Raw genomic sequence first — 144179 nt, 5'->3', positions numbered from 1 at the left:
TGCACCGTATTTCATATATCCAGTATATGAAAGGCAACATGACCCAGACTAGAATATGTAAAGGTTAATTTGAAGATCTCAGAAGGGAAATTAGTGCTCTCTAGGAACTAGTATGGATTCATTGGGAAAACTTCTCCCACATAAACTTCACCAGGTTTCTAAGTTATTTGATCAGGAGACAGCTCCTATAGATGGGAAGTTTTGCAAAGTAGTTTGAAAGAGGATGTCCTAACATCCCTAGGACCAAAGGTGAAATGTAGGCTGAATAATCATGAGGTAATCCCTAACATATCGAAGGACTCTAAATGGTGATCAGCTGCACTTTAGAAAGGAATCGCTGTTGGCAGGTTGAAAGAATCTACCCTGACATTCTTGTTGAAAATACTTCCTGGGGATTTCTAGGGAGTTAAGAAAAGCACACATTTGTCTCATTAGCAGATAGCGTGATTCTGAGAGGAATAACTGTTGCCCTGGACAGCAGAACTGAAATCTGAAAAGAGTTCAATGAACTAGAAATAAATACAAGTCAAACTAAACACCATAAAATATGCTACTAATATATAAAAACCTGCTCTAGGATCCCTAGACCAAATATATAAGTAAAGGAAGATGAGAGGATTGAAAAGATTTGTGGTCTTCAGTTGACTGAATCACCAGAAGGAAGTGAATACAAGATAACGCAAACGTGAGCAGAATAGCAGACATAATTGACTGCCCAGTTTGGCTCAGGCCACCCCTTGACCAATGATGTCACTTGGGGCAAGTAGTCTAATAGAAATATCAATAAACAGAAACAGAGAAAAGCAAACCGCATGGTAAGAACACTTGAAATCATGTTACGTGAGGGCCCAGCTGGACATGCTTCATGTGGATAAGAGGAGAATTAGAGGAGATTGGACAGCTGTTTCCAAACATTAGCAAGGCTGTCACCAATAAGAAGTACTCAGATTTGTCTGCATAGTCCCACAGGGCAGACCCAGTGGCCACAGGGACAAGTTACAGGCAAGCAGATTCTGGTTTGAAATAAAAAGAGCTTTTTAGAGTTACCAAAAATAGGACAAAGATGTTCAAGCAAGGACGAATGGCTTTGGCTGAAGAAATCTGGCTATCACTTGGCAATTGTGTCCTTGATATCCATCTTTTACTTTTTTCCTCCCTAATCACACCTCACTTTTCTTGGAGGTGAATAGATAACCCAGATCTGAAGTTAGAGTACCTCAGACCTTGGAGAAGTTCCCAGCTGGGGCATTTGGGTGAGCTTTTCTTAAGTTCCTGGTAAAACCGCCTCCTCCCTCTACTCTGCCTTGAACGTAGATGTGGTGCTCAGAGCTGCAGAAGCTTGAAACAATGAGGAAAAGGCCAAGAGAGTCGGGGAGAATCAGTTCTGACATCACTGAACTACTAAACCAAGGCCAGCAAATGCTTACCGCCAGATAACTTGCTGTGTGAGAATAATATACGCTTGTTTAGTTAAGCCATGACAGTCAGATTTTCTGTTACTTGCAGCCAAATGCATTCCTAACTACTCCAGGAAATTGGAATACAAATACTAATGGAAGTGGATTGGATGAATAATAGCATCCCTCCAACCTTAAGATTTTTTTTAGTCCATGAGCTAAGTTAATGTTCTTAAAATTTTCCATATTTATCCAATAAGTATCTTTCTAAGAGTACTCAGTATGTCGGTGACAGTATATGAAGAATGCTGACACACTCCCTTACATGTGTGTAGAACCAAACCTCTAACTTTGAGCCAAGAGTTTATTGGACACTGGAACCTCTCAACACTGCCATGGTAAGGAAGGATGATTTTGTTTGTGAGTTTTATATAGCAATTTTAATATAGTTTTGTAACCAATAGCCACTGTTTTATACCCAGATCCATGCTTGTTTCGAATGCTCCCTGCTCTGGCACACTAGGGCTTATGCTCTTTGGCCCACGGCCTGAGAAGAGGGGTTTGGAGATTTCTGATAGCCCCACACATTTAGGTCAACATCTCCCCACCACCAGGATGGAGAGAGAATGGCATGTGGAAACTACTGGGGACGAGGAATCTCCTGGGAAAACAGGGGACTATGCGGGGGGAGGTCTGTGGTCATTGCTCTGCCTTGGGACATGAGGAAGGCTCCTGAGGGCCTGTCTCAGCTCCAGTGCTTTAGAGCGAAGGCCCCCCAGTGCAAGCCAGCCCTGCCCTGGGTTGAATGGCTTCCTCTGAGGATGGTGTATCCATTTCTGTGCAGCTGGACTTGTACAGTCTGGTTGGCTGGCGACTGAGGGGTCTCTGGCATAAGCTTGGAGACATGATGGATAGTGGCCCCAGAACAGGATCTGCAACACCCCCTCCACGAGGTGGTGGAGGTGCCCAAGCAGGGATGCCAAGGTCAGCAGTGGAACCAGGAGAGAGGGCATCTGCTGGACTGGACCAGAGCCAAGGTCAGCTGCAACCACAGGCTGGAGGCAGACACCATCCGGCGTGTTGCTAGCGTCGAAGGGTCACACCACCAAAGGAAGATGGGTGAGGAGGGAGCCGTCATCCTGAGGACGTGTCCTGCTTTGCCAAGAGCACTGGTTTCCCAGGCAGTTTGGAAGACGGACAGGAACCGTATCCCCCTAAGAGATGGGGGAAAACTACTGGAGACATAGCTGGGAAGTTTGGTTCACATTCCAGGAACTCTGCTTGTGGGCCTGAGCTGAAGAAAGCTTCCTTTGTGACCCAGGTCTACAATTTCTCAGTAGCAGCACTTAGCAGGTGTGGCATCAGAAATCAGGACATTGCATAACAGGCCATTTAATAAATATACTTCAGCCTGTGAACTGCCGCTCATTAGTGAATCATGAAGTAAATTTAGTGGGTCTCTAACAGCATTTAAAAAATGAGAAATGGAGTAAAATAAAATAGACTAGGAAGAATATGTCAGAGTGCACTGCTTAAAGGTAATGTGAAGCTTTTATTTGTGTGTGTGTGTATGTGTAGATGTGTGCGTATGGCAGATTTTGATGTAAAATATATTCCTTACTGTGGGTCAGGGTAAAAAATGTTTGAAAGCTACTGATAAAGAGGCTCACAGCCTAGATAAATACTTAATTTGAATAATAAAGTCTTCAGAACATTCTGTATCCTGTTTCATTTTCATGATTAAACTAACAGGAAGCCAAGTAATTCAGGGCATCATCCAATATTAATTAAACAAAGTGTCTCCTGATTTTGGAATGCCACGTCCTCCTATAGCTCTTCTGGCTCACACACGTGTTCATCCTTTATTCAGTGAGAGGATTGTTTGTTCTTTTTGCTGTTCTTGTTTCCTTCTTTCTCATCGAGAGTGATTTTTTTCCTGGAACATTCTCTATCTCCATTTCCACAATTTTGATCATTGGTTCCAACATTCTTCCTTTCGATCTGATACAAATTCTCTGTTTTTTAAAAATCAGACCATCTCTTTCCTCAAAAGGGTCAGGGGCCATGGCAATGCTCTTCACTCTTCATTTCTCACTTGGGCAGAGTTGCATTTAGGACAGTTGAGTTTCTGCCTTACAAGTGATAAAGAAGCCCCTTTCCCTCTGATGGCTGGGAGGGTATAATAAAGGAGAAGAGTGAAAACCATCTTTTGCAAGGAGAGGAAGTGAGAGAAAGGAGCGCAGAGAAGTCAAGATAAGGATTCTCACCTCCAGCTCCCAACTTGTGTGTGTGTGTGTGTGTGTGTGTGTGTGTATGAAAGTGAAGAGATAAAGAGAGAGAGAGAGAGACGACCCCCCAGCTAGATGTAGGGAAGCCAGAGAAGAGCAGGACTTGTGATCCGCTTCCACAGACGTGGCTCAGCATGAATCTCCGGGGGATGGAGCTGCAGTTTGGTAGGCTTGATGCCATCTAACATGGCCCTGTTCTGGGGGGATGGATGTGCACATCGAGTCTGGGAGCCAGATGCAATGCAAGCCCAGCTTCTGGTCCCCTAAAGCCTTCAAGTGGCAGGCAAACTAGACTTCCCTGCATGCCTGCAAGAGCAGGTGTGGACCCTCTGAGTGTGCAGGTGGACCGGCAGAGGCCTGGGCCAGCGCATGTAGTGATCCCATGACCATAGACGCCAACTGGAGGAACCAATAAATCACTGCCAAAGGCAAGATGGTCTCAGGCACATCTCAGCTCTCAGCCAGACCGGGGAGGGGACCAGTCGAGGCCTCTGCAGAGAGATCAGTGTGGACCTAGCAGAGACCCAGCACGGGCCCGACTCCGCCCACAGAGTCAGGTTAAAACACACACCCACACGCACGCACACACCCACACACGGGCCCTTGGGAGAGGAACAGACAGGAGAAGTGCAAAAAGTCCTAAGGGACTCAGCAGGTGTCTAATGGGAGTGTTTAGATTATTGAATTGGTATAAATCAGACAAACACATAGGGGTTCCCTCCTGTTGTGGGCAGGACTGTGTCCTCCCAAAATTCCTATGTTGAAGCTTTGACCTCCAGAATTAAGAAAAACCAGTTTTATTTACAAATAATCGACTCTCCTTGATCTAATTATCAAAGAAAAGGAGAGAAACCCTTGACTTGTACTAAACCTGGACATCATCAAAAGCAAACCCCTACTCCCTAGACTATTTCTGTAACATTTTTTTATTGGGCTTTAAAAATTAGATTAGCACATTTTTTTTCCAAATTAATAAAGTATACTGTATTCAAATTTCAAAGTCAGTCTTACAGAATCCTGGTTTCATTTTCTCTCCCATTCTGTACAAATGAAAGCTCATATTTTCCTTCTATACTATTAGAAGGAAATTAACTTTAGAAATACTTCCCTACAACTGATAGTGGAGTGGATGCTATTGTTGGTGGTCCTTGGTTCAGTTTTTCATGTGAAATTTTAAAATAGAGAGAATGAATTTCCTCATGAATATTTCTAAACAGGGACATGATTGGAACGGAAATGTGGCCAGGCCTTGGCGAGGACCGTCCTTTCTCTTTGTTCAGGCCCAGGCCTTTCCTCTCCTCTTTGTAAGTAGGACAGTTGGGGCCTTAGCCTGTTGCCTCATTCAAGCTGAATTGTACAGAACAAAACCTCTGCCTTTGACTGGGAACATGGTGCCTGGACACTGTGTGCTACCACTGTGCACATTTCCATTTGTCGTCTGTGGAAATGTTTGCCAAGTCTTTAACAAGTCACAGCCAATTCAAGGCAGTTCCCTAATGCTCCCAACTTCTATCTGCAAGAATTTAATTTGTCACAGGCTCTTGCTGAAAAGGAGTAGAATCAAGGTCAAATGCTGTCTCAGCATCTGAAAAGAGGAGTTTCTAAGCACTTGTTCCTTCCCTCACAGATCACTCTGCCCACCTCTCACAGCAGATCAAATGGCCAAAAAGTAGGACTTTTGGCTTGGACTGGAGGATTTTTCTGGTTGGTTACAGACCCTCCTCCTTGTCTGAGCACAGAGTTGTCTGTGCAGGGAATGTGTGGATCCTGCACAAGGTTCCCCTGGAGATGCGCAGATGTAAATAAGGAACGACTGTTTGGAAGGAAGATGTCAAGTCAATGAAGATGGTGTGAGGATGTTGGAAGGATCAGGAAGACAAGAAAGATCTGGCAAGTCCGAGCAGGGGCGGGAGAGCAGGTCACCCATGGAACAGAGAGGTGGCTGGGCATCTCTCTTAAAAATCTCCTGCCGTCCCAAGAAAGATTTCTAAGTAGTGGGCAAGAATCCCCATGCGTGAAAAATATGAACCCCTGGTAAGAACTGCTGCATCACTTTTAGGAAGCCCTCCTTTTTCTCTTTATTTCCACAGTAAAGCCTCTTCCTCTTCCCCATCTTCCTCCCCCTTCTCCTCTGGCTCACATCTGACAGTATCAGAGAGTTCCTGGATCAGGGTCTTGGCGTGGGACCCAAGCTGTCTTTCCCAAAAGCGTATCTGGGTCTCTGGGGTCCTTTGCCCCCTTCCTTAGGCTGACCTCCACGGTTGGTCTGCCTCCGGTGCGCGCTCCTTCTGCTCATGGCACAGATCACACGTTCCTCTGGTCTGACCTTGGAGCTGGGACTCCAGGCTGACGATCACCATGGAGAACCAAGCCCCAAGTACCACACTTTGTGAGCACTCCGCTACTGAGCTAAATCTTCTCTTTGACCTACTCCTATTTCAGCTGCTAATGCTTTCCTTCCTAGGCCTTTACCCCCCTCCCAGTAAACTGCTCTCTCTAGTCTAAGTGCCCCTCATTCTTTCTTCCTCACTTTTTTTCTTGCTTTCATAGTCCCCTTTTCCTGTTCTCCCTTTTCTATTTGCCTGTGATTTAGAGCTGTGTTAGCACGTACTTAAATAAGCAACCTTTGCTTTTGACATTTATGGCTTAAGAGCATTCCTGGTCTCTGGACTGTCAGGGCTCAGAGTACCTGTGGGACATTACATAAAACTCTCCATCCAACAGTCACTCAGTGATATCTATAAACAATCTGGAATTAATCCAAGTTCAAGGCACTCACTTTCATTGAAGATGAAAAGGCGGCCTCGCTCATCCCCAAGCCTACAACCCTTCCCCCAAATGTCACCTTGTCCAGAGGAAAAAGGACACACTCTGGTTTTGGGGAATTTGCTGTCACATTTAAATGCTATCACATTACCTGGGTGCATAGTCCATTTCTTGGAGCAAAGCTCCATCGTGCATGGTGTTCGGTCTTATATCCTGTTGTACTTATAGTTACTAGAATCAATATTTGTAGTACAGGCAGAACTTTGCTCTGAGGATAAGTCCAAAGGATACTTGGCACTCTGAGAAATGAAAAGCCGTTTTCTTAGCTGTCCTTTGTTTTATATGCACTGAATGTTGTGTATGCTCTTCTGAGTTAGGTATCATGTTCAAATTCCAGGCACTTCTTGACAAGAGCATGTAATGACAAACTGCCTTTTGGTGACATCTCTGGAGAGCCTTCCCCTCCCTAAAAAGCATCCATCCATGACTCCCAATTCTCAGTCTAAGGTGAGATCCTGACCACTTTTTTTTGCACATAAATGAAATGACAGTGAAGACATCAGTTTTGCCATATTGGAAAACTGCCTAGGGACAGAAAAGAGTGATGCCAGATCACCCACAGGGAGGTGTGCTTTACACCAACGTCAGGCCTGGGAGTTGCTCTGGGGAAGGCGGAGATTAGCGGACATCTGGAAAAGGCAGCCCAGGTCCTGAGCCAGAAGCCTCAGAAGTGGTTCCAGGCTGCCCAGGGGCTGACGTTCCCTCTTTTGTTACTGAACAAATATTTACAGAGCACAGCCTCTGTGCCACACTCAACTGGGTATGCATGTCCAGCAGTGCTGAGAACAGGCCTGGGCGCTGGCCTCAGGGTGCTAGCAGTGCCCCTGAGAGGTGGCCCTTGGCTCCCTGCTGTGCTTGTCCCCTGGGGCATTGACGGGCAGTGGCTTGAGCTGCAGGACTAGAGGGACATTGCCCTGCTGGGCAATGCCCTGTAATCCTGCCCCAGGGAGCCTCCTGTGTGGCACCTAGAACACTGCAGGTGAACCTCAGCTCTTGAAATCTGCTCTCAAAAGATGGCGGCTTTTTCCTGTTTTTTTTTTTTTTTTCTTGGAAACTGACAAAGATTTAAAACAGGAACCTGACAAGCAGTTCCTATACCTGACATTAAAGGAAAGACTGCCTAGGGTCCTTGCTTCAGAGATTGTTTTCAAGAGTGCTTAATCTCATTAGGATGGATTTCTGTGACTGCTGCCAATGTCTCTGAACCCTCAGCAAGGAAATGTAGATGACATTTGCTTAAGGTAACGCTACCTTGAATAAGTATAAAGGGGTCACCATCTTTCCCCCAGACTCCCTCCTGCCCCCCAGATAATCTTTCCTGTGGCTTATCTTCTTTGACTCCAGAAGGTAAAGGCTCTTATTTAAGTCTTTCTTCCTTTGGAACTTAGTGTCTGCCTTCCACAAGGTATTGTCCTAATACTGCTTTTGAAGGTAATTATTTGAAAGCTCTAAAAGCTAGCAGTCTTTTGGCCTTGTTAAAAAGAAAAAACTACACTTAGTTATTTAATGACCAAGTGTCTGTCTGTTTATCACTGCCATTATTTGCTTTAAAATAATTATAATTCTTAAAGACCAGAAGACTGAGGCTCGGACAGAGGATGATTAATGGCTGATTTTTAAGTCCGGTGACTAAAACACAGTAAATGTCTTGTTTCTGTGCAGAATCTTAAACAGGCATGTAACTCATCCTTTTCTTTTTTTATCATTCTGATTTTCCAGACATTTAAAGAATGGGGCTGTGTTGATATTCTCCTGGGTCCCACGAAGATCCCAACCTAAAAATCTACTGCCCTGCAAACATCTTTTAACTGCTACACTGAGAGGTGACCTTGAGGTGTTGACAGGGACTCAGTGTTGCATCTATCTCTGCTTGCACATGGGTCATGGGGGACTTTGGGGTCCACATTCAACTCTGGAGGTGTATGGGCAGCCCAGGGTGTGGTTCATTGGGTCAAAGTCTTCCTTAGACGGATAGGTTTGCTCCTGTCTGAACTGACCACCACTTGATTGGAGAATACTTGCAAAGCACCAGGCCCTACAGTGGGAACCTCTCAGATTCTGAACCAGTTTGAACCTCAGTCCCAGCAGCCCTGAGTGTGAGGTGGGATTTAAGTGTCGGTCAGGATAGGCCCGTGGTCTAATAAAGCCTGCTGGTGTTCATCCTAGGTTCAAAGGCTCACAAAAGCCTTTCAAATTCAATGGTACCAAGCACCCTAAAGTAAGTTCTCAAAAGGAAAGCTATGCATATTGCCAGGACATCTTGAGTAGTTAGTTCTCTCTTGAAATTGTCTCCAAGTTGCTGTCCGTAGAAAAATTCTGTTCAGCCACAGTATTCAGGCAACTGCAGTTCTAAATTCAGATAACCATACTGCTTTATCTTAAAATGATTTAAGGATTAGTTCATTTTATTGCCTGATGACGCAAATGTAATTTTGGAAATCAAATTGTTATACCAAAGGATTGAATTCTTAATAGGAAGGGCTTATGTAGGTCATTACCTGCAGGCAATTTTTGTTAATTTGTGATTACTTTCTGAAAGGTTTTTCTGCATTCAGTATGAGAAATTAGCTATTATCATCACTCAAGGCAGGGTTCAGAAGTTTATTCAAGGTGAAATAATAAATAATAAATATTATATCTTGAAGGGTACAATAAGCTGGTTACAAAGGACCTAACCTGGAAATTTGCCTTGTTTCTGTTTTCTTAGCCCTGGTGTGAGTTGGGGTGGTAAGAGCCGGGCACAGAGGAGGTCAAGTGTAATTCAGTGCACAGGAAGTCAACTCCCGTGGGGCTGGCATAGAAGTCTTTTTAGACGTATGCACATGACTCTGCCCCTTAACTCACCAACTGGGCTAATCAAGCTTGACATGTGGCTTTTATCTTCCTGAAAGAGGGCCAATCATATAGACAAACATTGCTATGTGAAAGCCATGTACCAAGTAAGCCCTTTAGGGGAATACATGGGACTTTAAGGCACAGTCTTGGCCCTCGTAAAATCTTTGATTTATTGGGAGCAAAGTTAAACACCATAAATACAGCAGAGAGGCTGTCACTGGTAACAGTTAGGAGGCTGGGGGTGAAGTTAGTACCTCTCCCCTCCAAAACTCCTTGGGCTTCCTATGGGTGGGAATAATGTGCTCAAGTGAATGGGAATAGAGTTGCCAGTCAGTCCCAGCACGAGGGGCCCTCCTCTGAGCGCAGAGCTTCTCTGCAGGTGGTTCTTGGGCACAGGACCCTCCGTAAGGTTTCCCTCTCTGCCTCTATGCCCTCGACTGGGAGACTAGTAATGCAGACTTCTCAGGGCCACGTCCCAGCCCGTTACAGGAAAGGGAGTTGTACCAGACAGCCTGTGAACGGCCTGCTTCAAAGACAGGGAATACTGGAAGAGTTGTGACCATCACTCTCCCCAGGGCCGTGCATAAAGTAGGCACTCAGCAGCTACTGCCCAATGACCGAATAGTGCATTATCAACTGATGAATTGTTATTCTGTATCTATAAAAATGTGGCATTGTTATATTTTAGGCAAAACACAAATTATCAGACATATGTTCTTGCTGCCTTTAAATCATAGCCACTCCAAAAGTGATTTTAATTTAATAAACATGCCCCCCTAAGCCCTAAAAATTTCTTTGTGTTATGTATCTATTTTCCTAGAATCCTAGGAAGTTAATGTAGAATAAGTACATTAACCAAGGAGATGAAACTGTTGTTACTGTTACTAAAAAAAAGATCTTGGGATAAACTCTATTTTCCTTTACTTGAGAAAACAATCAGGTTTTTCTGAGGGAACGCTGATGTTCTGGAAGACACTGTAGTAAGATTTTAATATACAATTAGTAAATTGAAAACATTAGGAAACTTTGTTGCATTCTTGCAAATGTGAAGGAAAAAATCCTGAGAAGGGCTCTCAGGTTTTATTTTATTTTTTTATTTTAAGAATTTCCCATTGTCACTTACTTACACTATAAAGTGATTTCTTGAAACCACTCTTTAGAAATAACAAGAAAGCAGTCATCAGTGTGCCATGCCTGGCTGTTAAATTTATTCTCTGTATGACCACCCATTTTGATGGAGAGGAATTGAAAGAGAAATTCAGTTTTTAAATTAAGACCATTAGTATTAGAAATCATGTCTTCTTCTCCAGGCTGTCTTGTGATTTATTGGATGTTTATATCAGCCCACTTTTTTTTTAATTTTAGATTTCATATCTGTATGCTAAAATAGAATAGCTCTACTATTTCTTTCTTAGGACCATAGAAAAATTATGCCAACTATAAAAATATAGAGACGTGCAATAAAAAGTTAAATTACCTTTACTCCCCAGAGGTAATCACTGTTAAGACTTTGATATCAAATATCAAAATTGATATCATATTTCTTTCTTGTCTTTTTTTCTAAGCATAACAAAAAATCATACTTTTAAAAAGTAGCATCATACATAAGGTCTTTGCAATGTTCCTTTTCATTAAATATTTTTTCATGTCAATTTTGTCTGGAATAAATGTATCACCATAATTGTTTTGCAAGTCTCAGATTCTGGCCAGTATTATGATATTTGGGGTGAACATAGGCAGAATGATAATTTGGACACGGTAACATAAAAGACACAAAGGCATAATTAATGCTCATTTTCCCTAAACTAAGAGTGGTGCATTCTTCTGAGACCCTGGGGTATAGTTTGCTTAAATTGAAAGAATAAATTAAGAATGACAACAGTGTCTTTGTTTTAGGGCTGCTTTTCCCTCGCCTAGTGGAGTTAAGCAGGGTACAAGAGTCTTTAATATGAGGGTTGGTTTTATATAGTTAGTTTTCTGGCACTCATGATGCATTTTTTAAGTATAAAGGATGTTATTACTAGTAACAATTTATCTTGGGAAAGAATGCTCTTTTTCTTAGTCACCAATTTAACAGGATTTTCCACCATTCTTACCAGAATTGTTTCTTTTGAATTTGTTTTTCCCTGATCCATACACAGTGCAGTAACTGGTTAATTTACAGACTGAGCTGTGGCCTAAGAGGAATGACCTGCTTTGACATTAGTTGGAGATAGTGTTTTTGATGACAGAGAATCCAATGGAACATCTAGGGAGACACACACAAAAATAATGCTGGGATGTACTTCATGAACCACAGTGCCACGTCAACCACGGACTAGCCCTTGTTAGCTGGTGCATCGGAGGCGGCAGTGCCTCGCCCTCTCTGCCCCTGTGGGCTATTAGGCCTACCGGTATATACCGCTAGGGTTTCATCTGTCTCTGTGGTGAAGACAGATTAGAATCAGTTGAAAGAGTTGAGCTTGTACTGATGTTTTGAAATCCATAAATTATAACTCTCCTTTTTAAGGTCGACAGCACGCAGAACTTGACAGCTGCCACTTCATCTTCAAAGCACTGTCTGCAGGTGAATGTATTTCCTGTGACACTTGCCCCCAGCGTGACACTTCCTGGTCACACTGGCAGGCCTCTGGGTGCCCAGGATCCTCACTGTGCTGCTGCGAGGGGCTCCTTGGCCACAGGTCCAGGAGTCAGAAGGGAGGCTGAGTGTTACCCTCTTTGGCTCTCGACCCCCATGATGAATCCAGTTGACCATTTTGCTCATGTCCAGCATGGCTGTTTGCTTATTTCTGGCTGTGACTTTACCACCACTGCAGATTTCCTATTAGACCAAATAGGCACACGATCAGTGCAGTTTGATAAAGCTAGCTGCCTAAGAAAAATAATGGATTATACATCTGCATAATTTAAAATACTGTCCCAAGATTGAAATGTAATACTGAGTGTGTATGTTGGCTAAACAAATCATGTCAAATTAATGTCCACGGCCAAGGAGTTCAATGACAAATACATGGGCACTTCGGCTCCATCTAAACCCTCTCTACTGCTTCTACCCTAGGTAGGAACTTGGATTAATTTCAGGTATAATCTCTCCCAGCATTTCTTTATGTGTAAACACAAGGGACACATTTTTATTTTCTGCCTTTCCTACTCAAAGTGTTGCATAATAAGCTGACTGCTCTGCCTTTTGCACTTGTATTTAATATATCCTAGAGATCTTTCCATATCCATATAAAGAGCATATCCTTGTTCTTTTTTTAAAACAGTTTTATTGAGGTATAATTCACATACCACTCGATTCACCCATTTGAAGTGTACAATTCAATGGCTTTTAGTATATTCACAGAGTTTACATCTATCACCCACTACCAATTTTCTAACATTTTTATTACCTCCAAAAGACTATTAACTGTCCCCTTGTCTCATCCTTGCCCAAGGGAATCACTAGTCTACTTTATGTCTCCATACATTTGCCTATTCTGGACATTTCACGCAAATAGAATCATACGGTATGTGGTCCTTTGTGGGCTTCTTTTACGTAACATAATGTTTTCAAGGTTCATCCATGGTGTAGCATAGCTCTTTTTTATAGCTGCATAGTACTTTATTGCACAGAGATACCATCCTTTGTTAACTCATTCCCCTATTAGAACCATGGCTTCTCCCCATTTTTTGCTCTTTCAAGAAATGAGGTGGCGAGGAACCTTGAACATATGTCATTGCCCTATGTGTGTTGGCACATGTGTATAACACATCCCCAGAACTGAGATTTCTGGACAAGATAGCAAATACAACTGTAGTTTTATTAGATATTGCCAACTTACTCTATTGCACACCCCCAGGAAGGTATGAGAAACCCAATTCTCACAGCCTTACTGTCAGAGCTTGTTGTCAAACTCTTGAATGACAATTTTTGCCCATCTGGTGGATTAAAAAATATATATGTGTGTGATTATCATTTGCCTATTTGTTAATATAGTTGAGATTGACATCATCCATATGTAATGATGACTCACTGATTTCCTTGATTGAGTGACCTTCTCTTGACTTCATCAGAGTAGTGGTTAGAATCTGTAAACTGGATAATTTGGTTTCCTGCAAATGTTTGATTTTCACATCTTTTGCATTTCACATAGGGATCTGGTCATTTTAGTACTGATGGTTATAATAAAGGTATATATTTTTAAACATAAATAACTATCTTCATTAACATAAGTATCAAGAAGACTATAATTTACTTCCAAATTAGTTTGCTCTTGGTTTTTTTAGACTGATTAAGAAATTATCTTTCACTAATGATGGTTATTTGAGTTTGTAACATGACCATCCTTATCATGAAACTGAAATTCACATGAAATAAAAACAAAACATCTATTTATAACCAACTGAATTACTTCATTATACGTTAATGCCTGTCATCAGTCCCATTTAGAATTTCTCAGAATAAAAAAAGTTCTATTCTTTCCTGGAAAAAGAAAAAACATTCTCATCTGAGTACTTTTCCCCCTTTCATTAGACATTTCATCAGGTGAGTTTTTTGATTTGAAACTAAGGTTTCTTTAAAGGGTAAGCATAGCCATCTATGTTCTGATTTATGTTTAGCTGTACTGAAATTCTTAGAGTTGTGCATAAAATATATATTTTTCCTTAGAATCGAGTCATTTGTCTCTCAAAGAACAAAGGGCAGTGAGGTCTAATCTGTGTATCTGCCTAAGGGGTGGGGTGTCAAAGCAGGACACCAAGTACTTCCTGGGTGGGTGACCCTAGACCTCCTGAAAGGTGCAATGATGAAAGTAGGATTAATGACCAGGCTCCCAGGCCCCTGACATTAACATTCTCGAGGCAAAACCAGAAGCAACTCTGTCCTAACTTGCAGATGGGCTGTGCTGGTGCTTCCAGAGAACCAGGCATGAGACAGGGATACTTCAGTTAACAGGTGTCAGGCTTGGGAACCAGGATTAATTGCTGGCAAGGGCCGGACATGCTCTTGAGGTAGTAAGGCGGCCCCCAGCATTCGTGGCAGGAAGAGGTATAGACTAAAGTTCAGATACTCTCAGATAAGCCTAAAAAGTAAGCTGGAATTTTGTGAGAGGCTACAGCATTTATTCTGAAGCAATAACACCACCACCACAATGATATAGTCGATTCTACTTATTTGTAAGTCACTGCAAACTCTGAATTAGTGAATACTGAACCATTGCTCATAGGTGTAATACACGGTTACATTCCTATGAGCTTCTGGTAACAACATTTTCACCAGTAGATCGATCTGTAACTTGTTTTCTATGTGAACTTACAGGCAACAGCTGTACAACTCATGCCTGTAGACTCCATATTTACAGCATGCATCTTCTCTGTGCTTAGGAATGCTAAAGGGCTCTTCAACCAATGACTGGGGGATATTTTAAATAGCAAAATCACCAATAAAAGCACAAAAATGCAAAAGAGGTGGCACTAAATACACCACTAAAAGGACACTTGTTTCTAGCCTGGGAGCTGAAACATGAAGGTAGAGTGTCACCTTGTCTGACCTCACCAAGAATGTGTGCAAAGGGCACTTCAAATCCATTGCTGCTCTGTGCCAGTCCCCCAGTACAAGGGCAGGGAGTATTGATTTGGGGGTTACAGTAAATTTTAGTCAGCAGTCAAATGGGCAAGCAGGAAGTCTACAAATAATGAGAAGTGACCCTAATTGTAATGGTGGGAAAGAAACTCCTCCCTGTCTTTGGGGAACACGGCCCTGGCTCCAGAGCCAATGGAGCCACTGGGCTGACCTGTGAAGAAGAGCAGCAGGAGGGCCCCTGCGTGGCCAGGGTGGGGCCAGCTTGGGGCCTGAGGCTGATTTTACCTGGACCTCTGAATTGAGGTCATTGGCCTCAGCTTCCTCATCAGCGAAATGGACATAATTCCTGACCTGCTTATTTCGAAAGGATACTTTGAAGCTAAAATGAAGGAAACCTGAAGGTCTAAGTCAATTACAATGAATACAGGAAAAAAAAAAAAAAATCCAAGGGCCAGCCATGGTAATTTCTGTATGAAAATAATAGAGGCAATTTTTATTTTCTTCTCTGTAGCTGTCAAAACTATTTCACAATGATCTCTCTTTAATACATATAATACTTATAATCCAAAAAAAAAAACTTTAAAGGAAAAAATACCAGTGAGAATAACGTAAATTTGTATGAAGCTGCTTTGAGAAAAAGTACTGTGAAAGATTAGGTGTCCTTTTCCAAGAAATACCTCAATATATACAATGGGTTAGTAAACTGAAGTGAAATTCCAACCTGTTCTGTCATGCATGGAAAAACAAGTCCCACCTGGATTGGGTAGTTAACCTTGTCAGAACCATTTAGTTCAGGCCTGCTTTTTGCAACATTACAGAAGCTCTATTACACTGTGCAGACGGGCCGTGTCCGCCTGCCTCATGGGACTGCCAGCACCGCCCTTCACTTCATTTGTACTGAAAGAAAACCAAAGGGGGAGTAAGGCTGAGTTATTTTCCCCTCCAGCAGCTTCATGGAATATGAACCAGGGAAGAAGGGAATCTAGGACAGTGAACGACAAGGTCTGCCCTTGGTTTCCCTTAGATTTAACAATGCAATTCATAAATGTAATGCTAGTGTGTTCTTTTGATTCCAGGAACTAACTCAATCCACTGTTTTAGAAGTATGAGCTGCTCTTGAATCTTTGGAACAAAGAACAGGTTTGTCTGATTTGAAAGTGCACTGCCTTCTGTAAACGGTCGTTTACAAATTTCCCCGTCCTTTCAACAGGACAGGTGATTCTTTTTCATTTTCTAATCTCTGTCCTGTGGCATGGCTGAGAGCAATTCAATAGCTGTAATGTTTTATGATAGAGATGGTTAGCTCTCTGTGCTAGGTAATGTGATCCTAAAATAGACTAAAGAATAAAGCCTAAACCCTTCAGCTCTGGGCCTCTAGCTTACATAAAACACAAAAGTGGTTGATGTATTTTACCTGTTCCTAGACAATTAGGTCCCTTGCAAAATTCAGCAGAAGCATCATTGTTTAAAGATGTAGAGTTGTTTTTAGATGTGCCAGAATGAAAAAGCAAAAAGCTTGTAGAAATAATCAAGAATGATCACATGGTTATCATTATTTAATAATAAAAACTATAAAGTAATTAGTGCTTACTCAAGTGAACATTGTTTTAATATTAATTCTGTTTATATGATAAACATAGCATCAGTGTGTTAGGCAGATTTTGAACATTAAGTAGATGCGTTCCATGCAGATTTTTATGTAAAAGCCTATGGTTTCACAGTAATCCTTTAAAAGGTCACTTGAAAGGAACCCAGAAATGTTAGCCTACCAGGTGAGGGAGTAAGAACAGCAGGAGTTTGGGGTAATTAACAGCCTGGACGGAATATTTTTGCACCCCAGATGAATTATTTAGAGCAATCTAGACAAGATCTGCTCCTAGAACTATACAAAAGCATGAGATTTTGGTTGAGCCATTCTTAATTTTGCATCATGGATTAATTACAAGGAAGTTGCTTTCTATAATTCCTCTTTAGAAAAAAAATCCGTTATTACACAGCTGATAGAGGATCACTAGAAAGCGCTTACGCGTGGCACTTGCATGACTGTGCTTGCAAGAGTCAATAGTCCTAATCTGAAAGAAGGAAATTTGGTTGTGGCATTTGTAAGAATACTCTTGGAGGGAAACTGAGTCTGGAACATGACCAAATGAATGATGATAACCTTGGAGAAAGCTAGTTTGACTTTTCTATTATTTCATATAAAAAAGCCATATTTGAAAATATCTAGTACAATCAAGGTACAATTTAGGCATCTGAGAAAAGTCTTAATGTTTGTTGGACTCTCTAGGCTGCTAGAATTCCATGAGCAAGAGGGGAAAAGAGAGATAAACTAGTGAATATAAAATAAATCATGGGTCATTGAACAAAGATTTGGTTTCATGGAAAATTCAAATATACAGGCAAAATATCTTTACTGACATGTATAAAATACATCTTTCTTGTAAAGCATGAATATAAGCAGATGTCAAGAAGAAATGAAAGGAGGTAGAATCTTGGGTTGGCTGACCCGGAAGGACTCCTGATAACATCGCGTCCCGTCATCTTACAGCTGGAGACACTGAAGCCCCAAGAACTTAGGTAACTTGCCCAACCAAGGCTCTTTCCTCCATGCCTCTCACTTCCCTTGAAATAAACACACTAAAGAAGCCAGCAGTTCATAGAATCCCTCTGTGACTAGAAGGAAGAATAGAAGGAAGGAAAAAAGGGAGAGGTGGAGATCCTTGCTGGAGGAGGAAGCCATTCTTCCTGTGGCTCTGCCCAAGTCCCTTAAATACATTCTCCTTAAACTCCAGGCTGCCTCTTCATCTGCCCTCTTATTCCTAGTTATCTATGCTACTATCATTAGTTACTGAGCTTCTGTGCCCAATTAAAAAGAAAATGGACTTGAGGATAGAATGTAAGGAAATGAGCACATGATATATCCATAATAAAGAGGAATAAATTGGCTGTTTAAATTTTAAGCCTAAGAAACCTATTGTTTTACCAAAAAAAAGGTTATTAGGGTATGTAAATGCTGACCTGATGAAATATGCTCCATGCTCCGAATGACCTTCATTTTAACTGGCAGGAGGATAGATGCCTGTAAGCATGAAAGAATGAATTGGGAGTCTTGGATTTTGTCTTTAATTTGTTGTGTGACCTTGGGCATGTCACTATACTTTTATTATAGCTTCTCAGTCCATAAATGGATAATAAAATTAGCCACTGAAGTAATCTCAAAGAGGCTTTCTGATGATTGATAAATTGATTATGGTTTATGTATTTAAGAAGAAAAACAGTATGAAAAACCATTGTTGCTGTAATTACTGTAGTTGTTCATACACGAGAAGCAAACACGGGGGCTGGCCGTACGTCAGTCATACCTAAAGATCAAGTTGACCAAGAAAGAGAAGGAACACATTTATGAATTGTGGCTTCATTTGCAACTTATTTTCAAGGTTAATAGTTTTAGTGAGATATACATCTTAACTAGAGTTATTGATGCAATGAAACATTTTCATAACCTGACTTCCCAGGGAAAGGTGTGGAATAAACGGAATGTTCTAATAGCCAGCACTGTGACCTTCATAGCACCCACTGGATCTCAGTGTCCATGTCTGCAAAATCCATTTGTAGAATTAGATGATCTTTGAGTCTTCTACTAGCTCTGAGAGGTTTCTACCATTCTAGAAACCAAGATCAGTCCTGCCTGAAGCTGATGAAAAATAGAAACCCACAGGCAGCCATCATCACCAGTTAGGAAAGGTGGGTTAGGAGAAGTTTTAATCAGAGGCCGTGGAGTCAGAGAGCTGTGCTGGAATTCTTGTTCTGTTACTTTATTTTAGCTTGTGGGCTGGTTTCCTCACCTGAAAATCAAGCTCAAAGAGTACTTCCTTTGGGGAGTCACTGGCGGGGTAAAATGAAGGGACTGGGATAGCTCCTGGTACCCAGGAAATGCTAATCCATGTCAGATATTGACTGAGCTCTCAGAGGAGCCACAGAGCACCTAAGTCAGGGGCTCAGCACTCATGCAACATTCCTTAAGCACTCACTGTGCTCCTCCCCTGCCTACCACCCCGGAGACGCTCATGAACAAGAAAAGTTCGAATGACTTTATTAACTCAAATCATTGTTTAGGTGTTAAGAACTGTCATGGAACCAAACCTGAAAAAAGCAAGTTTCAAGTTCAGGGGTGGGGCTACCACAGGTGTAGTAAAGATTGAGTTGAGGAGATTGGAGGGAACCACAGTAGGAGGAGGAGGGGTGAGTAATGGTCTTTGTCAGCTGACCAGACTCCAACCACCACCCCTCCCAAGTCTGGGGACTTTCATACTGTATTTTATCTCGGCAGAAGCGGTGCCCCACCTTCCTAAACATTCAGATCCTCTCTCCCCTTGCCTCCTTGCAGCAGGCATTGCTCAGGACAAGAGCTAGGCTCAGCAGAGAGGTTGCTTCCGTTAGGGGTTTTGAATATCATGTAATAAGGTGAAGAGGGACTGGCTGAATTCATTAGTGATTTTAGGGGGGTGGGCAGCAGCATTTTGCTTTCCAGACTTTTCTGCTAAAAGAACACTGTTGTATGTCCTGCCCCCTGGTTCTCCAGAGCTGCCCAGGTTTCTGGACTGTTTCCCATGTCTGATCCTCTGACCTCCCATTGATGCTGTGAGCCTTTGCTTCCTTCCAGTAAATTCCCTACTAGGAGTAAAAAAAAAATGAAAAGACGGCTGGGCCTCCTGTTCCCCTATAAGTGGTTCTTTAGGATCATGGCTAATGAAAGTATGCCAAGCCCCAATATTTGATTGACTATGGACTGAATATTGGATGTTGTTTTTGTGATATTACTAATTTTCTTAGGGGTTTTAAATGCTTTTGTGATCATGTGGGAGAACTATTTAGTCCTAGAAGTCACATGCTGAAGTGTTTAGGGTAAGTGTCGTGATAGCTGAAACTGAGTTTCAAATGGGTTAACCCAAAACCCCACTACCTATTATATATATGTATATGTATGTTTATCTGTGTACATCTACACATCTATCTATATATAGAGAGCAAATTGGCGAAGTGTTAACAATTGGTGAATCTAGATGGAATATATATGAGTATTCATTGTACTGTTCTTTTAATATTTCTGTAGGATTGAAAATTTTGCAATGAAAACTGGGGGAAAAAATGAAATATAGTATATTATGAACTGAGAGAAATGTCCTTAGGGAAAATCTCTGTGTAACCTAGGTTTCGCCAGATCTGGTGGATATAACAGTGTTACCTGTAATAATCCATACTGCCCAGCCTATCATTGATATTCAGTGAATGGATAAGCAAGGGGACATTTCACTGACTCTTTAGCCCATTTGCTGCCACCCAACACTCCCCTGCAAAGTGCCTCCTAAGTATGTAAGATGGCTTTTACATGTGCTTACATACATGGTTCTCAGACTTCCATTAAGTCATCTCCTAGGCACTCATTTATCTAACAAGTACTTTGCAAGTCTCTGGGATGTTATCTTCATTGCTAAATACCAAGGTACAGCTTTGAGTAAGACAAGCACCCTCAGGGACCTTCCATTCTAATGACATCCAAACCTGGGTGCTTCCTTTTTCTCTTCCCCTGGGCCCCATTTGCTCGTCTCACTTCCCTGTTGCAATCAGGGACCTTTGAGGTGACAAAGCTCCCCAAACCGGTATTCGTTAGAAGAGTGGAGAAGAGGCTTCTCTCCTTCTATGTGTTGGCATTGGCTTAGCTTCTGAATAGTGTGCACAGTTCTTAATCATGACCGATACTATCTACTGAGTGGTTTTCTGTGCCAGGCACTAAGCTAAATGCTTGTTTTCATTACTCATTTAATCCTATTCAATGAGATAGGAAAAATTGCAAGCCCTTTTTGGCAGATAAGGAAACTGAGGCATATGCAGTGTAAAGCGGCTTGCCTAACTTACAGAGCCAGTAAGTGGCCTGGTCTCCGGGGGTTTAAAACCAGAATTGCCTATAGCTCCATGTTGCCTCTTGGTTTCATGGAGGTTTACTGAAGTACCTGTGTTGGATTTTACTTAAAGCTCCTCTCTGCCCCACTGCTTCCTCCCTGCCCTGTAGGATCCATGATGCTCTCTTTAACTAAAATAAAAGCTGACCTAGAACCAGACAAAAATTGTATTAGTAGGCAACCTTTCCTCTAATCAATACAATCAATCAACAATTATGCACTTCCCCACAACCAAACAGGGAGCTCCCTCAGTAGCAAAGCCCGTCAGAAACCAGTCTCTAGAGGCCTCATTTCTAGATATAGGAGAAAACAAGGAGAACAGAGAAATCGTAGCAGTGATGGCATGAGAGTCATTACAGAAGCTTGGGGACATCTGCCTTCGTTTGTTCTGGCGTGGTAGATAAACTGGGCCTGCCTTTCTCTGCAGCCTTATATGAGTCTTGCTTTTTCAGGTTGAATAGAGTTCATAGTGGTCCTTAACCTCATTCTCTTCTAGTTAAAAGTATGATTCATTTTATGTGTGTAATTGCCTTACTCTCATTTTTCAGTGGTGCTAAAAGGAGTGAAGGGGAGAGGGAGAAAGAGGGGATAGGGCGTGCAAGTTCCTAACGCTGGCAGAGAAATACAGGCTTCTGCCTGCTTGGTTTTCTGGAACTCAAGTCTCCCTCTGCTTGGAAGGTTGTCTCCAGTCCATCTCAGCATGAAAGTCATCTCCTCTAGTCAGCCTCCCCTGGCCTTCCAGACTAAACATATCCTTAACTTTCTGTCCTTATCCTTTTTATACCCAGTAGCCCTGCTGGACCTTGAGGTCCCAGAGACAGTGTCTTTGTTTTGTTCACAAGCAGTACTGCTGAGATATTAGAGCCCCTGGTACATCCAGGGTACTCAGCAGACATTTGCTGAATGAGAGGCCTTCTCTTTTCTCCATCGCATAAATTGAAGTTCTAACTGGATGTGTGGGGTGAGTCTGAGCGGTTGGGGAAGTGTACTCAGCAGAATATTTTGCTTTTTCATTTTACCTCTACTTCAATTTTCTCTTTCACTCACCCATTCCCACTTCGAACTTGGCTCAAATGTGCTAAATATGAGTTCAATATTTTGCTGAAGGACTTGTGTCTTTTTATTATCTGTCTCAATATCTTCCTAACTTGACATTCATTTGCTCTGTCAAAAAAAAAAATAGCTCAGTTATAAAGTCCCTTGGGTAAATTGGTTATAATTTTTATAAATTGGAAATAAAATGTTAATGATACTGTGCAAGTTCATACAGTTATATTGCTATCTCTGCAGGAAATCACCTCTTCTGAAATCAAATTTGTGACTTAATTCTTCCAAGAAAAATTTTTTGACTACTACAAGTAATCAGGAAAAAAAAGTCGTAAATTATAACAAAAAGAGTCCAATTATCATTCAAAATAGAATTTGTCACCCTAATAATGGAATATCAAGTGAGGAATCATTTTCACAACCTGTTTAACATTGAGGGGAAAGAAAAATTGTGTGAAGAATTTTACCTGAAGTATTAAGTAAGTAATTTAATAAGAATGTTTTAAAATAAAAAAAAAAAATGTACTCCAAGTGCTGGAAAATTAACAATATAACAATTTACACAGTAACAGGTAATAGCAGACCAGAGAGAAAATTGGTTACACTATTAAATAAACTAAAATTTTAAGTTAATAATTGCATAGGTATAGAATTTATAAAATTTATTCTATTTAATATCTCACATTAATAAAGTTTTATTTATTTTTTCTTCATACTTTGAATTCTTTGTGATTAAAAATACATTAATAGTACATATTTTTTAAATTTATAGTTTTATACTACAGGAAGAAATTTCTAGATGCTTCTGAGGAGACTTCCCATATAAGTGGATAAGAAAGGTTAAATAAGTCTGTAAGTCAATTTATAAACATTAAAGTTTAAGAAGTAATATAAGGACAACAGATATCATTTAATGATACAGTATGTATCAGTCTTTATTAGAGTTAAAAGAAACAATTGTAAGACATATTAACTTGGATAAAGTCTTTATGTAGTTAAAGGTTAACTGCCTTCCACTAAAGGTTAACTGTAGTCTGGCCATGAATACAGAGGGACAGTTGTATTGAAGCAAACATACCTGTTTGGCCATTTATGAATCTAGCCTAATGACAGCTGAAGAATATCCATCACCTGCTGAAATTATATCATTATATTAATTACTGCTCTATCATGTTCAAGGTTCAAATAAGGTCATGTTTTCCTTTAATAACTCAGTTAATCTCTGGGGCCTTACTTGCCTCACTGTGCAGAAAGTCTGCTTTCTATCTTAGGGGCCTTCCCCGAGAATACCAGTGGATTACACAATCCAGTCCTACTTCCAAACATCTTGCCCACAGAATTTGGGGAGTCTGATTAGTCCACTGATGGATCTCTCATTTTCTGAAATATTTCTTTCTGGAAATGCCCCTGGCTTATGCTTTATATGTTCAGCCACAGTTCCCAAAACACATGGCCTCCTTGCCAGGATAAGCCAAACATTCTTCTGGAACCTGATCTCAAATATCTATGCCTTCATATTGGGCCCAGGAGTTCAGGCCAGGTTGCCCTTAGTTCTTGGAAAGATGCCCTTACAGACCATCTGTGGTGTAAATGGAAGTTTTCAACCAGAATTCTCACCTGGCCTTGATAGTGATATGCATCTTAGGGCATGTTTGCACATCAATGTGGTGTTTACCAGGGCATAGCTGTCAATCCATCACGGGATTGCCAGTCCAGGCTAAGGGGTGGAGAGTAGTAGCCATTCTCTTCTCCTCTCTGTTGCTGGTCAGGCACCTGCCAGTCACCAGGGACCCACCCATGGAGGCCCTCCAGGAAAGGGCAGGGGGAAGCAGGAGTACACAGCAGTGGGAGAAGAAGAGCATGGGAGTGGAGCCAATTAAGAAGGGACAGAGCATGGTGGGGGTGGGGAGGAGAGGAGAGGGGGGAGAGAGAGAGAGAGAGAGTGGACGCAGAGCAGGCAGAGAGAGAGCAGATTTATAGCAAATTTGCCCTAGGTGGGGAACTGCCTTCCTCTCAGAGCTATACCATCTCAATCACTTAGAGAGAATTAGAAGCCCCAAAGGGTAGGAATTGTAAGTATCTCTGTTTTCCCAAACGCTCCCAGTTTCCCTTGCAAATTTGCCCAACTTCTCTTCAAAACATCACTCCTGCGTACTGTGGAGTGTTGGAAAGAGCATGCTTTGGTAGGCCAAAACCCAAACAATTCTAACCAAAAATAAAAATAAAAATAAAAATAAAAATGAAGAAGCAGTATTTCCTTACCAGGAAAACATGCTTCAGATTTTTTTGCTGCCACAGTCTAAGATGAGAGGTGACCAGCATTATTTAAATGGCAATCCTCTAGGTAAATTTAAATTTGGCATTAAACAGTAAAACAATATTCAAAGTGCATCAGAGTTGAAAACCAGTTCGTTTATTACTCTACCCCTGCTTGTACTAACCTTACTTTCTTCCAAGCTTATGGATAAATTATTTTGATTTCTGGATGAAGGAACTTTTGACACCACTCCATAAGCCACTGACAAAGAATGGGACTACACTTACAGCTTTGAGGTATATATTTATTTCATGGTACATACAGCCAAAAATAGCTCTTCTCATATTTCTCATAATTTAACTTTCTGTATTTTTGAAATCTTTATTCAACTTCAAAGGTTCTCTTCTTGGAAGAAAATTATGAATCAGATCTAAGTTATCTGACTAAAAATACAGTAATAAATACTATGAATTTGTTGCTGATGGGTTACAATTTGATTATTTCTCTCATGCTCAGCAAACCTTAGCAGTTTGACCATAATCAGATGTAGACAATAACTGAATCAAATAAAATCAAACAAACCAAGAAACCTCTTTAGCTTAGTTATCTTTCCACCAATTTTTGAATATGATGATTTTAGATTCTGCATCTTTATGGTAAGGGCTTTTAGACATACTTTCTTTCAAAATACATGTCTGGTTTTTATTCATCTCCTAATATTCATTCTTGTACTCTTTAATCATCAGAGCTGGAAGTTATTTTCTTCCATAACTCTTAACTTAAGATCTGCTTATGGGAACAAAGGCTTTCTGTTTCTGGTCATTTATGGAGTCTCTTTTTGGATTTTAGAATTAAGCACTGTTTGAAATGTACTTTAAAGATTCTTTTAGTCAAAACTAGATGTCTCTAAATTTCAATGTAGTACAAAAGACTGGGAAATACTGTATGTGTAGTTTTGAGTACTTCACATAGTTTTCAGTGATTTTTTGAGCAGTGCTTATTAATTAATGAACTATTCAAACTCAAAAAACTTTGGAGAATTTTGCAGAAAACCACTCAGGGCAGAAACTACCCCTGAAAGCTAAGTCTATCCTGATTAAGGTCTTTCCACATGTAGAAGTTCATTCTCAAGGTCAGAATCCTATGTATATGGTACTCTCAGACATTGACTTCCGTTGGATTTTATGTCAGAGTCAGCACATTAGCAACACCCTGTCTGGCATGAAAGAACGAAGATCCTTTGCATTAAATAGAACTTTTGCAAGTGACCTAAAAGTACCTCTAACTTAGACAATGAAGGGGATTTATTGGCTCACATAATTAAAAGCTTCAAGATATACAGCCTTCACGCAAGGTTAGAGCTCAGAATTCAAACAATCTTACCAAGAAGAATATCATCTTCCAGTTCTCCAGGGCATCCTCCCCTTCCCACCCCCAAGCAGCTCCAGGTGGCAAAATGGGGGCAGCATTCTAAGATCTCACATCTTCATATTGAACCTTCTGGGGTAACTAGCTTCTTCACAAACCTTGGGATGCACAATTACTTTGACTAAAATTTTGTAACTTGCCCATCCTCGAACCAGGGGATGAAACCTGTCCATAATTCAATTAGCCCCTCTCTTCCTGGAAATGAGAAAGCTCCCTTGGGCAGGGATGAAATCCCTGCTGGGCCCCCATGGCAGGAAACAGGATAATGCAAGCAGAAGAGGCAGCCGTCAGGTACCCATGATGGCTTCCTCTCCACACTCTTTTCTTTCCTGTTGCCTTTTAGTAGGAGACCCCAAACTGAGAAAACAGCTACGTGGATGTTGGCAGCCTACTTGACTGCTTTCAGATGGCTGTCCTCCTGGGTAGCCTGTTGTCTCTGGCCATTTCCACAGGGTAAAAAGAATGTTTGTACTCCTTCTTGTTGATGTAATTCACTCAGCTGACAGTTTATGATTTCATTCATTCATTTGCTCATTCAATATATAGTTATGTGCCAGATATAGTGTTTTTTCTCCCCATTTCTTCTCTTAGCACTGAGTGATGGTGCTGGGCCTGGTTGGAGGAGCTGAGCCTATGTATAGTCAGTGTGCTTAGATGTGATAGGAGCAGAGGGGACAGTATTTGAGTAATTTTCCCTGTTAATATGCAGGCCTGCTAAGACCTGCTTTATAGGCTTCTACCTGTACCCACTCTTACCTAGAAATGCCTGTGGATGTTCAAGGTTGTTAATTAGCTATTCAAAGATAATCCTTGGGAAGCTCATATTTTCAAACCAAGTATCTTTCCACGGTATTTCAAAATTCTCTCCTTAGATAACACAGGTAATCCCTCCCATTTATTGAATGCCTAGCAGGCAGAACATTATTCATTCACTTACATTGTTTTATTAAATCTCTACAACAAACCTCCAAGGTGGGAATTATGATTTTACGCATGACGAAAGGAGGGAATGGAGAGGCCAACTGATTTTCTCAAGTTAGAACATGACAGAACCAGAGGTAAACCCCAATTTGTCCAATGCCAAAGCCAGTGCTTATTCCAGGGCTTCTGTCTCCCATGGGCACATTGGATGGACCCTGTTAGTCAATATCAAGCCTTATTTTCATTATTAGGTCCCACTTAACCCGTGCATTATAGTAGTGTCTACTCAGTTCAGTTTGGTAAGTCATTCTGAAACTGATAACCAGACCTGAAATGAATCCACAAGACCATGAGATAAAAATGACCCTTTATGGTAGCCCAGGAGTTGAACTTGGGTTTCTGGACTCCAAATCCTGAGTTCTTCTTTGGATCCCAGAAAAAAAAAAAAGGGACACAGACCCTTTCTGAGCTTATACTGTATTAGAGGAACAAGACTTACAGAAGGCAACTCTGCCCTTGTTGACAAAGCAAATCGTATAAATACAGCTGAATATCAAATGGATGCTATCAAAAGTAGGTCTACTAGGGGAACCTGGAGAGGGCGCTTGTGAGTAAAGTTGCAGTATTTCCAGAATGTATCACCTGGCCTTAATGCATCTCCATATCAATAGGTGTTTCCAAAGGATTGAGAGAAGTAGTCCATCTCCATACCAATAGGTGATTACATGGGGGATCGAGGGCATATCTGGACCAGAGAGGTTGGGTGGGGTCCCCTTTTTGCAGCTGGGTTGTGAGAGACACAGGCCATCAGAAGTGGACAACTGCTTGTAAGCAATAAGTGGCTTTGTCCCACTTCATTTCTCCCTTTGACTGATTTCGGTTTCAAAGGTAGTTTGCCCCAGGCTGGGAAAATCTTTTCTCCCTGGAGTTACAGGTCTGCTCCTGTGATTTCTTTATCTTTTCACAAAAGTTGGGAGAAGTCTTTGGCCTTGCCTCCTGTTCCACATAGAAGAACTCTCACCAGAATAATGGGTCTGCATGAGATGTGAGTTATCTAACTGATGGATGACAAGGATTCCATGGTTAATGGTGCATCTTCCTTGACTGGGTAAAATTCATCTATTTAAAATCTGCAAGGCTAGAATCATGGGAGATGCACACTTTTCCCACTCTGCCAGACCAGTGCAAGGCAGTGGCTCAGTGCATCTGCTCAGGTAGTCGGTCCCATCATTCAGACTGCGCTGTGGACCGCTGTGGGCGCAGATCGTCAGGCAGCCCTGCCTTTTTGGCCACAGGCATAAATCCACATTCTCCAATCAGCTGCCACTTTCACCTCCATCTGTTAGTCTCCTGGCTATTATTTCTCAGTTACTTCAGAATGCCACAGGGAAAGAAGGAGGTGCTATTTTTTGAACTCTTAAAACTTGCAAAATATAAAGCATCTGCTTTCTTTTTTACTTAAAATCCAGCAACCATCATGGCTAATTACTGAGCCAAAGGAACTCAACATAAAATAGCTTTATTAATGTTTTAATTGGCATAATAAATGCTCAGTGATAATTTATCAAAAAAAAAAAAACCTTTTTAAAACATGGTGACTGCTTTTGCTAGGGCCCCTGGCAATTTATGACCATCGTAGGGGTTTGTGGCAAATAGTTCCCTGCGAGCCTAGACTACCTCACCTCATGCAGATGCCTTGTCTTCTTGCATTTTCAACCCTAGAGCCCTTTCCCGAGCTTGCAGGCTGCTCACTCAAGCTGCAAGCACAGCCTGGAATTGTGGGGAGTCAGTGGTCACAGGGGCAACCCTAGCCAATGAAGGAGAGGAGCCGTGAGGAAATGCTCTGAATGCCTGTCCTCTGGATGCATGATTCAAGAAGGCATTCAGAGCATTTCTCTGAAAGTCCAAGGGGAACCAAACCACATTTCCCACAGAAGTGATGGCAGCACACCCTGTCGCTGGTATTTCTTCCTTTCTTGTCTCTGCTTTCTCATTCCTGTATGCAGGCATCACTTCTCAGTTAAACTACCTGCTCTCAAATCATTCCTTTGGGGAGACCCAAACTAAGGCAATGACAAAAGGGGGTGTAATCTGTCTGGGAGAAGCAGACTCCTCCCTGTATGGACAATTCCATCCCAACCTATTCCACTACCACAGACATATATACCACCCCCTCACACATACACATGTGTGTACACACTTATATACAGGTGTGCACATGCAGATACACCACAGAGAGACACAGACAAATGCACACAGAGATACACAAAGAGACACACGTATGGAGACAGACACACAGAGACAAATACGTATGTACAGACACACACACATAGAGCCTGTTTACTGTCAGAGTCATTGCCTCTGGTCAGGTTTTGCTGTTACCACCTAAAGGTATAAAGAAAAACCATCTCTTCATCAAAACCATGCCCCTGAATGATGGCCTTTTCTTACAGGCTAGGGTTATCCAGCTATATTCTTCACATGTGCTGTTTCCTACAATCAAGCAACTGGTTTAAGTGCAAGACAACATCTTATGAAATTGTGAGAAAATGTCAAGGTCTTAGTTGAGCTGAATTACAAACACAGTTTCGAGTTCCTCTCTTGGCTTATCCCCAGTCTGAATAGTTCAGTGATGCTTTCTGACACCTGCTACTATCCTTTCCCCATTTTAGCCAATAGCCTTTTCTTTTGAATCCTGACCCATATGTTTTCCCTAGATCACCTTCCTCTTCATTCTTTTGTTTGGGTTATTGCTACTGAGGTCCCCTTATTGTTTGGGGAGGAGCATGTTTTTTTACATTTGGGCTCCTGGACTATTCTTTGAGATGCTGGTTGAAACAATTATGCTGGACATGGTTTCCCACACAAGCTTTCCTGTAATTTCACGGTAGTTACAGCCTCTGTTTTATCCCCATAGTGGGCTCTTTCTCTTGGAGTCTCAATTTTTGGGGTCCTGTTGCAGGCTAGGTTCTGCAGAAGCATACACTGAGATTAGCACACAAGAAGTTTCTTAGGGAATGCCCTGGTGACCAGCAGCTTGGGTGTGGGTGGGGGAGTGGAACGGGCAGAGAGGGAAGCTGTGCTGCAGCACAGATGCCTCGTGCCTCATCCCACGGACAGTCCTGAGCTGGGGAAGCTCTTGGAAGTGGTCCTGAGTTCAGGCGAAAAGCTGGCCTTGTTTATCCCCTTGTGGCCCAGCCATTGGATGTTGGCTGCTTGGGGAGAGATTGTGACCTTGGGCATGACAGGTTGACTCGGTCCAGGCAGTTCCTAAAGACGGCTGACAGCTAAGTGCAATTGGCTGCCAGCAATCCCAGCAGCTGGGGACGTAAATCTTTCAGCCTTGGACCTGGGAAGCACAGCCCATCATCCACAGTCTCTCTACCCTCTGCTCCTTAATCTTCTACATTCTCTAAGTCCTCAGCCCTAAATTCTGGCTAGAGATCATCCAGGTGAAAATCAGATTAAGCAACATCTTAAAAAACAAGCAGAAAAATCTGTAAAAATTGTGGTACAAAATAGTCCTATTTCCTTGTAAAACAAAAATTGAAACATCAAATTTCTTTTTTTGTAATGAAGGTCTCTGTTCCAAAATATTTTTCTGAAACCTAAGGCATTCTTTCCCAAATGCACTAACCTTTGTGAATTCTGTAGGAAATGGAAATTTTATTTCAAAAATGCACCTTGAAGCAATTTGAAAATAAAGAGGACCTTCCTTTTGAACCATGCTAAAAGTTAAGCTGGCCCACAGGCACTATGGACCAAACTTCCTAAGAGCTCAAAATATGCAATGATTATAATAACAGATATCCTAGAGCATGTGGCAGGATTGTTAAGTAATATAGGAAATACTTAGCCGGCCCTCAGTCAGAAACTCATACATTTTTTTTTTCTGAACTTAAAATACTTGCATACATTTTCTAACTTAAAATACATTAAAATGTCTTTCAGACATCACAGAATTATGTAAAGAAAGGAGTGCAAGCACATTTGGAAATATGAACAATTCAATATTAAGTCACTGTTAAGGGTTGAATTGCATGCCCTCCAAACCCACCAAGGAAAGGTATTTGAAGTCCTAACTGCCAGTACCTCAGAATGTGACTTTATCTGGAGATGGGACTTTTCCAGAGGTAATGCTAAAATGGGGTCATTAGGATGGGTGCTAATCCAAAATGATTGGTGGTCTCATAAAAAAGGGATTTGGGGACATAGAGAAAAACACACACAGAGGGAAGCTGATGTGAAGACACAGCGAGAATGTCACCTCCAAGCCAGGGAACACCTGAGGCCACCAGAGGTGAGGAGAAAAGGTGCGGAACAGATTCTCCCTCACGGCTCTCAGACTGAGCCAACCCTGCGTACACCTTGATTTTGGATTTCCAGGAGAAAAGGCGCGGAACAGATTCTCCCTCACGGCTCTCAGACTGAGCCAACCCTGCGTACACCTTGATTTTGGATTTCCAGCTTTGAGAACCGCGAGACAATGAATTTCTCTTATTTAAGCCATTGCAGACCCGGGAAACCAATACAGCCACTCTGAGAGCATCTTCTCCATTCAGTTCATGCTGTCATCTTCCATGAAGGCAGCTTAGGAGTCAAATGGACTTGATCTTGGTTCAGTCATTTGGGTAAGTGACTTTATTTCTCCAAGCCAGTGTTCTCATGTGTAAAATAAGAACATTAATAGTACCTACTATTTAGTTTTAACCTAGCTAAAATAGATGAGATCCTCCCTTTCCAGGTCCTTATAAGTTCAAGAGCACCACATAAGACCAACTGACTATCTTCCAACAAATGCTTATAAATCTAATGGTGGACACCCTGATCCTTATAATTTTTGTGCCTCTTAGAGATTCAAGTTCAGCATCACCTCTGTCCATTAGAGCCCACTGCTAATATTGCAGTTATTTCTTATCAGCTCTCAATGATCAAAGCTGTTAAGTCTCCTGAAGCAAAACCATTCACTATCATTATGTCTTGAGGAAGTCATAAACCAGGAAGAGGACAATCTCAGAGCAAGCACCAGCCTTTCTTGACATGCCATTGTGAATCAGTCTGGAGACACTGTAGATTAATTAATAGCACAGGTCACAGCCAAAGACCACCCAGCAAGGGCCAGCTTCCAGCCTTTTTTTGAGCCAGATATGTACATGGGATTTTATTATTTTAAATGTATTTTTAAAACCAGATAATCACCCTTGACTTGTGCAGCAGAGACTCTTCCAAATAATAACCAAATATTACAAAACTTCATATAGGTGATATTTGGACTGTTGGTTAGATTTGATTATCTGAACTGTTTTCTTTCATTGACAACAATAACTAAACACCAATCAGACCACAGTGAGATACCCCTTCACACCTATTACAATGATAATAATAATAATAATAATAATAAAAGAAACCAGCAGGTGTTGGTGAGGATCTGGAGAAACTGGAATTCTTTTACTTTGCTGGTGGGAATGTAAAGGTGCAGTGTTGTCAGAAAGTTTGGTGGTCCCTCAAAAAAGTTTAAAATAGAATTACTATGTGACCCAGCGATTCTACTCCTAAATATATACCCAAAAGAACTGAAAACAAGGACTCAAACAGATACTTGTGCAATAATGCTCATAATGGCTGTAGAAACAGCCCAACTTTCCACCAACAGATGAAGGGATCACAAAATGCTGTGAATGTCTGCTGTGGAATATTATTCAGCCATAAAAAGAAATGAAGTTCTGATAAATATTACAACATGGATAAACTCTGAAAACATGTTAAGTGAAATAAGTCAGACACAAAAGGACAGACAAATATGTATGATACCACTTAAATGAAACATCTAGAATAGGCACATTCATAGACTCAAAAATTAGATTAGAGGTAACCAGGACCTGGGTGGAAAAAGGGTATGGGAAGTTAAATGCTTAAGGGGTACAGAGCTTTTATTTGGGGTGATAGAAAAGTTTTGGAAATAGGTAGTGGTGATGGCTGCAACATTATGCATGTAATTAATGCCACTGGATTGTATAATCAAAAATGGCAAATGTTATGTATACATTACTATAATAAAAGAAAAACAAAAATATAATTAAGTCGATTACATAATCATTACATAGTCTTTTCATGTAGAACCTGGGGCACAAAACCAGGATCTGTACACACATTGATATCATTTTGTCTTCACAGTGTTAGGAGATAAGGATTACTGCCTCCGTTGGACAACTGAGAAAACTAAGCCTCAGAGAGGAGTGTGTGGCTACTAACTGGCAGAGCTGGGACTGGGTTGAAATACTAGTCCTTCCCCAGCACAAAGTAGACAATGCATAAATGTTCTGGGTATCTACTACCTATCAAGATGGCCCAAACATAAATATCCATTCCTTCTTTACAGCAGCAGATACAGGTTAGTAGGGAAGAAGGGCCCGATGGTCCCCATAAAGGAGAATTTCTTCATTCTGTTGAAGGGAAATTGAGCAGAGGTTTCTCAAATTCAGTGGATTATCTATGAAGATAAGGTTTGCCTTGAAAGTGCTTCTGGAATGCTTCATGTATTTGTGACCTCAGTTGTCTGAAAGATAGCCAAAGCCCCAGAAGTGAGCAAAAATCACCTGCTAATAACACCCAGGACAGCAGAAACAAGTACAATTATGTGAAAGTTCCAAAGCTGGCTGCAGTGTTGAGGCTGTGGCCTTTCTGCGTATTTTTGCAAAGCCTTCCCTGATCCCCACTCCCAATCTGCAGGCAGCCTTAGTGGGGTTGGAGCTGGAGTGGGGATGGAATGAGGCAGCTTTTCCGAAGAGAATTGCAAATGCCTACGAAGGAGAGCTCTGCCCTCCTGGTGAGACAGGCACCCCACTGCACCCTCCCAGGTCCACTTCCTGTGTTCTGTCTCACTTTGGACTCTTCTTTATCTATTGAAGGCTTAAATGCTGGGCACACTTAGGGTTCCCACTTCTCTTTTCATATATCCGCTCCTCTTGACTGACCCATCCACAAACATGACTTCAGCTACCCCTTGTTCCTGATGACATCCCCATTTCCAGCCCTGATGACTTGACAACTCCCTTGAACTAAGGAACGTTATATCCATTACACATTTGCAACTGGGTGTGCCCAACTATATCCATTTTCTAAAACCTTAGTTTCTGTTGGAATTTCAGCATCAACCACCCAGTGACCCAAGCCAGTAGCCTGGGAACCCTCCTGCACGCTCTTCTTTTCTCCTCCCTCATCTTTTCCTCCACCCTCCTTAGCGTTTCTGTCTTGTCGATTCTATCTCCTGTGCATTGCTAATCCATCCCCTCTTTTTCACCCCACTGTGCTGTGTTTAATTCCTCCTTATCCTACCAGGACCACTGAAGTGGACTGGATATGTCTCCCTGCCTCCAGGCTTATTCCCCTATAATCTGTTATCTGGGATTGATTAAACAAACAAAAACACACGTGGTCATGTTTTGCTTCTGTCTTAAAGTTCTCAGTGGCTAATGCGCACTTGCAAGATAACTTTCAAACATCCAAGCTTGACATGGTTGACAAGTTCATTCATGTTTTTTACAGCTTTGTCTCTGGCTGCTTCCCTGAGCTATAGTTATCCTGGCCTTCTTGTAATTCCAAAAATGCACCATGGCCCATCTTGCCTTTATGTTTTGGCACATCTGGTCTCTCCACCTGGAATGTCCCTCTACCCCTCATCCCTTACCTCCCTGCTTAACTCTCAAAATCCTTAGGGACATAGCTAGAATATCATCTTTTTGAAGCATGTCCTGATTGCCCTGAGCTGGGTTGGAGGCTTCTCCTTCATGGTCTTCCGTTATCAGTCTGTGCCGAACTCTTCCTCCTCCTCCTCATGCTGTCTTAACACTGATTTCTTGCAGAATGCCTTCACTAGGCTAATTATTGTAGGCAGGAACTGGGTCAGGTGGTTTGATACGTAGGAGGGACGAAAGATGTGTTGAATGAATGTTCCTTGCCTGGAATATTATTCGTTCTCAGCCTACATCATAGGGGGTTGCTAACCAACCCGTCCCAGCAATGACAGCAATACACTGAGGGCTTTTTGAGACTCTCAGTTTGGTTGAGAAACTGAAAGTCAGAGCACGTTAGACAGGCAGTAGGCACAGAAAGACGGTAATGATAATAATAAACCCAAATTATTTGGTGTGGCTCCTTGTCAGGGAAACTGGTGGGCATCCCTTGTTTTTGCCTATCAGCAATGCTCTTCCTTTCTTTTACAAATAGCTCCCTGGCATGTATTTGGGACACCAACCCTCCCCTAACACCCCAGTCCCTGTAGCTCAGGTGGGGTTAATCCCAAATTTCTGAGCCATTGGTAGGCACATGACCTAGGCCTGTCCAATCAGAACATGGCATTCCCTTTCCCTCAGCAATAGGTCCAGACACAGTCACATGACTCAAGTCAGACTCATGACACTAAACACCAGGACATTCTCTGGAGCTAAATAGATTTCCTATTTTCAGTGAGGTTCCTTCGTGGAAATATAAGGGAGAATTATAAGCCTGTAGTGACTGGCTGCCAGCCTCGGCTCCATATGGGAAAAAACTTGAGAATGAAGCCCATGCTAAAGATGGAAGAGCAGAGAGGGAGAAAAACAAATTGCTGATGATAATGTTTGAGTGTCAAATTCAACTTTGCATGAAGCCAACCTGTTTTGTTTTGTTTTGTTTTTGGTTACATGATAAAATAAATTCTCCTCTTGAATAAGGTAATTCAATTTGGGTTTCTGACACTTGCAAGCAAGCAAAAGAAGCTTAATTAATACTGAAATCAGCATAATCAGCAAGTCTAGAGAGAAAATGTGAATACAGCGGAAGCTGGTTCTGCGGTCTTGTAACAAGGATGTGTTCCCTTCCATTCAAACTATTTCATCCAGTGACCCTCTGGGCCCAGAGCACAAGAGAGTGTCCTCAGGGGAGTGTGGGTCTCAGTCTAAGTCCCACTTAGATGGGGGCATATCTCTTCTCTATCCCATCTTCACTTGCCAAAAAATTTTGTGTTTTGAAATGTATTTTGTTTTATATTTACTTTTAATTACAATGCAAACATGAATACATTCTTCTTGTAGAAATCGAAGTCTTACAGAAAATGCAGAAAGGCCCTGACTTTTACTTGACCATTTTCCTCCAGAGGCTATGCTGTACTCAGCTTATATCTTCTAATCCCTTGTAATTTAGCATAGACACACAGAAGAACACAGAGGTTTGTTTTATGTGTTGGCTGTATAGGAGACGGTAACTGAGATTATGAAGGTTCTGCTCACACATGCACCAAGGGTAAAATTACATTAAAAAAAAGTCTCATGTCTGATGAGAATTAGACTTGGGGTGGATTAATGATTGTGCATTGAGTCCCCTGTTCAGAATTTTATTGTTGTTAACTGTTAACAACCATTTGATCAATAAATATGAGAGATGCCCTCTCAAAAAAAAAAAAAAAAAGTCTCATGGGAAGGAGAGGGTGGGCTAAACTAAAATTTTTGGTTGTATTTTTCCCTCCTCACTCATTTTTTTTAAAGAAATTATTTAATATATAAACATTAATGTAAAAGATTTAAAAAATGCAGAAATTCACAGGACAAAATGTGAAAATCTTCCCTCATCTCAAACTCAGCCTACCTCTCCCCCTCCCATCATCTGTATATTGTGTACTTTCCAGTAATTTTTCTCTGCATGTTCATTACATGCAGGTAAAGTAGAAATACAGTTAAGAAAATGTTTCCATGTCAGTGTCATCAGATTAAAGGAAGTTATGAAAAGCAGACAATATGCCTTTAGGTATAGAGATACAGGACGGGCAAGTTATAAAGGGCAGGAGAGACAGGAAATCTCTGTGCACAGCCTTAATAGGGAGGGTTGGGCAGTCGGGGTGCTGAGAATTTGTGTGGAAAGAAGTGCGCAGTAGGAATAGGTCAAAAGTAAACCTACCTGGCTTCTCAGGTTTCCATCCCTGATTCTCAAATCCTGAGGCTGGAAGGGTGCTGTAATGGTAATGGTAGTAATGAGATGCTCTCATTTTTTCTATTCCTAATTTCTGCTTAAAGCTCAGTATTCTTTCTTCAAGCATAATATCTGTTTTTTTCCCTTTGCAGAAAAACCAAGCTAGCTAGCTGTTTTTCATCCTGTATGCTAATTTCATAACTTGAGATGAATGGTCTTTGATGAATTTTTCTTGTTTTGAGTTCTGTTTTTTAACTGGCAGAATTTTCCTCCTCCTCCTCTTCCTCTTGTCCCTTTTCTCCTTCCTCCTTCTCCTCTTCATCATTCTTTACTCTCTCCTTGTATTCAGCATTTTGGTGGGGATGGGGAGTGGGGAATGCATTTTCTTTACTGCCTTTCCATTTTGGACTTTCATTCAATTGAGGCCCGATTTAATGATTATTTACCTAACATGCTATTTTACACCAAGGCTTGAGAGAGTACTGATCACACTTCCAAAATTTCTGAGCATGTAGACATTTGGTGTGACATAAACATACCACTGGGATGACTGACACTCTTGCCCTGTTTCCTGGGAAGCAATGCAGTGCCGTGAGAAAATCCTTAGCTGGGAGTCAGGCCTGGGTGTGTGTCCAGCTTCTACCATTCACTAGTTTCAGGATTTCAAGGTACCTAACAAAGTCTTAGTGTTTTCTTCTGTGAAATGGGGAAATGTTTCATTGGGGTATTATTTATTTTATTAAATACAACAATATATATGTAAAACACTGATTTAATACTGAAGTGCTGTTTTTCCACCCTAACATTTTGATTTAGAGAATCGTCAATGGGAATTTCATACCATCCATCCAGTTAACCAGGGTAGAGAAGGAGGGAGTGGCTGGCTCAGGCCCATGTGTCTAAGAGGAAACACTGCTTTATGCTTCTTTTCTGCCATGTTTACTCAGAAACCTGAGCTTGCTTGACCTAGTGCAGGAAGAAAGCGAAGAGCTGGAAATGTGATTCCTGCTTTACAGAAAGGGGATGATGAATGTATGCGGAACAGCCAGTAAAGGGTAAGTGACTGTTTGCTCACTGAAGACATAACTGCAATTTCATTGTGCTAACAAGCAATGTTCCCAAGCTTCAGTGAATTTCATTTTGAAACCCTTCATTCGTTTTCCTGTTTGTATAGCAGGAAGTTTGAGTTGTGAATGACCTCAGACTAACGTAAGCAAGAGTACAAACACACTGAGCTATTTTACTGGTCAGAAGAGTGGTGGGTGCTGGCCGCAAGCACCACTAGGTTTGATTTCTCACCCCCATCTCTGTACACCCACCAGTGTACAGGTCCCATCTCTTTCCTGGGCTGTGCTAGCCTGATAGCTTCTGAGGGAGAATAAATCTGGACTCAGTAAACTTTATCCCAACTCAGCCTCTTGCTCAGGATACAGATAGAAAATTCCAAGGGATGGATTCTGTCCAATTGGTCTTCCCTGGAACATGTTACCACCCTTGAACCAATACCTGTGGTTTGGGGGATAGGATGTTCTGATTGGCAGTTTGGGTTTTGCACTCGCTTCTGTGGCCAGTGTGGACAAGGTTCAGGGACCAGCAGTTCTGTCAGAAATACCCAGAATGGGGAAGGGCCCTTTCTCAAAAAGAAAGGGTAGCTTTATTATTAATAGACAAACATGGGAAAAGGTTGCCGGGAAGACAACGCAAGAGGTATCTATGCTAGATATAATCTTTTATAAATGATCTAACTAGGATTTTTGTGTGTGTGGATTAAAATAGAGCTTTGTAATTTCATGTATCTGGTTCTTTATCCTCTAGGAGAGTATGGTTGTTCCATCATTATTTCTGGTAGACATATCATCAAGTTTTGAGGGAAGCCTTTTTTTCAAGGCTGCTTTGATAGCAGTAATAGGAAGACTATATTGGGGTATCTCGTCAAAAGCAAGAAATTCTCACTAATTGTCCATTTGGTGGCTTGCTTCTTTCCACCCTTGCTAAAAGTAGCTGATTGAAAAGTGGAGAGATGAGAATTTGTGAGTTGTGTAGTTAAAACCAAGGTGTGGATTACTTTGTTCTTCTTGAATTAATATCACTGGTGTACAGTGAGGTTGGGAATTATGTTCTGACATTGGGAGCACTTGCTGGCATCACTCAGGTCCATTGCGAGGGGGTGGCATTGGGAAAGGTGGTCTTTAAGAAGTCCGGGGTCACTTTTGGAGAAACTTGGTTCTTTGAAACATGTGCATACATTTCCCTCCCTTTACTTAACACAGCTCAGGGAGTGGCAGCAGCTTCTGCTTTTGGGATGAATAGCTAACAACCGTGCTGAACTCGAGGTCTGTCCCTCCATCCTTTACCCAGTTTCTCCTCCATCTGTGGCAAGCTCCATTATGTCCCTGATCAGTGTGCCGAGGCACTAGACATCAGAGATGCTCTACCTGATCTCTGGACCTGCGGTTTTCTTCTTTCTGCTCTTGGCTTTCATCGAAGTGGCAAGTGTATCTATATCTGGTGGAAGATGAACTGGCAGTAATGTTGAATCAGTGCTTCTCAAACTTTAATGTGCACAGGAATCACCTGGGGGTCTTGCTTAAAATGTGGTTCTGATTTGGTAGATCTGGAAGGGGCCTGAAAGTTTGCCTTTCTACCAAACTCCAAGGTGAAGCTTCTGCTGCTAGTCCATGGAAACACATTTTAAGTAATAAGGTACTAAAGTCACAGGTAGGCTTTCCCAAGTTCTAATTTAATTCATTTTGTACTCGGGTGAGATGAGCTAGGTACCCTCACTATACTTTTAGTTAATGCCTTGGTATTTCCACAAATTATACTAGTTTGAGAAATATGTTTTTAAACAAGATGTGATGACACAATACTGGAGTGTTGTGGTTTGGAAAGTACATAGAAAGTGTATAAAACAGAAACAACTAAAATTTTTTATATTTGTGTATGGCTCCTAGAAATATTCACAAGATCATCAAAATTCCATATAAACAGGAATAAACTAACAAGGTACAAATAAACAATCTTTACATGTTTTTTTTATATCAGGTGTATGGCATGGTTTTCATTAAAAGTCTCTGGACTAAAAACTGTCTTTATAATAGTAAGAAAAATACAAATGATAAAGGTTTTCAATTTTCAAGATCTGAAGGAGCAAAAGAGAAAAATAAAAATGACTTCCCTGTTTGACTTTGATCATAACTCTCAATTCTGTCTACTAGATGCTTCTACCTTTAAGGCAGTGGGAAGGGAAGAAAAAAAAGAAAAATGGAGGAGAGAGAGAAGAGAGTGGAGAGAAGGGATGTTTCAGATTGATTGGTACCTTCTCAACAGGGGTAGTAAAAATTAAGAAACACAAGTCCTGGAGTAGATGCTACTGTGATTTGCACACCAGCATTCTTCCTCCTGTCAAAGATAAGTTTACTCAAAGTTCTTCCTCACCTTAAGGCTACATGCTGTCTCCCATGGCTGACTCCCATGGCTGACTCCACTCAGCTCTGGGATGGCCCCTGACTAACAGGAGCCTGAACATTTTATCTCCCTGCACATGAGGTCTGTTTCTGAGGTAATGATAACAGATTAATCCTATGATGGCCAATACAATACAAGGAGATTGTCTCACCTGAGGGTTTCAGCCCCAGGCAAGTTCACTATGGATTCAGTGAGACCAAGAAATGACAACAGAACGTTCTTGGCTTTATTCTCATGGTGGTAGGTTCAGCACTAGAATGACGTCCGCATCCAGCAGTGTACAGGTCCCTAATCCACTCCATCTCTGCCTCTGCTCAGAGCACTGGGCAGAGCTCTTCATACAGGGACTCAGTCAATAATAGCTTATTGCCTAGTGTGGAAGCACTAGCCTAGCAGTAGGCCAATTACATCATCAAGTAGTTTAGGGTCAGGTGAGGATCTTGGCCAGAGGAACTGCCATTTTCCCCATAGAGATGTTGTCCAGGATTTCTGAAAAAGATAGCTGTTTTTTCTTGGGCTGGCTTTGGTGACTGAAGGAAAGTTTAGAGCTGGGGTAGCCATGGATAATGAAGTCAACCCATGAAGGAAGAGAGCCTCAGAGAGGCAGGAAACTGAGGAGCCTGCAGACATGTGCGTCTGGGTGAAGCTGCTCCAGAAACAAACTCTACAATTAGGGTTTCAACTATGTGACTGAATAAATGCCTTTAAATTTAAATCGCTTGAGGTGGGGTTTCTGTTTCAGTGAAAATGGAAGTGATCTTAACTGGTGGGGGTGTTCTTGGAAGTGCATGAATATCATTCTTCATTACTTCCCTCACTGGGCCCAGCATGATGCTTTTGCACATAGTAGGTGCTTACTAGTGAATGAATATAATTGAAGCCTCTCTGGGTTGGAAGTTAAGACCTGATTGCCTAATGTTAGTTTTCATAATAAAGGATATGTGACTATCCATGAATCACATACCTGTCTGGACCTCATCTTCTCATGTGAGATATGAATGAATCGGACCAGTTCATGTATCCTAGGCTGATAGTAGGTAATTTCTCACCAATGTGGCAGTACTGGTTGTTCACATCCTGTCAGTTTCGATTGATACAAGGACCTATTCTGTTTGTCCAGTGATTTTGCTCTGCTGGTTAAATATTTTAAATATTCCTCCTCTCAAGATTATGAACTCAACAAACATTTATTGAAGCCCGCTACCTGTCAGGTGCTGTGCTAGGTAATGGGATACAGTGGAGAGTGAAACAGACATGGCCTGTTGTTTTCATGCGTCTTACAGTCTGAAGCTTTCCTGATCAATACAGTGGTCACCAAACATATGTGCCTACTGAGCACTTGAAAGGTGGCTAAATCCAAAATGAGATATGACATAAGTGTAAAACAAATACCAGGTTTAAGAGAGTATCTTATTAACAATTTTTTATTTTGATTACAAGTTGAAGCGATGATGTTTGTGATATATTAAGTCACATAAAATATATTACTAAAATTAATTTGGCTTGTGTTCCTTGTACTTTTTTATCACAAAATTTAAAATTACATATGTGGCTCCTATTTTATCTCCAGTGGATGGTACTAGTATAGAGAAGGAGACCAGCAATTCTCAAATTTTAATGTGGCTGTGATTTGCCTGAAAAATCTTTTCAACATAAAGATCTGGGTCTAGTAGGTCTGGGATGGGGCCTAAGAGTGCATTTCTGACAAGCTCCCAGGGGCTGCAGCTCAGCACATTTTGAGAAGACTAGAGGGATTAGAAAATTTGTAAAATGGCAAATTAAGTGTGGATTGAACTGTAAGACAGAAAAATAGGGATGAATTCATTGCACAAAGAATGAAAATTAAGATAAACTAAAACTATCACAGAAGAAATAACTGCAGTAAAAGTAGTATAAAGATAGTCTTTCAAACTTTTAAGAAGCAGTTTCATGCTTTATGAAAGATTTAAATGTACTGTAAACATCAGCACTGGTGTATGTATTCCTGCAAACATGTGCATGTACGTAGAGTATTCAATAATTGATTTTGACAGATATTTATTCAACTGATGTGGTCCAAGGATTGTATCTACCACCACTTTGGGTCGATTATAGAGATAAAAAGATGAAGCTGTGTTTCCTTTTCTCAAATAGCTCTTTGTGGGTTAAGAGATAAATGCAATTGGCAGTAACACAGCAAAGGAGCCCTAAGCTCATGGTGGTGCCATCTGGTGTTTTTGTTTCCTTCACCTTCACTAATAACTACCCTCTGATTTCCCTGTGGAGAATCTACATCGGCCTCACGAGCACATTCTCTCAGTGCCTTTGGGGTGTGGATGCCTGAACTCCTCCCTAGGATCCCAGAGTGGAGCAAGTGAGTCAGGACTGGACAGACAGAGCACTGTGTTCTGGACAAACAGATTGGGCAAAGAGGGATGCAGAATACCTCAAGAGGAAATGAGACTTCTGGGAAGAGCCTCTGGATTTCCAATGGGATAGGAGTCTGCTAGGGCTTCTAACCATCTGGCTGCCATGGGGGCCCTCAGGATGAAGTAAACATCCACATCAAGCAAGCAGAGCTGCAGAAGGGAGAGAGCCAAACTGCTCTTCCTGATCTCTTTTGAAATCAAGCTGTATCAAGCTATCCCTGAAGGCAGATACATTCTCTTTACTTTTGTAAGCCAATACATTCTATTTGCTTAAAAAAGTTTAATATGAGACGGGTAAGATTCCTCAAGGGAGGAACAACCTAAGACAGGCACAGTCGCAGGGGGGCCATCAAGTGAGAAATTGGGGAATAACAGTGGTGAAGTTTAGAACCTCATCCCCCCCCCTATGTTGAGAGAAAGCTTCTGCATCCATGGATGTTTTATTGCCCTTGTCTACCTTGGATTAGCACATAGTCTACAGGCACACACCTGATCATCTACAATTGCTCTCTTACAACACTAAACTATGTTTTCTACCTTTATCTTGCATCTACCTACCACTTCAGCAGTCTATTAAAAATAAATATAATAATAATAAAGGGAGAAATGTGGGATCCACATATAAATCAAGTATAAAAATCAAACGAATATTCATATTTGACCTGATTGTTTATAATTCATAATGCGTGATCAAAACCGAAAGTTTCTGTGATGAATGCCCTTGTACTGTTCACCATGTAAGAACTTATTCACTATGTAAGAATTCGTTCACTATGTAAGAACTTGTTCGTTATGCTTCAGAAGATTGGAGACTGTTGAGAATTAGGCTTGAGATGGATTAATGATTGTGCATTGTGCATTGACCCCCATATACAGAATTTTATTGTTGTTAACAACCATTTGATCAATAAATATGAGAGATGCCCTCTCACAAAAAAAAAACCCAAAAAGTTTAATATGCATTTTCTATTACTTGAAACCTAAAGAGGGCTAACCAATTAGACAGTAGCATGAATAAAACACACAGAATGGGATGAGTAATTTTGCTTGGGAGCTTCACAAGGCACTTGACATTTAAGTTAAATGCCTTAAGCGCCAAAGCAGCAGCTTATGGGCCTTTAGATGATAGGACTGTGTCTCTCCTTATATTTACGGATTCTGCAAGTTGGACAGGATTCCTCACAATGCCAGGGCAAGTCCATGTGGTACAAGACTGTGCTCCTAGTGCCTGGGAGAGGCTCTTGAGAACTGGAGGATGATTTTCCTGCCAAAACTATCAGCTACTTCATCATTAGGACCTAAATGTTACCTCTCAATGTTGTCTTCCCTGACCTCCCTGCCCAAGATTGTCTCTAGTCCTCTTTTCTCCCACGTATCCTGTTTAAATATCCAAAGAGCACCTTTGATTCTGTAATTCTCCCATTTACTATTTTTATTTATTTATTACAATGATCTTATCTTGGGATATAAACTCCTTGAGGGTCAGGATTTTTTGTCTTGATAGGTGCTATATTTACAGCATCTAGCACAGTATCTGTCATCTGGTGGCACTTAAATATTTGTTGAAATAATGATCAATTAGTAAGAGCACTGTCTTCCAAATGTTTTATAATGATGTAGAGAGACTCTAGCAGGTCCAGAGAAAAGAAACAGAAAGGGTGAAAGGAAGTGAGAAGTAAGTTCAGTAAGGGACTCCAAAAGGAATTAAGACAGATGGTTCCTGAGAAGAGAAGACTCAGGATTATTTATTTATTTCATAATTACGTGAAGGCTTTTTAGCAGAAAAATGTAGGACAGTCGCTCATCTCATGATCACCCATGCACATTCCTCCTGGAGCTGATGCCTGTTTTGCAAGAAAGAACTTCCTAGAAAGACAGGACCAAAGGATCTGGACACACAAGACCTCCCAGAATTTTCCTGATTCTTTCCTTGAAATTCAGTAACTGGAAAATTCCCTAGAATTCCTTTTTTTTTTTGGGGGGGGAAGCAAAAGGACAAATGGCAGATATGTTGATTGATGACCTAGAGCAGCCCGTGCCCTGCACATGTCCCCTTGGCAGTCACATGTCCCCTGTGATGCTGATGGCACCTGTGAATCTCCACTTCAGGGCTTGCTTCTAGCAGCATGTAAGGCAGTGTTTTGTCCTTCCTGGGACTGGTACATAACTGGCATATGGGTTTGCTGATCCTGCCCGTTTAGGCTGGGCAGTATTACAATCTGAGGGCCTTTTGCCATTATGGAATCTTGCCTAACACTGGTCTGCAACCAAAGGATCCATTTTATGGTGAGTGGCAACAATGGGCATGTGACTGTAGCATCCATGGGTCCTACCAGGTACTTCATCACAGTTAACTGCTGCCTGATAGAACTCTTAATGGTCTCTTAAAGGCCTAGCTGAGAAGCCAGCTTGAGGATGGTGCTCTTTGGAGTGGGGTCCTATCCTTCAAGTTGTGCTGTGCCCTTTGAACCAGAGGTTAAATTACACTGTTCCCAGTCACTAGATTATCCTCTCCCCACCCTAGTGGATGATCTATGACTGTGCTAAGTTTATGAGGGTGATTACATTTGCTAGTGATTGGCTCAGGGCAAGTGGGCAGAGTGCCTCTTGGAAAGAAGTAGTTCCCTGGTAAACACCTAAAAATGATTAAGGGAAGCCACCTTTCCTTTATGGCTTTGGATATATTGTGTAAAGATAATGCTTGGAGCAGTTGCAACATCTTGTAACTATGAAGGGAGGATGGCTGAATAAAGAGATAGAGGGAGCTGGGTCCTGTTGACCGGTGAGCCTCTGAAGCAACCCTGGAACTGGGATGCTCTGGACATTTTAAGTGAGGCTGCAGATGGTTTTGTTGTGTAAGCCACTTTCAGATATTCATGGCAGACACTGCCAATTAGGCCCTCCCACAGTGATTTCTTCCCATGGAATCTTCTGTGTTGATGGTGCCTAATTAAAAGCCACTTTCCCAGCCTCTCTTGCAGCTAGGATATAAACATTTGACCCAATCTGGCCAATGGAACTTGAGTGTCTCTTCTGAGCCTTCTGAGAAAGGGTTTCTTCCTCAATAAGAAATGGCATGTAGGAAACACTTCTGTTCTTTGGCCAGATGCTGTTTTCTCTTCATTTGACCCTTGAAACTGTGGCTACCATCTGTGACTAAGATGGTCTAAGGATGAAACCAATATACTGAGACTGACAGATTGAAAGATGGTAAATGTTCGGGCCCTCACTGGCATGGCCAAGTCTCTGGACCTATCTTGGACTTGCCCTGCTTCTTGAGTTATTGTTTTCTGAGGTAAATAAATGTCATTGCTTTTGGTTGTTGTGGAGTTTTCTGCTCCTAGAAGTCAGAGCCATTTTAATTTAAACATGTAGTATCATATGCTAACACAGCTCCCTCCACCCTGATCCACCAGAAATGAAAGAAAGAAAAAGTGTCTGTTAAACTTAAATATCAGCTGGTCCTGGGTTTACTTTATAATGATTATAGATAATGTTAGTGGTGGTTCGCTATACAGTCACGGACAATTTCTCCAACTTTTCACATGAAACAGATCATTAGGTATTCATGAGAATTACAAATACATCTCCCTGCACTCTGGAGAAATAAAATTCTTATGGGAACTGCTGGATGTTTTCACTCAGTTGGCCATTACAGTTTCTGAATTGGATTTTTCTAAAAAGAAGGGAAATGCAGCCAAATTCTATAACTCTTAAAAGCTCTAAATAAAATAAAAACACCGAAACTCTAAAAGAAAAGCAACTGTGCACATTTTGTTTTATTTAAAAAACAAAACATCTAGAAACTAGAAATATTACATTTCTGTTTAGCCTAAGCGAGATGAGAATTTAGAATTATACTCCAAGGAATATTTTCTTTTGAAAATATGTCATATCTATGAATTTTATAATGTAGAAAGAGTAATGAAGAAAGATGTTAAGATGTTGCTGGATTCTACTAGCCTGCTTTACACTTACTAATGGAAAAAAAAGTTTCAGTATTGGTTTTCTTCCCTTGAAATCACTTATTTTTCTAGAGGCTTTTCCTGATTCTGGAACTACCACTTCTACAATATACTTCTCTCTGCATGCAGAATGGTGGAAGTCTTTTCAGATAAGAAATTCTGCATTCCGTTTACTATCAGGGTGTATCCTTTGGTAGGGTTTCTACAGATTAGCAAGCAACCAAACATATTTTCTAGTGGAAGAACAGGTTACCTTAGTCAGGTATCTATTCCTGTAGATAGCTAAACGGGCCTGGGGCCCAAGGTGAGAGAGACTTTTTTGCTCTGTGCATCATCACTCCACCTAGTTCAAGTTCAGGCGGCTTCACTGATTCTAAGATTCCCTTGGTTAGCCTGAGGATGGCTCATGAGAGTCACCTTTCACCTACTTAAAGAAAAGTTTTGCATGGCACTGGGATTTACTATTCAAATAACTATTTGTGGCTCCCTCACTACTTAAAAAAAAAAAAATTAACCCTCCAAACCAGTTTTATTTCCTGTGGTATTAAATCTGACAATGTTATAACTTTGCTCACAGACCACCTAAATAATATGTTGGATTAAAAAAAAAATAAGAGCCCTATCCTACTACTACTAGGGTAACGGCAGTCATGTTTCTTACAGTGCACTGTAATTATTTGAATCATTTGTTTTGGTTTGTGCGTTTTCTGTTTGTTTGTGGGAGTCAGTCTACCTGCACAGTCTTTTTTCCCCTTTGTAGTGCCTAACATGAGATGTAATGGCAAACTCTTTAAATTCAGAAACACTTTTTAGATTCCCAAGAAGAATGTCCAAAAACAATAGTTTGGAGGGAATTTTATTCTTTGAAAGCAATTATCAATCTTGGATAAGTAGTGAGTGCATTTAGGGGAGATGGACTAATTTGCTGAGTTAGGTGAAGCCCAAACAAGAGAAACAAAAGGACAAGCTTTGAATTTTTGAGCCCCTCTCGCTTCAGGCATTCTGCAAAATCAGTTTACGTTACAAAATTTGTGCAAGAAGAGGATAACTAATCCAGTTAAGAATGAAAATACATGACTGTTTCATCATCTATGTTAAGATTTATGCATTACAGTAAGAACTGCGATCGGGTTTTTTTTTTGGAAGAGGACTGTTTTCCCCGCGGAATGACCATCTTGCAGACCCTGCGGGACCCGCCTATCCTCCGCCCACGTCGCGGCCGCGGGGCCCGGCTCCCCTCCTCCAGCTGCCGCAGTCCCCTCCCTCCCCACCGACTTGGTCCCCGCCCCGCGCTGGCGGCGGCTGGGTCCCGTCCGCGGCGGCTCCGCCGAATGACCTGTAGTAACCCCGCCCCGCCCCGGGCCGGGCCGCCCGCGCCGCGCTCCCCGGCCGGAATTCGATAGGCCCAGCCCCGCACGCGCCACCGCCCGCGGGCCAATGGGCGGCGGCCTCTCTGCATATGCAACGAGCGCCGGCCTGGGTGTGCGTCCCGGGCGATTCGGCTCAACAGGCGCTCGTCTGCCGGCGCTGGGAGCAGCCGTACGGTTGTCGCCGCGACCGGGGCTGGGACGGGGAGGCGGACGGCGGCGCCCTCGCAGTGTGGCCGCGGCAGCTGCGCCAGGGGCCCCAGAAGGCAGCACGGGGCGTGAATGCTCTGGGGCGCCGCCGGGCCTTCGCGGGCCCGAGACCGGAGGAACCGGGGCTCCAGGGTCGCGGTGAGTGCGGCGCCGGTTGTGGGAGCTGCGGAGCCGGGTGGCTGCGCGGCCTCCGCGTGCGGCCAGCCTGGGTCTGAGGGCGACCCCGGCCCGCGGCCGGCCCGGGTGTCTGACGTGGCCGCGGAGCCGCCCGGGGTGTGCGCAGGCGGCCGCGGGGTCCGGGACCGGCCCGCGTCGTGGGAGCAGCGGCCGGTAGGTGGGAGGCGCCGCATCGGGGTCTGGGAGCGGGTGACGTGGGCTCGGCCCGGGGCCCACGTGAGCGGGGGGAGCCTCAGCGCGCGCGGCCCGTGGGAGGCAGGATGCGCGGGGTTCCTCCCGGCTCCTTGGGGGCGGGGCGCGTGCTGGCGGCGTGGTCAGACCCGCTGCGGCGCGGTCCCTGGGAGGAAACCGTGCGCGATATCGGGAAACCACGGCGGGCGGCGGGGGTGTCTGTCGCTGCGGGGCGTGACGAGCAATTGGAAGTGTGAGGTGGACCGACCTTGGTATTTGTTGAGGCCACAGCCCGTGGCGGTGGGACTGCGCGTACAACTGTAGCGTTGGGGTTGCAGGTTTGCTTTTGCGTTTTAATTTCCTTACCTATCCGCGCTAGAATGTGTAAGTCTGCGGGAGTGCGTCCTACCCGCACACCTGGGTGGGTGGTGGGGGGATGATAGGCCCGTTTCATCGATGAGGACCGTGAGGCTCTGAGACATTGGGCCGGTTTGCCCAGTCTGGATTTAGAAAATGTGCTCTAAGGTATTATATATATGGCCCCTCAGATAGAGAAAGGGTAGAACATCTTTTAAATTATATGGAAGCTAAAGAGGGACTAAGGGCTTGTGAAAGTGACTGTAGCTGAATAAAATGACAAATAGTGACATTTATTGAGTCTTTATTACATGCCAGGCATTGTACTAAGACCTTTATGCATAGTGTCTTCACATTGTTAACCCTCCAGGATGATGGTTATTCCCACTTTACAGGCAGAGATACTGCAGTTTGGACAGTTAACTTGCCCCAGATCACAGCAAGTAAGAGGAGAAGCTGGGATTTAGAGCTGCCTTTCTAAAAATCCAGAGTTCTTACTTCTTAGCACTACAGTATGCTGCCTCTGCTTGGTGGCTGACTGAACAGTCGCCACGGTGGATTTTTGTTTGGTTGGCCAAGAGAGCTGTAGTTTGGCAATACCTTCTTTTATGATTATCACTACTTTTTTTGTTTCCCCTGATTATTCTGAGAGTTGTAGGTAGGTACTGCTGATTTGTGCCTAAATGCATTCGGTTCTTAAAGGGAAGAGGAGGTGTGACATGGGAGTCATTTTGCACAGACTTTATTCTTTTGTTTTCTGCTATCTTCCGTGCAGTTCTCACCCTTAGGGATGACTAAGGCTTCTCTAGTCCTCCTGGCATTTTCTCTTTAGACTTATTTCTATCCTCTTCTGTAGAAAGGGTTGGTTCTATAGAATGGCCGTGTTGTCAGGTGAGGACGGGTGCATTCATTTCATGTAAGGGTCAAGGTGACAAGTCACCTTATGTCTCTGCGTCTCAGTTACTGGATTTGTAAGACATTTGGATGGGATGATTTAAGTCTGAAAAATTCTGTGAGTCAAAAATGTTCTTGAAGGAAAGGAAGGAAGGAAAAAAGTTATGGAAGAAATGAAGGATGGATGCATTATGAGGGGAAAGTCATCTTCTCTCAGGTTTGCGGGGGTCAGATCTTAAAGCCTCAAGATCTTTCTTAATGCTTGTGTGCTTCCCTGCTGTCTGGTTCTGCTTAAATGGCTAATTTATTCCTCACTCAATTAATTGCTTAGCTAGAACCTTTTAATTCCCGTGTATGTCAGGGATTGTGTAAGGTTCTGGGAATGCAGCAATGAACAGAATTGATGTGATCCTTGACCTTATGAAGGAAACAGACATGAAGGAAATCATCATATAAATAAATATGTAACTAACAAGTTACGTGCATGGAAGCAAAAGTAGTATATGAATGAAGATGAAAATGAGGATTGTGATTTAGATTGAAATGTAGGAGTTTGAGTTGATACAGTGAGATTTTTACCAGATGACAACCTTGCATACAGAAGCTATAATTCTATGTACATGATGCAAGAGTTTGAGAACTTTGAGCATAATGTTTTCATTTCAGTGTTTGTTCCTAACCAGAATGTCTCCCCAGCTCATGTGGCAAGTTTTGAAAATGGGATAGAGAACTTCATCAAGCAGCCAATTTGCCTGCATTCAGGGTGCTTAAAGCTTAAATACTCCTGTAGTACTTAAATTTTCTCTTCTCAAGGTGAACAGTTGGGAAATAAGAGTCTGTATGTGAGATTTGGACCTGCAGGTGGTGTTTGTATAACTTCAGGAAAGCCAGGCCAAGAAAATGTGGCAGGTTTTTCTAATTTTAGATAAGAAGCATCATAGTTACCAGTATACTTATAGTGTACAGAGTGACTAAACTTAAAATTCTCACTTCTTAGGAGACAAAATGATGACGTGGCTTGGGAAATATAAACTGAGATATGTGAATATATTGAACATGTATTAAGCCAATACAGTTGATTGTAGTACATTTACTGAGTGCCACCTGCATGGAAAACACTGTGCTAGGGCTACTATATATACTAATTAAAAAATGAAGTTGGTAAAGACCCTGTTTTCAAGGAGATTTCAATTTGAATACTCATATTCAGACTTAGGGCCCCCTCCCCCCACCTTTTTCAAAGTACTATCACATTAGCCCATTTGATCCTCTTAGGAGCCTTACATCATGAGTAGAAATACTGAGAAAATGGAGATTTAGAGGGAAAATTGCCAGACATGGTGATTTATAGTAATGGATTAGGAGAAAATGTCAGATGATTAGCTGGTTTACCATTTTGGACCCATCAGCATAGCTGTGATGGCTGAAACCAAGGGCATGGGTGAAATTGCCTGTGGAGAGACTGGGATAAGAACTGGAGGCCTGGGAGGGAGCTGGGTAGAGGAGGCTGAGCTTGCGGTGGAGACCAGAGGCGTGGCCAGAGAAGTGAGTGCGACCAGAGCAGCTGTGCCTGCAGCCCGGGCTGCGAGCAGTCCAACTGAGGAGCGCTCGGGTGGGAGGAAGCATTGGATTTAGCACCTCTGAGGTCATGGTTGACGTTCCCAGGAGATGTTGGTGTGTGTAGGTAGGGATGGGGTAGGCAGCAGGAGCAAGTGGAAGGTGAGGAAGACGGAGACAGCAAGAACACAGTACTGTCTGCAAGAATTTTGATTTCAGTATGTTTATAAATGCTAACAGGAAGGTGTTAGTTGAGAGGGAGATGTTGAATACAGACGGGAAAAGTGTTACTTAAGTGTTTGTGCAAAGTTTTCTGAGAAGATGGGAGTGGATGGGATCCAAAGCACAAGTGAGGCCAGTGCCTTGGCTTCTTGTTCTATAGGAAAAAGGCAGCCCTGTATCTGACCTGAAACAAATTGGTGCCTTATCTTGGAACCCTGAGTGATTTCCAAACAATTGCCAAAGGCTGTTAAATTCCTAAAAGTCGGCCCAGTTTTAGCTGACTCATGTGAGAGTCTTTTTAGAAAACCTCACTACACGAGCTTTGTACCGTTGATTTAATATGTGGCTTGGTCTTGATTTGATCCACCTTAATGGTGTATATACATACTTCCATCTGACTTTTGATTACAGATTATTTCTCTTCTAAAAAAGGAGACATCATAAGCATTAAATTTTCTGGTTTCTTCCCTACATGCTATTTTTAGTGCCATAAGAAAAAGTTTTCAAATTGCTGCTGTTTTTGTGACATTTTAAGTATCTTAATTCTTTTTATTTAAAATTTTAGCTCCTGTTTTTTTGCTAAAGTATATTTATTTACATATTTCTAATCCCCATTTTGAGGGATAAAGAATTGGTAGATGGTTCCATGGGCTCAACTGGTCTGCTAGTTCTTATTTAGAACTGCAGCTCCCTAAGTAACCTTTTGAGTAAATCATCTCCAGGTATAGGTTTCTGCTTGTTTGTGAAGGGATGTGTTATAAGGATTTGTGGGAGCACTGATTTACTCATTCATGTATTTATTTAGTGCCTATCTTTTAAGACATTGGAAATTTAAAAAAGATTACTAAGTCCCTGCTGTCAAAGCATCGATGGTTTGTGAAAGGAGGGAAGCGTGTGAACATGATACAGTGTAGGGGAAGAAGGTCTAAGAGCAGATGTGTTACTGTGTGGTATGATCAGTACAGACAGAGCAGTGGAGAAAAACAGTGGAGGTTGTAGCCCAGTTTTCTAAGATGAACTGGACTTTTGCCAGCTGAACAAGGGAGCTAGGCAATAGAATGTTTAACTCTGAATTTGGACCAGGTGTGTTTGTACACAGGTATATACACATTAGAGATGTTAACAATATCAAAGAATATTGCTAGAAAATTAAAGAGCTTGTCTTGCTGTCCTAACGTTGATTGCTCAAGAGGTGCAAAGGTGCCCATTCTGTCATGTCATGGTCAGCTTTTCTGTCCCCTATTTGATTCAGAAAGTAACCACACTTAATTCTGTTTTTCTGATCAAAACCTGGTTTTTCTTTTTCTAAACTAATGGTTTTTGTAATAGGATCATAGGCAACACCCTTAAAGTACATCCTCTGGCCAGGTGCTATTCTACTTTGTGAGAGATTTTTTTATCATTCTCGTTTCAAATTTCAGGAAATTGATGCACTGGGGAGCTTCAGTGTGCTAGATGGCTCTCATCCCAGGTAGTTTGGTTCTAGAAACCCTGGTACTGTCCCTCCTCTGTGGGGTGACAGTTTGCCTCTGAAGGCATGATTGTGTCTGGAAAGGAGGTGTGATTACATTTAGGGACAATGTTTGTATCTGTTTTAATTATGCATAGTTTAGTGCCTCCCAAAGGAGTAACAAACTAAATTGAGATAATTTAACTAGAATTTTTCCTTGTACTTGAATGTAAATACTGTACAATACATTGTCATTCCTTTAATCATTCCTTCACAGGAATGATTCACAGGAATCATTATCATTGTCATTTTAGAATTTAATCTTCTGTAGTTTCTTCTGTAAAATAAAGATAGTAATAGAATTTACCTGTAGACTGTTGTAAGGATTTATATGAGATAAGTGCTTGGCACATAGTCAGTGCTCAATAAATACTGTTCTCATTTATTTTTAGAATATGAAGTATTATTAAGTCTGTCCATTCACTTTTTATTACTGTCTTCTCTTTTGCAACAGCATTTATCATCCTCACATAAATAAATATATTTCAGAGAAATGTCCAGTATATTATAGCTTGTTAATGGAAATTGGGAAGAGATATTAAAAAAACAACTCTATATTGAGAGACATAATTAGATTTTGTAATATTTTAACATAAATAATTTAGGGTTTATCTTGTGCTTTCATTTTCTGGAAATGTATATAAAACACATTGAAAGTAGGTTGACATGGTACTTCTCATTCAGATAATGAGTCTCCTCTGGTTAGTTATAAATACCTTTTGTAATAGGACCTTCCTTGACAATTCAGGTAGCATTTCCAAAATGTATCATCAACTTTGTGTTGTTGACTGGAGAAGGAATTGCCATCTATGTGTGTAAAACTTGCTACATAAATTTGAGCTGGCTGTCTGACCTTTGTAAGCCTTCCATTTCAACTTCTGTAACAAAGATTTTAATTCTTACTTCACAGGGTTATGGAGATGGAGGAAAAGAACAGAGTAGTTCAGGGCACATGGGTGATTCCCCTATGTTCATTGCTTCGCTTGTTTCTCTGCCCCCTTCTGTCTTCTTAGTTTCTTTTTCTTGTTTTCTTTTTTCTCTGCACCTCTTTCCTTCCCCTTTCTCTTTCTCTGTCCTTTAACATATATACAAAAATCTGCCTATTTAGTATATAGAATTTGATGAGTTTGGGCATGCATATATACCTGTGCAACCATCACCAAGGTAATAGACATATCACCTCCAAAAGTTACCTTGTGCTTCTTTGTTTTTTTGTTTTGTTTTTCTGTCCTTCAGAAGTAGCTTTTTGATAAGCAGTAACAAGTATTCTGAATCCAGTGTGTGAGTGACCCCATCTTATAAATAAAAGCATGCATCATATAAAGGGGACTAGGAAATATTAATTCCATAAGGACGAAAGTGTTCAAACTCTGTGAAGATACATACTAGATGTGGTTAATGTGAAGTGAGTGATACAGAGGACAGATCATGTTTGGCCAGGGTAGCTAGAAAAAAGATAGTTGAGCAAAAAACTAATTCATAAATTGGATTTGAAGAAAGAGTTGAATTTGAGAAAGGTACTCAAATGGGGAGGTCCAGGGAAGTTGGGGAAGAGCGGATTGACAGTTAAAATTTAGGCATCAAAATATATAAAGAACTCTTATGCTGCAACACTGAAAAAACAACCCAATTAAAAAATGGTTGGAGGACCTAACAGACATTTATCCAAAAAAGAGATAACAGATGGCTAACAGGCACATGAAAAGATGCTCCACATCCCTAATCATCAGGGAAATGCAAATTAAAACCACAGTGAGATATGACCTCATACCAGTTAGAATAGCCACTATCCAAAAGATAAGAAATAACAAGTGTTGGTGCGGATGTGGAGAAAGGGAACCCTCCAACTCTGTTGGGAATGTCAATTGGTGCAGCCACTATGGAAAGCCATTTATTTGGAGGTTTCCCAAAAAATTAAAAATAGAAATACCATTTGACCCAGTAGTTCCACTTACAGGAATTTAGCTAGAGAAAACAAAAATCCCTGATTCGAAAGATAACATGCACCCCTATGTTTATAGCTGCATTATTTACAGTAGCCAAGACATGGAGGCAATCAAAGTTCCATCAGTAGATAAATGGATAAAGAAGATGGTATATACACCTAATGGAATATTATTCAGCCATAAAAAAGAAAACTTGCCATTTGCAACAACATGGGTGTACCTAGAGGGCATTACGCTCAGTGAAATAAATAACCCAGGTGGAGAAAGACAAATACCATCTGAGTTCACTTATTTGTGGAATATAAAAACAAAACAAAACAAAATGAAGAAAAAAGCAGCAGACTCATAGATTCTGAGATAGGCCTCGTGGTTACGATTGGGGAGGGTTGAGGTGGGTGATTGGGGAGTGTAAGGGGGATAAGAGGGCACAAAATCTCTGAATCATAAATCAGTTGGTCAGGGGGATGGTATTACAGCATGGAGAATATAGCCAATGATTCTGTTGACAGATAGTTAACTGCACTAGTGGGGGCGAGAATTTAGTAATAAGGGTAACTGTTGAACCACTGTGCTGTGTATTTGAAACCAATATAAGATTGTATATCAAAAAAAAATTTAGACATCAACTATTTTGGGGGACTAGGGAAGGTATAGGATAAATCACATCCCTGGTTGGGGGATGCAAAAAGAGACTCTGAGAGCAAAAACTACAAAGACTTTGCATAAGCACATTTATTTATTGATTCTTTTGACTCAGAAAGTAATTGGTGAATGAATGGGAGGTTCTGGGAATAGGAAGGAGACAAAGCAGCCAGCAAGTGAAGAGAACCATGTGGGTTCTGAGCTGTTGCAAGAAGGGTGGTTGGAGTCTGGCCCAGATTGTTTCTAACTCTGCCTCTGTGGCTGCATCATGCCTGGCCCTGTGGCATTGTCCATACCATTTAGCCTTTGTGGAGCTCAGTTCCTTGTCTGTAATCCTTTCTTGCTCAGCAATGTTATGATCTGCTTTTCCATCAGTGTTCCTTTTCTTTTAACTCTCTTTCCACCTCTTACTTGGCTCAGGACTATTGTTACCTCTGCCATATTTCTTTCTTAGGTGTCTTTGAAACTTTATCAGTTAGTTTTGTGCACATCCTTCTGTGTGTTCATTTATGTGTTTGAAACTTGGAATCCATTGGGATATTTGCATGGATTTTATTAGATACTAAGGATACTGCCACATAGATAGTTCTTAACCTTGTAAATATTATTTTAGTTGTAAACTGATTTTGTAAATACACCAGGTCATTTTCCTGCACTGACATTTTTGTGTTATAAAATATTCATTACCACTTTGGCCAAAGCTATGAAAGTCCTACCTCAACCACAAAAATTTCTTATTTTTACTTATTTTACTTTTACCAGGATTGCAGTGATCCTCATTCTGGACCTTGACTTTGGCTTTTTTTTACCATAGCACCACCAGAAATCCTTCTCTGGCCTTCTCTTGACTAGATGTGGGGTAGTTGAGTGCTCTAAAATGAAGCAAGGAATTTGTTTTAGTTTCTTAGAAAGGAAGAATGAAACAGAATGAATTAATCTTAGACATTTGACACAATTTTAGTGTGAACAGAATTAACATTAATTGAAATTATACCACATGGGTCATAGTACATTGAATCATTTTTTACATATTCACTATGAATATTTCCTTAAGTCATTTTCCTTCAGGATTACAACTTTCCATATTGCTAGTGTGTTAGAGTCTTAAGAATTTGTATTCATCATTTGCTCTGAGAGTAGGCATGATGGATGCCTATTTAGACAGCATAGCACTCCCTTAGAAATTCAAAATCTGTATTTAGTTTGTGTATCACTTTCTGAAGCATAAACGGAATACCTGTTCTTTCCAACAGCATTTTGAGATGGAGTGGGTTGTAGGAGATAGTGGCTGCCTGGGAGTGAAGGATGAGGTCAGAGAGGGAGTTCATGAGACCCCAGTATAAGGAGTGGGGTGGGTGTGATAGGGCGGAGTAAGGAAAAGCTTGAGTTTAGTGACTGCGCTCTTGCTTGAATCTCCAAATTTGGTTCTTCCTTATTCTAGTTTTGTAGCCACAGTAGGTTGCTTAACCTCTGAGCGTCAGTTTCTTTAGGATAAGGATGACATCTGTCTTACAGGGCACTTGTGCTCTGGACTGTGCATGTAATCCATCTCTAGGGTGCTGGAAGAAAAAAAAGTTCTGTATTTTATGTATGATTTGTAGTGTTTTACAGTATGGCAGAACAATGTTACATGTGTGTAATATTGAAGGTACACACATTTGGAATGCCAGCAGATTTTACCAAGAGGCGCCTGTTGTAATCCTTAAAGTTCAAAGATAAAAAGCTAGCCAGGCCCACGCATGGCTTATTAGTTGGGGGCAGGGAGCAGCTTTAGAGATGAATTGAGTTTGGGATGGGGTTGAAGAGCTTGAGTTAATTGGCTCTGGGAAATGAATTGAAGGGTATTGGATTTAGGGAGCATGTCTGCAGGTTCGTTTGAAAAATGGTAGACATAGTAAAATTGGCATGTGTAAGGATTGCAGTTACTTTGTTAGAAGTCTTAAACTGCGTATATCTTGTGCCACATCATGTGTTAGAGGATTACATGGTAGAAATTTGGATGGAACATAACCCAGAAACATGAGTCAGTATTAGGAAATTGTTCTTGATGCATGGATAGTTTGTTTACCCACAGATAACTGATAGCTGATTGTATCTATTATTTGGTTTAATAGTGTTTATTCATATTCTATAGTGCCAGAGGACAGGCATGTTTAACTCTAGGTGATTGATTACATTTTGTGTTGTCTTATTACTAAGTTCAAATTGCTTTATGAAATAATAAATATGTTTGCTATCTTTTCATGTAAGTATAGAACATAATTATTATTTTTGGCTCCTTAAGGGAGAGTATGATGCTTAATATATACCTCCATTAGAAAGCTTTATGAGAGCAGGGATGTTTATCTTTTATTCACTGATGTAAATGCAGTGCGTGGCATACAGAAGATAGCGAGTGACTCAATCTTTGCATCTTTGTCCCCTAGCACAGTAATGGCCACGAGACTCTCAGTAAGTGTTTATTAAACTGAGTTGAATCTTCATAGATTAATCTCACATCACCACATATCCTATTCATTTTACCTCAGAAAAGTCTCTGCAGTTGGTCCTGCCTCTTTGTCTACTGCCCTTGACTCTGGACCTCTTGAGCATAATACAGGAGGAGAGCCAGGAACCAAAATGACTGGTTATACTTACTAGCAGGAGCTGAGGAATTCCAAAACAGTAGACTTGTTGAGAAAATGTGCATTTGAATAGCTGACTGGTTGAGTAATAGGGACAAATATAATTTAAAAATCATGGGATAAAGAAGGTAAAAAAAATGTGACGGATTGTCTTAAGCTAGGCCAACTGCTTGCTGTACAGTTGAGAACTACAGTTGGGTAGGGGTGCCCACCTCTGCACAGTTGAAAATCCAATCTGTGTATAACTTTTGACTCCCACCCCCACCAAACTTAACTACTGATAGCCTGCTGTTGGCTAGAAGCCTTACCAATAGCATAAACAGTGGATTAACTTATTTTGTATGTTACAGTGTATACCGTATTTTTACAAGAAAGTAAGCTAGAAAAGATTTTTGTCAAGTCATTGCAAATTTCCAGAAAATCTTCCAGTATATTTATTGGAAAAAAAACTGCATATAAGTGGACTCGTGCAGTTCAAACCTGTGCTGTTCAAGGGTCAGCTGTACTTTAATGTCATAGCCACTGTCTATTTCATTGTAGCCTTTGGGACTCCTGACAATGTCCTCATTGGCCCTCTTGTCTGCCTTTGGCTTCTAGGACACTGCTGTTGGTTTCTTTACCTTTCTAGCTGGCTTTTATAGTGTGTGTCATTAATCCTTTTATTTTTTAACTGAGTATACTATTTTTGAGGGATTCCATGGTTTCTATTCTCATGGATAGAGTCAGCGATGACTAAAATCTACATCTTCAGCTCTGTCAGGAGCCCCAATGCTGCGTTTCTGACAATATACTGATTATCTCTTATCCTGTCACTCCCACGAGCTTAATATCCAGCCCTGTACTCATGCCCTTTCATACGTATCTGCTCTTCCTCCTGTATTCCTCATATTTATTGCAAGTCATCCAACATTCTAGAAGTGTTGACATTAATCTACCAAAGATTAATCTTCATATCACCCTATATTCTATTGGTTTTACCTAAGAAAAGACACTGTAGTTGTGCCTGCTGCTTTTTCTATTGCCCTAAACTGTGTACCTATTCATCCTTCCCTTGGGCTGTTGTAGTAACTAGGACCCGGAATCCTTTCTGGTTGGTTTTCTATGTTGACCCAAGGAATCATTACAAAAAAGCAAATCTGGTTGAAAAACCTAACCTTATTCTATCTGCAAAATGTTTCTGTATTCCAGTTTCATCTTTCCTGCTATCCCAAGCTACTTGTGATTCTTCCGTGCTCGTTCATGCCTCTTTGAGGCAGGAGTGGAGGAGAGTCAGCACACGATTGGTGTAGCTCTGTCTGTGGGACCAAGGAGACTACATGCAGAGGCTTCCACTGAGTCCTGAAGGACAAGCTTACTTTGGCAGTCCTCAGCTTATTGTAATTCTCTCCAGTTCTTTCGATCTCAGTTCTAAGTTCTGGAGGAAATATTGAACCAGCATGTCTGTATTTTTGGCACAGGTCTCACTGATCATAGGCTGTGAGGTGCCCATGTTTGCCCTGCTCCGCTTGGGTTAGAGACGGCGGTGAAGTGGCATCATCCAGTTTATCACACTGCTTCTCTCCCCGACAGTTGTAGGCCAGGCAATGCAGGCAGTGCAGTCAGTGCAGGCCGCCGATAGCCCTGCAGATTGTTTTGTAATCAGAAAAAAGATATAGGAACAAATCTCTTTTGGGACAAGTGAGCTGTGGAAGAGAGGTATTGTTAGGCTGTTGCTTGCTTCAGGGATCTGCTCCTTATCTTCCCAGGACTTAAATTCAGCAATTGGCCCAGTTCTGATTTTTTTTCATGCTGCATAAACTCCTTTTATCCACTGTTCCTAAATGCTACCATTGTCAAACACAAAAACACTGTGAATACCTCTGGTTTTAAAATTCTGTACCAGAACAGGTAGTGTTGGTTTGACATCTACTAGGGCAAGCATGCACTAAGTATTCTTTTTTTAAAGCTTTATTAGCTAATCTTAAAGAATTTCCTTCTTGGTAAATTTTGGAATTAATATCTGAGTAATCATATGAAATAAACAAGTAACAAAGTCCTAATAGGATTTTGATTGGGATTGCATTTGGTTTATAGGTTAATTTTGGCAGAATTATGTTTATTCTTTCTACTTAGGAATTAGTCTTGTCTTTCCATATATGTAGGTGTTTTAGTGTCTATCAGCATTTTGTACATACATACAAATGTTTAAACAAGGTATTGTGTACATGAAGTATTTTAAAGTTGTTTTTGCTGTTGTGTCTAACGTCTTTTTCCTATTCCTTTTCTGATTGGTCATTACTAGTACATAGGAAGACTCGATTTTTATTATTTATCTAACATCCAAATACATTAGTGAATTCTCCCTCTGGTTGGGTAGTTTTCAGATGAATCTTACAGATTTTCTTGTCAGACACCCAATTATCTGCAAATGATGATTTTTGTCTCCTTTTCCAGTGTTCATACTCATTTCTTTTTCTCATCATTGCACTTGCTAGACTGCAGTTCAAAGAAATGCAATGAGAGCACAAATGTGAGCCATATATGTAGTTTAAGATTTCTTGTAGGCATATTAAATCAAGTGAAAAGAAACAGGTCATTTTGATATGCTTTATTTAATCAACACAGAATTGTCCCCCCATCTTTGGTTTTGCTTTCTGTGGTCTCAGTTACCTACCTTCCGGCTCGGGAAGCAGGTGACCCTCCTGTGACATACTGTGAGGTCAGTAGCAGGCTAACACGCATTTCATCGTAGTGCCTGTATCATTGCCCTCCCTCCTCTATCACATAGGCATTTTACCCTCACATCACAAGAAGGGTGAGTACAGCATAGTGACACATTTTGAGACAAAGGACGTAGTCACATAACTTTATTACAGTATGTTGTCATATTTGTTCTCTTTTATTAGTTATTGTTACTCTCTTATTGTACATAATTTATTAATTAAAACTTTATCGTGGGTATGTATGTGTAGGAAAAAACAGGATATATAGGGTTCGGTACTCTGCAGTTTCAGGCATCCACTGGGGTCTTGGAACATATCTGCCTGATCCAAAATAATATCATTTTAGCATATAACCAGTATAAAAATTATTAATCAGATGTTTTACATTCTGTTTTTCAAACTAGGTCTTTGCAGTTCCATATATATTTTCCATTTAGAGCACATTCCAGTTTGGACCTACCGTACTTGAAGTGCTCAGTAGGTGCATGCGGCTAGTAAGTTACAGGGCTTAGAGCCTCATTACCAGTGCAGCACTTAGGCTTATAGCCAGTCTTCTTGTCTTGTTCCTGGCTTTAATGGAAATTACTTTTGAGTATGGTGTTTGCTATTAATTTCTGATAAATTACTTTTATTAAGTTTTCATTTGGTTCTTAGTAGGTAATTCCTTTTAAAGTTAATAATTATTTGCTTTTCTTACATAATATTTTTTTTTTTTGAGAGGGCATCTCTCATTTATTGATCAAATGGTTGTTAACAACAATAAAATTCTGTATGGGGGGTCAATGCCCAATGCACAATCATTAATCCATCTCAAGCCTAATTCTCGTCAGTCTCCAATCTTCTGAAGCATAACGAACAAGTTCTTACATGGTGAACGAATTCTTACATAGTGAATAAGTTCTTACATGGTGAACAGTACAAGGGCATTCATCACAGAAACTTTTGGTTTTGATCACGCATTATGAATTATAAACAATCAGGTCAAATATGAATATTCGTTTGATTTTTATACTTGATTTATATGTGGGTCCCACATTTCTCCCTTTATTATTATTATTATATTTTTATTTTTAATAAAGTGCTGAAGTGGTAGGTAGATGCAAGATAAAAGGTAGAAAACATAGTTTAGTGTTGTAAGAGAGCAATTGTAGATGATCAGGTGTGTGCCCTTACACAATATTTTAAAAAAAGAAATGTGTACCGACATCACACCTTTCCCTCCCACTTAAGCCATTATTATAGAGAATAGTAATAGACTCCTGTGGTATAATACAAAAGTATATTTGATTTTTGCCCCAATGCTTGGCACAGAGCTAAAACCCTATGAGATTCCCTGAGTGATAGGAGTCTTTTGTTATTCATAAGAGCTTTTGATCACAGTCTGAGTTTATGCTAATACAGGGACTTTGGGTGGGGTCCCCAGATGCCTCAGGGTAGGGTTGGTCACTAGAAAGACCAAGGGATTAGAGGTTTGAATTTTGAGCTCCAACCACTGACCTCTTGTAAGGAGCAGTGTAAAGCTGGACACTGAGCTCTGTAAAAACTCTTCAGCTGTGAGATTCAGTAAGCTTCCAGGTTGGTGAATACATACAGGTGCCAGGAAGGTGGTTGGTGCACCTAGAGAGCGTTCAGAAGCTCTCCTATGTTGTCCTCCCCAACCCCTCAATCTCTTGCTATGTGCATTTCTTCCGTTTGGCTGTTCCTGGGTTGTATCCTTTATAATAAACTGGTATACATATAAAGCATGTTTCTGAGTTCTGTGAGCCATTCTGGCACATTATTGAACCTGTGGGGGGAACTGTGGGATTTTCCGGTTTATAGCCAACCGTAATTTGAGATTAGCAAGTGGGGTTTAAATTTGTGGGACTAAGTCTTTAACTTGTGGAATATAGCTCTTGTTAAATAGATTATAAAATTTAGATCATAGCATACAGGGCAATGACAGTGAGGTGCTGCATTTGTTCCTTAGAGCTGCTGTAACAATATCTGGTGGCTTAAAGCAACAGAAGTTCTCGTAGAGTAGTAGATGCTACAGGCTTGGATCAGCATTACTGGGCTGAAACCAGGGTGTTGCCAGGACTGTGCTCCCTCCAGCGGCGCTAGAGAAGAATCTCGTAGTTACCTCTTCAGCTCCTGTGACTCCTGCGTTTAGGGCATCACACCAGGCTTCAGGCCAGCATCTTCATATCTCTGTGCTCCGACTTCACTTTGCCTTCTCCTTCGTGTGTCACATCTCCTGTCACATCTCCCCCTGCCTCTGTTTTAAGGATTTTTTTGGCATTTAGGGCCCACTGGATAATCCAGGATTGTCTCTTCATCTTTAGATCCTTAATTTAATCACATCTGCAAAGACACTTTCCTCAAATAAGGTTTACACATTCCAGGGATTATGTCCTGATGTTTTTGGGTTTTTTAAAAAACAAAAATCATCCAAGTAAATTTAAAGATCCAATTGGCTTCATTAAGCGATTCATGAATTAATTGGTCAGCATCCCTCTAGCAAGTAGAGAGATTCTGAAGAATTATACAAAATGGAAGGTTTTTTAGTACAAAGTAGGTCTGTTTTTTGGTATCATGAATCTACAATTACATGAGGAAGATTATGTTTACTAGACTCCCCCCTTCACCAAGTCTCCCCCACATACCCCATTAGTCACTGTCCATCAGCTTAGTAAGATGCTGTAAAATCACTGCTTGTCTTCTCTGTGTTGCAGAGCCCTCCCCGTGCCCCCCCCCACATTATACATGCTAATCGTAAGGCCCCCTTTCTTCTCCCCCCTTCTCCCTCCCTTCCCACCCATCCTCCCCAGTCCCTTTCCCTTTGGTAACTGTTAGTCCACAAACTAGGTTTTTAATTGTGCAAAATAGACAGGTAGGTGAGTCAAAGTTATTTGCAAAAGAAAAGGAAGGGTTGTTTCAGGTAAGGTCACTTTCTTTTATGGGGAAAGAGAAGGGGAATTTATAATGAAGATTACCCATCCTTACAGAAGATGGAGAAGGCTCATGAGACAGGTTATCTTATAGATGATGTTGACCAGAAAATTCCTGACTGATTACATTTCTGGGGAAGTTAAAACTAATTGGGTCTAAGTATTAGCCCCTGCCTTGGTGACTTGGCCTAACAGAATGACACCATGTTGGGCCTGTATGTTTCTTTTTAACAGGGTCATTTGTCAGCCTAATGCAAGTCCTCAGAGTTTTCTTAAATTCCCTTTTCTTGAATACCTCTCTGCTTTTGCAAATACTATTACTTACCTGCAAGTTCCCTCTCTCCGTGTCTGCTTGGCCAGAATGATCAGCTCAACTCTGGGTCAGCCTTCCTCAGTCTTCTCTTCCGCCTCGACAGAAGACTTCATTTGCCAGTGTTCCTAGTACAGTCTATGTACCTCTGTAGTTTTTGCCATGTCAAAACGGCTTGTCTTGTCTATCTCTACCACCGGAGTAGAAACTTTTCAAGAATTGAGGGCTCATTCACAGAATGAGAATCATTACGTATGTAGCCGAGTAGACAGTTATTATTTGTTAAGGAGATTTCAGCATTTATCGAGAGCCAGTTGAATACTAGGACCTTTTATGTTGGACCAATTAACAAGACAAAACAGGGTAAAGTAACTGTGCACACGTGCCAGAGTTTCTCTGGGGCAAATTTCTCAGAAGGGATTTGCTAGGTGATAGCAATTTACATTCCGCTTTTGCTGGGTGCTGCCAAATCACTTTACAAGGTGGCTGGCCTTCCCCAGTAGTGCCAAGAGCTGTCTCATTTCCTATATCCTTGCCAATGTTTGTGATATATTTTTTCATTAAACAAAAATCCAGTGTGGTAACATGACATTTTTTTATTTTGCATTTTCTTGATAACTAGTGGGGTTTACCATTTTTTTTCATAGTTAACAGACATTTGGATTTTTTTCTGACTATATGTAGCCCAGCTTTTCTGTTGAGTTACTTATCTTTTTTAAATAGAAATTCAAATATTATAGATTTGTATTGTTAATATTGTTTTTCTCATTTATATATGAAGAGAAAACAAATAAGTTTATAAGAGTTCTTCTCCCTAGATGGGACAGATGGATAGGTGGATGAATAAATAGGTGAACCTGTCTGGAGTCATAGTTGATAAGAAACAGCAGGGAACCCAGATTGTGGGGAAAATGGAACTTTCTGACCAGGAGTCTCGCCTGACCTTAATAGCATCCATTATGTGTATAATAAGAGCATGTTTGTATATTTGTGGGATGCTTACTGGGGACAGAGTGGCTAGTCAATCATGAGAGCATGGCTTGGGAGAGCGGAGGGAGCCATGGAACCCTGGTACTCCTGGGGAACTAAGCCCCAGCGTGGGAGCAGGGAGCTAGGAGAGACTGAGACCTGCTGCCTGGAGGATTAAGCTCGTGAATGTGTAGCTGGCCTGGGGAGCGCGGTGGAGCTCTCTGTGACCACCACTGTGAGAATAAACGTGGTATCGCCTTTGCCCCCACCTTGCCTTTATTCAGTCTCGGGGAATTCATAGGGAACTTGCTCTGGGTGGGGAAACCCCTCCTGGAGCTGCACAGTACATGTGGGTTTAAGACTTATTCTTTGTTTTTTTTAATCTTGTCCTTTTTTTTGGTATCTGGCTGCCTTGCAGGGAATAAGGAAATTAATATTGAGACAGTGAATTTTGATTCAAAATAATTGTTAGCTCTACTTACTAGCTCTGAATTTGGGCTGGATTTAGTATATATTTTTAAATGACAGTAATGACAGCTAACCTATCTGCTGCATAAGTGATCAAGAAAAATCATTGAAATAATATATAAAAACGTTGTATACACTGTAAAATACTATTTACAAATCTTAGTAATTCTTCTTGACCATCATCATGAGTGAGTGACTCAATATACTTTTCAAAAAAGTTTTGGATGTACTTTTAAAAAAAATTTTTTTTATTAAGGTATTATTGATACACACTCTTATGAAGGTTTCACATGAAAAAACAATGTGGTTACTACATTTACCCATGTTATCAAGTCCCCACCCATACCCAAATGCAGTCACTGTCCATCAGTGCAGCAAGATGCCACAGATCCACTATGTGCCTTCTCTGTGCTACACTGTTGCCCTGTGTACTAAACATAATACCCCCCAATCCCCTTCTCCCTCCCTCCCCACCTGCGCTCCCACACCCTCCCCTTTGGTAACCGCTAGTTCCTTCTTGGAGTCTTTGAGTCTGCTGCTATTTTGTTCCTTAAGTTTTGCTTCGTTGTTTTGCTCCACAAATGAGGGAAATCATTTGGTACTTGTCTTTCTCTGCCTGGCTTATTTCACTGAGCGTAATGTCCTCCAGCTTGGATGTACCTTTTTCTTTAAAAAAATCACCTTTATTTTTTAGAAAAATTTCAGGTTCATGACAAAATTGAGCAGAGGATATAGTGATTTTCTATATGCGTCCCCCCCACGCCCCGCACAGCCTCCCCACTAGCAACATCTTGCACTAGGGCAGTACATTTACTCCAACTTCTGAACCTGCCTTCACACACCATTGTCACTCAAATCCTTAGTTAAATTAGGGTTCGCATTTGGTGTTGTACATTCCATGGGTTTTGACAAATACAGAACAACATGTATCTACCATTAGAGTATCATACAGAGCAGTTCCACCGCCCTTAAAGTCCTCCTCTACCTGTTCATCCCACTTGTCTCCTTCACCCTTGGCAGTCTTTCTCGGTAGTCTAAATACCGTCTCAAAGGCCTTTTCCTTTTCCAGGATGTCGTATAGTTTGAATCACACAGTATATAGCCTTTTAAGATCAACTTCTTTCACTTAGTCATACGCATTTAGGGTTCCTCTTCATGGCTTGATAGCTCTTTTTTTTTTTTTTAAAGCACTGAATAACACTGAATTGTCTGGATCTACCACAATTCATCCCTTCATCTACTGAAAGATACCTTGATTACTGCCAAGTTTTGGCAGGGATGAATAGAGCAGTAAACACTCATGGGCAGTTTTTTTCTGCAGACATAAATTTACAGTTCTATTTGGTGTATATCAAGGAGCTCAGTCGCTGGGTCAAATGGTCTGAGTGTGTTTAGCTGTAAGAAGCTGCCAAACTGCCCTCCGGAGTGGCTGAACCATTCTGCATTCCCAGCGGCAGGGAGTGCCTGTTGCTCTCTCTCCTTTCTTGCCAGTGTTTGGTGATTTGTTTTGGAATTTGCCATTTTAATTGTTGTATAGTGTGTGTAATATGTCTTTTTGGTGAAAGGTTAAATGGTAGCATGTCATTCGCTGGTGTGATAGAGGGTGTTTTTAGAAGAACTGAACAGAAATATTCCTGTGAGGTTTGATGATAGAAAAATCTCCAGGCAGATGTTGGTATTTGATTCTGATTAAGCAGATCACAAGTAACGTTTCTCTTCCTGTGTTTGTTTTGACAGGTATTGTAACCAAGAGACATACAGCGAAGGCACTGGCACTGGCATCTCCTACCATTGTCAACTGGTAAATGTGTAGTTTTTATAATTACAAAATATTTCTATCATTTGCATAAAATGTATTAGACTAAAACCAAGTGAGACTAAACTGTCAAAAGAAAAATTTTTTTAAATCTTCCCATTCTGTGACTGTAGAATCATGAAAGTTATGAGAAGGAAGTTTTCATACTAGTTTTAATTCCATATAAACCCGTTGGAACAAAAGCTATGTTATTCACCAATATTCAATTTCTTTCCTCAAGTTGAATTTCTTCCTTTTTTTTTGTGTGTATATTCCATTTTATTTATACTAGTAAGAAATTGGAAACAATTTAAATGTTCAAGAACAGGAAATTGGTTAAAAATTATACAACCATAGTTTCACCTATAAAACAGAATTGTGAGCAGCCATTAAAAATGAATGTATTTAATGACATGAAGAGATCTGTGTATTCATGGTCTATTATCCCAACTTCTTAGAGAAACCTAAGAATTTTCTTTCTTCAAATCTATACCTGTTCATCCATCCTCATTCACCCTAACCTTGCTTCCTATTTTATTGAGAAAACGCAAATTCTGCATGAGAAAACGCAAATTCTGCAAATTATACCACAACATTTACCTGCCAGCCAGCATCTCTGCTACATATGCTCCTTTCCTGTCTAGTGGCTAGAACATCTCACTTGAGGACCAGCCCCTTCAGTTACACACTAGATTCCGTCCCTCCACAGCGTCCATTACAGAAGCTGCATATCATCATAATGACACAAGAGGGCACATTAAATTAAGAATCCTATAAACCATTCAGTATCTTTGTAAGACTTTGTACTCAGAAGCCTGTTTATTTTGAAAAGTTTAGCACTCATTACACTGGTATTACCATTTCAACATGTGATAGTCACTTTCAATTTGTGTTAACATTTCTTACTGGACTTTTTAAACAGAAGTTACAGGTTTAAGGCCAGGAAAACAGCAGTACACTTTTTGTTAACTTAGAGCAGGTTCTGCATGTTAATTAAATTACAGTTGTCATGGGGTAAAATATAGCACTTTTATTCTTTCTTAGTAAGGCTTCTGAAGTGTGTTAGTTTGAAGTTTTGGGGTAAGAACTTAAGGATCAACTGACAAACTTTTTAGCATTCTGAGAAGTGAAAGTAAAATTGGATAGAACTTCTCCAGTAAATAGATATAGATAGGACAAAACAGTCCGCATTGGTTAAGTGCTTTGAGAATATAAAAACAATAAGCATTTTTATCAGAGTCAAGATTGTTGACATGATTAAGATCATTTAAAAATCTTTGCCCATATCCATTGAATTTACTGATCTTTGTTTTCTACTTAATTTTAAAAAGCAGGTTACACAAATAATGTTATTTAAAAAACTGTAAACATTATAGGAATGTGTAAAAGGGCAACTTTCTTGTCCCCTTGATGCTTCTGCCAGGGATTACTTCTTACAATTTAGAGCGTGTCCTTCCAGACCTTTCATGGGAATACCCAAGGTTACCTACCATCTTTTAACGAAGGGGTGTGATGGAAAAGGAGTATGCTTTGCCCATTGGTGTGCTTGCTTCACTTTTGTAAAGATGTTCCTTTGAGTGACCTATGTGTCAAATGAAGAATGCTTGGAAGTGACCTAATATATTGGAACACAGTACTTCTCTACAAAGTTCTTTTAGTGATTGATTAGTAAGTAATGGAAACCCCAAAATTTGAATTTCTAGCTCAGAATTGATAACACAGTTGAGATTTTTAATGAAATTGTAAAGATAATTTACTGCATATTCAGCAGTATACCCTCACATACCCCAAAAAGAGGAAGGAAATTTGTCATTTTATATAGGTTAACTGCATTATGAAGTCAAGACAATTTCAGAGACTATTTGGGAAACCCAGTGTCTTGAATTCTAAAACATTTGGAAATTGTCCATATTCAAAAGTCCTGTAACGTAAATGGTTTAAGAATCAAACATTCACATATGAACATGTCCTTTGTGTAATTGTTAGGTTGAAACATTTTAAACTCTTTAAAAAATCTGAAGAAGATTTTGATGATGGAGTTTTATTTTAATGTTAAAAGCCCATCTAAAAAGAACATGAAGAATTTGAAAGAATATTAACAAATAAAATTGTATATTAATTAAGTTGAGGTCTATTTTTATAGTATTATATAGTGTTTTAAATTTGTCACAGATTCACAGCAAGTTTATTATTCTCTTTTCCTTATGTTCAATTATATTATTTTTAAAAAAGTACATTGTATTCATGATTCTAGTGGTTCATACTTAAGTATTTATAGAGTAGACAAGTTTTGATGGTCTTTATGACTTACTCATTTTGATGATAAGGTGTTCTATGTTCAGATGGTAGCAGAAGGTGTTAGCTATGCCTGTAGCCATGTTGTAGAGAGAAATTATTCGGAACATTCTCATTTCTATGTGAGGATGCCCTGGATGGAACTCTGGAAGGGCAGGGAGCCACAGCAGGTTGTGGCTTATCAGGAAAAGTTGTCTTAGGATCAGGCCAAAGGTTTTCTCTTAGTTACTGAAGGTAGTAAGTTCTTTTTTCTTGTGCCTTCTATTTTCAAAACACAATCTAGTTCTTGAACTTACGGAAAAGTGGCAAAGACCAGAAAATGGGACATACTGGAGAATGGAGAAGAGGAGAGGGAAGACTCCACTTTATCTTATTAGTAGCTTTGACTTCTGAACCTGTTGTTTAGAAAAAGCTTTATTAGCAGTAAAATAAGAATTTATGGAAAGAGAAAGTATTTTATGTAAAGAATTGAAAAAGGAAAACTAAAATAAGATTATGAATAAAATAAAATACAATTAAAGATTATTGACTAAAGGAAGTATGTTTAAGCCTTATTAACTATGGTATTAAATGTTTACATAGTACAAAAGTAAAGTTGATATGTTAGTTGCCATGCAGGTAATTTATCCTGTATTTCCACAACATCCTTAAAACTCTTAATTATGTATGTTACTCACTTTCCCTTAAGCATTCTTTTTTAAAATTTTATTTTGGTATCATTAATCTACAATTACATGAAGGATATTATGTTTACTAGGCTCCCCCTTCACCAAGTCCCCCCCACATCCCCATTCACAGTCACTGTCCATCAACATAGTAAGATGCTGTAAAATCACTACTTGTCTTCTCTGTGTTGTACAGCCCTCCCCATGCCCTACCCCCCACACTATACATGCTAATCTTAATGCCCCCTTTCTTTTTTTCCTACCCTTATCCCTCCCTTCCCACCCGTCCTCCCCAGTCCCTTTCCCTTTGGTAACTATTAGTCCATTCTTGGGTTCTGTGCTTCTGCTGCTGTTTTGTTCCTTCAGTTTTCTTTTGTTCTTATACTCCACATATGAGTGAAATCATTTGGTACTTGTCTTTCTCCGCCTGGCTTATTTCACTGAGCATAATACCCTCTAGCTCCATCCATGTTGTTGCGAATGGTAGGATTTGTTTTTTTCTTATGGCTGAGTAATATTCCATTGTGTATATGTACCACATTTTCTTTATCCATTCATCTACTGATGGACATTTAGGTTGCTTCCATATCTTGGCTATTGTAAATAGTGCAGTGATAAACATAGGGATGCATCTGTCTTTTTCAAACTGGAGTGCTGCATTCTTAGGGTAAATTCCTAGAAGTGGAATTCCTGGGTCAAATGGTATTTCTATTTTGAGCATTTTGAGGAACCTCCATATTGCTTTCCACAATGGTTGAACTAATTTACATTCCCACCAGCAGTGTAGGAGGGTTCCCCTTTCTCCACAACCTCACAAACATTTGTTGTTGTTTGTCTTTTTGATGATGGCGATCCTTACTGGTGTGAGGTGATATCTCATTGTGGTTTTAATTTGCATTTCTCTGATGACAAGTGTTGTGGAGCATCTTTTCATGGGTCTGTTGGCCATCTGGATTTCTTCTTTGGAGAAGTGTCTATTCAGCTCCTCTGCCCATTTTTTAATTGGGTTATTTGCTTTTTGTTTGTTGAGGTGTGTGAGCTCTTTATATATTTTGGATGTCAAGCCTTTATTGGATCTGTCATTTACGAATATGTTCTCCCATACTGTAGGATACCTTTTTGTTCTATTGATGGTGTCCTTTGCTGTACAGAAGCTTTTCAGCTTGATGTAGTCCCATTTGTTCATTTTTACATTTGTTTCCCTTGCCCGGGGGATATGTTCAAGAAGAGGTCACTCATGTTTATGTCTAAGAGATTTTTGCCTATGTTTTTTTCCTAAGAGTTTTATGGTTTCATGACTTACATTCAAGTCTTTGATCCATTTTGAATTTACTTTTGTGTATGGGGTTAGACAGTGATCCAGATTCATTCTCTTACATGTAGCTGTCCAGTTTTGCCAGCACCATCTGTTGAAGATCCTTAAGCATTTTTAACTGATATGTTGACATTCAGATAAGGGCTTTGGGGAAGGAAAAGATACGGGAATGTCTAAGGAATCTTACTGAACAATTTATAAATCCTAGAAATTAAGAGAAGGATACAGACTTAGATTGGGTAGTTTTCAATAGACTTAGATTACAAAATGATTCTAAACTATTATAGCTCTTACTTACAAACTGATTTAGCATTTAAAAATTATATTGAAAATCTCAATTTAGACCGTTTAATCTCTTTATGTTCTCAATGGCCAAATTTACCTGAAGAAGAAAATTTACTTCACTCAACATCAGCATATTTACATCTCCTGAGATATTTTGTAATAGTTTGGAAATAGTCCATTTAGCCTCTGGCCTTTTAATTTTACTTAATTTTTAAATATTACTCTAGGGAAGAAAAACAGTAAGTTCAAAAATGAAATTGTTAATCCAACTAAAACAACCTTCACTTAAAAATTAGGCTGTCTGTTCACTGTCCTTATTGTAGGTTCATGTCAATACTACAGTGTTTAGCTGGACTGAGTTGGAATTAAGACCCTCAGGTACCAACCAGCCAGGTTGATGTCATTACATAATCTAATAGTTTATGTTCTCCTTAAGTATTTATAAAGTTGGCTCTTATTAACCATTTTTTAGATGATTAGAATTAATAAGGAATAGTACCAAAGGAGTAACTAGTTTTATTCAGTATTTAATGTGTAGTCACCTAACTGAAGAAAGAAATCTCTCAAACTGGCAGCTTACTAGGGCTGCTAAATCGAAATGCCAGTTTCAAGTACAAGATATGTTAAGTATCATTATTCTTTTTGCTTACTATTATTTTATAAGAGACTTCATGGATGAGTCTATGATTTCAGCCTTTTCTAACTTCTAAAATCTTAAATGTATTTAGATACGAATCAGTAATGATGACAGCAGTGTTTTAAGGCATTCAGTTCTTGGCTAGTTAGTACATACTGATAAATATATCAAGATAGTGTTACTAAGTAGGACTGCTAGGGTTTAGTTTCTTGGCCCTACCATTTGGGTAATGTAATGGTTGAATGAACATGCCATTCCCTGTTCCCCTTTAGTGTCTCAGCCTTGAACAAAATTCTAATATAAAAAGCTGTATTTCTATGTAGAGAATTTCATATTGCTGCTTTTGATATAATAATAGAAAGAAGGGGGTATCTTGAGAGATAGAAAGCAGAATAGGAATGGGTTTTTCCATAGATGAGGAAATTGAGACAAAGTGATCCAGAACCTTGAACGAGTGTGTGTGTGTGTGTGTGTGTGTCTGGCATGAGGTTGTTAAGGGCCCACCTAAGCCTGTGACAATTGATAGCTAGGGAACTTTGTTGAGAATCATTTGTGAGATGTGTGGAGGCTGTGGAAGTTGAATTGAACAGAGTTGGTCCTGAGTTATATGTATTTCACATTTACCCTCTCCCTTTGGGACTGGAGTGGGATCCAGAAAGTGGGACTCAGCCATTCTGTGTCACAAATCTTAGCATGAAATACTAGATGTGAGAAAAAATAGTCTTAATATATGTATTTTCTTAAGTAGAAATCTGTAGTCATCTAACTGAAGTCCCCCAAAACTGTCTCACTTTCTAGGAATGCTAGGTGGAATAGTACCAATTCCAAATACAGGATGTTTTAAGTATCATTATTCCTTTTGCTTACTGTTACTTTATAAGGGACTTCCTGGATAGACGTATGATTTATTAAACATGAATCAATGATGATCGTAGTAGCTGAGATTTGAGTGCTTTTGTGAGGCAAACATTACATTCTTCAATGTATTAACTGTTCATACTCACAGAAGTCTTATGATACAGATCCGATTTAAAAATGAGAACACTGAGGCTAAGAGGGTAATTTACCTAAGGTGACATTTAGTAAGTAGTGGAGTCTGGTGTGGAACTCAGTCTGTTTGGCTCTGTAGCATAAGCTTACAGTTGAATTGTCTTCAGTATATTCAGAATAAGTGGAGTGTTCGTATACATAATCTTGTGTAAATAACTAAATTTAAACTGCTAAACATACATTGTATTTTTCAGTTTATGTAGAGTGCTTTCACCTACTTTCCTTGTTTGTTCCTAAGGGGAGTTTTGTGAGGTATTTATTTTTACCCTGGTTTTACAATGTACCTGAAGCTCGGGGATGTTAAGGGACTTGTCCTATGTTCAGTGAGTAAACGGGAGGCCAGTATCAAGTCCAGAGCTTATTACCATAGTTTTAAAAGGAGCAAGTCTATTGAACATTTCTTATATGCAATCAAGCCAGAGTTGCAAATGGAGGACCTTCAGTGGATCATATAAAGTACATACATAAAACAAGTAACCAATCTGTTTTGAAGCTTTGCAGGAACAGAATTTTGTGCAAAACCAGCTAAACTAAGTAGCCCTTATGCCTCTGTGTTTTTTCCAGAGTCCTTTCATTTCACCTCATTTAAAATTTTGTGTATTAGATTAATGATGACAGATACAGGGAAAAATCTTTGAGTGTTTTTTGCTCTTTGTTGTCGTTTATTTTTTTTCCCAGGCAGGGAGCTCTTTCCCTACTCACTAGTGCCAAAGGGGAAAGGTACCTTATCTAGAGGACAGAAATGAGTTCCCTAGGTCATTTAAATCTTCATTGTTTGATGGTTGTCAGGACTTCTAAAATCTACCTGGGAGCCCTTGTCATCAGTAGAATAGCCTTAAAATAGGTCTAGTTTAATTCTACCAACATTAGTGGTAAGCGAATTAAGATTTATTGAGCTGGACAAGGTCTCATAGTAATTGGTGCAGAGCTGAGATGTGTGTATATGTGTGCACATATTCTTCTTGTGCATGTTTGTATTTAAAAATGTCTGTTCTGTATCAGACTGGAATATAAATTCCCTTGCCTAATTTCTCTGTTTCCTATTTGATTTTATGCCAAGACCCAGCATTTTTTTTCCTCCAAGCGATCTGTCTTCATCTAGAAAAGGAAAAAGGAATAAAATTAGATTTTAAAAAAGTCCCTCAGTCAGGGTTAGGGGAGAACAGGGATTGTACTTGTGGTTCAAAAAAAATACTCAAGAGTCCTACTGTTATTTCAACTATTGTAATAAAAGGATTGAAAAAGCTTAAAAATTTCAGTAGATAACTGAAGATTTTAGTTGGCTCTGTTCAGCCACTTCTCAGTTGTTAATTTAAATATTTTATGTCAGAGACTTGTTGAATTTCCTCCCTCCTCCTTCCCTCCCTTTCTACCCTTTTCCCTTTCTCCCATTCACCTTCCCTTCCAGTATGTCTTTAAGGCTAAAATTTCATTTTCTGAGGTTAGAATAAATACAAACATAATAGTTTTCTTAAAAAAGAAGAAGACCAAACTATTATTTTCTCATCAGATTTCCTAATTGTGAATTGAAAATTCATCTAATTCAGATGGTGATGTAACTCAATCCTCTAAGTTATGTATTTTATAGACTTCCTGGTCCGGAATTTTTTGACTTTTTTCTTTTGTTGTAGTAAGGAAGTACTTAACGTGGATTAGTGATCCTGATTTTCAGCCACATAGTCTTATCCGTAGGGCAATGACGACTGTGGAGTCAGAGTTGACATTTTCAGAGTTGTTAAGGATTGTGTTAATATTTAGAGTTTTCGAAAGGAAAATCCTTTGCCTTTCCTTCAGTGAAGGAATAGTGAAAATCACATCACTGTATGCTGAGACAACAGAATAAAATAGCTTTTGAATGTTGTTATTTGTAGGAATTAAGCTTTCTGACAGCTGGGTCTCTTTTTGTTTTGTGGCAGCCATGCATTGAGTCAGTATTTTAAAATCATTCTCCCTGAGCCAGATATGTATTTTTCATATTTTTTTATGGTTTTAGTCTTTGGAAGCAGGGAAGCAAACATGTTCATCAGGCCCAGAGTTCCACCTCTAAAGAAAACCTTTCCGTACAGCAAATCGTAGTTGCTGGTTGCATATTCCATTACAGTTCATTAGAGCCTAATTCTGGGAAGGAAATCTTTCTGTCCGTCTTGACCCCAGCTTATTTCAAAATCAGTAATTTGGATGACTTATCAGGGACTCTTTTGGTTTCTGTGGAACGTATGGGACTGTGAGTTGTGGAAAAGAGAGTCTCTAAAGTAGTGAAAGACTTACCTTTCTTGCCTGTTCATCCCCTTTCCCCCTTTTTAAAACTAACAAAGTTTTTAACCCTAGACTTTAGGGAACGTGGAGGAATGGAAAAGTTTGGGTGGGCTTTGTAGTCAAATCTGTAGATTAAAATTCCACCTTCATCTCTCAGCTCTAAATGCCTTTGGGCATTTGTTTGAAATTGGGTCTTTATGACAATTAAATGGGATAATATAAAAGCTGCCTACATAGTGCTGCTTGTTGATACTCAGAATTGCTTCCAGTTTATTTTAAGCTTGGTGAAAAACTCTAGGCACATTCATGCTAGCAAATACAGATTGCTTGATGTCCATTGCTGTGCAGCCCACTTGTACTTCATTAGAGATAAAAATGCCAAGCTGTATTCTAACTCCCCCCTAGCCCCAGATTTGAGCTGTTAATATGGTTCTGATGCATGTTTGGGTGTTGCAGGCTGCAAGGAAAGCACGGAGGAGGAAATCACATAGGGTGGTGGGCAAGATCGACCCTGTTAAGGACTGATCTGTGGACAATAAGGATACCCGCTCAGAGCATTTTCTCACCCTCCTTTATATTTCCAGAGGAACTCTCCTCCCAGGGGTTGTAGGACAATTCCAGGTGTTGGGGGTTGCTCCCCTACTTTGGAAGTTGAATTTTCACACACTGTTTCTTGATGGGGGTGGGTAGGGGGGCATAATAGACCCAACTGTATTAGCAGAGTGAATGTAATGGTTTATTGACCTCCTCCCTCCTGTGGGCTTTGCAAAAGTCTTAGTTATATTCCGAGTGTGACTCCATTTCCATTCATTGTTCAGTTTGTGGAGGTTAATGGATTTGTTAGGCAGAAAGACAAGATACAAACCAGTGGAGAAAGAATAAGGCTGGTAGAGCCCACTAAAAAGGACTCAAAGAGTTAACCGAATAAAACCAGAGAGCCAGAAAAGACTCACAGAGTTAATTAGTTGAAGTATTGAAGAACAGAGAAATAAGAAGAGTCATGCCATGGAAAATCTAAAGTTTCTTTAACTTAATCTATAGGCTGTTGTTCCTCTTCTTCCAGCCCCTTAATTAAGTAACTTTGTAACCAGGACAGGAGATAGACCTCCAGAGTGTAAATGGACCTATGTGAATGAATGAAGAATGCCCAAATGGGACCAACACAGTCACCTAAATAATCCTATTCTTAAGACAAAACATCAAAGGAATTATGAATCACTTGTATACGTTTTGCCTTATGCTGACCCTTACTCAAAAGGCCCTGTAAAACCTCAGACCCTATACTCTTAAGTGTTTCTCCTCTCTGAGGTTGCTCACACCCCCCTTTCTCCAAGTGTGTCACTCTCTGTTCTACTCCAAGTAAGTAGAGAAAAGCTGCTGAGAGCTCTAATTTTAGCCTGCAAATTCCTGTCGCCTGGACGACCTGGACAAGGCTGCAGCTGTATGATCATTCTCTTTAGTAGCTTCCTGAAAATCTCCTTTCTCTGTCTTTGAGAAGTTCTCAGAACATAATCTCATTCTGTCTAGTGCTCTCTGGCTACTCCAAATCCTGGGGTAGTAGAGACTTAGTTTCCATGCCATGCAGATTCAAGCAGACACTAGAAGCCAGGTGAGCCTGGGCTTAGGAGTTAGCAAGGGGTTTGCCCAGTGCTAAGCAGGAGTTTAGTGAGCTTCCTTTCCTGCCTTTGTTTTGTCTACCTTGACTCTGGCCCACTACTCCCTTAGAATGTGTTCGAATAAAACTTTCATTCTGCTTTGTTACTGTGTCTCTGCCTTTCAATTCTTTGTTGCAGCTGGGACAAGAACCACAGAGAGTAAGTTCAACCCGTAACAGATTGAGATATTACTATGTTGTGTCTCTCCTGAACCTAAAGAGCTTTTTAAAGTTTCTCTGTTTATATAGCTACAATCAGGTCTAAGCAGGTAGGACCATTTAGTATATTAGTGTGAACATACTGGCAACGTATATATTCACTTCCCTGCAACCAATAAATTCAGGCATGTGTATTTTTTTCCTTTTACTAAAACACATGTCTCTGGAAGCTTTTCATATGAGTATTTGTAGCTTTTCATTTTTTTTTTTTAACATTTAAGAAAAGTGGGGAATTAATACAGGTTGTATGATCAAATTAATAATACTCTTCAACAATTTAAAACGTAAAATTTTATCTTAACAGAAGAATTTAATATACCCTGAAGTATATTATATGAGGGTGATTTTATAGGTGGGCATTCATCTCCATTACACACAGTTTTCATAATAGTTACACAAAATCCACCCTTCCCTCCCTGCTTCTCCTGTGTGCCTCAAATAATAGAGGCCATACAGGGAAAGATTATCCTTAAACTTGATCTTTGTGATTTAAATCAACTAATTAAAATGATGTAAGATGTAAATAACTTTGAGTAATGAAGTTAACCATTTACCTAGAATGGTCTAAAAACATTTCAGGTGTTCGAACTAAGTTAGTTATAATCCTACACTTCCACATTTTAAGATTGTTTGCTCATCTGTCATTGTATAAATAAGGATAATTTTCTTTCAGTGTTAAACTTATTTTGTTATTTTAACTAGCCGTTCTTAGTGTGTAGTAAAGGTAGAAGTTATTATAGTTTTTGTGGTGGAAAATAAGTGTATTTTGACCCATTAAAGCTGTATTTAAGTAATTAGAGATAATTGCTTAAAAGCCTTGACTTGTCTGTGCCATTTTCTATATTCAGGCATAAAGCTGTCATTGAGAACAGGCAGGGTACACGGAAGTCCCTCCAAGTCAGTTACGTGTACCTATAACTTGTTTTTTAATGGCTGCTTAATCATTCATATTGTGGATGTCTAAGTTTTTAAGACATTCTTTGGTGGATTCACACCATCTTCCGTTTTCAGTTGTGTGGGGACAAGCATTGCCCGCTTGTAACCTTTGTTCCAGAATAACCATGTGTCACTACATCCCCTTCTGGCGGTATACTAAGTATAGGGTATGTTAATTGCCAGAATTTCACCAAACCCAGACCTGCCTTTATTGATCGCAAAATCTTGTTGGAATGCAGACCCCTCTGACCAAGATTTTATTCCTTGGGGCGTTGGTTGCACGAGAATAATCCCTTCTAGCAGAATGCATAGTGTAGTTGTAAATCATGTACCCTTGTGGCATGTATTTATTAGTCTTTGTCCTCTCACCCCACATAAGCAGTTACCTCTCTGTCCATGATAGCGGTGTGTAGCCTTGTTCAACCGTCTGCTCCTGAACTGCCATATGTAAGTTCCAGTAAACCTTCATGTAGTGTCTCCTGTCTTTATCTCAGTCTCCTGAGCGCTTTCCCATTGCAACTTGCCCATTTGGGCACGCAATTGGACTTGTGATCACACAAGTGGTTAAAATTTTCCAGTTTATGATCTACTAGGATTTATTCAGTGATTCATCAGTCAGGCAACATCTAATCTAGCAGATGGAAGGGAGCTCCAAAGAGTTGTACAAGGGAAGAAATTTTTATAGATCAAAGTGGGCAGGAACAAGGCAGGTACACTGGACATTTGGTGATCAGTGAAAGCAGGGTTCCTTTCCTTATATGGAGCAAAATGACCCCTTGGAGCCAGGTCCAGTGATGTATGCTGAGCAGCCACGTGCTGATTGGCTGATTTAGGTCTTCCTTTTCTTGGGGAGCTGAGCATAGCAACTTAGGTAAGTTTTGGTTTGCTGACATGGGGCTTTGCATGTGCAGCTCCATGTTGGGCCTAATCTGATTACTTTAACACAGTTTTTGGCCCCTAAACAACACATGTCCTCCAGTCTTTGCCTTCGGACTGTACTGCTTACTACTACCCTGTGTAGTCATCTATCCTCCCCTGCCTTAACTCCTGGAGCTTAAGACCTTTGTGACTTCACTGCAATCCTGTTGTGATTCTTAGTGGTTTTAATCTTTCCAGTCCCATGGTCTTAAAGTTCCTTGACTTCCTGTCCTTAAATGATTTCATATTCCAGTCTGCCATTGCTATCTGCCCATGCCACCCTACCCTTGCCCTGCCCGAGGCCTCCTGATGAACAGTAACTACATGCCCTTTAAAATGGCAATTTCCAGTAGTCCACTCAGATCATTGTCTTCTATGATTGTAGTTTATTACTCCCTTTGAGTCCCTCAGCTCCCAGTAATTCTGTAGCTCAACTCAGGATCTAATTCCATTGATCCTATCTCCTTTTTCACAAACCCTTTCCCTCTTCACGGCCTTCTTGACTTCCTCAACTTCCAGTTCCCTGATCAGTTACTATAACCACTCCCTTGGAAATAGTCTTAATTCCACCCCCCCACCCCCCCTCCCGCTGCCCCATTTTGTTCTGGTAAAACCTTATTCTTGAGTAATTCAGCTCTGCCTAATCCCTGTTTATGTTCCACCAGCTGAAACTTGACTGTGATGCACACAACCAGCCTGATTGATCTTATGTTACATCCCTGACCACTAACCTCAAGTGGGCCTTTTGAGCTGCCAGGTGATACCTGTCTTCTACTTACTTCATTCTCGTGTTCTCCTGGATGACTGTTTCATACTTTCTTTCTCCTCGATTTCCTATTGCCATCCTTTTTTTCCTCTCTCTCAGCCAGTGATTTTTCTTCCTAGTCCTCAGGAAATAGAAGCACCCAGAAGAGGATCATCCACTTAACTCCCATGACCACTTCTAGCACTCACATGCATCTGTGCCCCGTTCCTGTCTAAGGCCGACCTCTTCCTCTTGGATACTCCATCCCACCCCCTCTCCTGCCCGAGAATTTGACGATCTTCTGTATAATCCTCTATTTCCACTACTGGGTCATAGCCGGCAGTGTGCTGACAAGCTATGTTATCTCTTATCTTTAAAACAAAAGAATCTCTCTGTCCTGTCCTGTGCCTGTCTCTCTTTTCCTCTTCAGAGTGCTCTTCCTGAACTCCTCTCCAGTTAGGCTGGATCCTTATCACAACTCATTTCGGTGTCAGCAGTGAACTTCACATTGTCAAATCCAGTGTCTGCTCAGTCCTCGTCTTAAAAAAATTTTTTTTTATTCTGATAATATGCGCACAGCAAGATTTATCACTGGAATCATCTTTAAGTGACATTAAGTATGTTCACTTTGTTAAGCAACTGTCACCATCGTCTACACAACTTTCCCATCATTCCAAACTCTGTGTCTGTTACCCAGAACTCTCCATTCTCCTTCCCCTCAGCCTGTGGCAAACACTATTCTACTTTCTGTTTCTATGAATTTGCCTATTTTAGGTATCTCATATTAGTGGACTCATACAAAATTTGCCCTTTTGTGGTCTGCCTTACTTAGTGTAATGTTTTCAAGGTCCATACATGTGGAATGTGTCACAACTTCATTTCTTTTTAAGGTTGAATGATACTGAGTTGTGTGGCTCTACCACATTTTGTTTATCCATTTACCCATCAGTGGAGATTTGTGTTGTTTCTACCTTTTGGCTATTATGAATAGGGCTACTATGAACTTTTGTGTAATATCAAAATGTCTGTTTGAGTCCCTATATTCAGTTCTTTTGGAAATATACCCAGGAGTGGAATTACTGGATTGTACGGTACTTTCTATGTTGAATTTTTTGAGAAACTGCTATCCTGTTTTCAGTACTGGCTGCACCATTTTACATGCCCACCAGCAAAACATAAGTGTTCCAGTCGCCACATCCTTGCCAATACTTGTTATTTTATGTTGTTGTGTTTTTTGTTTTTTTGTTCTTTTGGTCCATCTTATTGGGACTTTGATTTGTACTTCAATCCTTAGCTTTGTTGACTATATGTAATGTGTAATGTTAATCAGTGTCTTCCTGCTGTAACTACTATATTTGGAGTACAGCAAAGCAGTAGACAAGTGGATCTAAGAAACAGGATAGCATCTAGAAACATTCAGGAGCAATTGAGAGCTTATTATTGAAGATAACATTTTGATTGATTGAGAAGAAGGGTAGTTTATGTAATAAGCAGTTCAGGCAGTTCATCTGAAAGAGGAAATTAGTTGTCTAGCTTTCTTCCTTACAAAATTTACAAAAACAAGCTCTATATTGAGTAAAGATTTAAATGTAAAAATTATGCAAATACTAGAAAAGAATATGAGATGATTAGTTTAACCCTGGGATGTATGAGGCCTTCTTAAACTAGAGTAGAAACTTAGAAGAAGCTATAAAGGAGAAGATTAACAGATCAACTGTTAAAGTTTAGTTGCTGAAAGGTAATACTGGTTCTAAGATGTGGCAAAATAATAAAGTACCTTTGACTGGTTTCTCCAGATTTCTCCATAGCTACTTAATAGAATGCAATTAGCCAAAGGTTTTTTTATTTTACCTAGTTTTTTCAATGTGCTGTAGACAAATTAAATGCCTAATGATTTGTGGCTGGTACATCTAGGCTGCCTTTGATACCACTGAACACTTACTCCTTGGCTCTCACGAAACTGCCCTCTCCAAATTCTCCTCGTTTATTGGTCTTTCCAGTGGGATTTTCCTCTCCTTGGTCTTAGCACTGGTTTCCTTCTAAAGTTTTCTGTCCTTGAACTTGATTTGGAGATTTCCTACATGTTCTTATCCTCTGTCTCATTATAGTTCCAGAATGGGTGCTTCTTCCTCTGACCCCTCTTACCTATAGGTCTTCTGTCTTGCTTCTTTCCCACTGCTAGGAAGTGTATGTAGATGCGTGGGGTTAGGTTGGAAACATTCTGTTAATTGAATAATGTGGAAACTTTTCTGTGGTAATTCCATTTTTAATAGATACGGTACAGATGAGTCTTTTACAAAAGCAGGAGATGACAGGATATTGTTTGGGTCCAATATAATAGCTGCTGCTTGATGGGAAAAAATGATTTGCCTACTAAGAATTTTTCTTTAGAATTATTTTTAAATGTTTTTGAATTAATATCTTCCTTTCTTCTTCCTTCTAGATTCTTACAGAAATCTGTTAATTCTACATATTGAGCCCTTATGAATAACCAAGTATCTTCAAAACCATCTGCCATGAAGCTGAAACAGACCATCAACCCTGTTCTTTTATATTTCATACATTTTATAGTATCACTTTATACTATTTTAACATACATCCCTTATTATTTTTTGTCTGACAAGAGACAAGAAAAATCAAATCGAATTAAAGCAAAGCCTGTAAATTCAAAACCTGAATCTGCATACAGATCTGTTAACAGTTTGGATAGTTTGGCCTCTGTGTTATACCCTGGATGTGATACTCTAGATAAAGTTTTTATGTATGCAAAAAACAAATTTAAGGACAAAAGACTCTTGGGAACACGTGAAATTTTAAATGAGGAAGATGAAGTACAACCAAATGGAAAAATATTTAAAAAGGTAAGATGATCTTTCGCTGCCTTTGAATTCCCTCCGAACAAAATGTACTCTTAGAAATGGTAGCAGGGGACAAGCCTAACCTGCTGCTTTGGAATTCGCTGAAGTGGCAGGAGAAACAGCATAGGAAGGGAACTAGACTGCTCTAATCTCTTTATGTACTTCCAGCACTGGTTCCTTCTGAATTTTCCAGACACTTTGCAAATACCCACTAGTGTGGGGCTCTTGTGAGCCTAAGCGTCCATCAGGGCTTGGGATAGAAGGTCTAGAGCAGTTCTGGTGTGAAACCGTATTCCCCGGCCGTTCCAGAGGCGCCTGTGTGTGAATGAGACTGCTCTGGGTTTTTGGGGGTGAGCTGCTGTTTCTGATTTTAGTGTAGGTTCCATTGGCTGCTTAATTTTTTGGTAGTTGGTTGTGGCAGCTGCAAAGTTTTTCTTTTCTCAAATATGGGATTTGTTACTTAACAAAGAAATGGGATAAGTTACTTAACAAAGTTGCCTGTTTCTTTATCTGTTATATGGAGATAATGATCCTTGTTGACATTTATAAGCATTTATCTGCCAGGCTGTTTTAAAAGCTTCACATTTATCAACTTACTTAAGACTTGCCAGTAGCCCGGTGTCAGTGTTATTCTCCTTACTATACAGATGCACACAGAGGCACAGACAGGGTAGATAATTACCTTAAGGACATTACAGCTAACAAGTGGTGAAGCCTGCACTAGGACCCCTCTTGCTCCATTCTCCTTTAACTAATCCCAGCCTTTCGTGTTGATGAGAAGATGAATAGAATGTGTATATCCATACAAACATACACACATAAATACACTTAGAACAGTTTGTGGCATCTGTGTGAGCGCTCTAGCTTTGATTATTCTTGGGAATTCAATGGGCAAAATATATGAGTGAGTACACAGACTGCTGTTTTGGAGTAGTGCAGTACTGGGAAGCATAGTAAGTGTAGAAATGGCATCAAAGTGCAGTTTATGGACTAGAATATGTGACTTTCTTATAAGCAATTCTTGAAGTTCCAGTAGATAAAAACTGAAGATAAAATAAAAAAAAATTTTTTTAGAGGCAGTAAGATGATGTGTAGTTGGTTGATAATTGGTCAGGCAATTTGTATAGGCAAAGTTGTTTTTTCCTTCTTCTTTTTAACTACCTGTGTTATCAGCTGCCTTTTTTATCAGTCATGAGGGAACTCAGATTTTGGAGGAGAGTCAAGTAATCACACTGTGGAATGAATTAGGCAGAGCTTCTCCTGTTTGTTACTCATGGCCAGGGGATGTTGTTTGACTTAATGGCCCATTAATTTCAGCCTTTAGCATGGAAATTCCACAATATTTTTTCTAAACATAAAGGAGATGGTAAACAGGTTAATGTTCTAACTCCTAGAAATTAAAAATGTGATTTTAGCTCTAACAAGAGAATTTTTAAATGTTCCTCACCTTTAAATAGAGTGATCTTTTATCTTGTTTTTTTTGTCCTGATCTATATACTTGTTGTTCTGACATTAATAGTGTCTGTCCCCTTACAGTCTCGAATGAATAAGTAATATGGTCACTACTTTTAAGGCATATTTCCTATTTCTTTTGCTTAGTTTTGCCTCATTTAAATGAATTTTTTCTACTTCCAACTTTTAAGATCTAGCTGGAGTTAATTGTAGCTGGAAATTGAAGTCATGTAGTTTACCATGTTAGATTATTCTTTACCCTGTAGATTATAATTTGCAAAACATCATAATGAGGTCTTATTTTCGTCATATTTAGTTGCTATTTTTTATGGTATACTATCCTTGGTTCTATCTTTGAGAGATCTGGTATTTATAAAAGCTACAGAAAACATTTTTTTAGGTGCTTAATTTTTCCACTCTTCTGTGCTTCTGATACCTAGAAAAACATTCATTTTTGGCTTTAGATCTAATGCTATTTGAATTCAAAGACTGGATTTTCTTATTTATAGTCTAAACATATGTAATAGAAATCCTATTTCACTAGAAAGCTCAATTTTTCTCCAGTATCCTACACATATTATAAACATTGTAAAGGCCAGCACTATCTTTCAGTTAGCATTCAAGTATTCAGAGCAGCAAAGTAGTTCCCAAGCTTATAAAAAGGAGAAAAACATGGTAAATATGAAATTCCTTCCTAATTCATGTAACAGTATAATTAGGGTGAAAAGAGTCCTAGAGGTATTATAGTTGTTCCTAAAATGTGCCCAGGTAGCACAGTGTACACAGGGGAAGTCTGTGTCTCCTCACCCAGTGTGTGTGTGTGTGTGTGTGTGTGTGTGTGTGTGTGTGTGTGTGTGTGTGTGTGTGTGTGTACACAGGGGAAGTCTGTGTCTCCCCACCCAGTGTGTGTGTGTGTGTGTGTGTGTGTGTGTGTGTGTGTGTATGTGTGTATGTGACGGGGGTGGTGGGGTGGGTAGTGGTGGGGTGTCCTCCCTGTCTTGCCCTGAGCATTGTGCCTTTGTATTCATTATTTATTCAACAGAGAAACATTTGAACTCAAATGTTAAAGTTGGAAGATGAAAAAAACTGTTTTTAGTCACTAACTTTTCCCGTCTACCTACTGCCGTTGATGCTTGCCATCAACTTGGCATTTGTGATTTCATCAAACTTTTTCCAGAAGTTTTTAGATAAACTGGTATAGAAAACATGTTTTTCTTGTTTAAAGTTAGGCTTATTGGGAAATAAAATGTATGTTTAGGTTTTGTGTATAATAAATCAAGTATTTTCTATTAGCCTTACTCAGGAAGAAAGTGTGCTGAATCTCTGGTTAGTTACGACTATAGTTTCTCTTGGTTTGCAAACTGGATGGTGAGTATTTATCACAATTGCATGTTAAACAAGCTGGGCATTTTTTTACCCCCTTGGTCTCTTGTAGCAGAAAGAGCACCTGCCTTGTAGGATAGTAAAAAGGGAACCTTTGGCGACCGGCACTTAGACGTAAGAGAGGAGCTGCTTGGGGCGCATGGACTCTGCTGAGTGCTCTCTTAACAGGAGAGCAGAGACATAATTTTGATGAGGTGTATGGAAGATTTTAAAGTTGCCATATATAAAGATAATCTTTAATTGGGAGTGAAATCTACTAACAGTATCTGAAAGTTTCCTTCCTCTTTATTTTGGGAGGCTGAGCTTTGAGGATGATCCCTAGAATGTATCTGATTTAGTTGAAACAAAGATACTCAATCCTTTATTTCAAATTAATGAACTCTGAAGCTGTGCTTCCATCTTGTCCTAGAAATCTGCTTATCTTCTCAAGAAGCAGAAGAAAAGGCTGGGGTGAGGATTCTGCTCTGATTAGGCCCATTGTACTGTGGCCTTCAGTTTCACTAAGACAGGGACACATAGAAAAACAAGACAGAGAAACTGAGGCTGTTGCATTTGGAGGGTTGGCTTTTTCCATGGCTATTGTCCCATCACTTTAAATTTCATATGGTTTTATAAAACTGGCAGAGTTTAAGCACCTGGAATATATGTTAATATCCTGATTCAAGCCTTCCCAGCAACAAATGTATTGCACTGATGTCTTTTGAAATGCAGAACAGTGAAATGATTAGTTTCCAGAGCATCTTTAAAGTATATATATCTACAATAGAGCAAAGTTGCTAAGAATAAGAATAATTTTACAGTGAAACATAAAAGAGCACGAGGCTGGATCAAACATTTAGAAATCTAACTACCAGAAACACTTTGAATCTTTTTTCTTATATATTTCACACCCATTAGAAGAAGAAAATAGAATGAATTACAAAATCATAGTGCTTAGAAAGAGATTTCATTATAGCATTCCCTCTAAAGTGACCCAAAAAGATAGAAGTACTCATTTCTTTTCTTAGGAACTGACTATACTTTTTTTCCCCCTCTTCCTCAGTGCCCGTTTTTGTGATATTTCTTGCTTCAGAGTCACATTTTTTATTCTATTTGCGTATGTATAGGATACTTCCTGACTTGTTAGGACATTTATATAGCTAATGCGTATTGGAAATAATGGTCAGTCTTTTGGCCAGGATTTGTGGTTTGGTTATTGCTATCTTGGTTCTCTTTTCCTTACTTGTTCACCTTCATGCCATCCCCTGTTTGTTAAAAGGCACCGCTGGGTACCAAATGGCTCAAATCAAAAAACTAGGAGTCTGGTTTTTTTTCGACATACCGCTAATGCCCGCGTGCCCCCCCCACCCCCCGACCTACATTCCCCCAACACTTTTACAGGTCTGCTTCTACTCTTTGTCCCTATTATAATCTACTCACACACAGCAGTTGAAACAACCTTCTACAGCTCTTTGTTAGGCCACTTACTCACCTGCCCAGTCACATCGCAACCCCTTTGTGTAGTGCAGTTGAAGCATTGTGATTTAGCACCTGGGTTCTGGAATGATCAAGTCCTGTAATTTAATAGCTGTGTGATTTAGAGGAAGTTATACTTAACTCTCTTGGTGCCTCAGTATTTGTCATCTGTAAAATCAGATAATAATAGTGATATCTCCCAGAGTTACTGTGAGAGTTTAATAAAGCTAATAATGGACAGCATATTTAGCACATACTAAACACTAGTTAAGGTTAGCTGCTCTTATTATCATGATTATTACCAGCCATCCAGATCTATTGAATATTTTCACTCTCTTGTTCCCTCACAATAATTTGTTTATAATGATATTCAATTACAGAGAAAAAAGTTAAATGAAACCAAGTGTATCTGTTGAAGATGGCAGGAAAGAGTATAATTTCGACTTTTCTTCTAAATAGTTAAACTTGGAAAAAAAATGTCCTAGTACTTACAGATGTTAAACTCTCAGTTACCCAAAAACCTGATCTTTATTATTTATTAGATAGACTGTCTTGTTCTTCAGGGTCCTGAATGGTTAAGTATTTCTGTGCTTTTATTTTTTAGAATGTTCTGTGTTACCTCCTTTTCATTTTTATAATTTTTTTTTGAGATGAGACCCTCATTAGCATGATCAAAGCCTCTAATTTCATGTTTCTTAACAAAGCATATTACTGAATTCCTATGACCTAGGCAGTGATAGTCTGAGTGGTAGCATTGATGTTTATACAAGTATATGTCACAGCTGTCATAGAATAAAAACAAAACCAACTGAAAGTGAGAGAGGACAACAAAATATTAGCAAACAGAATTAAAAAATATATTAAAAGGATCATTCACCATGACCTAGTGTGACTTACATCAGGCATGCAAGGATGGTTCAATATCTGCAAATCAATTAGTGTGATTCCCACATCATCAAAAGGAAAGATTAAAACCATATTATCATCTCTACATCCATTCATGATTTCATGATTTAAACTTTTCAGCAGAGTGGGTTTAAAGGGAACTTATCTCAACATAATAAAGCCCAGATATGACACCAGCAGCTAACAGCATACTCAATGGTATTTTGAGTATGAAAAACTCTGAAAGCTTTTCCTCCAAGATTAGGAAGACAAGGATGCCCTCTCTCACCACTTTTATTCAGTATAGTCCTATAAGTCCTAGCCTTAGCAATAAGATGAAGAAATAAAAAGCATTCAAATTGGTGAGAAGTGAAACTATTAGTAATTGCAGATGACATGATGCTGCGTGTAGAAAATCCTAGACCCCAGCAAAAATCTATAGGATTAATGAATGAGTTCAGTAAAGTCACAGGATAAAAAAATCATTGTAGGGAAATCTGTTGCATTTCTACATACAAATATTGAGCTAACAGAAAGAAAAAGAAGAAAACAGCTCATTGCAATTACATCAAAAGAGTAAAGTGCTTAGGAAAAATCTAATGAAGGAGTTGAAAGACCTGTAGTTGAAAATTATAGGACATTGATGAAAGAAATTGATAACACTAATAAATGGAAAGGTAGTCCATGTTCATGGATAGGAAAAATTAATGTTCAGATGGCCATAACCCAAATAAATCTACGTTCCTGGATACCAGTGGCATTTTTCACAGAACTAGAGCAAGTAATCCTAAAATTTTTAAGGAATCACAATCCCAAATAGCCAAAGTAATCTTAAGAAAGAAGAGCAAAGCTGGAGATATTATGCTTCCTGGTTTTGAACTACAAATTTAAAATAATCAAAACAGTATGGTACTGGCATGAAAACAGGCACATAGATCAATGGAACAGAATAGAGAGCCCAGAAAAACCCATGCATATATTGTCAATTAATATATGACAAAAGAACCATGAATATACAGTGGGGCAAAAACAGTCTTTTCAATAAATGATGCTGAAACAATTGGACAACTGCATGTAAGAGAATGAAACTGGATCACTGTCTTATACACAAAAACTTGAAATGGACTAAAGACTTAACCACAAGGCCTGAAATCTTATAAAACTCCTAGAAGAAAACAAGAATAAACAAGTTGGGACTATATCAAACTAGAAAACTTCTGCACAACGAAGGAAACCATCCACAAAAAGAAAAAAAAAAAGGCTGCCTACTGAATGGGAGAAGACACTTGCAAACAATATATCTGATAAGCGGCCAATACCTAAAGTACATATCCAAAGAAGTGAGAACTAGGCACCAAAAAACAAATCACCTGGTAAAAAAAATGGGCAGGTGACCTAAAGATACTTTTCCAAAGAAGATACACAGATGCCCAAAGACACATGAAAAGATGCTCCATATCACTAATCATCAAGGAAATGCAAATCAAACTGCACTAAGATATCAGCTCACGTCAGAATGGCTAGTATCAAAAAAAAAAAAGGCATTGGTAAGGATGTAGAGGAAAAGGAACCCTTATATACTACTTACTTATTGGTAGGAATTTAAGTTGGTGCAGTCACTTTGGAAAGCAGTATGGCAGTATGGGGGTTTCTCAAAAGAGTAAAAAATAGAAATACCCTAAGACCCAGCAATTCCACTTCTGGGAATTTTTCTGAAAAGAAAATCATCAGTTTGAAAAGACATGCACTACTGTGTTTATTGTAGCATTATTTACAATAGCCTAGATATGGAAGCAACCTAAGTGTTCATTGATAGATGAATGGATAAAGAAGTTGTGCCACATTATATATGATGGAATATTACTCAGCCACAATAATGAAATCTTGCCATTTGTGACATGGATAGACCTAGAGGGTGTCATGCTAAGTGAAGTAACTCATACAGAGAAAGGCAGTACCATATGATATCACTTATATTTGGAATCTAAAAAACAAACGAAAAAACAGACTCATAAAGACAGAAGACAGACTGGCGGTTGCCATAGAGAAAGGAGGGAGGGGGGTGGTTGAAATAGGTGAAGGGGATAAAAGGGTTCAAATTTAAAACTACAAAATAAATTAGTACAGGGATGAAAGTACAGCATAGGAAATATGGCCAATTATACTTAATTTTTTGTATGTTGAGCAGATGGTAACTACACTTACTGTGAGCAGTTAATGTATAAAATTGTTGAATCACATGTTGTACACCTGGTAGCAACTATATTAAAAAAAGAAAAAAAAAGGAAGGTGGCCGTGAGGATCACTGTAACCCTACCCCTAAGTTTACAAATGAGGAAACTGCTGAAACACTCTGCTGTGGTCGTTCACATAGCCATGCATTTTCCTGTTTCCAGCAGGAAAACTGAAGATATTTATGTCTCATAGGTCGCTGTTAAGAATATTTAAGAGGTGGTAGGCAAAGGATGTTTGTGTTGAATGGTGATCAGAACAAAAGTCGCTATGGGAACTAAACGATCAGATGGATATAGATTTTTTTTAAAACAATCGTTTTAAAAAATGAGGCTGCTAGAAGAAAGAGAGTTCAGAAGGGACCCCCTCAAGGACCAGAGAGAATTGAAGCTGTATTTAATTGCGCCATTCACTCCACAAATTCAGCAAATAATAGTTGAATGCTTACTGTGTGCAAGGTACTGTTCTGGCACAAGGGAGACGATAGTGAGCAAGACACACAGATTACTCTCATGGATCTTGTTTGGGAAGAAGAGAGACAACAAATCAAAAGCAGATTTAATAACTATTATGAAGAAATAAAGCTGATGGGAGATCAGGGATAGCCTTTCTGAGTACGTTACGGCTAAGTAGAGGTCTGAACAACGAGGAGCCAACTTTGTGAAGATTTGGGTAATGAACTTTCTGGGTGGTGGGACAGGCTAGAGCGGTGGCTTTAAGAAGAGAAAGGAGCCCAGATGGGGGAGGCTCATGAGGTGCCAGGCTTCAGAAGGCCTCCAGACCCTGAGAGTTAGTGCATCCCCTAGTTGTGCCTGTGGCTGCATCCTAGTAGTTGTGTTGGCCCAGCCTGTTTGAAGACAGAAAAGGGCCAAGTTGTATATATAGGAAGTGAATCAGAAAAAGGGTCAAACATAGAGACACTGACAATGTCTGGGTCCCTTAGGGCTGTGTACACCAGGGTAAGGCTTTTGGACTCCATTCCTACTGGAGAAGGAAAATGGTGCAGAAGAGTAAGCAGATTTATATTTTTCAAAACCTTTCAATGACTTTATGGAGGATGGGTGGTAGGGGAATAAGAGTGGAAGCAAGGTGGTGAGTCAGTATTCATTTGTGCAGGGAGAGCTGGACTAGAATGACTGCAGATGGAAGGAAATGGCTGGATTGGGAAAATGACTTTCAGACATCTTAGTTGAATAATCAAGTAAAAAAATTAAGTTGGTTGTCCACATAGAGGTGATTAGGATTGGAGATGTAAACTTGTGCCACAGGGCAGGGTCCTTGTGTGTTGGTGACAAATGTCAGGGACGCTGCAGCCTTTGGATAGCATGAGGGACTGCAAAGAGTATGGGTTAAGATGTGTTTAGGTGATTAAACCTGCTGGAAGGAAGATAAGGAAGTTTAATTTCTAACCTCTTGGTGAAGTGTGAGACCATCCCATTGCCTGGAAGTGAAGGAGGGAATAAGGTGGAAGATTAGTGAGTAAAGGTTTCAAATAGCCTTTTCAGAGGATAAGGAAATGCATATACCAGGGAGGGTAATAGGATTGCTAGCTAGGTGGTGAGATCTGTGATCCTGCATTTCACAAGGTTGGGCGTTTCTCAGCAGTGTTCAAAAGTATGGACAGGGAATAAATAAATGAGCTTAATCTCAGGTTGAGCTAACCATAGGGACAAAGTTAAGATTAGATTTTTTTTCCCAGCAAAAGGCAGGTAAAATTATGGGGTGGATAGCGTCCTTTAAATGCAGTCTGTGGAGAAGATCACTACTAGAAGATTGAGAGGCTTTTAAACAGTTAAGTGAAATTCACATTTGGGTACACTTGAAACTCATTCTTTGCCACAAGGTAGCACCATAATAGGTGTTTACATATTTGGATTATATATCTAATGCCTTTCCAGAACATGTAAGGTCTCTGAAACTTACAAGGCTTGTCATTTCGATTCTAGAATCTAGGAGGTAGGTAGCTCATGCTTACTTTGCAGTATAAAATTCTTTGATAATTGTAATCCAGTTCCTGCACATTTTGGCCAAATTCTCATCTGTCTTCTCACCCCCACAGAGCTCCTTTTGAAGTCATTGGAGCTCCCCGTGCTGAGCATTTCGTGGGGGTGCAGAGCAAGGTGAGAGTTTGGGACCACTAAACTTAAATATTTTAAAGGCAGTTGCCTTAGCAATCAAAGAATTTATCTAAGTCCATCTGGTATAGGACACTAGAGGGCAGTATTTATCCTTTTCACATTTTCATCTTCAACCTCTTATTTCTAGAAATCTCTTGAATGTAGGCATTTTTGAAAAAAATGCATATGGTTAGATGTTTTTAAAGTGAGAGATATATATTAATGCCACAGTACGTTTGGGAACTACCCATATATTTTTGCAGCAAGAAGAGCTTTTTATCCATTCTGTGTGTATTTGGTAATCTGTGATCTGATCTAAGTTGGAGAAAATTCCTAAATACAAGAATTAGTTAATCAGCTCTAAAAGGTGATTATTTCTAATATAGATTTGATGTCACCTGGACTTTTGCTGAGCACAAATAAAATGCTGAAAGCTCAGCAGTGCCAGTGGGCATTTAAGGCTTCAATAGTGGAACTTTGATGAAAATAGAACTAGTCCCCACCTGATTAAGTAAATAGAGACTTGTTTACTTTTCTTATTCAGAGGTAGGTACAGCAGTTCAAACTAAAGAGCCATAAATACTTCTTTTGGCTTGTGTCTGGCTACTTTCTGTTTTTGAATCATACCATCTTATTCTGAAATTCAGGAATTCATGAGTAGAGGGAAAGTAAGATTTGTATCAGTAGTACTTGATATTAGGCCCAGTATTAAACTAGGCCCGGTATTAAACTAGCACTTAAACTAGTATTTAAGTAAGTGAACTCTATAATGAATTTAGTATATGACCCTGAGGTGTTCACCTTTAAAGATCCTGTCAGACTTGAAAATATTTTTAAAACAAAAAACATCTCCCCCCCATTATAAAAGATGGAGCATAGATTTGGTCATAGAAGATACCACAAAATAGCTAATTTTGAAAACATTTTAAACTTGTAACTCGCTTTCTAGCTTTTTGTAAAAAATTTAATTACATGCAAACATTCTGGTTTGTCATAAAATTCAGAACACATCTTGGCTTTTTTTCTAGAAATTAATGTTTTGGTTATATTAAAAGCTATTTGTATATATTCTGTTGTATTAGGTTATTCTTGGACACTATAATTGGCTCTCCTATGAAGATGTCTTTGTTAGAGCCTTTCATTTTGGGAGTGGCTTACAGATCTTGGGCCAGAAGCCAAAGACCAACATTGCCATCTTCTGTGAAACCAGGGCTGAGTGGATGATTGCTGCACAGGCATGCTTCATGTATAATTTTCAGCGTATGTATTTCTTGTCTTCTGGAAGAAAGGATTTAACATAATCATGGGAGGGATGGTAATAACTTTTATAAATCTCATTCTCAAGAGATTAAATTTTTGATGTTAATTTTCATCTTGGCATCTAGTCAGTGCAGAACTGTTAAGATTTAGAATTATTGGTCTACTTAGGAAAGGAACCAATTGTAGGACAAATTTTGCAGTCAGTGTAGTAAGGGAGCCTTGAGCCTGTTAATAGGCAACTTTCTGGGTCTGAGGAACTAGACCTACACCTAATAGGTCTGCTATTATCTTTGAGGAATTCTCTTCTCAAGTTAGTGTCATTTTGTTAGGACACTTCTATCAGTAGCGATAGTTGACCTTTGAAAACCTCTAATACCCGAGCCTAGGTGCTAGGTTAAATGATAGAAGAATTTTATTTTGTAATTATTTGAGTGGTAATCATGATGCCTCAGTCCATGAGGTAGTCCTGAAAGATTTGTTCAGAGATCTTGGTGCCAAAATGTGATGTTAAGTTTCTATATTATCTTATCCTTCAGATGAAACAGGTAAGATAATTTTACCAGATTTCTTGCTGTAAATGTCTCCACTGCTTTTTTTTTAAAGTGATGTTTCTTTGTTCCCACAGGTTTGGGTTTACAGTATTGAGAAGCTTTAAAATAATTATATAAAAAAGTCATTTTAAGTCTTTTTTGAGTTAGGCAGGAAGCATATAAAAACCCATAATAATTATTAAATTCCAACATTCCATGAATGTTTTTCTTTAGATTTTTGTATTTTTCTGCTCCTTGTTCATGTTATTTTCTTGACATATAATACCTTAAAACTGACATTCAGTATGTTATCTTACTGGTATATGTCCTTTTTCATATTTTAGTGCTAGGTAGTTAACAATTAAGACTTTGACATTTTTAAAGTCAGGTATAATTCCTTCCATTGTGGCTCCCAGAGTAACATCTGTAGGTGAAACAAAATAACATTTAAAAATGTTTGTTTTAGAATTTTGGAAATCTTGAGGTAAATGAGGGAAGGATGGGTAGCATTATGTTAGCTAGGATATTAATATTTAGAAGAATAGCACAGTTAGATCACAAACTAGGATCCAACAATTTAGGGTTCAGTGTGCTCCATTTTGATTCATGTCCACTTTCAGAGGTTTTACTTACATTTAATACTTCCATGAACTGTTGAAAATATTTGACTTGCCCTTCTTTTCCCTGTAGTTGTTACGTTGTATGCCACTCTAGGAGGTCCAGCTATTGTTCATGGATTAAATGAAACAGAGGTGACCAGCATCATAACTAGCAAAGAACTCTTGCAAACAAAGTTAAAGGTGAGACTGTCTGTACTTCACAAATTTCAGTGTCATGGGTTCTGTTATTGCTGCTTAGTTCCCTTAGTATCTTCAAAGTCCTTAATATCTTTGTGAACTTTTTGTAATATCATATTTTATTCCTTTCCTTTAGAAAAGAAAATGGATTTCATAAAATTTATGTGTAAGTAGTGCAGAGAGTTACAAATTAATTGTTATATGCCCATGTCTAAGATGAAGGGATTATAACTTCTTTACTGTGCTCATCTATTTTCTAGTCTGTTTTTCATGTATGTGCAATGCTGAAGGATTATTTTTAAGCTAGGAGCTCATTTATTTCATTTCTGAAGCCTTGAGTCATGAGTATTCAGAATTTTTTTTTAAGGGAAAAAGACCAAAACAATAGGAAAAAGGAGTTTCTTTGCTCTCTAGATAACTCCCTGTGAAAACAATAACATTGGTCTTCTGTTTTATATATGACTTTGTAAGTGAATTCCCTCCACTCTCCCTTATCTTTATTAGCCACTTGAAAACACGAGGGACTTCTGGCTACTCTGTAGTTCAGACCGCCTGTTTACATGCCCATTTTGTAAGGAAATACCATTGTTGGTAAGGATTTTGCCAAAAAAAGAGTACACAAAGTAAATCTAATGTTATAAAATAGTAATTTAAATTTTAGACCAGTATTTCTCCATCTGAAAAAAGTGGTTTTCTTATCAGTGCCCCACCTTATCCTTGCTCCTTTTGAGGTGAGAAATTACTTCAATAATTTGCTGAATACAGTAAACCACTTTTCTTGTGTCCTGGACTTTGCTAAGCTGTTTTATGATGAATTATGAAGTACATAGGAATGCTTGTGTTTTTCTAGGATATAGTTTCTTTAGTGCCACGGCTGCGGCACATTGTCACTGTCGATGGTAAGCCACCAACCTGGTCCGAATTCCCCAAGGGTGTCATTGTGCACACCATGGCCGCAGTGCAGGCCCTGGGAGCCAAGGCAAGCACGGGTATGTCACAGCTTCCTGATTGCTTATGTACATTCTTCAGTTACTGTGTTCTCTAGAACTGTTCCCTGTGTTTTACCTAAAGTTAGATCAAGTGACAAATCAATTTACTGGGCCATTGCTTTGGGAAGTAAGGTCATTCAGGTAAACTTTCATCTGGCCTTTAAGGGTTTATGAAAAAATACAAACATTACTTAATATTCTAGAAATGATATTTATTTGAAAATAATTTAAAATATCTTTTACATTATACAGTTCTCTTGGTTCCTTCTTCTGATAGTTTTGGATAGTTTGAAGTTAGTTTTGTAAATAATGGTAGTAAACTTGTCCTATATGAATTATCTCTGAACACTGATAGATAGCTACCATGGCTGAATCTAGATCCCTCCTTTTACCCCCTGTTCCAACTGTACCTTTTCCAGAGGGGACATCTGTTTATCTCCAGCTAGCACTCCTAGGCGTGGGGACTGTGGGAGTTCCATTCTTGAGTAAGTGTCAGGAAATGTTGGAGAGTATACAGGTGTTGAGGGATATCACAGAAGCTGGGAGGATGCTGAGAGTATTTCCTTTATAGCTGAAAACTAGTAATTAATTAGATGTGAGCGTTCATGCAGCTCAGGGGTGGGAATGGGACTCTGCTGAGGTTAACTGGGCATGCTCGTGGGACATGCAAGTGTGGCTGTCTAGTGGTAGAGTGGCATATATACAAGTCTAGTACTCTGGAGTTAAGTTTGGAGTTGAGTTAGTAGCTAGAAGTAGTTAGGTTTTAACTACAGCCATGAGGGTAGGTGAGGTCACACATAAAGAATGGTGCTTTCAGAGGCCACCCAAGATTGGTCAGAGGGAGAAAGAAACCATACAGTGTGTGGTTCATGGAAGCCAAGTGAAAGAGCTTCTTGGTGAGGCAGAACTATCTTCACTGAGGAGTCAGATGACACAGGGATTGCAAAAGGACCATCAGACTTAGTATGACCTTAGAGCAGGTTCTAAGAAGTGGTGGTGGGGGGCAATTGTGCCATGCGATGAAGGAGTGAATGGCAGATTAGGAAGTAAGGGTTTGAATGATAATGGTTGTCATGAAATATATATCTGGGCAGGCAGGAGAGAAGGTTCTCTTGGGAACATGTTTAAAATTCACCCCCATCCCCAATTTAAGAAGTCCACATATAGGGTAGTTCTGAAATTGATTCAGGCTGATTAACAGTGCCATCCATGACCCACTTGTCTTTGACTTTCCCCTGCATTGCCTCTTTAGACGTTAGCTGCTATCCAGAGGCTTGTGCAAGTGGTGAATTGTCTTTTAACCTGGATTCCAAGTGTTGCAAAGTTAACTTTGCCACTGTGAGGCTGGCACATTGATTAGCAAACGTCTAGGTATCCTAGTCCAGTCACTCTTTTTTTCAGTTAATTGCTGGAATAGCCTTTTTTGCTCCCTATCTCCTTTCTTCCCATTCTTAAGTTAGGTAGCCATACAGCAGTCAAAGTGATATTTGTCGGGATGACAAGCTCCTGTTCAAAACATTCTTTCCATCCTAGAGTCCTTAGCATGGCCTTTAAGACTCTGCATGGTGTGGTCTTGGCTGCTACCTCACCTACATTTCCTGTACTTTTTCTTCTTTGCTTGCTCCATCCCCACTACACCTTTATATATTATATATGCCAAGCACATTGCGACCTCAAGGCCTTTACACATGCTTATTTTCTGCCTGAAACAATCTTCCAGTTACAGGATTTTCATGGCTCCCTTCCTCTATTCAGGTCAACTCCACAGAAAGGCCTTTCATTACTTTTCCATCTAAACACCTTCTATCATCTTCTCATCTTGTCTTGCTTTATTTTTTCTCATAGCTCTTATTACAATATATATTTATATACTTGGGTATCTCAGTAGTATTATGACCCTTATGTGCAGGGAGTTGATCTGTTTTGTTGACCTCTATGAATACAGTTAATAATTGATAACAAATAAATGATTAATGAAAAAAATGGGTGCTGTGACTTTCTGAGAAGTGTGTGTTTTTTTCTCCAATACAGAAAACAAACCTCATAGCAAACCTTTGCCACTAGATATTGCAGTGATCATGTATACAAGTGGATCCACAGGAATTCCAAAGGGGGTCATGATCTCCCACAGTAACCTTATTGCTGGTATAACTGGGATGGCGGAAAGGATTCCAGGACTGGGGTATGTCATAGTATATAAGTATGGGGTAGCCCAGTGTTTTTATTGGTTGTTATATTAGCATTTGTGCCATTTTGTAGTATAAGATTGAATTAGTTCATCAAGAGTCTGTTTACAGTAGGCATTTCCTTCCCCAAAAAAAGACATTAAACTAAAATATAATTCGTCATTAGGTTTAAAATATAGTTTTAATGATAATATAATTTTTTTTTTTGTTTTAGAAGTGCAAATTTTAACTGACTTAAATCCCTTAATTTATTTTAGTCGGTGTTGCCACTGTAAGTCATTTTTATACCTAAGTATGTGATATTCAGGTGAACAAATATCTTAATATGTCCAATAAATATTTATTGAGCTCCTATATTCAGTCTCTGATTTTTCTTTTCAAGACAAATTCCAGTATTAGCCGGGGAAGGCTGGGTGTACTGGAGTGTGGAGAGGCTGACAGGAAACCGGTGGGAGTGTGAGGGATGGTGCAGGACGCCTCCCGGAGATGGATCAGCGTGCTGATGGCTGATCTGGAGCCGTCCTTGGATGTGTTTGATACCCTTATGCCCAGAAATACCCTCCCTCCTCTCCTCTGCACTCTAGGTTGTCGTGGAGTTGAATTTGGGGATGGAGAGAGTTTCCTTTTCATATGTGTTTCTTTCATAGAACAAGAAACAGTTTTGTTCTGGGTCTGCCAAAGTTGCCCTTCATATTTTGGGGCTAGAGTTAGTTCTTGAAATAAATACATTTGCATACACAAACATGTTCTTACGTATGTTATGATTTATCATTTATAACTTAATGTAACTCTCAGAATAGGAATGTCTTCTGTAAAATTCCTGGTGCACAGTTGTGGATTCTGTTTGAATTCTTGTCTTTGCTAGCCCACCAGCTTTAAAGTCCATTTCATCCTTGGATGGTTTCTTCTGTCCTTCAGAAAAACCCTTATTTCTTCTGTTTCAGCAATCACATGAGTGTTGTCAAGTGGGACTGGGAACGGCCACTTCCTCAGAGTGGCTTCCTCCCTTCTCAGGGTCAGGTTGAGCTGTCCTTCACACACACACACACACACACACACACACACACACACACACTCACACTCACACTCACACTCACACACTCACACAGTCCCCCTTGTCCCCCATCTCCCCAGCCCAAGTCGATGCCCCGAGGGCCCTCCACGGGCCTTCTCAAGCTTTCTCCATTGCAGTCCCTCTCAGGAGAGATTGCACCTGACCTGACAGTTCTTATCGCTCTTTTCTCTAGAGAGGAAGATGTGTACATTGGATATTTGCCTCTAGCCCATGTTTTAGAATTAAGTGCTGAGCTTGTCTGTCTTTCTCACGGATGCCGCATTGGCTACTCTTCACCACAGACTTTATCAGACCAGGTAAATTAAATATCTATGAGTTGAGATGCTAAAAATATTATCAGTATTTTCAACACATTTTTTTCTGTCAGCATGCTAATATAAGGATGACAGTTAATCATTTTAAAATAAGCATTTGCCTTTTAAGTGCTTTTTAGATTATGAGTAAGTTAAAGTGATGAATTTATAATAATGCTTTTTGGTATAAGAATGCCACTGAATTTTAAAAATAAGGATCACTTTTCTCTCTCTAGTCTTCAAAAATTAAAAAAGGAAGCAAAGGAGACACATCGATGTTGAAGCCAACACTGATGGCAGCTGTTCCGGTAAGAATTTGACAGTTAATATTGAGAACTAAAGTAGTATTGTGTGCTGCAGAACAGAACATAGATGCTGGTGGAAGAGAGATTGTTGGTAAGGTAGTTCATGTAGGATTTATTCCTTATTGATTGTCTATATTTTCTTTAAGTTCTACAGGATTTATTCAGTCTTATTTAGTTTTCTTTTGTTATTTACTGAACACTCAACGTAGTTTTAGCTTCCATGTGATTATCAGCCCCTTGCCCTTAGTAGCTTCTTGTTTAAATCATTTTCGTGTTATCCGTTATTAGTAGGAACCTGAAAGCCCAGCAGGAGATAGAAGGGAAGGTTCTGTATTACCAACTTCTCCTCTCTAAGCAGGTTCCTGTAATTAGCTCCTGAGTCCTCAGGGAAAGGCGGGCATGGACACCAAAAAGAGTGACACAGAAGTGGGTGCAACTTTGAATTCCCTGAGAGGTGCTTAGCATCCTAATATAATAATAGGTAGGGGGAGGTAGAATCCATAGAAATGGGACAGCAATGATTTTTCTGTCTCCTTAAAGTAAGTTCTGTATGGCTTTCTGATTTTATTTGGAAGTGTTGGGAAGTATTACCAGATACCTGAGTGCTCACATCCAAGCGAAGTTACAGTTATTCCAAAGTCAAATATAAATGACCAATAGGTTTGGAGTTTCTGTAGGTATATAGTTCCCTTAGTAGTTCTTGCTTAAAGTTTTTAGTTCATATAAAAATTAAATATCACTTACAGTTGTAGAGAAAAAACTATGTCAAGTGTACTTCAGAGTAATAGGCCTAGCAAGTGAAATGTAGTGCACATAAGGAAAATTTCCTGGGTACAGCAATTGAAAGACAGTTAACCCAAACCATGCCACAGTCTTTTTGTCAGCAAAGAATATGGTATTCTATATCTTTATAAGATAAAGTTATGAGAATCTTAAAAACCATTTTATATGATTGTTCATTTATTTAGTGAGTTTAGGTTTTATTTAAAAAAAAACAAGATAAGCAAAATAATAAAAAGAATCAACAATGGTGTATTACTGCCCTAAGGCCTTCCTTTCCTCCCTTCCTCCCTCCTCTCTTTCCTTCTTCCCTCTATTTCTGCTATTAAAATTATTTATACAGAAGGCTCATTTTTAAAGTAATTGTGGCTCTTCTTTAAAAATTTGTTGCTGATAGAATTTGTCCTAAAATACCTCAGTGTTGATAGAAATATTAATCTGATGTTAAGATTTTAGTATGTAAGGTAACTGATAGTCTTATTGATGCTATTAACTCATTTCTGTACATCTAGGAAATCATGGATCGGATCTACAAAAATGTCATGAATAAAGTAAATGAAATGAGTAGTTTTCAACGCAATCTGTTTATTTTGGCCTATAATTACAAAATGGAACAGATTTCAAAAGGGCATAGTACTCCACTCTGTGACAGGTAAGTAAAGGCTCTTGATCATTTAATCATTTTTGTTCACATTACTAGCCCAGTTACTTGAGATAGTTATAAGAGGTAAATTTATTTTAAAAACTCAAAGGGACCTTTACCAAAGTCATCTGGTGTGAATATGAGCAATTAGAAAAGATTGCAATGTTATTTCAAAAATTTTTCACTTACAGTTTTACTGTAATAGTGTGTATATTTTCTGTGGACACTTGTGATTTTAATTTTTTTTGAGAAATAGTTTTTCTTTGCTTTTTAAATTTATTTCAATATTAACATAAAATGGCAACCAAATATATATTTTGTGTTGAAAGTGTTATAAATGATGTTATTCATCATTTTATGTTTTTTTCAGTAGTGCTAGAGTAAGTTTAGATTTAAATATAAAATAGCTCAGAAATTAGAAAACAAAATTAGAAATTAGAAAATTGTGACATACAAAACAATTCACAGGAATATTAATATAGTTTTATATTTTAAATTTAATTTAAAATTTAATGTTAAGGTACAAATATGTATATGAAATAAGGTAAAGCAAAAAACTAACTTGCCTTTAATACTTAATTTTAATAAAGATGTAATAGAATTATTTGGTGTTAATGTGTATTGTATAATGATATAAAACTGATTTCTCTGGCCATAAGCAAGGGTTTTCCATTACTATCCAAAATTAAACCTGACAATTTTAAATTAAAATATTGCTTTAAAAGTTCTTAAGAGAAAATCCTATATTCTTCACTTAGTTGAACTTCTAAAAATTAACATTTAAGTAATGGGTCAAGAGACTTGGATTGGCCATATAGCTTGGATAAGTCATTAATCTCAAAATCCCATAGTCTAATGATTTGGAAAATACCATTCAACTTTAAAATCTTGCTATTCTTTGATTACATTTTTTTAGCTATATTTTCCGGAAAGTTCGAAGCTTGCTGGGTGGAAATATTCGGCTACTGTTGTGTGGAGGTGCTCCACTTTCTGCAGCCACACAGCGATTCATGAATATCTGTTTTTGCTGTCCTGTTGGTCAGGGATATGGACTCACTGAATCTGCTGGGGCTGGAACCATTACAGAAGGTCAGTCTTGTCCACAGAGCAGGGTCCTCCAGGGGCTGGGGTGCATCTCCAGGCATTGTTATGGGCTGTTGTCAGCAGGTATATAGGAGAGGAGTGGTTAAGGTATTTGTGTAGCAGAATGATGGTAAATTCAGTAATTGTGATTATTGATATAGTTTCTTAGAATGTATAGACACATGTAATAGTCAATAATTCACCTACAAGAGTTTTTTATATTAAACTGTGATGTATAAAAAACTACTTAGCATTCTGGGAAAGGAATTTTAGCATAAGCATTAGCTGTATTTTATGCATTTATTGTATCAGTTACTAAATCTCTTTTATGTAGAAAAATGTAGGTGTGTTGTCTAATTGTTTAGGTAAGTGTATTAAGGCTAAAATTCAGAAATGTTTATGGGGATTTTTTGTAAGTGATTGAGAAACTAGATTCAGGGCTAGAGAATATAATTTCCAGTTTATCATGGTGACATGGGTGAGGAGGTGATCCACTACCACGTGGTTACAGGTGAATCCCAGAGTGCTTCATGTGTTCCTTTTATGGAAGAAAGTTACTTTGCTTTCCAGTACTAGAAAAAGCTGTTTCTACTTTGTAATTTTACCCTATTTAACTTGAGTGCTTCTGTGTACCATTCTCATGCCAGCTTTATCTTGCATTTTTTCTATATTTTCAGTTATAATTTCTACATTCTGTATATTCTTGGAAGCCACTTCTAAGTCTTGTTTTGCAGGAAATGAGCAGTTTTAAATACATGTATATGTGGTTCCTTTCTTTGAGGATCCTTAATATCTTCTGTTTTTAAGATTCACATTGACTGTGTGATTAATCAGTTACAGTTTCTGATGTAAGTAAAACAGTCCATAAAGTATTAAGTATCAGCCTTTATTTCTGATATTTGAATGATCTTTGAAGAGGAAACATAGTGCAGCAATAATTCATTATAGTGGTGGTTTTTTCCCCCAGATCCTCAAACGTTAACAGTCTTAATCTCCAGCCTGGTCTCCAGAGTCTTAATTGTATGTTTAAATAGGGTGTGAAATACAAGCTTATGTGAGGAAGGCTTCAGAGCTCTCATTTTGAAATAGTGATACATGGGAGAGGATTGGAGGGGTTTATGTACTGCAAAGCTGTCTGCTTGAATAAGGAAGTGGAATAAGTGTAAGCCATTGTGCTCTATCATCCTTCACGGTAAGGGCACAAACTCATGAACCAGGTGTAGCCACCTAGGCAAGTAAGTGAAGTAGGAGCCCTGAGATAAAATGTGATGGGTCAGGAATCTGGAGCAACAGGAGCAGGCATTCCCCATCTGTTGGGAACTAGACTTGTTGCTGTGCTGGAAATTGGGGCCTTGTTTCTGGAGATTCCACACTTAAGTCTTGATTTTTAAATGTCAGTAACCAATTCAGGGTAAAAAATAACACACACAAAAAGACAAAAAAATACCTCAGTGTGGGCCACGCAACTTGTGGTTCACCAGTTTGTGACTTGCTGCCTTTCAGGATTCTCTGGGGATATATCTAAGCTTTGGGATAAATCATAATTTTTGGTAATTTAGAGAAGTAAAGCAATTTATTAACTATTATAATCAAATACTTTTTTCATTTGTATCTTAGTGTGGGACTACAACACTGGCAGGGTGGGAGCACCATTAGTTTGCTGTGAAATCAAATTAAAGAACTGGGAGGAAGGTAATGATGGATTTTAACCAATAGAGCATTATTTTGTATAATGTTAAACTTAATTTAAAATTAGAATTGTGCTTCATTTCCTTCCTTATTTTAGAATATGAAATCCACCCACGAGTGCTCATTTTTGTCCTTTATAATAGAAATATTTTATCTAGAACTATATGAATGCATTTATTTTGTTGTTGCAAAGATGATTCTAAAGAATCATTTTTATTTGGCTTGTTATTTTATTATGTAAATGCAAATAAAAACTATGTCAGAAGCTTGAGGAATGTGCTAAGTGAAATGAGTAATGCCAATAAATTAGGAATGATCATAACTTTATTTTGTAGAAGCAAATCATAAGATTTGTTCTGTGAAACTGAAGAATTTTACATGTTACTTTTTGTTTTCTTTCTTTTCCCTGAGTGCTTCAGTCCAGAATTATCAGAAGGAAAATTTTAATATTAATTCCATAAAAATAAGTTGCTTATGCCATTTAGATACTAATCACTTTTTAAAAATACCATTTGATCTGTTAACATGGGTGAGTTAGCTATGATTTGTTTGGATGTAGGCTTGGTTATCATTCTTCAGCTATCTCTTAGTAGAATTAGTGAAAATGTTCAATCAATTTAAATTTGGATTTATTTTGAAGTTTTCTGTAAGACATAAATCTTCTAATGTGATATTATACAGAGATCTACTAAGTACATGCTTCAATCATTTTATCACTTTATTAGTGTGGTATTTAAGAATCTCTACAGAATCCTTAAAGGAGTTTACCTGTGTAGTATATGTAATTATTTTTATACACTAGATGTTGAATTTTTTTAGTGTAATTGCTTCTCTTGAACTAGTAGTTTAAAAGCATAAGTGCTTGTGGTTATAATCAACTGAACTTTTGCACCTAGTTTATATAGGTGAATTTTGCTCAGTTATGGTATCTGCCGTACATTCTTTGGGAAACTAATTGGATTAAAAATCAGATGCCCTTATTTAGAAACTAAGTTTCAAATTTTTACATGATGCATATAGGGATAAAAATATTGAATTAACTCTAACTCAATTCTGGGTTTATTAGGTGGATACTTTAATACTGATAAACCACACCCCAGGGGTGAAATTCTTATTGGTGGCCAAAATGTGACAATGGGATACTACAAAAATGAAGCAAAAACAAAAGCTGATTTCTTTGAAGATCAGAATGGACAGAGGTGGCTCTGTACTGGAGATATCGGAGAATTTGACCCTGATGGTTGTTTAAAGATTATTGGTAAGCCATCTCTTTTTTTTTTTTTTGAAAATGCATGTTTGTGAAATAGCTTTACTAAAGAGGTAACTATGTGTTTAGAGAAGTTATTTAATAATATAAGAATGTATCTTTAAAAGCTTACCATATTACGAAGCCTCAAAATAGATAGCAGTGGTATTTTTAATTACTGTTATGTAGCCCTTGAAGAGTCAGATTCTTAATGTAAGTAATGTTCATTGTTGTGAATTCTTTGATGTCTAGAAGTTACTAGACAGGGCTTTGTCCTAATCCTGTCCTTGCCTTACCTATGAGAACTAAGGAAGGCCTGGCAGCTTGAGTCCTCCGACCTCTGGGGTGAAAAGTAACTTCCCTGCCTTCTTCTCCTTTAGGTTTTTTTCTCATTTTATAGTGTTTCTCTCCTACACACCCTAACTAGAAACCCAAGGGGAGATGAGAGAGTCGTTAGTCACCTCCCCCTATCTAACCCATGAAATACACCTCAAGATCGTTCTCTCTCTCTCTCTCTGTGTCCCTCTTACGTGATTATAGGCCTGGCCTGCACCTTTGTCACCCTATATACTGTGAGAAATTTCTCTCTGCTGTCAGGCTTGCCTCTCTTAAATGCTCCCTCACTGTCAACATGTGATTACTAAATGCTGATCTCACTGGTCCACTTTCCTGCTGAAAACCACTCAGTGGCTCCTAGAGGCTCACTTGAGGGTGCCTCATTTCCGTGGCTCCAGTTCACCGCTCCTCCATTGTCTCCGGTTGTTTCCTCCTCTGCTGTGCTGCAGCCCCAGCTGACATGTCTCTGTGCCTTGCTAGTGATGTTCCCCTTGGCTACTGCTCAGTTTTCCTTCAAGACTTAGCTCAGGCCGCACTGGCAGGAATTCTTTCCAGATCATAAGTTGGAGATTAACACCTAGTACTACCATGTTGTTGTTTTTTTTTTTTTTTGCATCATGTTTTTGCATCATGCTGTTCTCCAGGTAGAGTGAGAGCTTTCAGATGGCATTGTGTATGTTCTGACTTACCTCCCTGGTGTCAGTGTATACGAGGAACCTGCCAGCAGAACATACGTAAAGGAGGTCCCTTAATCAGAAGCTGATTTTTTTTAGAGTACTGCATGAGTTTATTAGCTATCTAGTATGCAATAAAGAAGTGAATAAATTTTTATTTTACAGTTAAATGAAAAAATCTGCTTGGTTCTTAAGCTTACAAAGCCTTGCTTTGAAAATGAGCCATTCTGAACTTGAGAACACTATGAATAAACAGTGTTAGAAGATTGCTCGTCTATACAGCCCACAGTTAAATATTAAATAATATGTGGTGGAGATTGTAAGTTGTCCACCAGCACTGTATCTTCCTTTTGTCTTCCCCATCCGAAGTTTTGAAGAAGTAATAGCTACTCTACTTCTACATTACCTGATCTCCCTTAGTTGGATGTGTCTAGGCAAGTAAGTTCTTTTTTTTTATTGAAGTGTCATTGATATACAAGCTTAAATTGGTTTGGGTGTACCACAGCGGTTCAGCAGTTACTCATATTAAATTCTCACCCCCCCTAGTGTGGTTACTATCCGTCAACATAGAAAGATGTTACAGAAACATTGGTTATATTCTCCATGCTGTACTACTTACTATCCCTGTGGCCAGCTTATATTATGATTGAGAATTTTTGAGCCCCAGTATCTCCCTCACCCACCCCACACACCCACCCCAACCTCTCCATCATGTTGACCACCAGCTACTTCTCAGTGTCTGAGTCTACTGCTGTTTTGTTCATTTCATTTTGTTTTTATATTCAACAAATAAGTGAAATCATATGGTTTTTGTTTTTCTCACACTGGCTTATTTCACTGAGCACGATACCCTCTAGGTTCATCCATGTTGTCACAAATGGCAGGGTTCTTTTTTATGGCTGAATAATATTCCATTGTGTATACGTAACACATCTTCTTTATCCATTTATCTGTGGATGGACACTTTGGTTGTTTCCATATTTTGGCTGTTGTAAATAATGCAGCTATAAACATAGGGGTGCATATATCTTTTTGAATCGGATTTTGTTTTCTTTGGGTAAATTCCTAGGAGTGGAATCACTGGGTTGTATGGGATTTCTAGTTTTGATTTTCCAAGGAACCTCCATACTGCTTTCCACAGTGGCTGAACCAATTTTCATTCCCACAAACTGTGGGAGGGCTCCCATTTCTCTACCTCCTCTCCAGCATTTGTTATTTGTCTTTTGAATAGTGGCCATTCTGACTGGTGTGAAGTGGTATCTCACTGTGGTTTTGATTTGCATTTCCCTGATGATTAGGGATGTGTGGAGCATCTTTTCATGTGCCTATTGGCCATCTGTATTTCTTCTTTGGAAAAATGTTCAGGTCCTCCACCCATTTTTAAATTGGGTTATTTTTTTTGGTGTTGAAGTGTGTGAGTTCTTTATATATTTTGGGTGTTAACCCCTTATTGGATAAATTGTTGGCAGATATATTCTCCCATACTGTAGGATGCCTTTTTGTTCTGATGGTGTCCTTTGCTGTACAGAAGCTTTTCAGTTTGATGTAGTCCCATGAGTTCATTTTTGCTTTTGTTTCCCTTGCCTGAGGAGATGTGTCCAGGAAAAGTTGCTCATGCTTATGTTCGAGAGATTTTCGCTTGTTTTCTTAAGAGTTTTATGGTTTCATGTGTTACATTTAGGTGTTTAATACATTTAGAGTTTACTTTTGTGTATGGGGTTAGACTTCAATCCAGTTTCATTCTCTTGTGTGTAGATGTCCAATTTTCCCAACACAGTTGTTGAAGAGACTTTTCCCTATTGTATAATCATAGCTCCTTTATCATATATTAATTGACAAAAACACATGGGTTTCTATTCCATTGATCTGTGGGTCTGTTGTGCCAGTATCATACTTGAAGTCAGGGGACGTAATACCCCTAGCTTTGTTGCTATTTGGAGTCTTTTGTGATTCCATATGAATTTTAGGATTATTTGCTTTAGTTCATTGAGAAATGCCATTGGTATATTAATAGGGCTTACACTGAATGCAGGATGCCCATTTTGACAATATTATTTCTGAACCTAAATTTTTATATTTAATAGTAAAAATTTAGGGCCTAATTTTATAATGTACTTTTAATTTTAACATAACTATTATAATGAACTTAAATGATAGATTACTTAGGGACTGGCCAGTATATGTATTAAAGGTATTAATATTTTCCTCCAGCATGACCCCCTCCTGGCTTTTGTTTTGCACAGATCGTAAAAAAGACCTTGTAAAACTACAGGCAGGAGAGTATGTTTCTCTTGGGAAAGTAGAAGCGGCTTTGAAGAATCTCTCACTAATAGATAACATTTGTGCATATGCAAACAGGTAAGAAAGTAGAATTCATGTTATTTGTACTTAAAACATTTGGTGTGCCATTGGTGTCTCCTTCCACGTGGGTCTTCTTTATAAAATTACACCAAGAACTCTTCCTCCCCGCCTGTTGTCTCTGGGAACGGCCTCTTCTCATACAGCCAGTAGCTGATTCTTTCCTGGTGATGCTTCCTGTCCTCGTCTGTCTGTGTCCCTCCTCTCCACTTGACACCCCTCACTGCAGGTCCTATGTGTAGGGAGACGAAGACAGAAAATCCTCCTCCTGCTGCCTTGGTACCCCTAGCTACCTGTTCCTCTGCACAGGAAAGCTTCCCAGAACCTGGCCAGAGGAAGGGGGAGCAGAGAAGGAAGTTGGGGCTCGGGGCAGCAAGAAGGACTCTGCTTATTCTTACTCTCTTGCTCTTAAGTTGAGTTTGCTTGGGACCCTAGCCAGGATGAGGGCTTCTCCCTTAAGGTGTGTTGAGCTGTGGTGTGACACAAAGCATCTGTAGCCCATGATGATATGGAAGTAGCTGAGAAGGAGAGTTCAAAGTTAAAATTCCCAGGAATACGTTCTGGAAAATTGTGTTGGAATTTCAGATTGTCCCTCTGACTACATTTTTCTGAAACAGTACTGAATGTGGTAATTATTCTCTAGTGTTAATGACCAGATAGATTGTGGCCAGCTTAGAAACCTTATTGCAGCAGGCTGACATAATCATAATTACAAATAAATGAAACCTGGTATCAGAAGAACCAGGTTTAAAAACAGATTGAACCATAGCCTAAGTTAAAGACTTACTATACTGTTTTATAAGTGGATCTGCAGTATTTTCCCCGGAGATGCTAAAGTTCTGTATTTTACTTGTGTGATGTTAGCTGGAATGTCTTTCTCTTCTGGATGCTGCCGCTGTGTCCCAGGCCTCCGCCTTCAGCGAGCGTGAAGTTCTGCCAACAGAAGTCTCATGATAAAGGAAAAAAACAGAACACATTACTTTGGCTGTCAGATTTATTTAGATAGAGTTCCTAATTTATCTTTGCATTTATTTTGTTAAACCTGTTGATGTTACTGATATTTTAAAGATGAATATTCTGGCACTTAACCATTTTCTTTTTAAAAATGTGTACATGTACTATTCATAATAGTTATGCATAGTTGAAATTTATCATGAAATGTCAGATTAAGTTTATTTAGCAATGACCTCTGCTGATCATTGGAATGTATTATGAATCAGAGAGTAAAAGTATCTGTTGCATGAAATAAGTATGCCATTGCTAAGTGAGCCTCGTGAATTTTCTTTAAAACAGTAGATTACTAAAATGTCAGTGTAATCAGTAGCTACAGCTAAGATGGTATGCCATTTAGTTCCTTAGCTAAATTGTCCTTTATATATTCCAGTTACCATTCTTATGTCATTGGATTTGTTGTGCCAAATCAAAAAGAGCTAACAGAACTAGCTCAAAAGAAAGGACTCAAAGGGACTTGGGAGGAGCTGTGTAACAGTTGTGAAATGGAAAATGAGGTACTTAAAGTGCTTTCTGAAGCTGCTATTTCAGGTGAGTCGAATGTAAAATGATTCTAAGAACTGAGAGAGAAAGAGAGTACTTAAACTTACTTTTTAGCCTGTTGTATTACAGGGCTTAGGATTTCCTGCACAGAAACCAATCATATTTTCCTATCATTAGATTTTTGAAACAGGTTTTTTGCTATTATAATTGTCATACATATCTTTTTTTTTTTTTTAACTAGTATTCTGAGGGATAGATTGCTTAGAAGTGAGATTCATGGCTGTTGGTATATTTTGATGGGTACTCAAAGAATGGGGAACTTACACTTTTTGCTAAGGATTTTAACTGCTTATTTTTCATGCCTTTGTATTTATATTTTTCTTCTCCACCACCTCAGCAAGTCTGGAAAAGTTTGAAATTCCAGTTAAAATTCGTTTGAGCCCTGAACCATGGACCCCTGAAACTGGTCTGGTGACAGATGCCTTCAAGCTGAAACGCAAAGAGCTTAAAACACATTACCAGGCGGACATTGAGCGAATGTATGGAAGAAAATGATTACTCTCTTTCAGCATCAGTTTGCTGCAGGGAGCTCAGATCAAATAGGAAAATACTTGAAATGCATGTCTCAAACCGTGAGGCAAACTCTATTCCTCCTATTAAACCTAAACTGTTATTTCTCATGACATCACCATTTTTAACTGACAGGATTAGTAAAATATTAAGACAGCAAACTTGTGTCTGTCTCTTCTTTCTTCCCCTCCTCCAACTTTTCACCTGGGACTGCACTTGTCAGCATGAAGAGTTTTCTGAATCACATTGGGGAACAGTGATTTTAAAACCTCAAGTTTTTAAACATGATTTGTATGTTCTGTATAATGTTCAGTTTGTAACTTTTTAAAGTTTGGCTGTATAGAGGGATGAATAGGAAATAAGAGAATTGGTTATTTGGGGGGCTTTTTTACTTACAGTATTTAAAAATGCAAGGGTAGAGATGTGAAATTATGTAAATTTCAAATGCTTATGACTCAAATCATTGTTGAACAAAAAGATTTGTTGCTGTGTAATTATTGTCCTGTATGCATCTGAGAGAAATAAATATACGCATACTTATGTTTTAAGAAATTGAGACCTTGTGAATACATGTCTGACAGCGTCGTCTTTATATACTTATTTTTTATTAGGGAAAAGTGAAGTTTGATTGGTGCTGCATGAAACAAAATAGCAGAAGAGGTTATGGCTTACTAGTAAAGAAGACGACACAGCAAGTATAGCACCAGGGATAATTAGTTTCTAATACCATCAAAATATTCCATCTTCAGTTAGCTATTGTTGAAACTAGGAAAATAATTCAGACTTTTAGAATTGGAAGCAATTTAAAAAGAGTAAAATTTAAAAAAGGCTGCAATGTTACTGTTTATTTCATTGACTGGATGTATATTGAGTAGTCTGTGGCACCTTAATCATGGAAAATTATCCTGTCTTCTTACTCTACTTTTAGTCTAGGTATTTAATGTGTATCTCATTTCAAAATTAGGATCCTTTCTTTTTTTGATTGCGCTGGGGGTGTGTGTGTGTGTCAGTGTTTGTTGGTAGCTTACTGAAAAAGCACCCTACCATTGCTTTCTGCCATACCCTTTCTACACCAGAAAATGAAATAAATTAAAATACTTCTGATAAAATAGTATTCTTACTGAGATACATGAGAATTTAATTAATTCTGTAATACGGTTTAATTTGTAGGGTTTTGTCAGCGTGGAAGTTCCTTGGGCTTCTCAAGCATTGCTTGTAAGGTAATGTAGTAGGTTTCCGTCTGTACTGCTTGTCTGCTAACTGAGCATCATCAAGAGTGATATCGCACCAATTAAGGTGTGTTCAAATCAGGACTTAAGAGAAATCCTAGCTACCATGTTTTTCATACCATTAGTTATTTTCTTGATTCTCTATTCCTTTAGGCATCGAAAGGCTAAGAATAGGGAAAGGTGAACGCTGACCTGTGTGGGGTAGTGGGAGTACCAGGCACCCAGGCCCTGGAGTTTTTAGTCACATCACAAACAATCCTGTTCGGAAATACCACAGTATGGTGTTGTTTGTTTTGAACTTCTCTTATATATTTGTATTATGTTTTGAATGCCTTTCTCTTTGTCATAGTTTAAATTTTCATGAAGTTTGGAAAAACTGCGCAGAAAAAGTAAAAATATGAAAGAAATTAAATGGAACGTCTCTATCAGGATATTGTGATTTAAAAATTAAAAATCAGGGTGGGTGGTGAAAATTTGCTTCTGATGCTTTATTTTAGAATAGTTTCAAGTGATTTTTGAAAAGTATTTAGAAAAAAGGGTTCAGTGCTTCAAATGAAAGAGGTCAGTATCAATGGAGTCAGATGAATACGTAGTTTATCACTGACTTGGGATTAAGTTGCTGCTTGTCAGAAACTTCTAATAAGTCTGGTTTAACCTGTATCTAGTTCCATTTATCTCATTTTTTTATCATTTCTTTCAATCTTAAAACATCACATACTAGGTGTCAGGTGCCAAAGCAGAATGCCTAGTTAAATACATACAATCCCCTTTGCAACAAGTTACTCTGTAACCGAAACCATCTTTAGTGTCTTGAAAAATAGTGTCTCTTAATATATTACCCTTTCAAAAAGTAGAAGTTATAACAGAATGCTTTTGATAACAGCATTGTATATTAATCTATAGTACCCAACTATAATTGTAAGAAATAACTGGCTTAACCGGAGGATATTTGGGGAGGGAAGCTTCCTGGAATTTCAAAGTAAATTGCTAAACCTAATTCATCTGAAAATAGATCATAGATTCTAAAAGGATGTTTCCTAAGAACTGTCGCTTTCAAGAAATAAGCTGCCTGAAGAATTCTTAAACCTCTCCTTATAGTAAGTGTAGCAGGTCGTAGCAAAGATACCGATGGCCACCTCCACTCCCCTTGCCCCATATTCCCATTCTGCTGTTGGCACTTTTTAGTTTAATCTTCATTAAAAGGTTTTTACTGACAAAACAAACTGGTATCTACTTTTTTAAGTAATGTATTTGACATCCATGATGATCTCTAAAGCTTGCGGTTTTCTCAGCAATGCTTAAAGGCAGATTAACCCGAAATAACTTTTTGTTTGCTGCTAAAATTCACAAGATTTTAAAGTTTTTAAATAATTATTGCCTGTGATGCAACTTTAAAACTTAAGAAAACTGATGTGTTGGTTCTTTATTTTTAAAGAAAATTATGTATATCTGTGTTGTTTTAATGGGGATCGATTCCAAACTACATATTGGACCTCACTGAGATGTAATGCACCCTTTCTTTCTGTACACTTGGAATTGGTGATGTACTGTGAGTTCATTTTCAGTGTAGTCTTGGCTGTTGCTGTTTTCTTCCTGAAGAAGTGTACATCGTAAGCCACATACCCACCTGATGGTGTGGGCTATTTATTTGTAACTTGACATGAAGTTTGAAGAATAGAGATATGAAAGAAAAGTATGATATTAAAACTCAACATTTTGCTTTTCTAAAATAAAAAGCTCTCCATAATGGAGTCAAATTTTACTTGATGTTCCTGAAATAGTTGTAGAAAGGATTTGGGCAATTTTCTTTCTTGTCTAGTAATCCATTTGCAGGGGAAAGTTTTTATTCTAGAAATTGTTCTTAATCTACTTTATTTCCTAGTATTGTTCTAAACTCACTCTGCCCTGACCCCTCCTGAACTTTTGCACTCCTACCTTTTCGTTTTGACTTCACAGGAGTAAGCTGTCAGCATTTTAAAGTCAGTGCTAATAAAATGTTTTCTACACTTAAAATTTTCATAGAGCTTGAAGTATTGCATAGAGATGATAAATTGAAATTTATGGGGGAAATTAAAAGCAGTGTGACAGCAATAAAATCTAGATTTGGGGCTGACATTGAATCATATGATTATGAAGAAAGAGTTTTCTTAGGCCCTGATAGCTCAGAAGCCAGCCCCTGCCCGCCTTCAACTAACAGGTCATGTTTGTTTCTGACAAAACTGGGTATATGTACCTTTATACTAACTTATGCTTCTATAAAAATAAGTTCTGTGTGGAATCCTGTAACAAAACTGACTTAAGCATTTAGCAGCTTCAGAGTGTGTGTGTGTGTTTTGTATCATCTTAGAGATAATTGTGCCTCATTTCTCATTAACTTTGCTTATGTTCTTAAACATTGGTAGCTCAACATTCCACACCAAATACATATATAATTTCGGGATGAAGCAGGTCATGGAAAGATTCTTCTGACATAGCATGAAGAAAACAGGCTACGTGCACATATGTAGACTGATTTAAGTAGTAAAAGTAACATCATCTTCAATCAGAACTCCCCTTCCCCAACAAAAAAAGAAAAAAAAGGCCAACCGAACTTGGTTTTGCTCACCCTCTGGGCATGCATGCATACAGGCTGCAGGGCACATCACTGGGGACACCCTCTTGCCTGAGTGCCCTGAATGAGCAATCACCTAAGTGAAAGTGTTAACAACATTAGACACTTAAGTGCCTGTGCATCTAATATTACATGTACCTTTTCAGTTCAGACTTTTCAAGACATTTCAGGAAAGCCTTATTCCCTAGTGACTATTTAAGAATACTGTTGACTTAGTGGTATTCATTCAGAAGCAACTTCTCCATTCGGTGACTCCTTGTTAGATTAGTCCTCAGTTCCATTATAAAGAAAGATTATTCTGAGTTCTATGTTATCCAATAAAATGGGGTCTCAAGCCTTTTCTGCATGAGTTGCTTTTATAAAAATAGGGTTTCTCTCCAGTATGAGTTTGTTGATGGTGAAAAGTTTTTCCCACTTACTGCATTTATAGGTTTTCTCTGGAACGTGTCCTCATACTGAGAGGGGTGAGCTACAGGCTCCCGGCACTGCCTGCCCTTGCGGAGTTTCTTCACAGAATTCCCAGTGTGGGTTCTTGTTTAGTCAAGGGCAAGCTGTAAGTGAAGGTTTCCCCACTGTGACCACATCTGTGGAGTTCCTCTAGTACAAATTCTCCCATGTTGACTAATGAGGCATTATTGCTAAAGATTTCCCTACTTTCCTCACATGTGGGTTGCTTTCTTTTTTCAGTTTTCTGAGCTTTTATTTGTTGAATAAGGGAGGGGCAGCCCCTAAATCCTTCATCAGAGGATTTCACATTTGTATGATTAAATATTCAGCAGAGATTCCCAGATTTTTAGTCTTAGGACCTCTTTACAATCTGAAAAAATCAAAATTATCAAGGGCCCCAGAAAGCTGTGGTTTATGTGGCTTGATTACACCTACTGATATTTAAAAAATTTTTTCTACAGTGCTTTACCATGAAATGTATAGAATTTTTTTTGGTATCATTAGTGTACAATTACATGAGCAACATTATGGTTACTAGACTCCCCCCATTATCAAGTCCCTGCCACATACCCCATTACAGTCACTGTCCATCAGCGTAGTAAGATGCAGTCGAATCACTACTTGTCTTCTCTATGTTGTACTGCTTTCCCTGTGCCCTCCCCCCGCCACATTATGTGTGCTAATTTAATGCCCCTTTAATGTGTAGAATTTTAAGAATCTTTCACTTCAGCTTTCCTTAATGACCATAGTTATACTAAGATAAAAAATTATAAATGAGAGACAAAGGTAGGGGTTCACTGGGTGTGTGTGCAACTCCCAACTACCCATTGTAGCTGTTAAGACACTGCTATGAAAGATTTGTTCTGTGCTAATTGCAAAGTCCCTTAGTCTTCATCAAAATATGAATGAAAAACCTACTACTAGGTTGTGCAAATAGTTTGATGCCCCTGCTTTCCAAATTCACAAAAATCTGTAGCTCCAATGTGCTATGGCCATGCTCTGGACCTCCTCAGCCTGCAGAAGTACTCAGCCTGAAATCAAAAGTAGAGAGGATGTTGCCTAAGGGACATAAGGAGACCAGAAGTAGCTTTAAGCGGGAGGTCTGGAGAGACGGGCTCAGTCGGCATTGGAAAGGAAGGAGGGTGTCAGGAAAGTGCTCGTATTGGATATCCAGCTCGGACACCTGGCAAAGTGCTGTCCTGAGAGGTGGGCCAGGTGCTTTGCCTGACATGACTGCCCACTGCTTAGCTTCCGTGTGCTGACAGCACCATCATTCAGCAGCCTCGGTCTGAAGTCGGCCTCAAGGAATGTGGAAAGCTCTCTGAGAAGTTCCCATAAATGCAGGACGGGACTGCTGTGTTACAGCCATGGTCATAAGTAGCCACCAGAATCTGTTTCAACCCTTTTCAAGTGGTCAACAGTTTATTTTGGAAAAGAGTTACATCAGAAGCTGACAAATGTTCCAGTTTTTTGCCCATTAATTCCATTGCTGGGAATCTAAGAAAATACCCTGGAGACGTGGATCGAGATTTCTTGCACATAGACCTTCAGTGTAAAGTTTATAGTGACCATCAACTGGAAGCAACCTAATTGGGCTAATATCTAAACAGCTAAATATTACATAACATCTGGTTGATTGATTATGTAGGCAACAGAAGTGTTCAGCCTTTTATGTCATGAGGATTATTTCCTATTACAAATTTTTTTTGGGGGGAAAAGGGACTGAAAATTTAATAAGCACTTCAGGTCATTAAATGGGTGTGTGTGCATTTATATAAAAGCCTGCAAAGAAATGTGCCAACATGGAGGTAGGTGTGGTGTGACTGACTTTTCGTGCTTAATTAATTTTTTTTACAGCTGCATTACTGCTGTCATAGATCTCCAAATTCACAAGACTAAATAGTTCAAGTCTTATTTTCTTTAACCTTGATGAATAATTTTTAAGAAAAAAGTCTCTTGAAATTGTCCTATATTTTGGTAAAAAAACAGAAACCCTTTTGTTTTCTAATCTCATCATATTTATATTAGTTTTCCAGGGCTGCAGTAGCATTAATACCACAGATGGGGTGACTTAGAACAACAGAGTCTATTCTCTTGTGGTTTCTCGATACCAGAAGTCTGAAAGCCGGGTGTCAGCAGGCCGTGCTTCCTCTGAAACCCGGAGGGGAATCCTTCCTCGTCCCCTCCTGTACATTTTTGCTGCTCTGTCTCTGGCATTCCTTGGCCTGTAGAAGCGTTTCTCCCGTCCTCCGCCTTCACACGGCACTCTCCCTGTGTCTTCAGTCATATTCCCCCCGTGCCCAAATTCCCTCTTTTTATAAGGACACAGTCTTACTGGGTTCAGGCCGTTCCTGATGATGTCGTCTTAAATGTTCATCTGTAATAACCTTATCCAAGTACATTCTGAGGTACTAGGAATTAGGACTTTAACATACCTATTTGGGGAATGCACACAATTCAACCCATAGCTGTCTTTGTACATTTTTTTTTGCAAGCTTCCTTCAATTCCAACTCTTGCTTATTAATCCTGTTCTGTTTGTTCCATCTTTATAATGTGATATTAGAACATCTGTCTCAGGCTTCTATTCTTACCGTACAGAAAAAAAAAATTCTCTGGGCATTCTTCCCTGTTCTGTGTATCTTTAGTTTAGGTTCTTAATAACTTCCCTTTTCTTGACTACTTATTACTCTCTGAATTTCTCTGTAACTATATTCTGTGGGACTTTCACCCCTAAACTGCTCCTTTTTAAAGTCTTCATGGGTATGGGTATCTAATAAATGTGTTATGTCCTGATCCCTCCTCCTTTTTGATGTAGAACTTTAAGTATCAGGTCAGGTGGTTTATATTTTTTTCAGACCCATTTAAGCAAGGGTGAATAATTTGCTAGTCTTCTATTTCTATTCAAATTTTTTTTAATCTTTAAGATATCATTGATACACAATCTTATGAAGGTTTCACATGAGCAACATTGTGGTCGTCATGTTCACCCATATTATCGAGTCCCCCCCGCCCCCACACCATGGAATCTGCTAGTCTTTTAAAACAGCTCCCACGAGAAATGGGAAATTCAGAGGTGCTTTCCTCCTATCTTTTCTTCTGAAAGTTGTACAGTTGCCTTTGCCTTCTGGTTTTGTTTCTGGCTGACTTTCTGCTTCGCGTTCTCGGCATTTGGTGTCATCACCCACCCCCACCACCACCACCTCAAGGCCCGCAGTGTCCAGCCCCTGTGGGATGGTTGCACCAAATACCCTTTAAAGACCAGGTTTGTGTGGTTCTATTCTTACTGTGATATGCTTGCTTTAAAAACGTTTGTTTGAATGTAATTTCAGACATAAAAAGTTGCAAAAATACATTAGTTTTTAAAGAATTGATGTAAAATTTTAAAGAATTTATGTTCATTATACAAGTTCTAGCAATTCAAAAATACAGACTAAAAATGGAAATCATAAATGCACAGGTTTTTAAAAGAGACTGTTAATGGGCTGAATTATATTTCCCCCAAATTCAAGTATTGAGGCCTGAACCTCCAGTACCTCAGTACCTGACTGTATTTGGAGACGGCCTGTAAAGAGGTATTTAAATTAAAATGAGGTTGTTAGAGTGAACCCTAATCCAATGTGGTTGCTGTCCTTGTAAGAAGAGATTAGGACGCAGACACACACACAGGGAAGCCCGTAAGAAGACAGGCCAGGGAGAGAGGCCTCAGAAGAATCCAACCCTGCCAACACCTTGATCTCAGACTTCTGGCCTCCAGAATTGTGAGAAAGCAGATTTTGTTGTGTAAGCCTCCTTTCAGCTGTTACAGCAGTCCTAACAAGCTAGTACAGAACATACATGGACCATGGAATATATTTCGTAACTTGCCTTTTATTCATTGAGAATATCCTGTTGGACATCTTTCTATGTCTATGTATAAACTGACCTAATAATTATTTGATCTTTTGAATGGCTACATAGTATCCCATAGCATGGATATATTTAACCTTTATTTTATTGCTGGACATCTAAGTTACTCCAATTTTTACTACTAGAATCAGTATGACAACCGAACTAACATTTTAGTTCTTATTGGTGGAAACCCATCTATCGGGTAGCTCCCTGATACTGGACTGGATAGATAAAAACTTAGAAGTTTTGCAAGCTTTCCAGATGTTACTTTGAACATCTGTATCCTGACTCCTGGCGTAAAATTAAATTCCTAAGGACGAGGGGGCTTTAGCAAATCTTTGAATCCTCTAAGGCTAGTGCAATATGTATTTCTTCTAAGAGATTCTGAATTAAGTGTTTTTCATCATATTGTTTTAATCAATTAGCCTTTAATCTGGGCTAAAATGCAGGGAACAAGTAGAAGGGACAGTGTGCAAAGTGACCCAGGCGGGTCCTGTCCCCGTGAGCCTCTATGGACACTGAACTGTTAGGGTTTTTTTGTTAGGTATTTCCTCCCTCTCTTTCCCCCGATTATGAATAATTTCATATGCTTTTTGAGTCATTTGTGGAATCGTTTTGTACTACCCTTTCCCAGGGATATACTAATTATGAGTAAAAAAAAAAATGCATACAGTACCATTAATCAGAGACTCAGGCAGGCATTTGATGTGGAGCCTGAAGACAGCCTTGCCTTTGTGTATCTTGCATTTCTTCCTCCACAGTGTTTACCGGAATCAGCATGGTCTGCGGGGATAATTGATGTTGCTGTCTGACCATCTGCCACCCGTTCCTGCTCTGACTCACCCGCCCTGTGATGCCGTCCACTGCGCATGCTGACGTTCACCAGCTCGGCAGCTTCCTGTCTTCTTCCCCAAGTGGCAGCGACAGGAGCCTTTCTTCTGCAGAACCACGGGAATTGGCGGTAGCAGGAAATGTTGTTTTCACAGGTAGACAAAATAAGGGACACAGACTCACCATAGCAAGATGCCCACCATCTCCAGTCACCTATGTGCCCTTGAAGTCGAAACTGATGATAGATACATTTGAATTTTTTATGATTGGTCTCTTTCGTTTCCCCAAGTCCTTTATGCCTTTTCTTTTGCTTTAAAGATTCAGAAAAATTATTTCAGTTTTATTGGAGAAAGTTCTTGAGAAACCATGCTCTTCAGACACTGACAATTTTCATGCTTTTTCTGGAATAAGAAAAATTACTATGGTTAGCACCAAGAATTTGCTAAGTATTGATGTGGGTTACTCCCATTAAGCCCCAGGACAGTGCCACAAAAATGGAGGTCCGTATTCACCCTGCTTTACAGAGGGGGCAGCTGTAGCTTACCCTGGTTAAATGAGTAAGCGACAGGCCTGGGTTGGAACCCAGGCAATCTGGAGCACATTGAGCTGGCCTGCTGGATTTCAGTCTCCTAGGCTGAAGACCCTTGTTGATGTTGCCAGGCCTTCCTGAGCTGTCCTGCTGGCCCTGACTTGTGACCTGGCTGTCGTAACTCCCAACCTCTCTCCCCACCTCAGGGCCTTGCTGTCCTGGGATGCTCACAGTGTTCTGCCCACCTAGTCTCCCATCTCGCTCCCGGGGCCTGCCCTGTGCCCAAGCATGGCCCTGCCATCTGCTCTAAGCAGTCAGTGCTTTTTATGTGCCCAGGTACAAATCAACACACCAGCAAGGTGCAAACAGAATTTGCTGTGTTCTTAGAATTGAGTTCTGTTAACTTTGGCTCAGAGTAGGCAACCTAGTTATCTTGCTCCTGACTTGAAAGTCATTCTAGTAATTTCCACTTCGGTTTGCAAATGAAAATTCCATCCGCATTTTCTGTTTCCATTTTCCATCCAATAGTTTTCTTTTTTAAAAAAGTTTTATTCAGGTATAATTTATGTACTGTAAAATTCAGTGACTTGAAGTGTGTCATTGAATGAGTTTTAATGAATGTATACAGCTGGGCAACCATCACCACAATCCAGTTTTAGAACATTTCCTTGAGGCAAAAAGTGCTTCATGTCCACTTACAGTCACTCTGGGGCTCCTTTCCCTCCCTCCTGCCCCTGCCCTGGACTTCTCAGTAAGGTCTCAGGGATGGGGCAGAGCTTGCACTGGGGGCCCTCCGGGCCTGCCTTCCCTGCTCCAGCTGTGGTGTGGGCATCAGTGCCAACAGCCTGGTCGTTCTCTCAACACTCATTGTGTTGAACCTTCAGCTGCCTGCAGCCTCTCCCCTGCCCCTTCACCAGAGCCTGTGATGTGGGAACCCCTACCGGGCCACAGACACCACTGTAGCTCCAGCAGGAACTGCCCTGCCCTGCCCCCAGCCTGTCTGTGGGGCTCTTTCCCCATGATGAGGAGGTTCCAGGGGAGGAAAGGGGAGTCGGCATGTCCTTAGCTACCACTGTCAGCCGCCTCTGGGTCCCCGGTTAGCCCACACCTCTGGGTGCCCACTCTGCTCAGTGAGAGGCTGGTGGGTGGGGTTACTCCACGCCTCCTTCTGCCCCTAGAGGCTGCGCTGGCATCTGCCCATGGTTCTTCCAGTTTCGGCCGCACTGGGGGCTGCCAGTTCTGTCGCAGCTGACTTTGACGTTAGCTCCCCCCTCAGGGCACCGCAGGAGACAGTGCCACGGCAGCACCCCAGACTCCCCTCCTCTCTGTCCCACTTCCCGTATTTGCTTGTTTTGTAGAAGACGCCGACGCAGGTGTGCCTGTACGAGCTGTAGTGTGGACTGAGGGCCGCACTCCAGGTTCTGGGCTCCTTGAACTGAGCTGGGGGGGATGGAGACCCTTTGCTGTCAGAGAGTTTCATCCCCAGTAATCCTCTGACTTTGGTTTGGGGCTCTGCACATACTGCTGTACATGTACATGTACAACCCTGAGATCAAGGAAGACTGAGGCTCAGCAACATTAAGTCCACCGGACATGGTCACAAAGAAGAGACACGTGCAAACTAGGTCTGACCTGAGACTGAAGAGAAGGGGCTGAGAAGAAACCTGGTATCCAGTGGCGGGCAAACAGATAAAAGGGGGGCCCAGTGCTCTGGGGGACTATCATGCAGTTACTGAAATTCATCTGCTTAAATAAAAATACTTAGCTGAGCCTCCGTAGTGGTTAGAAGGCATGGAGTCCATGGAGCCTGTAAACCTGCTGTGTGAGTGAACAGTGAGGGCCAGCATGATGCGGGGAGCGTGCCCGAGCTCCACCGAGCAAAGCCCATGCCATGAGCATGTGCACGCACTGGGGAACCAGGGCAGAGGGACAGAGTAAAAAAGGGGACTGGTGATAAGTAGGAATGTAATATAAACAAAATTGTGTCATGAACTGAGGAGTCTGATGAACTCTACTCTCTATAGTTCAAAAGAATTTTAATAACAAGAACAATGCTTATGACAATGTTCCCTGAAGCCAGGAGCATACAAAGCTGTATGTGAAGCATGGTGATCGCAATTTTATATAAAGGCATATATATGTGTGCATAAAAATGTAATGAAAACAGGGATGACTCATTTTCTGGTTGTCAGTTTTCTGTATTTTCCATATTTTCTTAAATGAATGCCCTTTTTTTCTTTATGGCCATGAAATATGGAAATTGGCAGCAAAGTTAAAGAGCAAAGGAATGCTAGTCTAGGCAACTTCTCCACTGAAACTGTTTATGTCTCGGGGATTCCTTTACTGTTAGGCACCCAGTCTCCCCAGACCAATGTTTAAATATACACTGAGCTCAAAAAACCAACCAAAATCCTATGCTGTCTTCAGAATTCTTGGGCTAACATTTTTTCTTCTGCATCTTTAAAGAACATTTTGAAACAATTTCAGACTTATTGAGAAGTTGCAAAATACAGTATGAGTTCCAATATGCCTTTTATCCAGACTCTCTAAATGTTATAATTTCACCATACTTGCTTTATCAATCTCTCAACTTAATTCTGAACTGTTCAGAGTAAGTTATTGATATGCTATTTCTTTACTCCTGGATATCTCAGTGTTTCCTAAAATACAATGACATTCCTATTGTAAAACCGCAATTACCGAAGTCTGAGTCAGCAATGATATAGTGCTCTTTTCTAGCCCATAGACCTTATTCCAGTCTCTCCAGTTGTGCTATTAATGTCTTTTATAGCAGGAGAAAAATACAGAGGTCAGTCAGTCCACCTCCTCCTAGGGTCCAGGATCCAATCCTAAGATCTAAGTGCTAGGTAGTACTCATTGCTGTTGAGGGGTCACTGCTTCTAGGCCATCTCAGGGGAAACATTAGTAAATATATATATGCACACACACAGACATTTGTATTTCTACATGTATGTATATATGTATGTATGTATGTATGTATGATCTATCATCTTCTGCTTCCTCTGTCTTTCCCCATCAGTCGATCATCGATCCATCCATCCATCCCTCCCTGACTGGTATTCTCTTACAGCATTTTAATCAACATTCCCACCCACATTCATGTGCTGGGGTCTGCCTCTGGGGAGGCTCGTCCAGACCCCCGGCCTCCGTGGCAGTCTGGCTGTGGCCCATCACTCCGAGGAGGCAGCTGTTACCTAGAGCCCCAGTGACATCATGTTGCTAAACCCAGTGTGCACAGCTGGGTTCTCCTCTTCCTGGACCCAAGCACTGTCTGACGCCACAGACTCATGGCTCCTGAAGTGCAGCCCCTCTCTGGGGACACCTTCCTGGCTGGCTGTCCCCTTGCATCTCTAGGTCTTGCTTCAGCTTCCCATGTGGGTGTCTCCTCTCACCAGCCCTTTAAACAGAGTCAGTTCCTCAGGCTCAGCCCATAGCCCTCTCCTCTCAGGTGGTCTTACCTCCTCCCAAAGCTCCATTGCCACAGCGTGCAGGTGACCCACACATCACTGTCTCCTGTTCTGTCTCCTCCGAGTGGCAGTCCGGTGCCTCTGTTTGCTGAATATCTCCACCTGGATGTCTCAAAAGCACCTCTAAATTCAATCCCTACTAACCCAGTCCGCAAAAGCAGGCTTGGTCCTCTTCCAGCTCTGACTTGGTGAAGGCAACCACTTACCCATCCAGCTATGTCCTGGGCGCCATCCCAGACTCCTCTCTTGTCCTTCCTCCCAGTAGCCGACCAGGAACCAGCTGCTGTGCGGTGTGGCTCCTAACTCTCCCCTGAACGGTCCTCTTCCCATCTCTGCCGCCACCACCGTGGTGCAGTCTTTCATCAACACCCACCTCGATTGTGAAAACAGCCTCCTCACTGGTCTTCTTTCATTCATTTTTCACAATTCTCTAATTTCCCCCTGGTGGGCTGATCGTTCCAAAACAAGATCTAATCATCCCTTAAAAAAAGTCTTTTTGAGATTAATTACATACCATACAATTTACCCACTTAGAGTGCAAAACTCATGCTTTTTAGTGCATTCATAGAGTTGCACAAACATCACCACATCTCATTTTTAGAATATTTTCATCATCCCCCAAAGAAACCCCATGCCCATCAGTGGTCACCTCCTATGAGCCCATAGCCTCAGCTCTGGACAACCACTAATCTACTTTCTGTCTACAGATTTGCCTCTTCTGGACATTTCATATACACACAATCATACAATATGTGGTCTTTTGGGACTGGCTTCTTTCATTTAGCATGATTCATCCCTGTAGCATTTTACATTTTGTATATAGTTTTTACCTAATGACTTTTTCTCCTAATGATCTGAGCCATTTCTGTTTTTATGTCTCACCTTGATATCTCTAGCACCTACCCAGTACTCAGCACATAGTAGGTGCTCAGTATTTGCTGAGTGAATTGTTACATGATTAAAAATGTCATCACCCCACTTCAAAATGAACTCTCAAGCAGTTCCCAGTTGGCTGAAGGGTTTTCTGACCTATGTCAGGGAATTACTATAAATCAGTTCAGTGATTGTTATGACTGTTTTAGCTAAAATATAATGTAAATAATAACAGTAAAATGGCACAGCCTTCCCAAAGACCACATGAGAAGCTGAACAGAATTTCGCTGATGGGATATGACTTCTCAGCAGTGGAAGAACTCACGACACATAGTGGAAAATGAACTTTTCTTCCCCATGAATGAATATTGTTTCCCATAGAGCAAGGAGTCCCAGAATCCATCACTTAACCGTCTCAGGTAAAATGATCAGGAGAGGATAGCTTGGTTTTCAGACACACACCTCCACTGACTTCTGTCTCTGATGCCTGCATCCCTCTCAGATTAGATCAGAATGTAAACCAAACTTTCCTCCCCTCCCCCAAACGATGAAACAAGAGCATTTCAAAGAGAAGCGCCCACACCCACTATGTGTTTTAGGGAATAAGGCAGAGATAAATACTGTAGTACTGAGAGCAAAGATCAGACCGCCTTTTGAACTCTGAAGAGCCTTCTTTCTAGTTTTCTAAACTCCCAGCAGGAAATCATTCATGGCAGGTAGGTTCCAGAGCAATAAAGCCAACCCCTGGGGGAGCCCCTGGGCGACGGTGGTGTGGGAAACGCATCCCCAGATGTCCCGCAGACTGGTTGACTTGCAAGACTGCTCGAGCATTGCCGAACTGCCCTCTCCGCTTGGGCTGCCTCGCAGTTAATTGTCACCCAGATGAGGTCTCGCTGCCATGGACTATGTCCCTGGGGAACCTTGAATCGCACCCCATGTGGGGATCAGACTGCTCGCCCTACCCTTTCTTTCTCCTCCTCCTGTTCAATGCCTGCTCTCACTTCTCCCTCTTGTATCAGGTTGGGGTACTCAGAAGAAGACCTTGAGATGAAGATTTGTTGTGCAGGTGACAGATTAAGGACACATTCCTAGGTCCCCAGGAGAGAGGGGTATGGGAAGCAGGAGAGGAAGCCAGACACAGGTGCAGCTTTAAGCAATGTCCATGGAAGGAAGCTTCTACGAGTTCCTGCAGAGGACCAGGGAGCATAAATCCTCCTGCAGAACGGCCTGCCAAGGTCAGTGAAGGGGCTGTGACATGCACCCCCATGTATCTTAAATAAGGCCCATGGGTGGGAGGCCCCAAGATCCTCAGATCTGCTCTCTGTCCCTGGGTGTACACTGACCCCGGAGCTGGAGGGCTGGCCACTGACGAAGGCCCATGGGTGCTGGCTGCTGGAAGCAAAAGCACAGGCATTGGCGTGGGATACACAAAAATGGTAAAAGGACCCCAGGGGATGTGGGTAGATGCCCACCTGTGTGTATTATCCTAAAGGACAAGGTTGGCAGTGCTCTGGATTCCTCCAGCGCTGCAGAAACATGCTTGGCTTCCTGATCTTTCTACCTTCACTGCCTCCATCCACTGCCCACCCAAGTCCTCCCGCAGGAACCACAGCCACAGCTTCATAGGGCTTTTCTGCCAGCCTGCCCAGCTGCTGCCTGTCTTCCAAAAACACCATTCTCACCATGCCATTCCCTTTTCAAAAACCTCCAGCGGCTCCTCATTGCTTTAATGATATCATGAAAACTCCTTTCCTTAATATTTGAGGCCCCTCAAAAATCAATCCTTAAAATATTTCTTTGCTCATAGAGCCCTTTTTTGCCTTGGGAGGACCCTCAGCCCCAGCTGGATGAATGAGTGAGTGACGGACTTGGGGTCCGAGGACATCCTGTGTGAATACAGCTCTGCACCAACCAGCTGTGTCCTGATCTGTAAAGAAGAGCTGTGAGGTGGTTGTGAGGATTCCATCAGGTACCACATAAAGGGACTTAGAACAGGGTTGGAGATGCCAAAGCTAAGCAAATGGTAGTTGAACCTGAGTCTATGCAGTTGCCTTTGGCACAAACCATGCTCTTTCCTGGTCTGAGCTCTTTGCTTGCTCAGGCTCTGTACCTGGAGACCCCTACATATCCTTCCCTGCTCAGCTGAGAACTATGCTCCTTTGTGACATCTTTCCTCATTGCCTGAACCCTCAGGTCAGAGCTTTGTCCCACCTCTAACTTTTCACTGTTTTGTATTATTTCTTTGATAGTTTCTTCCTCTCCCATGTTCTCTATTTCTGTTTTCTTAGAAATCCTGAGTCTGATATTGGGTGCATGGATTGGTCTTCTAGGTCTCTTATTTTTTCTGTCATCTTTTTTACTCTTGTGTTTAAAACACAGAATCTGATTTCTAGAACGTCATACAGATTTTATTTTCCCAACCCTTGTAATGAATTTTTCTGTTTGTAGTAGTTGAAACATTTTCAATAGCTCTTATTTTGGTCTGTGATTTTCCTTTTTCTATATATAGCATCTTTTTTTGTTTTATGGGTGCAATTTCTAATTAGAATTTTCTTTTTACGCATTCTTGTCTATAACTCAATTCTTCTTTTCATTGGTTGAAATCATTTAAAAAAAAGTCTCTATCCTGAAATAACTGATCGTCATTGTGTCCATTCAAATTGAAGTGTGAAGCAGTAAAAAGGTCCTGTACGTGGGCAGGACCTTTTAACAGAGGGCTTTGCCTCTGGGAGATTGAGGGCATCCCGAATGCCAGAATGCAGAGATGTTTCCAAAGGGGCCATTTAATTTATCTCCGATGTTTAGCCTGGGGAGCTGCGTGGGGAAGATGTTTGGTTTCTAGATGTTTTGAATGGTGCAGTGGGGCAGAGCATCTATTTCAGGTACACACATTCTTTTCACCATCTCTGTCATTCCTGTCATGTGAGTTCTGAACCTCATCAGAGCTTGGCAGAGTAGATGGGCATTTTTCTGGAACATATTCCCTTCCACACAGACTCTACACTGTGATTTCCTCTGATCTTCATTTTAACATGCCTTCATCCATCCTCTATCTTCTAGACATTTGTTGAATGTTCATCAACAATGGCCCCTTTAATGGGTTGTGGGTTAAAGTGCTTTAAAATTTTCTTGCTACCATATTAATGAGAACTTAGGAGGTGCAGGAGTTAAACATATGTGTTCAACCTCCCATCAAGAATTGGAATTCCCATATTCTATATTACTTGCTTAATTAGTTATTCAAATCAGTATAGTTTTCTGTCCTTGGGATTAGAGTTTTTAAAATGTGCAACTAGATTATAATTAGAAAGAGGAAGGGATCATGTTTTTTATTTTTTATTTCATGGAGCCTAGCCTGCTATCTTTGCTCAATTAAACTACAACACTTTAACATTTAAAGTACATCACTTTCCTTCTTGTTTCACATTTTTATCTGTCCTCACAAATGTGATTTCTCACACTTTTTAACCACAAACACACCTGGAGAAGCATTTGGATCTCACTTTATGGCCTTTCATTTTTTCAGTCTTGACTCTGCCTGCAGGGTTTGAAAGTGGTAGGAAAATATGGTGAGTGCCCTGTGTGGAGAGATTCATATTCCGTAACCTGTCTTCAAAGTTATAGTCCTCTCAGCTTACTTTCCTTCCAGGTAAAAGCATAACTTGGGCATTTTATGATCCCTTATCTCTTGCTTTTATTGTTCACTAGGGAGGGTAGGTTATTTCCTCTTGTAAGTTCCAGAGTTCTCCAAGTTAGGAGGCACCTTTCCCTCCTTCCCCACGGCTGTGAACACACGGGTGTGCACACTTGCATGTGCACCCCTCCACTCCCTCACCCCCCACCCCCTGTCCCAGATACCCTAGTATACTCTGCACATTTTCCCCCTTGAAGGAAAACCAAATCGATGGTTTCTTCTCATCCAAATAAAAATCATCAAGTAGAGCAATGTGACATTGTCCTTAAATCCCATAGGTCACATTTTTGGCAAGTAACTGTGTCCTGTACTGTCATTCCCATGATACCCAGCTTACTCATCAGCTAACGCATGACATTTCCTTGGTCTTGGAATGGTCTTTCTCAATTAAAATTGGAGGAAAATTCATTCTTCTACATTGTAAATAGAAAAAAGTCCATCATGGAGACTTCTCTCACTGAGCTGGAGGAAGGCTGCCCTGCTGCCACCCGCACTGCTGTGTCCTCCCCACGCCCAACCAGCCCAGGGGGTGGCTGGTCCAGGATGGAATCAGCTCGGGAGGAAAGCTGGAAGATTCCTTTCTACTTTGTATTTTATACTTGGAAAAATTCATTGTAATATTTTTCCCTTTTGTGCCTCAGTGACCAATAACACTGCCCCAGTTAATCCACATCTATTCAACACACATTTCACATAGATAGACTAACCCTTAAAACCACCATGCAACACATTTGCAGTTAGATAAGAAAGAACTTTGATTTGGGATCTAAGAAAGACTTGACTTTGGATAGTAACAGGGTATTTGGGTTGTTTCTACTTTTTGTCTGTGGTGAACTGCTTTGAACCCAGGGCTCTGAATATCCATTTGAATTTCTGCTTTCAGTTCTCTTGGGTATATACCAGGAAGTGGAATTGCTAGATCATATGGTAATTCTGTGTTTAACTTTCTGAGGAACCATCAAACTGTTTCCCAGAACATTAGAATCATTTTACACAAAAGGAAAATTAGGCTCAGAGAGGTTAAGGTACTAGCCCAAGGTCACACAGCTGGCCTCTGAAGAGAGTTATGAAATTTAGATTAAACTTTTTAATAATTAAATTTAGATCATGTGCCTAGAAAGTGCTTTCTAGAAACCAGTTCTCAATAATATTTATTCTCTTCCCTTCTGGTGTTAATTCAGATACAGTGGCCTTGAAAGTTAAATTTACTTAAGACTCCACAGTCTTTCTTTCATTCCTTTATAGATACCACAAAGAATAAACAATTCCCGTAACTGGGTAACATGATTCAAGAATCTTCTCAGACCTCAGAAGTGCAAGCTCCTTTTAAACCATTCTTTAATTAAAAATCATTATTGTTTATTAACAGTCTCTTCCGCCAACTTTGGTGCTACAGTTAATATAGTTCAGGCTGCTTGAGAGTAATAGAATTGCTATACTGATAATTTTAATGTAGAATTTTTTCCTTTCCAGTCTCAAGTACACAGATGGAAGTGGTGAAATCATGCTGTGAGGTAGGCTGATCAGGGGACAAACTATAAGGTATGGAAGTCGAATCTGGTGGCCCTACTGGCTTCTCTTTGCCACAGGGCTAGCTCCTTGGTGTCCACCTCTAGACCTTCCTCTGGGTGACCAGTAGCCTTTCTCCTCTGTCCTCACCTTTAACACCTGCCCTGTATGCTGGCTATCATTAATTAGGTTGGTATGCTTAGAAATCAAACTGTCACCTCCCCTGGGAGCATTTACCTCTCAAAGCTGACTTTTGATAGCGGGATAAACGGCATCATACTGAACTCCCGAACTCCCAAAAGGTTGGTGGATGTTCAGTTTTGCGTGCTGAGGTTGGGATGGCCTCCCACATGCCACTGAAGTCATGCCTCGAAGGACAGCCACTTAGGATAATAAAGACTGATACTAGGCTGTGTTTCCTGACCTAGGGACTTGAACTGGATGAAGCTGCTGAGTGAGGAGCAATTTGGGAGCAGTCACACCCTCAAGCTGCTTTCAGGTCTCCCCTCTTCGGGGCTCAAGGAAATTAATTTTTTCCTTAAAATAAGGGAGGCTCACCAACCTGAAGCACGTGCAGGGGGACGGGGGAGGGACGGTCTTGCTTTGGGGCTCGGAGGAGGAGACGGGAGTAACCAGAAGCATTTCACACACGTGCTGGGGCACGGGGGATGGCCTTCAGTAAGTGTAGTTCCCAGACTGTCCACAAGATGGGGCAGAAACTCCACTCTGCTGCTCTTCGGGCACCTTTTGCAGCCTGGGCCAGACTCCAGGGAGATTGATAGACTGGTTAGGAAGGCACCGTGAAGCCTGCACTGTGGCAAAGATACATTTTGACGTTTTAAGCATTCACATAGACTATTCGATTAAGAATGAATTAAGTTCCTAATAAATTAAATGAAATTACTGATTTCATTTAATTTGTACAAAAGCTCCTTATGGATGTCTGGCCTATGTAAGGGATCGATGTCAGGGAGAAGAAAAAGGAGACATGAGCACCATGCTGTGTGTGGATGATGCAAAACAGCTCCGGTTCCTAGAGAATCTTGGTGTTGAAATGGGGCTTTGCTGGTTCATCGCCTTGGGTATTTGCTATGGACAGCTCTGACCTGGGTGCGGCGGGAACAGCAGTGGAAAAAATTCCCAGCCTTTTGAGACCTTGCATCCTATTGGGGGATTAGACAACAAATTAGGCAAGAAAAGTCAGTAGTGTGCCAGATGGTACTATGCATCATGGAAAAAATATTAAAACCAACAAGTGGAGGTAGAGAGCTACAATTTTTAAATTGTGCAGCCCTGAATGGCCTCTCTGAGAAGGTGACATTTTAATAAGACCTGAAGGGTTGATGGGGAAACCACGGAGATTTTAGGGGAAGATCATTCTAGGCAGAGGGCACAGCAAGGGCAAAGGTCCTGAGGTGAGAATGTGTCTGGCCGACTCAAGGAAGAGCAAGGAGGCCAGTGAGGGTGCAGAGTGGAAGTGGGAGTTGTGGGACAGGAGTTGCTGAGATACTCTCAGGGTAGGGGTGAGGAGTTTGAAGCAGATAGATCATGTAAAACCTTGTAAGATATTATAAGGACTTGGGTTTTTGCTTGGGATTGGTAGGAACACCAAGGATTCCAACAGAAAAGTGAGATGATATGGCTCACATTTGGGAAGGATTGCTCCGGCTCCCACATGGGGAAGGGGCTAGAGGGCAAAGCAGGGAGACCAGTTAGGAGACAACTGACATGTGCTAGGGGAGAGGTGACGGGAGCTTGGGCCAGGCTGACGGCACTGGCAGTGGAGAGAAGAGATCAGATTTTGGCTATATTTTGAGCCAATAGGACTGGATGGCAGAGTGAATGAGTGAGAGAAACAGAGGGGTCAAGGTTGACTGCAAGGTTGTTTCCCTGAGCAACAGGGCATGTGGAGTTGCCATGAACTGAGACGAGCTGGAGGAGCAGCTGTTTGGGGAACTCAGCTGTGGATATGCTGAGTTTCAGATCCTTGGAGATGTCCAAGTGGAGATGTTTAAGTCTGTGAACCTGGCATTCAGGGCGAGGGGTCCAGTGGGTCTGTAGATATTTAAAGCATAGATGGGAGTGAGAATGAAGTCCAGGGACTGAGGCTGGGTACATCCCAACGTTTAGAAGTTGGGGCTTTGAGAGGTGACAGGAAGAGAACGGGGAGCTGGAGGCAACTGCAAGATCGTAGTGTCCCAGAAGGCAAGCAGCAAAGAGCTCCGGGGGGGAGGGAGACGTTGGCTGTGCCAGCCACTGCTACGGGCCAGCACACAGATCACTCTCGCTGCATGGTTTCTCAGCTGCCGCGCTGCAGATGTTTGGGGCTGGATGATCCTTTGTTGTGCAGCTGTTCTGTGCATTCCAGGGTGCTTAGTGGCAGCTCTCGCCACTACCCATAGATGCCAGTAGAACCTCCCTCCCAGGTGAGACCAGCAAAAATGTCTCTATACATTTCCACAAGTGCTCCGAGGAACCAAATCACCCCCTTCCCCGTTGAGAGCCACCACAAGGTCTAAAGAGCTAACCTAAAGGGGAAGGAAGATCTCTTGCAACCCAGAGGAGAGGAAGCTTCTGGAGAAGCTGATACATTTGAATTAGACTGTAAAGGTTGGGTAGAATAGTGACAGAGAGGACCTGGGGCACAGTGGGTGAAGGTTTCTCAGCCAGGAGAACACTCTGATACTTGACAAGGTCTCTGCAGAGACAACGTCCCCTTTAGGAGCCCTGGAAACTGTTCTGAGATGTCTACCATCTCTGGCCCTAGGCGCAGTCACGGTTTATCTGACATCTTCCATCCCCGCAAAAGAAGACTGGAGATTAGAGGATTTTTTTTCTCTGAAATATGACTCAGGGTGGTTTAGGCACGACAATCCATTATAGCATTAAAACTGGTGATTAAAAATGAAAACTTGCTCCTCTGCCCTCTCACCTCTCCCACCTCCCTACCCCTGGCATCTTTCCAAAATGATAAAAGAGAAACTTTCTTTCCCCTAGTTTCCAGATACAAGGTCAAATTGTTTTTCCCCCTCTGGAATACAATAGTAATTTATTGCATCACTGAAATCTGACTCCAGATCTCTCCTCTACTACAGCACGTGCACACGTTGAACTGAAATACAACACTCTCTCTTCTTAAAGCAGATACTCCATGGGCTTGTTAGGAGTTTTTCTGAGCACCTATTGGAGTGAGTATTTTTCTATGATTCTTTTTCTGAACACTTAGCCACTATGTTTAGAGGACAAACTCACGATGCATTTACAGGCCTCTCAATAGGAAGTCTTCCGTGTAGGAAGGGGTAAACTGGATTCCACTCTGAGAAGGGGGACTTTCAGACATGGTTCAGGGTAAAGGCCAATTTAAGTGAAAAGGGTTAGGACTATGGAAGGAGGGACTTTCTGCAGCAGAGAAGCAGGAAAACCCCTGGATAAGTAGAAGGGACTGGCTATCAGTGTCATGTTCTTCTTTGAACTTTCTGGACAAGCTTCCTGATGGAGAGATATAAGGAGGACCACTAATGAGATGGCAGTCAGGTGCAGACTCCGTGAAGCTGGACATGGAAATGGCCTATCCTAAAGGTTCCCACAGTCGGGCACCCATCACAATCATAGGAGTGTTTGAAACAGTGGGGCCACACCCTACAGTTCTAGGTCATTCCATATGGGATAGGCTCATGGCATCTATAGTATGTAAATGTTCTCCAGGGGATTCTGACTAGCCCTGGATTGCACATGGGCATGTGGGAATTTTTTGCCTAATTTCAATACAAAGGAAAAAGTTCGAGGTCCTAGACAAAGAAGAGGTTCTGTGACTTTGTGACCCTCACTTAGCCATTTTTAAAAAGTCAACAAATTGGTATCTAAATGAAGATGATAAGGTCAGAGCAGATATATAACTGAAAAAAGTGATTTTTTTTCGACTTTTCATCTTCAGACTTCCATTGAACCTGTGGCCAACTTTTTCCTTCCTCTTCTTTATTCCTCCACCTTGTCTTGGCCACAACATTAGCATCCAGCACTATTGGTGCTTTGGTCTCTGATGCTGTCACATGACCCCGGGGCCTAGCTCAGAACCAGTCACCGAGACTGTTTTTCAAGGTGGTTTGTGTATATGGATGTGCATGTGTCATTCCGCTGATGTGATGTGACTGTCTCTCTTTTGAGGTTGATCAGCCTCAAAGAAATGCCCATCTATCATATTGTCTGCTCAGAGTATTCCTGCTAAGCAAGGTTGCATAACTCCATTCCGCAGTGGGAGGGAAGAGCCAAGATTTCCCAGGGAATGGCCACCACTGCCCCATCCCCTCTTTATTAAGAATTAGGCATATTTCTAAGTCCCACCCAGCTTTTGGGGTATTCCGGATGTTGCCATCCTTGGTGTCTGGCAACATCCCAGTGCCAATCAAAAACATCCTTTTCCACTAGAAATAGAAAGAACAAGACGGAGGGAAGACCATTCCTCAAAGATTTTGGTTTACTTTGGAACCATAAACATACAGTGATGTGTGATATTTAAGGGCTGTCTTCTCTGCAGGGTCTTAAAGGCTTCCGGTGAGGTCCTAATTAGCCTTAATCAATGAACTGTCTTCTTAGCTTGAGGCAGGAATCTGTGCATTTGCCCAGCTCTCTGGTGGTTTTCTTCCACTGGCGGGTGTCGTTTTTCCTCCGTCTGGTTGGGTAACGACTGCAAAGTGGCTGCTACTCTGTAAAGAAACATGGCTACATTATGAGACATTTTCAGAGCATAATAAAAATAATAATATGATTTCCGTTAGTATTTATCAAGAACTATTTATTGCACTAAGCCTTTTACATGCCTTATCTTATTTGATTCTCAAAACAACATGAAGTAGTACTCTCATTATTGCCATTTTACAGATGAGTAAGACTGAGGCTCAGAGGAGTTAGGAAGCTTGCTGAAGGCTGGTGGGGGCAGAGCTAGACACCAAACCAGATCTGCTTGACTCTGAATTCATGTTCTTAAAATGTCTTTGCTAAATTACCCTTTTAGAGATTTTGACATGATTTCTGGTGCACAATAAAGGCGTTAGGTCCAGGGGCAGGCTGGCCAGTACAGATTCCTGCACATCTTTCGAGGAACACCCACCTGTGTGTGAAGACTACTGACCTCAGATGGCTGCTGTTGGGGTCGGGATGAAAGAAGAATGCAAGAGGGTAAAATTCTTTGTTCTTCTTGTTTTACTGTATTTTCCATATGCTTGTAGAAAGGATCTATCAAAGAATAAAATGACAATGTTGCTGCTCCCCAACTAATCACCCCAGGAAATCAAGTTGAAGATTAAGTCCAGCAGACGCCAACATTATTAGTCATCCCCATCGAGGGCTGCAGCCCGCGAGGTGACATCAAGCCCCTGACCTGTCACTGATTTCTTAATTAGCAGCTAAAGAAGGGAAGGAAAGCTGTGTGACCCTGTATTGTCCCAAGTGCCCATAGAGCTGCTCTCCCAGGGCAGGCTCTGCGTATTTTGAAAGCCTCCTACTGTTACCAGCAATTTCACGATCACCCAGGAAACTTGCAAACAGTTTTCAAAGATGTTACTTTTCTGTAAGTGTTATTTCCACTAATGAGACCCAAGGGCAAGGTGACCTGGTGCTTTTCCTTCAGAACTCGGTCTCCCTCATTCGCTCTCTGCTAGTTATGTTGTCACAGGGCTGTCTTTGCCTCGTCTCTTTCGCTGAACTGTCTTCTTGAATTTTAAATAATTAATTGTCACTTCTTTCAGAGAAGCGGCAATGCCTCAGATGCTCAAGATGGTGTGCTTAGGTATAACTGGGTGCCTGCAAGGTGGACTCCCTCCCCTTTCAGGGCCTCTCCACACCTGCTGCATCTGTGGTCAGTGAGGTCCAGTGGACTGCAGCCCTGGGGAGTGGGTGTAAACACTATGGGAAGAGCTGGTTTCGGTCCTCAGGGAGTTTACAATCAATTGTGAAGGAGAAGAAATTACACTAATAAACACAAAACAAGGAAAATATAATGGAGGTCTTCAGAAAGCTTTTCCCCAAAGCGTTATAGAAATCATGAGGAAGAAATTGTATTTTCATAGAAGCCATGTCCTATCAATGCTTGGCAGAAACCTGCTACTTTGCAAACTCTTCTGCAGCACAATGCTAAGGCGGTATTAACCCTAAACTCAACCTGATGCTGATTTTTCCCTACGAATGCTCACATGTTGAAAAACTGAAGTCAATTTCCTTAACCTCAGGAGTTAACCATACTGCTTAACCCTCATCAGCTCCTGTCTTGTCTGCCTTTGGCCTGGTGCCTGGAAGGCTGCCCACTGTCTGGGTCAGAGTGGCAACATCCTCTCCACGTGGAAACAGGCAACTGGGTGGCTATTCCTGTAGGGCCTAGAAGAGTGAGTCCTCAGCTTGCTCTGGATCCGGAGGGTGGTATTTGGATAGGACCCCCATTTACCTTGAATGGAGACTTGATGCTTCTCCAGCAAGTCCTTACATCACGCAGGTAACTTCTAAACCTCATAAAAAGACATGACTGTTCTGTGCAGTTTATATTCAAGGAACGAAGCTGGAGGGTCTTTCCCCCATCGCCCTGCCTACATCCTTCTTCATCTCAAGCCATCAAGAACTCCTCTCAGCTGCCTCCGTGTCCCCTCCCCTTCTATGCGTCTTGCTCTCCGTCTCCTTTGCTGGTTGCCCCGTCCTCACCCACCCAGCCTTAACTGCTGGGGTCATTGGGACTCGCTCCTAGACTCTCTGCTTCTGTCTCTGAGCTCCTGTCCCTTTCAGACATTTCCCTGGTTTAATTCCCCATTGCTCTCCCCCTCATTTGTAAAGACTGAGGTATAACTTATTTCCACTAAAGTGCACACACCTTCACTGTGCAGTGTGGTGAATTTTTGCCTCTGTGTACACCCATATAGCCACTACCTACATCGAGGTCAGAGCATGACCTTCTCATGCAGTACCCACCTCTATGCTGACCTCTATCACCAAAGACTAACTTTGCTTATTTTTGAACTTCATGTGAATGGACCCACAGTATATACTCTATTTTATTTAATTGCTTTCAACATTACATCTGTGAGATTATTCCATGTCGTGTGTATCAGTAGCTCATTCTTTTGAATGGAAGTGTAGTATTCTATTATAATAATATTTCAAAATTTATCCATTCTACTGTTGTTGGACATTTAGGGTGTTCCCCGTTTGGGCCTGTTCTGAACACAGCTGCCGTAACATTCTTCTGGTGGACATGAGTATTCATGGGTACATGCCCGGGGTAGGTCACAGGACATTTTATGGTTAGCTTTTGAGGTATCACACAGTTTTTTCAAAGGTACAAATTTACTCACCCACCAGGAGAATTCCAGTTGCCTCCTGTTTTCACCAACACTAAGTTCAAATTTTAGCCATCCTATTGGATACATAGTGACGGTTCACTATGTGCTCATAGGCATCTCTCAGATGACTGATGATGTTGGCAACTCTTTCATGTAATTGTTGGTCATTTTGATATTATTTGTAGCATGTGTGTTCATGCCTTTTACCTGCTTTTAATTGAGTTGTTTCTCTCTTTTTGAGCTGTAGCTTTTGTTTTTTTCCTAATATGCACTTTGAATAACAGTGCCCTGTTGCTTTTAAATAAAATATGAAGTCATCAAAATGTTCCTCAGGCACTGCCCAGGACTTCAGTCTGGTCTTGCACCATTTACCCCCTCTCTTGACTCTCTGTCCTCTGCCACCTTCCTTCTTGCCTCAAGGCCTTTGCATTTGCTGTTCTTTCTGATTCATCCTGTTGTTGGGAGACACTTCCTTCCTTTTCCTAAACAACCAGCCTTTCCTGCTCTTGTTACACAGCCAGCTGGTCCACCTCAAGGTCTCAGCTTAAATTTTACTTTCTCCCAGATTAAATGAAATCTTTCTGTTACATGTCCTCATCCCACTTGTACATAATCTTCATGTTATTTATTGCAAGTTTCAACAATCGTTTGTAAGATTCTTTGGTAGACTGGCCTCCCCATTTCTGAGGACTTCCAGAGGCTTAGGACTGAATTTATTCTGCTCCTCATGATATCTGCTCCACTAAAAAGAGGGCTTGGCATATAGAAATTGCTCAACAAATGTTTCTGAAGACAGACAAGTGTGAAAGCCTGAACAAAGCAGTCTTTGAATTCAGCTCTGTCTGGTTCCACGGTTTGAGTTCTTTGTCTCTATCACCAAGAAGCCTGCCTTGTGGCTGGAAACTGCACAGGTAGCAGAATCTCTAGAATTACATGTGGGTCAGAAGCCTGTTCGATGCCGACTGTGAGATCATGGGTCATATGTGCAGTGAGCAGATCTAGGGCATGGGAGAACCGCAGAAGTATGGGTACGGACGAGGCATTGTGGCTGGAGTGAGAATGGGAGGGCAGGTGGGAAGCAGTTTGATGTCAGAGAGAGAGACGAGGAAAAAAGTTATAGATATGGTAGGAAACTGCAGAAGTCACTTCAGCTGGTCCCCACTGATGGCAATGTCTCACGAGCATGAAGTCGATCTGCAGTAGATGGGAAGAGGGAAATTATGGAATGAGCAATCGCACTTAGAAATATAAATAACACCAAATTTGCTGACTATAATGGCTTGGGAATTCCAAGGTATTTTGAGGATTTTAAGACTATCTCAGGCTGTGATGAGTCTTTGGGGGTTAGAGTCCAGGACTATTTCCAGATGGATGGACCTTTGAGTCCAGTGCTACTTTAGAACTGGGGAGGTTGTTTTCCTGGGGGAGGGACAATGTCCACATCACAGCGTCCAATGGCCTGGTGCTTTGGTGTAACGTGGTTGAGCTGTTGATGTTTAGAGTGGTATCTCGTGGTTTGAGCAGAGATGGGAACTTTAAATTCCTGTGAGAGGCCCATGGATCAGTCCGTGCAGCAGGCATTAGACTCATGAATACTGCACTTTGCAAACATATTTACTGCTACTTTTCTGATCTGCACAGATGCTCTTCTAATTAGTAAATGTACATGTCTTAGAAGTATTATTGAATCCATTGCTTTCTGTCATTTAGATGGTTCTGAAAATGAAGTGATAGGAAATGTACACCGCTGTTCATGTGGAAGGGTTTTGGAAATTTTTTGGTGTTAAGCTGTGGTCTTTTATACCTGAAAAGGTTGGAAATCATCTCATTTGTTGAACCTAGAGAATATTCAGGGCTCAAGATGGCTTGTTGCATGTTTAGCAGATGAGGAGGTGGTGGTCCTAGGAGAGTAAATCTAGAGTAAGGTCTGGCTGGTGGAAGCACTATGGGGCATGCCAGGTCGCATGACCCCCAGGAAAAGTCTGAGTTTTTTCTCTCATGTTCTGTGTGGAGAGTAGTTCCAGGAACCACTGAGTTAAGTGTTCAGGTCTTTGTAATTAGGCATTCTTCCATGGTCACTGAAATCCCTAATAAACTGATGAAGATTTTACACCTTATATTGAAAACATGAAGATTCCATTTTGTCATAGTGTGGAAGTTAGAATTTAGGAGCTAATGCTGTGTCTGAAATAGAATAGTGTGATTGATTTTTAGTGATTTGATTTGAGATATTTGGAGAGTTATTTGTGCACAAGCAGTGTAACCCATAACCTGGTGGACATGGGCATTCGTGGGTACATGCCCAGCAGCCTTGTTTCCAACAGTTCGTGCTTTACAAGGAGAAGCCCACCGGCCCTCACCGTGGGGCAGCCTGGCCCCACAGAGCCTCTCGCCAGCCACTGTGAATGTGGTGCTCCCTAGAAGCTGCTGCTGCTCCTCCCTGACCATGAAGTTAGTCCCCTTGAGACATTCTTCTCATAGGGGAGGATCTGGGACAGCTTCTGCCATGTTCAAAGGCTTCTGGGACAACCAACCTCAGCCTCACTCAGCCCTGGAGAGGGTGTCTACCCACCTGGAACAGTGAGTGCCCCTCCAACTCTCTCTTCTGTGCTAAGATCCTCCCTTTCCCTCCCAGGGTCCTTAAAGGTGTGGTGAGGTGGTCTGAGAACCCTCTCACCTCTCTTTAAAAAAAATATTAGCTATTGTTTTAAACAGCTTTATTGATGTTATGCAAAAATTGCACAGATAAAATGTATGCAAGTTGATCGGTTTGGGTGTATGTGCACAAAGGTATCAAACTCATTTCATAATCTAAAGATAGACACGGAACACTAGTAGTGTAAAAGTTGTATGTTAACCACCCTTAATCTTAGTGTAAAAGTTTAAAGACAATAGAATTGACAGTATCTGCAACTACAAAAAGTTGCTTAATGGATAGACAACATCAGAAGATATAAATTATGACATGAATTACCTTCTCCTGTTGTTATTCAAGTCTGCTAAGCCTGTATTCACAGAGTGAGGACTTGTCTTTTACTGAACAGATTATAAATAAAAGTTGCCTGAAAAAGGACTCAGAAAGGGGAACAAAAAACCAAAACAAACAGAGGACAACAAGACAAGATAATACAAGACAAATCTATGGTCATTTCTTGAATGTAGCATGTTTCTATTTCTGGTCCTATGGCTTAAACATTAATTTAAGGTCTTTCTAAAAGACTTAACATAAATCTCTTTGTTGTAAGATTAAAGAGAATTTCCCATATAAAATTAGATTAAATTACATTAAAAACTCGGATGAAAGAAAGCCGTGTAACCAGCTAGCTTTCTCCCCTTGGCTACATCATAGACATCTTTGTTGAGCAACCTCAGAAAATTCTTATCTTGTTCAGGTCCTGCACCTGCAGTGAGGTCCAGGGCACCAGGGAATGCAGAGGCCACCTGTTTGGCCAGTGGAGGGCACGTCAGCCTCTTGCACTGGCTTTAAGTGCTCTGATGAGCTGAGCTGGCGGAGCAGAGCACAGGCCCTCTGTGCCTTACACAAACAACTTGTGCTGGCAGCAGACCAACCCTGCTTCTCATCCCTTTCTACACTTGCTTTTTCTTCTAATCCTTGAAGGTAAGCTGGCCTGTTTGAACCCCTGATATCTGTGCTTTGAAGTCCAGGAGACAAAGGAATCTTGAAGCCATGACAAGATGGCCTTCAACGGACTCAGGCTGTATTTTGACTAAAATGAAGACTTCAAGATTTTGAAGCCTTGTTTATCTACTAGGGCTCCAATGTAAAAAATGTCACAGCCAGTAGACATCTTCTGATCTCCAGAAGTACATATTGTAAGTTCTGGGTCACTCACCTTCCCACGGCGTCCTCAGTGTTCCCAGAACCTTTGCTGCTCTTAGCAAGCCTTAAGGAAACCACTTCCTCTGGACGTCTGCCCCTTGTCTCCTGCTCATTACAGTCTTCCCAGCTGCCCTTTATAGTGCTCCCACTATTAGTCACTGTCCCCATTGCTCGCCTCTCCCTCTACCTGCTTTCTTCAGAACCTGACCTCGCCCAGTCTCCTCTAAGGGGGAAGAGCAGAGGTGGAGAAATACTCATCTCGGTCCCGCTCCTTGCAGGGCTCCCAGTAGCTCTGAGTGGCTCGTTCAGGGAGGATGTCAGCTTGGATTTTCCCTGCCTTCTCTCAGCAAAGCTTTTTAATAGCAGCCTTGCATCACAGCCTGGGAGCTCTTTCTGTGTGGCCAGGGGAAGGCTCCTCCCCACACAGAGATGACCTCTTGGAAGCTCGTGTATGCCTCGGACTCTCTGTGACCTTGGACTTTCCGTGTCTTTTTTGACTGGCCATCCTACAGCATAATCATCTGAATATGGATGTGTATAAAGGGTCTTCTCATCACCAGGCAGCCCACCTTTATCCCGCATGGAAGCAATGATATTGGTGTTAAGGAAATGAATGAGAGCTCTGGGATCTATGTGCCTGGAAGAAGTCATGGGTTACTAGCTGTGTGATCTTGAACAAGTTAATTAATGGCTCTGTGCCTCAGTGACCACCTCTGCAAACAGGGGGTATTAACAGAACCTACTTGTAGGTCATTATAAGGATTATACAAGATAGTACACGGGAAGAGCTCAAAATAGCTTGTGGCATATAATAAATAGCAAAAAATATTAGTAATCATAATAGAAGTAGAGGGAGACTTAATTACATTTATAAAAACTAGTCGAGTCTGCAAACTCCCAGCCCATCTGAGAGAGGCGTGCCATAATCACCATTCAGATCTTCTTGCTCTACCGAGTAAGAACATGTCAAGATGCATCACTCTGTCCTTCCCTCCAGCTGTGAGGTAGAAATGTGAACGTCTTTCTCTCGTTCCTTTCCTCCAGGTGCCAGTGGTAGGCTAGATAGCTACATCAGGACTTCTCAAACATTAATGCAGACAGGAATCACCTGAAAATCTTAGGAAAATACAGATTATGGTCAGCTAGGTTTGGGAAGGGTCCTGAGATGCCAAATTTCTCTCACAAGCTCCCATGTAGCTGCTTGCATTTTGAGTACTTCTTGCATTTTGAGTAGCAACGATCTCTAAGATGGTCTGACCTGGAGAGGGGAGCTTATTCTGGTTCAGTTTTGGGGGAAGAATGCCAGGAGATCAGTGGCTCTGCTTGGCATGGTGTGGATAAAGTGGAGGTTCCTGTGGCTAGGATTCTCACCTGGCCCTGGATGGCTAGCTCAATACACACGTGTGGGCAATGTGTCATTATTGATTCTATATAGAGAGCCCTGCCCGGTGCTCTGGGAGAGATGGGGGTACAGCTGCAGGAGAGCAGAGACGAGACTGGAGTGGTGGCAGCGTGGAGGGCAGAGACTGAGACGGCTGCGAGGGCAGAGGGGCCCAGGGGCAGAGACCGGTTTGCTGCATGCAGACTTGCTCTGAGTGGATGGGGTTCTAGTGATTGACCTGCCACTGTGAGAATAAAGCTGAGTTGTTTACCCCAAGAACACTCTACTGTCATTTCTTTGATCACACTGAATCCATAGTGAACTTGCCCGGGGCTGAAACCCATTGGCAACACAATTGGTGACAGTCAGCAGGGTTCATTGGTGACCAAGGCAACAGAACAGGCTGCCCTCATGGAAGGAGTGCTTCAGCAGCTGCACCTGTGGACGGGGAGACGTTCGAGTGTCCCCTGTGGACATGTGGTCCTGGGAAGTGGTGGAGGACTCCGGTCTGCCCCAAGGGAAAGAAAATTTGTTGCTGACTGAAATGGCATCACTATGAAGTGCTGTGGAAATAGTAAAAGCCCGAGAAGGAGCAGAGGCCCGAGAAGCAGCAGCACGCAGGCTGCCAGGTGCTGCGGGGCAGGTGGAGGGTGTAGCGCAGCCGTCAGCCCCAGAAGTGGAGGAGCGGAGGTTTGATGAACAGGTGGGGTGGAGGCCCTGCTGGTGCCGGAGGCATTGGCCCCTCCTCGGTAGAGACCCCCCTGGCTGGAAGCTGGTGGACAGCCAGAGGGACTCAGCACCAGTTCTTCCAGGAGAGGTGCAGCCCCCTCCTCAGGCTATGGAGCATCCATGCTCTGCTTCTGTCCTCAGGCTCAAGCACGAAAGGAAACAGGGTCTGCTTCTGGACGGAAGGATTTAAAGGGCCGGGTGAAGATCGCGAGGACCCAGATGTGGGGTGGTTTGAAAAGGCAGGAGCAGACGGAAAGAAATTGGACTGGAGCTGTGGCAATTGAGACCGGAGCAGTGGTTCAGGCCGCTGAGGATGAAGCAGAAGCCAGAGATAGAGCAACAAGATCGGCCTGTGTGTCTGCAAGACTTTCTGCCAGAGGGGCTGGAGAAGGTGGGTACTGTAAGGCCCACCCATGGTCCTTTAGGTTAACTCCTTGGAGTAGAACTGGTTTGAATACAGCCAGGATGACCACTTGGTGGCAATGGATCTCCTCAGGCTTGAGGGTTATTATAATTTGTCGTAATTTTTGTTGTTTGTATGTTGTATTATGTTGTTATGGAATTTGGTTACAATGCTCCAGCAGGGACCATTGCAGAGGATTGAGGGCACATAGATTGAGAAGCAAAAATCCTGGAGGGGTGGAGTGTGGATAAAATGAAGGTTCCTGTGGCCAGGAGTCTCACCTGGCCCTGGTCAACTAGCTCACTATTCACATGTGGGCAGTGTGTCGTTATTGACTCTATATAAAGAGCCCTGCCCAGTGCTCTGGGAGAAATGGTGTCATGGCTGCAGGAGAGCAGAGACAAGACTGGAGTGGTGGCAGCACTGAGAACAGAGACTGAGATGGCTGTGAGGGCAGAGAAGCCCAGAGGCAGAGACAGGCTTGCTGCACGCAGACTCGCTCTGAGTTGATGGGATTCTATGATTGACCTCCCACCGTGGAAATAAAGTTGAGTATAACCCTTTCACCCCAAGAACATTCTA

At 40.5% G+C, this 144179-nt stretch overlaps 1 protein-coding gene and 1 long non-coding RNA gene across 4 annotated transcripts; one reads left to right on the top strand and one right to left on the bottom strand.

Moving 5' to 3' along the window:
* Positions 1-47762: 47762 nt before the first annotated feature.
* Positions 47763-111377, top strand: ACSL3 (acyl-CoA synthetase long chain family member 3). Of its 3 annotated transcripts, none has more exons than XM_037016312.2 (16): positions 47763-48020; positions 67099-67162; positions 82575-82992; positions 93596-93773; positions 94994-95103; positions 95951-96089; positions 98121-98271; positions 99523-99646; positions 99880-99951; positions 101241-101380; positions 102288-102460; positions 104072-104146; positions 105210-105401; positions 108643-108757; positions 110142-110299; positions 110649-111377. In XM_037016312.2, exons 3-16 carry the CDS (start codon positions 82615-82617, stop codon positions 110804-110806), a joined length of 2163 nt encoding a protein of 720 aa, XP_036872207.1. In that variant the 5' UTR covers positions 47763-48020; positions 67099-67162; positions 82575-82614; the 3' UTR covers positions 110807-111377. The 3 variants fall into 3 exon arrangements, with proteins under 3 accessions (XP_036872207.1, XP_036872208.1, XP_036872209.1); XM_037016313.2 differs by lacking the exon at positions 47763-48020 and adding an exon at positions 48499-48568; XM_037016314.2 differs by lacking the exons at positions 47763-48020; positions 67099-67162 and adding an exon at positions 92456-92516 and having other exon boundaries at positions 82854-82992.
* A 23035-nt stretch (positions 111378-134412) lies between these two features.
* On the bottom strand, positions 134413-140407 carry LOC118971960 (uncharacterized). Its single transcript, XR_012123217.1, has 3 exons — positions 140218-140407; positions 135050-135153; positions 134413-134624 (listed from the first exon to the last, which is right to left on the bottom strand). It is a non-coding gene; the product is annotated as an uncharacterized lncRNA (long non-coding RNA).
* Positions 140408-144179: the final 3772 nt, after the last annotated feature.

The sequence above is a fragment of the Manis javanica genome, chromosome 12 (assembly GCF_040802235.1).
Source record: "Manis javanica isolate MJ-LG chromosome 12, MJ_LKY, whole genome shotgun sequence".
Lineage (NCBI taxonomy): Eukaryota > Metazoa > Chordata > Mammalia > Pholidota > Manidae > Manis > Manis javanica.
This window is presented reverse-complemented; position numbering and strand designations above follow the sequence as displayed.

Bases quoted from the DNA above. Each gene is read 5' to 3' on its own strand.
- ACSL3 (XM_037016312.2), top strand. From the start codon at position 82,615: ATGAATAACCAAGTATCTTCAAAACCATCTGCCATGAAGCTGAAACAG. The intron at 93,774-94,993 runs GTATGTATTTCT...TTTTCCCTGTAG, and splicing joins CTTCATGTATAATTTTCAGC to TTGTTACGTTGTATGCCACT. The intron at 95,104-95,950 runs GTGAGACTGTCT...GTGTTTTTCTAG, and splicing joins TCTTGCAAACAAAGTTAAAG to GATATAGTTTCTTTAGTGCC.